The 140931-nt window shown below is 34.2% G+C and overlaps 16 protein-coding genes across 29 annotated transcripts; 10 read left to right on the top strand and 6 right to left on the bottom strand.

Annotated features, from left to right (window-relative positions):
* The first annotated feature begins 23732 nt into the window (after nucleotides 1-23732).
* LOC107638776 (ferric reduction oxidase 7, chloroplastic) lies at nucleotides 23733-29663 on the top strand. Its single transcript, XM_016342165.3, has 9 exons — nucleotides 23733-24301; nucleotides 24390-24483; nucleotides 24752-24940; nucleotides 26605-26839; nucleotides 27066-27393; nucleotides 27561-27819; nucleotides 27954-28209; nucleotides 28472-28910; nucleotides 29087-29663. Exons 1-9 carry the CDS (start codon nucleotides 24052-24054, stop codon nucleotides 29254-29256), a joined length of 2220 nt encoding a protein of 739 aa, XP_016197651.1. The 5' UTR covers nucleotides 23733-24051; the 3' UTR covers nucleotides 29257-29663.
* Nucleotides 29664-33225: 3562 nt separating this feature from the next.
* LOC107638772 (endoglucanase 25) lies at nucleotides 33226-36681 on the top strand. The gene is made up of 6 exons (XM_016342160.3): nucleotides 33226-33947; nucleotides 34380-34693; nucleotides 34792-35253; nucleotides 35374-35509; nucleotides 35614-35786; nucleotides 35913-36681. The coding sequence occupies exons 1-6, from the start codon at nucleotides 33569-33571 to the stop codon at nucleotides 36312-36314; spliced, it is 1866 nt and encodes a 621-aa protein (XP_016197646.1). The 5' UTR covers nucleotides 33226-33568; the 3' UTR covers nucleotides 36315-36681.
* A 416-nt stretch (nucleotides 36682-37097) lies between these two features.
* Nucleotides 37098-40931, top strand: MLO13 (Seven transmembrane MLO family protein). The gene is made up of 14 exons (XM_016342163.3): nucleotides 37098-37398; nucleotides 37961-38018; nucleotides 38171-38391; nucleotides 38577-38693; nucleotides 38782-38839; nucleotides 38944-39035; nucleotides 39171-39245; nucleotides 39353-39441; nucleotides 39539-39588; nucleotides 39666-39706; nucleotides 39806-39997; nucleotides 40182-40249; nucleotides 40358-40418; nucleotides 40513-40931. Exons 1-14 carry the CDS (start codon nucleotides 37276-37278, stop codon nucleotides 40780-40782), a joined length of 1515 nt encoding a protein of 504 aa, XP_016197649.1. The 5' UTR covers nucleotides 37098-37275; the 3' UTR covers nucleotides 40783-40931.
* A 1641-nt stretch (nucleotides 40932-42572) lies between these two features.
* Nucleotides 42573-46684, bottom strand: LOC107638775 (uncharacterized). Of its 3 annotated transcripts, none has more exons than XM_088485718.1 (5): nucleotides 46320-46684; nucleotides 45177-45462; nucleotides 44169-44405; nucleotides 43835-44052; nucleotides 42573-43085 (listed from the first exon to the last, which is right to left on the bottom strand). In XM_088485718.1, the coding sequence occupies exons 2-5, from the start codon at nucleotides 45429-45431 to the stop codon at nucleotides 42854-42856; spliced, it is 942 nt and encodes a 313-aa protein (XP_088341844.1). In that variant the 5' UTR covers nucleotides 45432-45462; nucleotides 46320-46684; the 3' UTR covers nucleotides 42573-42853. The 3 variants fall into 3 exon arrangements, with proteins under 3 accessions (XP_088341844.1, XP_088341845.1, XP_088341846.1); XM_088485719.1 differs by having other exon boundaries at nucleotides 46373-46604; XM_088485720.1 differs by lacking the exon at nucleotides 46320-46684 and adding an exon at nucleotides 46029-46254.
* Nucleotides 46685-49340: 2656 nt separating this feature from the next.
* Nucleotides 49341-52734, bottom strand: LOC107635975 (putative disease resistance RPP13-like protein 1). Its single transcript, XM_021120674.2, has 3 exons — nucleotides 52412-52734; nucleotides 49732-49853; nucleotides 49341-49491 (listed from the first exon to the last, which is right to left on the bottom strand). Exons 1-3 carry the CDS (start codon nucleotides 52706-52708, stop codon nucleotides 49485-49487), a joined length of 426 nt encoding a protein of 141 aa, XP_020976333.1. The 5' UTR covers nucleotides 52709-52734; the 3' UTR covers nucleotides 49341-49484.
* A 410-nt stretch (nucleotides 52735-53144) lies between these two features.
* LOC107638771 (vacuolar protein sorting-associated protein 53 A) lies at nucleotides 53145-62312 on the bottom strand. Its single transcript, XM_016342159.3, has 24 exons — nucleotides 61934-62312; nucleotides 61687-61781; nucleotides 60988-61044; nucleotides 60679-60829; nucleotides 60240-60310; nucleotides 59628-59752; nucleotides 59261-59421; nucleotides 59014-59155; nucleotides 58597-58660; nucleotides 58145-58330; nucleotides 58005-58046; nucleotides 57353-57457; nucleotides 57211-57270; nucleotides 56941-57018; nucleotides 56450-56557; nucleotides 56258-56323; nucleotides 56102-56179; nucleotides 55894-56027; nucleotides 55715-55808; nucleotides 55395-55472; nucleotides 55098-55160; nucleotides 54485-54553; nucleotides 54300-54395; nucleotides 53145-53658 (listed from the first exon to the last, which is right to left on the bottom strand). The coding sequence occupies exons 1-24, from the start codon at nucleotides 61980-61982 to the stop codon at nucleotides 53371-53373; spliced, it is 2460 nt and encodes an 819-aa protein (XP_016197645.1). The 5' UTR covers nucleotides 61983-62312; the 3' UTR covers nucleotides 53145-53370.
* A 738-nt stretch (nucleotides 62313-63050) lies between these two features.
* On the top strand, nucleotides 63051-66172 carry LOC107638770 (ASI1-immunoprecipitated protein 1). Its single transcript, XM_016342158.3, has 3 exons — nucleotides 63051-63489; nucleotides 64372-64815; nucleotides 65757-66172. The coding sequence occupies exons 2-3, from the start codon at nucleotides 64372-64374 to the stop codon at nucleotides 65907-65909; spliced, it is 597 nt and encodes a 198-aa protein (XP_016197644.1). The 5' UTR covers nucleotides 63051-63489; the 3' UTR covers nucleotides 65910-66172.
* Nucleotides 66173-73548: 7376 nt separating this feature from the next.
* Nucleotides 73549-79828, top strand: LOC107638769 (sodium/hydrogen exchanger 6). Its single transcript, XM_016342157.3, has 21 exons — nucleotides 73549-74050; nucleotides 74144-74203; nucleotides 74331-74355; nucleotides 74464-74549; nucleotides 74660-74771; nucleotides 75292-75354; nucleotides 75483-75502; nucleotides 75600-75694; nucleotides 75935-75963; nucleotides 76074-76105; nucleotides 76204-76251; nucleotides 76354-76414; nucleotides 76490-76587; nucleotides 76679-76754; nucleotides 76857-76876; nucleotides 77021-77118; nucleotides 77254-77363; nucleotides 78037-78138; nucleotides 78543-78643; nucleotides 78722-78801; nucleotides 79267-79828. Exons 1-21 carry the CDS (start codon nucleotides 73809-73811, stop codon nucleotides 79341-79343), a joined length of 1635 nt encoding a protein of 544 aa, XP_016197643.1. The 5' UTR covers nucleotides 73549-73808; the 3' UTR covers nucleotides 79344-79828.
* A 1104-nt stretch (nucleotides 79829-80932) lies between these two features.
* Nucleotides 80933-84251, top strand: EDE1 (ENDOSPERM DEFECTIVE protein (DUF566)). The gene is made up of 4 exons (XM_016342156.3): nucleotides 80933-82418; nucleotides 82981-83100; nucleotides 83200-83316; nucleotides 83735-84251. Exons 1-4 carry the CDS (start codon nucleotides 81309-81311, stop codon nucleotides 84059-84061), a joined length of 1674 nt encoding a protein of 557 aa, XP_016197642.1. The 5' UTR covers nucleotides 80933-81308; the 3' UTR covers nucleotides 84062-84251.
* Nucleotides 84252-94826: 10575 nt separating this feature from the next.
* On the top strand, nucleotides 94827-97638 carry LOC107638767 (uncharacterized). Its single transcript, XM_016342155.3, has 4 exons — nucleotides 94827-95196; nucleotides 95304-95454; nucleotides 95567-95722; nucleotides 96541-97638. Exons 1-4 carry the CDS (start codon nucleotides 95009-95011, stop codon nucleotides 97423-97425), a joined length of 1380 nt encoding a protein of 459 aa, XP_016197641.1. The 5' UTR covers nucleotides 94827-95008; the 3' UTR covers nucleotides 97426-97638.
* A 7679-nt stretch (nucleotides 97639-105317) lies between these two features.
* On the bottom strand, nucleotides 105318-106311 carry LOC110270521 (uncharacterized). The gene is made up of 4 exons (XM_088483478.1): nucleotides 106268-106311; nucleotides 106084-106184; nucleotides 105901-105961; nucleotides 105318-105816 (listed from the first exon to the last, which is right to left on the bottom strand). Exons 1-4 carry the CDS (start codon nucleotides 106309-106311, stop codon nucleotides 105318-105320), a joined length of 705 nt encoding a protein of 234 aa, XP_088339604.1.
* A 5227-nt stretch (nucleotides 106312-111538) lies between these two features.
* Nucleotides 111539-114188, bottom strand: LOC148566614 (uncharacterized). Its single transcript, XM_088484339.1, has 5 exons — nucleotides 113976-114188; nucleotides 112894-113472; nucleotides 112426-112560; nucleotides 112232-112383; nucleotides 111539-111941 (listed from the first exon to the last, which is right to left on the bottom strand). The coding sequence occupies exons 1-5, from the start codon at nucleotides 114186-114188 to the stop codon at nucleotides 111539-111541; spliced, it is 1482 nt and encodes a 493-aa protein (XP_088340465.1).
* A 2007-nt stretch (nucleotides 114189-116195) lies between these two features.
* On the top strand, nucleotides 116196-118195 carry LOC107638766 (aspartyl protease family protein At5g10770). Its single transcript, XM_016342154.3, has 2 exons — nucleotides 116196-116375; nucleotides 116542-118195. Exons 1-2 carry the CDS (start codon nucleotides 116306-116308, stop codon nucleotides 117855-117857), a joined length of 1386 nt encoding a protein of 461 aa, XP_016197640.1. The 5' UTR covers nucleotides 116196-116305; the 3' UTR covers nucleotides 117858-118195.
* A 2129-nt stretch (nucleotides 118196-120324) lies between these two features.
* Nucleotides 120325-121724, top strand: LOC107635974 (uncharacterized). The gene is made up of 3 exons (XM_016339521.1): nucleotides 120325-120484; nucleotides 120613-121286; nucleotides 121386-121724. Exons 1-3 carry the CDS (start codon nucleotides 120325-120327, stop codon nucleotides 121722-121724), a joined length of 1173 nt encoding a protein of 390 aa, XP_016195007.1.
* A 5000-nt stretch (nucleotides 121725-126724) lies between these two features.
* LOC107638765 (uncharacterized) lies at nucleotides 126725-129509 on the top strand. The gene is made up of 4 exons (XM_016342151.3): nucleotides 126725-126967; nucleotides 127526-127582; nucleotides 127778-128976; nucleotides 129249-129509. The coding sequence occupies exons 3-4, from the start codon at nucleotides 127794-127796 to the stop codon at nucleotides 129302-129304; spliced, it is 1239 nt and encodes a 412-aa protein (XP_016197637.1). The 5' UTR covers nucleotides 126725-126967; nucleotides 127526-127582; nucleotides 127778-127793; the 3' UTR covers nucleotides 129305-129509.
* A 1231-nt stretch (nucleotides 129510-130740) lies between these two features.
* Nucleotides 130741-134549, bottom strand: LOC107638763 (putative WD repeat-containing protein C2A9.03). 12 transcript variants are annotated; one of them, XM_016342142.3, is made up of 11 exons: nucleotides 134439-134549; nucleotides 134252-134364; nucleotides 133512-133677; nucleotides 133076-133246; nucleotides 132905-132991; nucleotides 132637-132771; nucleotides 132445-132555; nucleotides 132223-132314; nucleotides 131964-132069; nucleotides 131654-131740; nucleotides 130741-131508 (listed from the first exon to the last, which is right to left on the bottom strand). In XM_016342142.3, exons 3-11 carry the CDS (start codon nucleotides 133647-133649, stop codon nucleotides 131098-131100), a joined length of 1338 nt encoding a protein of 445 aa, XP_016197628.1. In that variant the 5' UTR covers nucleotides 133650-133677; nucleotides 134252-134364; nucleotides 134439-134549; the 3' UTR covers nucleotides 130741-131097. The 12 variants fall into 12 exon arrangements, with proteins under 12 accessions (XP_016197628.1, XP_016197634.1, XP_016197632.1 ...); XM_016342148.3 differs by having other exon boundaries at nucleotides 133512-133632; nucleotides 134439-134540; XM_016342146.3 differs by having other exon boundaries at nucleotides 133076-133243; nucleotides 134439-134531.
* Nucleotides 134550-140931: the final 6382 nt, after the last annotated feature.

Genomic DNA, 140931 nt, shown 5'->3' with positions numbered 1-140931 from the left:
TATAGGTATTTTCAAAAGATAAGTGGTTGTTGGAAGTGTTTTTATGGGTGTCGAATGGTCGATGTTTATCTTCTTTGTTGATATGTGCTCAGTTATCGATTTCAGGAGAAAGAATCTGTAGACGAAATTCAAATAGAGGATGATGCACCCCAATCAGTAATGAGGTGTGAAACATATCTTATTATTGTTGCAAAATTATCGAGATATTTGAAATTAATTACTTTAGTATTTTTTATATTGAATGATATTTTTTCTGAATGGCTTTGCAGTTGCCGGAGAAGACATGACGGAATTTGACGCGAGTCCTGGAAGACACATCTGGGATTACATGAAAACACATCCGGGAAGACATGACGGAATTTGACGCGAGTCCTGGAAGACACATCCGGGATAACATGAAAACACGAGAGACACATTCGTGTAAGACACCTCTAGAAGAAGACACATCCATATATAGACAGCTCCTAAAAAGTCACTGCTAAAAGACACCTCCAGTACAAGACATATCCATCTATGGACACCTCCAGATAGTCACAGCAGAAGACACGTCTCCCAGAAGACACTTCCAGTGGAAGATACATCCATCTATAGACACCTCCAAAAAATTCACTGCTAAAAGACACTTCCAGTAGAAGACACATCCATCTATAAACACCTCCATAAAATCGCAGCAGAAGACACCTCTCCCAGAAGATACTTCCTGCAGAGGACACGTCCATATGTACACACATCCGAAGAACTCACAGCAGTAAGTCACTTTCCTTGAAAGACACATCCTAAGTTAAACAACGGATCAAACGAGACATATGTAAAAGACACTTCTCCCAAAACACACATATGAGAAAAGACACCTGCCAACAATACACGACTAAGATAGACACATAATGAAAAAGTTACATGTATATGAAGACACTTCCACCAGATCATAGTTCTGTTTTTAGTCAACTGCGAAGAATACATAACTAACAATGTATGGCCAAAAAAAGTAGAGACATCCATAGACATCTAGGAACCTCGATAGGTTTATTCACTGGCAATAAAAATACTTCAAAACGCCGAAGTTGTTTAGCCTGTGCACAAAATTATCCGAAACCAATGTGCAAAAGACAGAATTCATATCTACAGGACATGCATTATCGTTCAATTTGCCAATTAAGTACATCAAGGTTCAAAGTGTAACTACCCGTAAACAGCATAGGAATCCAAAAGAACTAGTCACATTGTGTAAGACAAGTAAAATATCTAATCCCAACAAAAATATAGCATAGGATGTGAGGATATTCCCGCTCAAGGTAAACACAGATGTAACATGGAGCCTTTTTCTTCCAATGTTTATCTCCTTCTGGTTATCCTTTTCTTCGGCTTTCCTCCAACTCGCTGTAGAATGCTCTTTGTATCAGGTGCTGTGAATGGTGTCCTAACCTCCATACGTTTGTTCCTTGGTTAGTTGCGGCGCATAGGAGGTTGAGCACGGCTGTCAAGGGCATGCAAGGCATCTCCAAAGGATGTATTTTTGTGACATGGGATGATGTCCAGGATTATTTCCAATCTGTATAACTTCATGATATCCTGCATGTAGAAATCAATGTTAAAGAATCGCTTGTATGTACAGACATTGGCCTGTATTCAAAAAATATTTTAACTAGGTATGTAAATTTGGAACGGATAGCAAAAAATCGTGTAACACTGAAAACACTAAAAACACCCACACAAATCCAGATTGAGATAATCGAATTTGTAAGACCAACCGTGTACCACCTAAATGTATAGTAACATATTCAAACTGAGTACGCAAAAAAAAAAAAAAAAAAAACCTCCAAGACACATTGCATAAAAGCTAAATGTGATCACAGTACACACCAACCATAGTATCAATATGCAACATTGCACCTGTCGCTTGGTGAACCATGAAGCAACCAACTATTTACAAAAAAATTATATAGATCTCAAGGCATTTTTTGAACAAAAAATGAAGACAGCAATTATTTAAATGGCAACGTATCGAATCTGAGCATGGAAAAAGACTTTTATCCACATTTCAACAAGCCTAATTATGCTCAAGACATACACCAATTTTTAAGTGAATTTGCTGTTCTGTGTGTCATAGGAAACTTTAGCACGACACACAATAAGGTATGCAAAGTAAAAAAAAAAAAAAAGAGCAAATGTGTTGACGATGAAATCACAAGCATTAATTGAAGAACAAGCAAATATGTTTTTAAAGCTATTTTTTTTACTACTTATTAAGTGAATTATTACTTGATGCACAAAGAATTTATTAACCGCAATGTTACTTTTATACTTCCTTCTTACTTTTACAAAGCAAAACAAAAAATAGGAACTTATAAATTGAATTGATTATTCCATCAAGCTGCTCAGAAAAGCAAAAAGATTTAATACTAGTTACTGCTGTTGTGTGTGTCATAATAAAACTGGGCACAAGACACACTAACTTATGCATTTTTTTCAAACTTCAAACATGTACGTATTATATCTAGATATAGTTCAAGCTAAGTTGTAATTTTAAGAAGTAATCAGAAGACACATCCGAGATAGATAATTACCCTAAACTAAGATGATGAGGCTCACAGTGGCAATCTAATGCATCAAATATAGCACATATATGGCTAGATATAGAAAAAAAAATATACCATATTAAAGGAAACTGTCATAAGGAGGTGATATACTTACTGTTGAATAATATAACAGGCACATGCTTCACAAAATAAACTATTGAATACTAAATTAAATATATCACTAAATTATACATGAGAATAATAAAACCAAAACATGGGAGAAAAGAAACAAAAAAGTTGACAATGGAAACACTATTATATAGCAGGGGAATCACAAATATGTTCCAAATTCCACATGACAGTCAAAATCCATCCAATAAAAATCATATCAGTGATTAGGACAGCAGCATTTTTTCCATACAATCGTGACATCACTATGATAATTATATATCTAATTTTCATTACAAATTATTTAGACTTAGAAAAATTAGCCTAATTGTCACTGCCGCACTTGGGTAAAATTGATATTAACAGGAGTTTGTATTTAATATGCTACTTTATATTTTGGAAAAAGACAAATCAATCTTCTAATATATTGTGTCTTTTTCTTTTTCATATAGTTGATCACAGCATAGTAAATCATGTTAACTTGGGAACCATATCAACAATAAAAACAGTTACTTTACAATTTCTATTTTTCTAAATGAAACATGCAATAGACACAGCACCATTATTGACTCAATCTCAACTCCAATTTATTGTTCACAAATGATTCATAGCACCAGGAATTAGTGAAAACCTTGAAGACCCACTTACCTTTTGTTGCGCCGGTGTCGGAGGGAAGACACACTACGAGGCAGGCTCGAACTCGAGACAGGGAGCGACGCTAGGTTGGCGATGCGGCGGGCAAAGAGTTTTGGGGATGCTATTGTCTCCATGAGGTCGGAAGAGTCCCGCTGCAGCGTGTCTCGAGGCGGAGCTACGAAAGGGCGTCGCGTTGAAGGTGTCACGTGTGGATGCGTCTTCAAAGCCCATCTGACATCAACATGCAGCGGTGCCAGGGTCACTTGGGCGACTGTGGGACCGTTCTTGTTAGTGGCGGCGTATTGTTTCCTGGCGGCATTGACTCCGTTGACAAAGGCGACAGGCGACAACTGCAATCCGGCGTCCTTTGCGGCGCTGAAAGTGGAGTTGGGGAATGGGGTGTGTCTCAACGGTAACACCAAGTGAAGAGATGGTAAATTAGGGTAAGAGGAGTAAACAAGTGGCTTTGGGATTAACCTGGGTTAATTTAGGATGTGGTTTTTTTTAATAAGTGGGCTTTGTGAACCAGCCCAATAATCATTGGTAGATATTGGCAGATTTCATCTTGGTAACGTAGCACGATTGATTACATATATAGAGGGTGCAATAAAGTTTTCTTGTGATAAGGATGCATGAGGTGGATGTCCACTAATGCTTGGGCGGCTAATTTTTTTAAGTAAAAAGTTCAGATTATTAAATAAAGACTAAAATTAATTACATTTAAAATTTTAACTTTTGTACATCTATAAATAAAGAATCTGATATGAAGAATAACACACACACAGCAATAATAAAAACATTCTTCTCTCTTTATACAATAATTTTCTCTTTTCTCTATCTTTGTAGGTTTTAAGTTTACACTATATATATAATATTAGTAAATATATTAATCATCTTTATTATATTGAAATAGTAATTGTGGTGAATATTACTATTAGAATTATCTAATTATACTTCTTTATTTTATATTTATTACCTCTTCCTTATTTATTTATTTATTTTACAACACGTTATCAGCACGTGACTCTGATCAAATTTTAGGGAGACTCAGATAATAATTTTCATTATGTCGAAACTCTCTTATCTTGAATTTAATGCTCTTGATATATCTGGAAACAACTATTTATCATGGATATTAGATGCTAAAATTTATCTTGATTCAATGGATCTTGGAGATACCATTAAGGCTAAAAATAATGCATTCCAGAAGGATAAAGCCAAAGCCATGATCTTCCTTCGTCATCATCTTGACGAAGGATTGAAAAATGAATATCTCACATTAAAAGATCCTGCAGATTTGTGGAAAGACCTTGAAAAAATGTATAATCATAAGACAGTGATACTTCCTCAAACCCGATATGAGTGGACGCATTTACGTCTCCAGAATTTTAAATCCATAAATGAATACAATTCAGCAATATTTTGAATCACCTCACGAATGAAATTATGTGGAAAAAAGATAACTGATAATGATATGTTAGAGAAAAATTTCTCGACATTCCATGCCTTGAATGTGCTCCTACAGCAGCAGTATCGAGAAAATGATTTAAAAAATATTCTGAGCTAATTTCTTACCTTCTTGTTGCTGAACGCAACAATGAGTTACTTTTAAAAAATCATGAAACGCGCCCAGCTGTCGGCGTCCTATTTCCTGAAGCAAATGCGGAAAATCATAACCCCAAAGAGATAAATGACAAGGTTTTAGCAACAAGAAAAATTATGAAAGGAAGAAAAATTATGTTCACAAGAAAGGATCTCACCAGAAGTGGGATAAAGAAAGAAATAATGGGTAAAATAATTCAACAGAGGAGAAATATTTCCGTTGTGGTGGAAAGGGTCATTGGTCGCGTACCTGTCGTACCCCAAGGCACCTAGTCGATCTTTATCAAGTATCTTTGAAAAAGGACGACAAAGGAAAGGAGACGAATTTTGTTTCAAATGATGCTGCTGAAAATTACACCACTCATTATGAAGTATCTGATTTCTTTGAGGATCCTAAAGGAAATATTGGTCATTTAATCAATGATGGAATAGTTTAATATGTTGGTCTGTTAAGTACTCATGTAAATAAATAATGTAAAAAACTTCTTAAGTTTTATTTTCTATGCATTTGAATTTCAAGTACGATGTATATAAATAATGTTTAATAAAATATTTATGAATTTTAAAATTATTGAATGTGTCAAGATAATAATAATAAAATTTTTAGTATATACTATACTTAGAAAAATATTTTCAATTAAGAAAATAATTTTACTGCACAAATATTTCAACTCATTCTATTATTATTTGTCTTTGAAGAAAATAGTAAAGACATATAGTGAAGATGTTTGCCTTGCGGATAGTGTAAGTTCGCACACCATTCTCAAAAATAATATATATTTTACTCATCTTGTACCAAAAGAAGAATATGTTAATACTATTATTGGCTCAGACAATGTGATAGAAGACTCCGGAAGAGCTATAATTTTATTTTTTAGAGGAACAAAATTCATAATAAATAATGCACTATTGTCTACCAAGTCTCTAAGAAACTTGTTGAGTTTTAAAGATATTCACCGAAATGGATATCATATTGAAATAATGAATGAGAAAAATCATGAGTACTTATGTATCACAACTCATGATTCAAATAAAAAAGTTATATTAGAAAACAACTATCGATTAAAATAAAAAAGTTATGTATCACAACTCTTGATTCATAACCTGGCATGATCAATTGGGTCATCTGAGAACAACCATGATGCGGAGAATTATCAAAACTCCCATTAATATTCACTAAAGAACTAGAAGATTCTCAAATCTAGAAAATTTTGTTATGCTGCATGTTCTCAAAGAAAGCTAATTTTAAGGCCATCATCAGTAAAGATTAGATTTGAGTCCTCTAAATTCCTAAAAAGGATTCAAGGTAATATATGTGGTTGTATTCATCCACCATGTGGATCTTTTAAATATTTTATGGTCCTAATAGACGCATTTTCGAGATGGTCACATGTGTGCTTGTTGTCTTCTCGCAACCTGGCGTTTGCGAGATTACTTACTCAAATTATTTGATTAAAAGCACAGTTTTCAGTAAATCCAATCAAAGCAATTCGTCTTGATAATACTGTTGAATTTACTTCCCAAGCCTTTGATGCTTATTGTATGGCTAACGAAATAAGCGTTGAACATCCAGTAGCTCATGTTCACACACAAAATGGGTTAGCAGAATCACTTATTAAACGTCTCCAATTAATTGTTAGACCCTTACTTATGAGAACAAATCTCCCAACCTCGGTTTGGGGCATGCTATTTTACATATCGCGACACTTATTCGTTTGAGACCAACAAGTTACCATCAGTTCTTTCCTATGCAATTAGCTTTTGGCCAGCAGCCAAATATTTTCCATTTAAAAATATTCGGGTGTGTGGTATATGTTCCCATTGCACTACCTTGCCACACTAAAATGGGATTCCAAAGAAAATTGGGAAATATGTTGGATATGATTTTCCCTTTATAGTGAGGTATCTTGAGATACAAACTGGAGATGTATTTAAATATCGATTTGCAGATTGTCATTTTGATGAATCAAAATTTCCAACATTAGGGGGAGAGAATAAGCTTCCTGAAAAGGAACTTAATTGGGATGCATCATCCTTAATGCATTTAGATCCCCGATCAGGACAATGCGAACTAGAAGTTCAAAAGATTATACATTTGCAAAGAATAGCAAATGAATTGCCTGATACATTTTCTGATACAAAAAGGATAACTAAATCTTATATACCAGCCGAAAATGCTCCAATTCGAATTGATATCCCAGTCGGACAAATAGCCACCGAAATAAATTCACGTCAAAAGTGTGGTAGGCCTGTCAGTTCCAAAGACAAAAATCCTCAAAAAAGAAAAGAGGTAAATACTATTCCTGTTGAAAAAGACATAGTAAAGACACCTACAGTTGTCCAAAATTCTGATATAGTTTTGACGCCAAAAGACGTCCAGGTACCTGAAATTTGTGAAAATGACGAGATCTCGATAAATTATGTCTTTTAGGAGAAAAATGGGATTGAAAAAAGACAATTATCAATGAAATATTTGCATATAATATGACATTAAATATCATGCATGAAAGTAAGGATCTTGAGTCAAGAACAGTCGAAGAATGTCGACAAAGAAATGATTGGCCAAAATGGGAAGAAGGTATGAAGGTTGAGTTAGACTCACTTGCAAAACGTGAAGTCTTTGGACCTATAGTTCGTACACCAGAAGATGTAAAACCTGTTGGATAGAAATTGGTATTTGTGAGAAAACGAAATGAGAAAAATGAAGTTGTACTCTATAAAGCTCGACTTGTGGCATAAGGTTTTTCACAAAGGTCCGGTATGAAGAAATATATTCCCCTATAGTGGATTCAAAAACATTGCATTATTTGGTCAGTTTATCCGCATACCATAAACTACATATGCATTTAATGTATGTGGTAACAGCCTCCTTATACGGATCATTAGATCGTGATATCTATATGAAAATCCCTAAAGGATTAAACATATCTGATCTAAATCATCCAATGAATATTCACAGGGGTTATACTCAATCAAATTACAAAGATTTTTATATGGGTTAAAGCAATCTGGACGAATATGGTGTAATCATCTTACTAAGTATCTGGCCAAAAATGGATTCAAGAATGATGATATTTGCTCATGTGTTTTCATAAAAAAACTGCATCTGGCTTCATTATAATTGTTGTGTACATCGATGATTTAAATATCATTGGAACCCCTAAAAAGATTCCAAAAATTATAAAAGTTCTAAAAGAAGAGTTTGAGATGAAAGATCTTAAAAATACTAAATTTTGTCTCGACCTGCAGATCGAGCATACAAAAAATAGGATCTTTATTCATAAAACAACATACACAGAAAAGATTTTGAAGAGATTTTATATGGATAAGTCACATCCCTTGAGTACCCCAATGATCATAGGTCTTTGGATGTGGAAATTGATCAATTCCGTCCTAAAGAAGAAAATAAAGACATCCTTGATCCTGAAGTACCATATCTTAGTGCCATTGGGCACTAATATATCTTGTTAATAATACACGATCTGATATATCATTTACTGTAAATTTATTAGCAATGTATAGTTCCTCTCCAATCAGAAGACATTGGAATGAAATCAAACAAATCTTTCGATATCTTCATGGAACAGTTGATATGGGATTGTTTTATCCATATGGATCCATGTCACAACTAGTTGGCTATGCAGATGTAGGATACTTGTCTGATCCACACAAAAGGAGATCTCAAACAGGATACTTATTCACATATGGTGGTACAACTATATCATAGAAGTCCACGAAATAGACGATTGCAGCAGCATCCTCTAATCATGCTAAAATACTAGCAATACATGAAGCTAGTGTGAGTGTTTTTGGCTCAAAAATTTGATCCAATATATTCTGTCATCATGTGGACTGATTGACCATAAGATAGCTTCAGCTGTCCTTTTTGAAGATAATACAGCAAGCATAATTTAACTTAAAGGCGGATACATCAAAGGTGACAGGACAAAGCATATTTCTCCCAAATTCTTCTTCACTCATGATCTTCAAAATCAAGGAACAATTGATATCCAACAGATCCGCTCAAGCGATAATCTGGCAGATCTATTTACAAAGTCACTTTCAAAATCATCATTTGAAATATTGGTACATCAGATTGGGATGCGCGATTCCGAGATATTAAATAATGTCGACAAGAGGGGGAGACTGTACTCTTTTTTCCTTGATCAAGTTTTTTCCCATTGGATTTTTCTTGACAAGGTTTTTAATGAGGTTGTCCCTATCACAAAGGATATTGTACTCTTTTACCTTCACTAAAGTTTTTTCCCATTAGATTTTTCTTTAGTAAGGTTTTAACGAGACATATTCCTAAATGGTCATCCAAGAGGAGTGCTGTGATAAGGATGCATGAGGTGGATTGATAAACCCATATTTTATGATATATTTTGTGCTTAATTTGAGTGATTTATTCAATCCTTCACCCACTTATTCATATTAATTGCATGGTTTTACTTTCCCTTCCTTATTATGTGATGTATGTGAAAAACATGTTTTCTATGCTTTAAAATTAATTATTTTACTTACCTTTTATTTCCATTCGATGCCGTGATTAGTGTGTTGAGTAGTTTCAGATCTTCTAAGGTAGGAATGACCTAAAGGATGGAAAAAGGAAACATACAAAAATGGAAGGAAAGCACAAAACGGAGTTTCTGAAGAAACTGGCATCCACGCGATCGCATGGGCGACGCGGACGCATGCCAAACGCGAATCAACAGCGACGCGGTCGCATGACTGACGCGACCGCGCGCCTTAAGCAAAACATATATGACGCGGTCGCATGACTGACACGACCGCGTGACAAGGAAAGCTCCGAATGACGCGACCGCGTGACCCACGCGGACGCGTGACAGAGGCCACGCACCAGAAATTGCAGAAAACGCTTCCAGTGATTTCTGAAGCCCTTTTTGGCCCAAATCCAAATCCAGAAGGCATAGACCAGAGGTTATAAAGTGTGGAAACGCATCCATTCAGAGGGAGTTCGCGAATTTAGTTACTTCTCATGTTTTAGATCTAGTTTTGAGAGAGGTTCTCTCCTATCTCTCGTAGGATTTAGGACTTCTCTTAGTTTTAGGAGTAACTCTCAATCCCAGGTTCTTTATTTTTATTTATTCTTCCAATTTAGTTTATGAACTCTTCATGTTAGATTATAATTTCCCTTATTAATATTATTTGAGGTATTTCAATTCATGATTGCTTTCTTTAATTATGTTATTGTTGCTTTACATCCGAAGGCATTTTTATTCCAGCAAATTTACTTTTTCCTCTTTTGGTCTTGGTTAAGAAAGCAGTAACTCAGGAGTTATCTTATCTCAACATAATTGATAACTGTTATCTTTGCTAATTGAACTGAGCTTCAATAATCCCAACCTTTTCTTAGGAAATAAATAGGATTCGAAGATCAAACTAATTAGTCCCTTGACTTTCCTTTACTTTAGTAAAGGTTGACTAAGTGGAATTAAGATTCAACTTTCATTGTTATTAATAAGAATAACTAAGTCTGGACTTCCAATTTCTCATACCTTGCCAAAAGTTTGCTTTGCAGTTATTTATTTATTTTAATTGCCATTTAATTTACCCGCCATTAAGTTACTTGTTCCTCATTCTTGAAACCCCAATTTACAATCTCCATAACCAATAATAAGAACATACTTCCCTGCAGTTCCTTGAGAAGACGACCCGAGGTTTAAATACTCGGTTATCAATTTTAAGGGGTTTGTTACTTGTGACAACCAAAACGTTTGTACGAAGGGATTTCTGTCGGTTTAGAGACTATATCTACAACGCGAATGTTTTTATGAAATTCTTTACTGGCAAAAATCCTAACGTCAAAATGGCGCCATTGCCGGGGAACTGCTAACGTGTGCCTTATTATTGGTTATTGTAAATATTTTTCTTTTGCTTGTTTATTTATTTTTGTTTCTCCTTTTTATTTTTATTTGCTACCATGAATTCTCACCCCCCCTCGCTTTGAGTTTGGGTCTAACTTTGTTGAAGGAAATAGAAGTTACAGCAGGAATATGCATCAAGGTCAGACCAATCAAGGATGGATGGATCCAAGAGGATCTAATCAACCCTTCAGGCAACAACACCCTCCAAGATATCATGGACAACGACCATTCTACAATGCATACCCAGCTGAAAGATATGGTGGACAACCTTGTAACTACCAACAAGTCCCACCCCGTGCCTATAGACCATCCTCTCAACATAACCTCGAACCATCACACTCACAAGCTTCTCTTCACCATTCGTCACCGTATGATCCTTTCCTACCCCAGTTCCAATCCAATCACTCCCAAGCACCACCACTTCCCTATGTTTCATGTCCAAATCCATCACCCAGAGAATCAGAAGTTCGCCTCAAGGCAACAGTAAATAAACTTCAAACAACCATTCGACAACTGGAGCAAGCAGTAATTCAATTAGCTTCTAGACGCGCGAACATTCAAGGACCAACCACAGCCCCATGTGGACAATCTAATGAAAAGCGTAGCATGAAGGAGACACTAGAAACTCCAGTGGACAAGACAGAGCATGAATTCATACTAGAACAAGTAGAAGAAGCTGTCATTGTACAAGAAGAAGAGTTGGTTGAAGATCTACGAGACGCTGAACCTCCATGGGAATCCAGAGTTGAGGAGAATTCCGTCAAGGATGTTACAATTGATGCTAAGAAGGATATTGCACAATCCCCAAGGCAAGTCATTTATGAAGAACTAGACGGAATAACCCAGGACACAAATTCCCTTGATGATGATAGTCACAAGTCAAGCTCTCTTAGTAATGAACTTGCATCCTCAAGTGAATTCTCTGAGATCGAAGAATCTTCCCCAAGTGAATACGAAGATGACGCGGAGGTAGATTTCTCTCAACCTCCAATCTATGACTCGAATGATGAGGAAAATATAGAAGACTTTGACCAGGATACAGATGCATTTAGAGAATCTTACAAGGAAGTGGAGGAATTCACAGAAGAGCACAAGGGAGAAGAACTTACAGAACCACCAGAAACACCTACCCCAAGGCCATTACCGCCCAATACAAGCTTCAAGTGGGTACAATCCTTAACCTTTAACTTTACTTTTTCACTTGAATATGGTTTGCTTGAAACAAATGGCCAGCTTAGAGCTCTCTGTGGCTTTAAGAGTAAGAGGAAAATGGCTCGCACTCAGAGCTGGTGTACAAGGTTCAATAAGGTTCCACGCTTCAACTTGAAGCGCACGGATTGGTATCATGTTCAATCGAATAGATCTCGGAAAATGTTTGGTCACTATGGTGAGAATCTACTTTCTAAACCGCTCGGATGGAAAAATATAGATCAAGACGGAGGCGGATTTAAAAACAAGGCTTGGGATCATAGATTCTATTCTGACAATCGTCACCCCGGGAGCCTGAGACTCTGTTTGAAGCTGCTCAGAAGCTTTACATGCCTAGTTTGGGACCCCGGAGGCTATTGGCATTCCAAGCATTGGTGGAGATTTCTGGATGAATTTAAGCATAAGCCGCCATAGCAGGAAGCTCTTCCAATGTCCAACTTAAGGACTTTAACTAAAAGTGCTAGGTGGGAGACAACCCACCATGGTATGATCGTTCCTTTTGCAATTTTAATTTTATTTAGTTTTGTTTGTTTTTGAATTTTATTTTATTTTATTGAACCTTGAATCATGCATAGCATTCACATTAAGCACTGCATTCTGCATATTGCATTCCGCATTCTGCATAATAATAAAAAAAGGGTGCGCGACGCGACCACATCATCCATGCGATCGCGTCAATGCCGAAATACACTTCCCACGTGACCGCGTCATCCACGCGTCCGCGTGACCTGGAAATCGGCGTAAGGATCCAACGTCCAGAGAGTTAGGCTGGAATCGTGCGGCCATTGTGCGTCTAGCACAAAATGGCCCACGCGATCGCGTCACATGCACACAACCAATCCCACGCGACCGCGTGAGCGACGCGATCGCGTCGAATGGATTGCACAAATCCCTAAAGGAGACAGAGAGTTGGGCTGGAACGACGCTGGATTCGTGCGTTTAGCACAAATTCCAGCGACGCGATCGCATGCCCCAGGCGATCGCGTCCTACCCCCCTTTTATCCCTTCCATGCGATCGCGCAACCCACGCGATCGCTTCACCCCCATTTTGCACCAGCCACGCGATCGCGTGCCCCCATGCGACCGCGTGGATTCAAATTTATAACCCCCTAGGTCACGCGAAACCCTATTATCGCGCCCCCCCTGAACCCCCTCCCCTCCCTTCTCTCTTCTCCTATCCAACCACCACCGCCACCCCCAGACGCCGCCGACCTCCCAGACGCCGCCGCCACCTTTCCCCCCTTCCTCCCTCTCCTTCTTTCTCCTTCTTTCTCCTTCTTTCTTCCTCTTTCCCCCCTCTCCGCCACTGCTCCTCTGCGCACCACCAACCACCGCCGCCGCCCGTTCCAGCCGCGCCCCCCCATCCACCAGCACCACCACCCCTTCCCCTATCCCCCTATTCCCCATTATCCCTTTTTCCCCCTGCCCTGAACAGCCGCGCTGCCGTCACCACCACCGCCAGACACCTTTCTGCCCACTCTCATTCCACGGCCTTCCAGGTTCCGCAGAACGTCACCCTTTTATCCATTTGTAGTTAGTTCATATTTTTTTTCTGTTTCTGTTCATATTTAGGCTAGTTAGATATGCATGTTGTAGTGGATTTTAGGTTGCTTGGTAGCCTAGGATGAGGTTAGTGGATTTAGGCCTGTTTACTTGCACTGTTCATGTTTCTGTTTTATCCAATTTGCAATTCTGCTGTTACTGTGATGTTTGTAATGTTCATATGCTGTGATTTCTTGTTTCATGCTGCTCTTTACACTGAATTTTCATGTTTATATTCCTTATATGTAATTGCAACCTTATTTTTTATTCATATGAACTATTTGACTGCTGTTTATTTTCCGGGAGAATCCAATTTTAGCCGGAATGCTGCCCAAATTTCTGAAAAATGTTTTCATTCATATTTTGGTTTTGGCATTTTGCATTATGATTTCCTCTGCTTTACCCAAACCCATTCATGAATGCCAGGCACGCATTCTTATTCTCTTTGATTTCCTGGTTCATATATTGCATTTTTGATGTTTGATTCCAATTTCTGCTTTCTCTATATCTATTTGAATCAGCATCAACTTGTTTTCCTTGTTTGGTTATGAGTTACCCCTAGTCCCTACCTATGAATCCTTGTTACTTGGAATATTTTCATTATGCCACTTACTTTAAACATCTTTTCACTAACCTCCTAATTTTAACTTTCTAATCACTTTTTCAGTTCTAACCAAACTAACTTTTTAAAATCTTTTTTCTGGTTTTTCATTTTCTTTTAACCCTCTAACCATGGCATAATGATAATTTTTCTATTTAACATGAATTCAATTACATTTTGGATTGTGATTTCTCCTTTCAAACTTTTAACTCCTATACAATCCTTGATGCACAATTCCTTAACTCATTTACCTCATTCTACTTCTCCTTTGCCACTTTGTGTTTCTTTTGACTATTTGCCTATTTGTTTCCCTATTTTTTTATATATATCCTGGTTTTCTGTTTTTCAGGATGTCAGATACCCATAGAAAGGGAAAAGGAAAGGCTACCACTGGCAAACGTAAGAGAGGAGAATCATCTATGTCTATCATAGATCTCATGCATGATGCCTCCTGGCGGGAGAAACACTTTACCCCGCAGGAGAAGGCTGACCAACTGCTTCCTGCCACTGATCCAATTAAATTTGCAAACCGACACTGTGAGCTAAAGTATCCGGTGTTTGCAACATCCAGGAACCTATACCTGGAGAGAACTATGAAGATCCCAGAAGAACTCCAGCAGTACACCTTTGACCAAATCAAACAAAGAGGCTGGTTCTTCCTGGAGAGAGCTCTGACTTAGGTCAATGCATCTTGGGTTAGGGAATTCTACTGCAACTACTTCAAAACCTCCCTAGATGCAGTGAACCTCAGAGGGAAGCAGATTTTGGTTACTGAGGAGGCAATTGAAGATGTTCTGAAGCTTCTGCCTAAATCTGATCAGCCAGACGATTATCAGAAAGCTGAGGAGGATATGCGCTATATGCGATTTGACTGGGATGCAGTCAAGGCGAGGATCGCCCTTGACCCGACAGTTCCTTGGATCATGGGTCAGAACACTACCTTGCCCAAGGGAATCAAGCGGGCATACTTGAATGATGAGGCTCGGCTTTGGCATCAGATACTTAGCAACTACATTATGCCGAGTACTCACGAGACTGAGATACCAGCCGCTATGATCACCCTCCTTTGGTGTGTGATGGAGGGTAAGGACCTGTACCTGCCACGCTTTATCCGGCACTATATGGCCAGGGTCCACGTCAGAGGCACTCTTCCCTTTCCATATTTGGTTACACAGCTGGGCCGTCGAGCTGACGTGCCATGGGAGGATGCTGATGAGAGGCCACTTGCTGCAGAATGCAAGAAGATCATCCCGCACAGCAGGAACTTTCTGGCCTTGGGTTACAAACCTCCAGCCCTCCCTGGTGACACTGCCACACCATCTGCCGGCCGCTCTTCCTCTACAGCTACACCTTCCACCACCACTGCACCTCCACCTGCCCCAGAGCCCATCTATCATCTAGTGCACCGCTTGTTTCGACGACTTGACCAGATGGAGCGTCGCAACAAGCGATGCTATGAGCACCTGAAGCTGATGATACGCTCTGGCGACATCCCCTCCGAGCCTGACACACCATCCGAGGCATCTGAGGAGGAGGCGGATGATCCCGAGGTTGAGACCCATCCCCAGGGAGAGACAGAGCAGGCAGGCACAGAGCAGGCTGCACCACAGGCAGAGGTTCCACATCAGATTCAGGCTGCAGATCCTGTGATCCCTATCCAGACAGCACCTCCTCTACAGCAGCCAGACCCTCAGCCCACCACCACAGAGACTCCAGCTACCATTCCTTCCAGTGATGACATCCCTTCACACCCTGCATGATTGAGCATCAGGGACGATGCTTCATTTTAAATGTGGGGAGGTCGCCATCTCTGGCGTATTATCTTGGTGAACCACTACAGACTCTTTTTCTTTTATTTTGGATATTTTTCTCTTTATTTTTATTTTTATTTTTTTGAGTACTTATACATTGCTACTGTTTATGTATTTTTACTCTATTTCTGCATTTTGCATTTTTAGTTCATAATTTAGCCACTTAGTTGCAATTCTAACTTATTAGTTATAGAAATTATGGATTGATTAGCATAGTTTACCCTTTTTAGCATAAGATAACTCAGAATAGATTGAAAAGAAAAAGGAAGTAAACTAGAGACTTTAACAAAATCAAAACAACCCACACCTTATATATATATCATTACATGTTAGTTAACAACACTTCATCAAGGAGAAACACTAGAACTTTAAAGCCATTCAATATAAGTTTTACATTGAGAATAATGAGAATTTTTAACTAAACCTGCATGACATACATAAGTGATAAATGATTTTTTGAGCTAGAGAACACATAGCCTGTGAGTTTTGAGCTTAATTGTATGCTTACATTCAAACCATAATTTTTATTCCTGTGTGTTTCGCCCTTCTTTTATATTCTGGTATTCTTTACTTTGTTTTAATCTATATGTCCAATTATAGAATGTAGATACATACCAAGAGAGTGATTGAGGCCATTATTTGATTTTAGCTCACTTATTCCAAAATAGCCTACCTTTTACATCACCCTTGTTAGCCCTCTTGAGCCTTTAAATCCCCTTTTATTCTATCAGCCACATTACTAGCATTAAGCAGAAAAACAAATTAAATCCCAAGTTGAATCCTTGGTTAGCTTAAGGTAGAAAATTATGCATAGTTTAAATATGGAAAAACCTATTGGGAACATGGATGATAAAAAACAAAAGGTAGAAAATTTGAAAGGAATAAAATAACTCAAATAAAAAGTTTTGGGAAGCATGCTCATGTTAAATCAATTATAATTGAATTGCCATGTGAATAAAAAAAAAGGGGTGTTATGAATAATAAAGGGGACACAAAAAGAATCCCCCATAAACAAATAAAGCAATGCACATGGGATAAAAATAAATATTGAGATATGAGCATGTAACATCAAAAGTGAGAAACATGGGATATTAGGTAAAGAAGCTTTACTTTACAACATATGTATGTTAGGTGAGATCTTAGACTAAGCAAGGATTCACTTAATTAGCTCACTTAGCCTTATACATATACCCTTACCTTTACCTTGACCCCATTACAACCTTAATTAAAGACCTCATGATTTTTGGTATATCTATATTCTATAATTGTTGATTGGTTAGATGAAGAACAAAGTTATAGAAAGAAAGAATAAAAAGAAGAATAGAGTGATTAACCCAATAAACACTGAGTGATTAGAGAGTAAACACAAAATCCAGTGAGGGTTCAATAGCTCATTAACATTTATCTCTGCTTAAATTATTAATTATCTTGCAATTTTTTTTTAATATTTTTCTCTCCCATCTCAATTGTAAAGGCACTTTATCACTATCTAAGGTTTGGCTACATATACATGACTCCTTAAGAATGTGAATTAATTTAACTACATGCAAGCTTTATATACAAGTGACTAAAAATTTAGAATTGCATGATGCATCATTCATCTAGGTAGTTGCATTTAGATTAGATTGCATTGCATGATATTCCACCACTTTAACCTTACTTTTTACTTTGGATTTAGCATGAGGACATGCTATTGTTTAAGTGTGGGGAGGTTGATAAACCCATATTTTATGATATATTTTGTGCTTAATTTGAGTGATTTATTCAATCTTTCACCCACTTATTCATATTAATTGCATGATTTTACTTTTCCTTCCTTATTATGTGATGTATGTGAAAAATATGTTTTTTATGCTTTAAAATTAATTATTTTAATTACCTTTTATTTCCATTCGATGCCGTGATTAGTGTGTTGAGTAGTTTCAGATCTTCTAAGGCAGGAATGACCTAAAGGATGGAAAAAGAAAACATACAAAAATGGAAAGAAAGCACAAAATGGAGTTTCTGAAGAAACTGGCATCCACGCGATCGCATGGGCGACGCGGACGCATGCCAAGCGCGAATCAACAGCGACACGGTCGCATGACTGACGCGACCGCGCGCCTTAAGCAAAACATATATGATGCGGTCGCATGACTGACACGACCGCGTGACAAGGAAAGCTCCGAATGACACGACCGCGTGACCCACGCGGACGCGTGACCCACGCGGACGCGTGACCCACGCGGACGCGTGACTGAGGCCACGCACCAGAAATTGCAGAAAATACTTTCAGCAATTTCTGAAGCCCTTTTTGGCCCAAATCCAAGTCCAGAAGGCATAGACCAGAGGTTATAAAGTGTGGGAACGCATCCATTCAGAGGAAGTTTGCGAATTTAGTTACTTCTCATGTTTTAGATCTAGTTTTGAGAGAGGTTTTCTCCTCTCTCTCTCGTAGGATTTAGGACTTCTCTTAGTTTTAGGAGTAACTCTCAATCCCAGGTTCTTTATTTTTATTTATTCTTCCAATTTAGTTTATGAACTCTTCATGTTAGATTATAATTTCCCTTATTAATGTTATTTGAGGTATTTCAATTCATGATTGCTTTCTTTAATTTATGTTATTGTTGCTTTACATCCGAAGGCATTTTTATTCCAACAAATTTACTTTTTCCTCTTTTGGTCTTGGTTAAGAAAGCAGAAACTCAGGAGTTATCTTATCTCATAATTGATAACTGTTATCTTTGCTAATTGAACTGAGCTTCAATAATCCCAACCTTTTCTTAGGAAATAAATAGGATTCGAAGATCAAACTAATTAGTCCCTTGACTTTCCTTTACTTTAGTAAAGGTTGACTAAGTGGAATTAAGATTCAACTTTCATTGTTATTAATAAGAATAACTAAGTCTGGACTTCCAATTTCTCATACCTTGCCAAAAGTTTGCTTTGCAGTTATTTATTTATTTTAATTGCCATTTAATTTACCCGCCATTAAGTTACTTGTTCCTCATTCTTGAAACCCCAATTTACAATCTCCGTAACCAATAATAAGAACATACTTCCCTGCAGTTCCTTGAGAAGACGACCCGAGGTTTAAATACTCGGTTATCAATTTTAAGGGGTTTGTTACTTGTGACAACCAAAACGTTTGTACGAAGGGATTTCTGTCGGTTTAGAGACTATATCTACAACGCGAATGTTTTTATGAAATTCTTTACTGACAAAAATCCTAACGTCATGGATCCCCATTAATATTTGAACGGCTAACTTTTTCAAGTAAAAAGTTTTAGTTTATCAAAGAAAAACCGAAGTTAATTACATTTGAAACTTTAACTTTTATACGCCTATAAATAGAGAGTTTGATATGAAGAATAACACACACAGCAATAACAAAAATATTCTTCTCTCTCTATACAATAATTCTCTCTTCTCTCTATCTCTAGATTTTAAGTTTATAATATATATAATATTAATAAATATATTAATAATCTCTATTATATTAAAATAATAATTATGATGAATATTACTATTAGAGTTATCTAATTATATTTTTTTATTTTATATTTATTATCTTTTATTTATTTATTTATTTATTTATTTTACAACACCTTACATATTCATTCATCTTTATGTAAATAGCTAGGAATTTGGTTTTTATAATTTCGTTATTCTTCTACAAATATAAAAACTAAGTTCTAATAATACATGATAATATGTACATGATTTTGTATTTCCTTTTCAATCACTACCATTTAATTTATGTTGACATCTTATTTTTTGGTAGAGAATTTATATTGCCATTAATCAATTGATACTTACTTGGAAAAAAGATAAGAAGAAAAATTCAAAGGACTAGTCCACTAGATAAAAGATGAAAAATATTATTCATATACTAAACATTCTTGATATTTGTATAGAAATATATTTTTATTAATTAATTATATATTTAAATTATTTTATAATTAATAAAACAAAGAAAACACATATTTTGGTTGTTAAAAAAGTATTAATGTCAAAACAGTATTATTATAAAAGATAATTGATAAAAGATTAAATTCCGTGTTGAATCTCCTTATTTAAAGCATGTTCGGAAAATATAAAAAAAAATAATTTTTTTTAGAAAATAATTATATTTGGATAAAATTTTGAAAACAAATTATAATCAGAATTAATAATTTTAATATAAAAATAGTTTATAAGTAAATAAAAGCAATTTTTTTGAACATATGATTATAATGAAAATAAATGTTACTTTTGAATTATAATAATTTTACTAATTTGACCTCAATATTAAATACTAAATAATATAAGTAATAATTTTATATCTATTCTTTTTGTAATTATACCACTTAAAAATAGCTTCTTTTTAAAATATAATAATCATTTTTCAACTAAAGTATTTAAACAATATAAAATGATACCAGATAATCCATATAAGCATTTTTATTTTATGTTTTTTATTTTTATTTTCTGTATTTCCTATTTAAAAATTGATAAAAGAAATAAAAATCAGTAGCCATCAGATGTTAATAAAGAAAGGTAAGCTACTAGCAACTGCAATTTTGCATAATTGCATATGGTCCATAAAGTGTGCAAGGCAGACATAAATACACATGGGAATTTTGGGTACACACAACAAGAATTGGACCTCCTTCTCATATGTTTCACTCTCTTATCTTCTGTCTCTTTCAACATTACATAACAAATACTCTGTCTCTTTTTATGAGATTTATTTGTGGCCTTAAAAATATTATAATAAGATATCTTCCAATTCTCTTTCTACCCTTTTCCAAAGAAATATTATTTCTTTAATCAAGATTCAACTCAAAAGGCAGGTTGTTAGCCGTTAAGAATCTAGTCTATGATTGTTTAGTATAATTCATATCATAGGTAATTTTTAATTAAATTATTATATTAAATATTGTGAATAAACAATTTTAGTAAGTTTCAATAAAGGATAGTGTAGGGTAGGGTATCCTTCCGACATAAGTCCAGGTCCTATTATTAAGAAGGTGATTGTTAGGGTGCCTAAAAGTGTTTGTCTAATTTATCAAAAATGGTTAAAAATTAATATTTAATTTTAAAAGTATAAAAATAAATAATTATTAAATATTCAAAAGTTGTCATAAAAAATAAGTTAGACAAAAGTTAGACACCAAATTATAGACACTATAGAATTCACCTAAAAATAATGTCTTTCCATTTATATAGTCTTCAAGGAATGATATATGTGAACATTAATAGCAATTTCGAGAAATTCTATATAAAAAATGCAACTTAATAAACATAACATAAAAATAATTTAGCATAAGCAAATTTTTAAAATGTAAAAATTTTTAATCCCGTTAATTTTACTTTTTAAAAATATATAAAATTTTATTCACATAATTTTACATCAAATTAATCTAAATTTATATGATTTTTTATAAATGACAAAGAATAAAATGATAATGCTAAAATAAGCAAATGAGTTAAATGATTATTTGACTAATTTAAATTGATTAGTTTTTTTTAATATTATACCTGCATATAGAATATGAAACTTTTTGTCAATTTATGGTTCACTGAATTTAAATCCGCATGTTGCGCGAAAATAAAATAGATATATAATATATAAAATGTATAAATTAATTTAAAATTTAATAATTATATAATTAAAAATGTATACATAAGTTTGACTTTAAGTAAAATTATGCAAATACTCAATTCAAATTTATTTATTTGATTTTGTATTATTATCTTTATTTTTGTTCTTCTAAGTAGTCATGTTTATTTATTTATTTTTAAATTATATTTAAATATTATAGTACAAATATAAAACTATTAGATGAAATACATTTTTGAATATAATGTTTTAATAATAGTAGAAATTAACATTCAATTTTCTAATATTATTTTTCACTACTCACGATAATGTTATGTATTTTCAATAATATTACAACTAAATTATATTAAAAAATATAAATAGTTGAAAGAAAAAAAAGTGATATATAAATGATATAATTAATGAATACAATTAGACTAAAAATAGAAAAAAATTAAAAGAAATTATAAAGGACGTGAAATATTATTGAAATTAATGTTTAATTTTTTAATTTTATTTTTCATGATTCATGATAGTACCATATATTTTCAATATATTACAACGAAGTGATATTCAAATATATAAATTATTGAAAGATAAAGATATGATATATGGATGATATAACAAATGAATACAATTAGACCAAAAATTAAAAAAAAAAACTAAAAAAATTGTAAAGATATAGTGTTTTAGAAATTTATTACCTAATACATATGTTTAGCAAAATAAAAAAAAAAGAGTTGTGGTTATTAACCAAATTTTTCAAACACTTGTGCAAAATATTGGTAAGAATGGAGGAAAAATAATGTTTTGTCTTGGGCTTATCCCCTTAAATAATAAAAAAAAAATTGAAGTGAATGTTGATTTATATAAAAAATATAAAAAAGAGTAAGTATAAAAGAAGATGATGAATTATGTTTTATTACTCAATTTATACATATTAAAGAGAAATAACATTAATATTGAAATCATATAATATTTTATATAAAAGTAAAGAGTAAGAGAATATAAAAAGTATAAAGTAATCTAAAAAAAATAAATGACATAAGAGTGAGAAGAAAAATAAAGAAAAATCTTAAGTTATAATTCTATGTAATAATCATAAGAAAGAGTAAGTATAAAAGAAGATGAATTATATTTATACCTAATAAAAAAATAATATTAACATTGAAGACATATAGTATCTTATATAAAAATAAAGAATTAAGTGTTAAGAGAATATGAAAATTATAAAGTAACTTAAAGAAAAATAAATATTATGAGAGTAAAAAAGAAATTAACAAAGGATCTTAAGTTATAATAATAAGATACATAAAAAATAAAAATAAAAGATTTAGAAGTAATTTAATTAAAAATAAAAGAATTAAAAAATAATTTAATTCGATAAGTAGTAGGTAAATTGTGCTAATTAGTTATATATACTAATGTGTCACAATATTAGAAAAGCTAGAAGACTGAAATGCATTAAAAATGCTACTTTTAACTTTATTTTAATATATTATATTATAATAATTAGATTTATTATTTAATGATATGCAAACTTGCAAAGTATGAAATTCCAACTTGTGAATTAACAATTCACACACATAATATGTCTCTTACATTATAACACTTATACGCAACAACTTCCTAGAATATTCTTGTGTAGGGACATAAATTAACCTTGAGCTTGTTCTTTTATGCTGTATCCATTTTCTAAACCTCTTTGTCCTCTTCTTAATTAATAGTTATTTAATTATGATGTACGGATATTAGCATAGATACATGATATATAAAATATAGAGACACATTATATATAAAATATAAAATATTTTTTAAATAAATTATAATAATATTTTAATATTTTATTGATATTAAAATATAAAATAATTTTTAATTATTTTTAACTTTTTTTAATTATAAAATATTTAAAATAATTTTTATTCTAATAAATAATAATATATATTATTTTTAAATTTATTTTAAAAATTTATATTAAAAATAAAATTAGACACATTAATATATAATAATATTTAAATATGCCTAAATATATCTAAAATTTTCTTTTTATTTTTTTATTAAGATACAGTTGAAAACAATATACACGTGTGCGACGAGTATCATATAAACGTAGACTTCTTAATTATTTCCACGTTAACTAGCTTAAGCCGCACCTAATACTCTACTTTAACTGTCCAACATTAATCTTTCATCATAACAATTTAATTTCCGATGTTAATAATGCATACCCTACAATACAACAGTGTTCTTGGAAGAGGATTTTCATTTGGGTGGTTCAGAATTTCCCAGTACATATTATGATTAAGATTTTTTTTTTCTTCATTTAATTTTTTCCCACTTTCATGAATCATGATCAAAATGGGTTCCACATTGTTTGTCACCTTTCCCATTTCACCTCGTATTTGTATGAACCTCTGTGCTTCAATTTAGAAAGCAGGAACTGAAGAACTTTTAGTGGCTGAGTTCACTCTTTTAGAACAATCATACACTTTCCTCAGAGTTCCTGATTATTCCAATGGAGAAAGAAACTGTTGACAACACTCCATTGTTGTCTCCTATTAAAGAAAAGACACCATCATCATCATCATCATCATCATCATCATCATCATTTCTTGTGTCAGCAACAAAATCGGTTATAAAGTATTTGATTTGCATAATCTTCATTGGTTGGGCAGGTTTTATTTTCTTGGAGCCAGAAGAATCTGTCAATGAGTTGATGTCAAAATGGATCAATTTGACCAGGGGAAACCCTCTTGGAACTGCAGGTTTGTTTATCTTCCATCTTCCATCTTCTATTTTTGTTTCTCACTATGTGGCTTGAGTTTAATGCAAAGGAAACTGTGTATTTTTCAGGTAGCATTTTTATGTTATATAGTGCTCCAATTCTCATAATTGCATTCCTTGCAATTGCATACCTTCTTGTCTCTGGAGAAGACCACATTCCTGAGTATGTCATCACTTCCTCAATTCATAATCATGTTCTAAATTTTAGGGTAAATTTGTTTCATTTAAGTTTTAGTTTTCAATTTCCAACCAATAAGATTTTTCTCTTGAAGTTATTATAATTCTAGTTATATCCAATATGCAAAAAGTGATTTTTTTTTTCAATTATAGAAGAGATTTTCTAGCAAAATAAGCTGAAACAAACACACCTTTGTTGGGGGGTGCATTAATATTATTTATTTATTTATTTTTGAGTTGGGTTTTGTTTGCAGGAAGAAGAGTACTAAGTATCCAAGCTTTAGGCTATGGACTTTCCCTGTGATTATAAAGGGGCCATTTGGAGTTGTCTCTGCTACAGAGTTAATTGGGATTGTTCTCTTCTCTGCATATGTTATCTTTGCTATCTACAATTACACTATGAGGGCCCTTGCATCTCCTTCTCATCATCACTTAGATAGGAGGTACAACACTCTTGTTTGCCAATTTTCATTCATAATTTTGATTCTGCTGATTTACTTCCATATGTGCTTCTTTGCTTGATTGAAAGGCTTCTGTTTTGGATTTGGATCCTCTTGAAAGTGAAGATAACTGTAAAGTAAGCAAGTAAGAAAATAATTACCATTAGTCCATAAGAACTTTTGAGTGGGACTGTTATGAGTCTAGACCAATACTTTAAAAAAAGTCACAGCCTTATAAGGCCTTGGCTTCTCTCACCATAGCTAACTTTTATGGTAATGGTCCCAAGGTTTTGTAGCTCATTTCATTGGTGTTCTCTTTGAGAGTCAGCCAACTGAAAAGGGCTACCTGTGGAGGGTTATGACCATTGGAGGATTCTGGTCGGTAGAAGGCTGACTGATGCGCCACTAAGTGAAATGCCGTAGAGTCAGGATGCCGGCTCTTAAAGGGGATACTATGTTATGAGTCTCGTGAGACCAATACCTGACAAGGAGTCTCAGGTTGAGGGATCAACACCTGAAAAAGAGTTCTATAGGGCCTTGGCTCTCCCACCATAACAAGTAGCTTTTGTGGCCAATGCTTTCACTTTTAGAGTGGATTCAAATCCATTCGCTTTCTTGCTTTGAAACAAATAAAGGGGGAAAAGAGTAGAATAACTAGTTGATGACTCAATCATAGCTAAGAACTTGGACTTAATGTAGAAATTTTCAATCTCCATGTTATTTAGATGTTAAATATTTGAACTAATCCGGTATAACTTCAAAGCTTCAATGGATAACCACAAATATTGTTAAGCAGATAAATATTTGCATCACATAGCATGTAAAACAGTTAAAGTCTAAACAAAATTTTTTACCCAGTAAATATGAATTAATTTATAAGTATCATCAAGTCCCACAAAACAGAATCAAGTTCTAATAAGGAAGTACTATCAAATTCTTATTAACAATCATAACTTTTTGTCTATTGCATGTCAAAATATATTTCTAGCTTTTAAATACTAACAGCTACCATAGTTATCTTTAAGCAAATTCTTAACAAACTGAATTGTATTCTTCACCTTGAATCCTTCAAAATAAATGCATGCACCGAGGGAGTGTCTTGCATAAGCAGACGACCAGCTTTGAAGCATTCTATGTGTGTGTGAGTTCATCCATTTTCATCAGTTCATCAGGAACAGGCCTTAAATCATCATGAAAGTCTTTCACAACTCTCATACTTTCAGTTATTTCACCAATCTTATCAACAAAATTTTCAACAATTTCTTCAAGATCAGTGGAAAACTTGTCCATGCTATTAGCCAACTCATTTTCGTCGCCTTGATCTTTCTCACCTGTTGTCCTTTGGAATCCATGTTATGAGCAACACAGCACACACTTACATATGACATAACACATATGATTATCATCTCCAAAAAGGCTTGTTCCATAGGCCATAGTCAAGTAAGCTGACACTACACTCATGAATTTAGTCATCAATTTTGGTCAAGACTTTTATTAGGATCCATACCACCTAAAAATTGAAAATATTAGAGTAGCAATTCCACCCAAAAAACAACCGCTAATAAACAAGTAAGCATGCATTTGGTTTTTAAGATACTACTCATTTATTCTGAAAATTTTGAATGCATACAATAAGCTAACTTCATCAAATTGTTCTTTCTTTTCAGAATATTCATGTTGGAGATTCTGGGACTTCGGTTTGGTGGAATCGGATTGATGTGCATGGCATTTCTATTTCTGCCTGTATCAAGAGGTTCTGTTCTTCTTCGGTACATAGACATCCCTTTCGAACACGCCACTAGATATCATGTCTGGCTGGGACACCTCACCATGGCCCTCTTCACAATCCATGGTCTCTTGTACTGTGTTGCTTGGGCAATGGATGGTCGCCTTGTCGAGGAAGTAAGTCCTTCTTCCATGTTTCCCTTCTCTTAAAATTTAAAACGTATATAGCTTATAATTGCTTTACACATAGAAATAAACTTGTTTAGTTGTGTAAATTTATGTATTTTAGTTACCTCTTGTTACTTCAATATGTGAACTTTTCAATTTTAATGAAAAAAAACAAGGTTTTGCTTGAATGCATTGGCACTTCTCATTTCCATGTTCTTATTTGGTCCTTCTGCAGTTAATACAATGGAAAGACATTGGTGTTGCGAACCTTCCGGGAGTTATAGCCCTCATAGCTGGTTTGTTCATGTGGGTGACCTCTCTTCCAGGAGTGAGAACATGGAACTTTGAGTTGTTCTTCTACACTCACCAATTATACATTATCTTTGTTGTCTTCTTGGCCTTGCATGTTGGTGACTTTGTTTTCACCATGGCTGCTGGAGGAATATTCCTCTTCATCCTCGACCGCTTTCTGCGATTCTGCCAATCAAGAAGGACAGTTAAAGTAGTTTCATCTAGGTGCCTTCCTTGTGGAACTGTGGAACTGGTTCTATCAAAGCCTCCAAGTAATTTCATATTACCATTCAGTATTTTTGTTCACACAATATGGTGTAACTCTGTCTCATACGCTAAACCGACACATACTTCAATCTGCGTACAAGACAGAATGAGTACAAATAACACATCTTATTATATGTCACATTTATGACAACTTTTCTTTTTTGAATTGTAGATTTGAGATACAATGCATTGAGTTTCATTTTCCTTCAAATCCGGGAACTGTCATGGCTGCAATGGCATCCATTCAGTGTTTCTTCTAGTCCTTTGGATGGAAAGAACCACCTTGCTGTTCTCATAAAGGTTCTTGGCAAATGGACAGAAAATTTGAGAGACAGGATTACTGATGCTGATGAACCAAAAGATTTATCTGTCAAGACCATAACGGCTTCGGTTGAAGGGCCATATGGGCATGAAGTACCATATCACTTGATGTAAATAGTCCTCAATCTTGTATATCCTTTTCACTTTGGTTGACTAATCCGGCTTGAAGGACTGCAACCTTAGCCAAGTTAGCATAGTTTGGTTCTTTAATTAATGAAATGATTTCTGTAATCTTTGTTTTTAGGTATGAGAATCTTATACTAGTGGCTGGTGGTATTGGACTTTCACCCTTCCTTGCTATATTGAGCGATGTTCTCCACCGCGCGAGGGAGGGGAAACCTTGTAGACCAAGAAACATTTTGGTTGTTTGGGCAGTGAAGAAATCAAATGAGCTTCCACTTCTTTCAAGCATTGACATGGAATCAATTTGTCCTTCCTTTTCGGATAAAGTAAACATCAATGTTGATATTTATGTCACTCGGGAATCAGACCCTCCATTGGTAAGTCCTTTTACAAGCTTCAACTTCCTCCTATTAGTGCTCTACATTGCTTTCTTTAAGAGTAAATTCTTGAATCTTTTCCCTAACCAAAAATAGGAAAAATTCGGCCCTCGCTTCTTCTTACTAGACATACTACTACTAATTCGTCACCTTTTTTTGTCAGGACGAAATTGAGATGTTTACTACTCTCTATTTTATTTCATTCTATACATATATATGTTAAAATTTTTGCTTAATGGCATTTGATTATTGTTATCTACAGGAAGAGGGGCATGTATATAAGCCAATAAAGTCTTCAATGTGTCCTATGCCTAGTGATTTCGGCATGTCAGTTCTTGTTGGAACAGGAGACAATTTTTGGTCTGGACTATATGTCATCTCATCTACTGTTGGATTTGTGATCTTACTGGTTTTGTTGTACATTTTCTATATTAACCCTTATGGTGTGTACAAATGGTGGTACAAAGGGTTACTATTTGTGATTTGCATGGTTGCAAGTGTTGTTATCTTTGGTGGTTTTGTGGTTGCACTCTGGCATTTTTGTGAACAGAGAAGTTCTGTGAAGGAAAAGTCCAATGACAGTGTGAAGGGTGATCATAAAATTGAACAAAATGGGTTTATGGCTCACAAGAGTTCAATTCAAGACAGTAGTGTTGCAAAATCAATTGTCACTCGTTATGGTTCCAGGCCAAACTTCAAAGGTATGTATAACTTCATGAAATTCATTTACTTTTTTTCTCTTGTGCATTTGGTTTGCGTTTTCATTTTCTATTTTTATTTTCGGTATTTTCTGTTTTCAGAATTTGGTGAAGAATACAATTGAAAGCATTACTAATATCTTTTCTTCTTTTTTTTTTTCCTTTAATAATTATTGCAGAAATTTTTGAAAGCATGTCAGAGAATTGGGGGCATGTTGATGTGGGAGTGTTAGTTTGTGGACCTCCAACACTTCAAGAAAGTGTTGCAAATGAAATCAGGGCACATAGCATGATAAGACAACGCCATTACCCAATCTTCCATTTCCATAGCCATAGCTTTGATCTCTAGTTTGAGAGGCATAGCTTTATTCACTAATTAAAAAGCATATATATAAGTATAACCAACTTGAGTTGGCTGAGTGGTCAGCTCACTCGTCCGCCCTGTGCATGTAGCAATCCATTGGCCAGCGACAAACCTTTAAATGGAGCTCAAATCTGTGACAGATTAGTCTTTGACCTATTGGAGTGAAGGATACCATGGACAAAAAAAAATGCATATATATGCTGTATATATTAATTTGTATTAGTATCAATGCTATTCTATTATGTATCCTTTAATTTGCAGGCTTAAGTAATTAAGTTATGCTACAGGTGTATAATTAATCCTTAAGAAGTGTAAAAGGAATTCTTAGTGGAATGTATTCATAATGTAAATTATATTTATATATAAAATTTTAGCTAATAATTTTGCAGTTATTTGACCATTTTACTAAGAAAAAGTGTTCCAAAGGAGCTAAACCACTAATCTATGAATTGTAAGAACTAATATTGGAAAAAGACTAATTAGCATACCAACCATATTTTACTTGTAGTTACGACCATGGCAAAGTGCCAGCTACAACTATGCATTAATTTCTTTTTAGTTTTTATACCTTTATTATAATTCATCATTTATATTGTAACGGTTGTTCAAAGTGTATCTATATGAAAAAAAAAGTTTCCTAAAACAGAAATATTTGTAGAATAATAAAATAAAAAATTAATTATTGTTAAAATTATAATTTTTATTATGTTAAATTTTATTATCTTGATTTAAGAGTAATTAAATTTTTATCTTTTTATTTTATTAATTTTCTCACCTTACTATCTTGATTCAAATGTAATTAGACTCTTGTTTCTTCACTTTATCAATTCATTACTTTAGTGGAACTTGATTCATCTATTTTATATATAATGGGAATGTATGAAGATGATTTTATCCACAATCTTTGTTTTTTAAAGATGCTTTAGATTATTTTTCAATTTTTTTTAACAATTGAAAGACTTTAACCTTTTAATATTTTTTCTCTTATATTTTTTTTATTCCATTTATAAAATTAATGATAAAAAATCACACTTTACTCTCTCAATTGTTAAAAAAATTGAGAGAATTCATTCTCTTTAATCAATAATAAAGATTAAACTTTAATAGACATGTTAGTACTTATTATTAATACATTAGGATAAATAATGTAACTAATTCTTTTCTTTTGTTTTTTGTTTTGTTTTGGTCCAATCAATTGAGACTAAAAAAAAGTTGTAAAGAGTATCTTAATTCTTAAGGGTATGGCCCTTTTAGGCATGTACCATGCAAGGGTGTTTTTTTTATTTTATTTTTGTCTTTTTTAGCATTGCTTACTGCTTTATTGCTTAGAAGAGAAGTATATTCTGCTTTTTATTTTATTTAGGTTCAACTTCCAGAAATTGCCACCTGATACTTGATGCAATGTTTATTTACACATGTGTGCATGTGTTCTCTCCAAGTTCCCAATTCTTTGGTCAAATGTCTCCTTCTCACATTTTATTTTGATTTTTTTCACATGATTGACATTATTATTATTATTACACTCATGAAGAAAAAGAAGATGTTTTGCAGTTCTCTTATTTCTACATTCATTGTCTTTGCTTTACATTTTGTAACTTCAAATTTAAATTTCCATTAAAATATGATTTTCCTTTTAAAATATCTCTAAGTTTTATTTTGTTTTAATTTTGTCATAAAAGTTTTTGATTTGCATCAAATATACCTTCAATAGCTAAATTTTTAAAAAATTTAAGATAATCTAACAATAATACATGAAAATTATGTTTGATTTGCTTGTGTTGAAGTTGTTCTTATGAAATTGTTGTTGAATTTGTCTAAAATTTTTTGAAAAATTAGTCGTCAGAGGTATATTTGATACACATCGAAAACTTTTTAGACAAAATTGAAACAAAATAAAACTTAGAAGTATTTTTAAAATTTTTGTCAAACTTCAAGAACAAAAAGTATACTTTACTCTATACAATATTATGTAATTTGAAATTTAGATAATATGCTATGCATTTAGAAATGAAAGAAAAGTTTTATGTATTTATCTAATTTCAAAAGTTGTTAGTATAATTCACATTTTTTTTAATAAGAAAAGTACATCTCCAAATCAATGCCGTGGAAAGTATTAGTTAAATTAATTTTCAGAAGTAAGAGCTAATATATGAATTATGCTTGAAAAAATTTAAGATCACATTTTTACCTTTAGAATAACGTTTGGATCTTTTTACCAAAGGAAAATTTAGCTAATGATAAAATTTGTTTGGAAATTAAGATAAAGACTCACTCTTATACAAATAAAAAAAATTCGAGTCTAGATGTAAAGTTAATAATTAAGAATCGTTAAATAATTTGATAAATTTGACTAAATTATTATCTAACGACTCTTATCTATTAATTTTAGGGGTGGCAAAGCGGGCCGGCCCGCCCCGCACCGCCTAGGCCCGTATTATAAATGAGGCGGGTCAGCCCGCCCCACCAACTAAAGTGGGTTCAAAATGCTAGCCCGTCCTGCTTTATGGCGGGTTAACCCGCTTGACTTTTTTTTTTCGAAAAATAAAATTCATTAAAATTAATCAAAAAATAATAATTAAAAAATAGTCAAATTATAATATAAATTTTTTTACTATCTTTTTTTAACTTTTAACTTCAATAAAATTGTTCAAAATAATATTTATCAATAGAATCATCTTTATTTTAAAAAATAAGTCACATAATTTAAGCATATATACGAAATTGTAAAATAAAATAAATAAAGTTAATAACTAAAAAAAATAAAAATAAAAAATAAAAAAATGTGTTAAAAAATTATATAATTATTAATTTTGTAGTAATAATCACTTTTTTATTTCATAAAAATAAATAAATAAAAATCTTTGGTCCGGCGGGCCACCCCGCCCCGCCAAAACCCGCAAATTTGACGGATATTTTAAATTTGGCGGGTTTCAAAATCTAGCCCAACCCGCCTTTTTAGTGAGTTCGACGGGTCGGCCCAACGGGTTCAACCAATTTTACCACTCCTAATTAATTTCATATGAACTTAATTGTATCGAAAATTCTACGGTACAAATTTACATTAAATTATATAAATGAAAATAATCATAAGCAACCTCAAAAGAAATTCAGTAGTGCTAACTTACAAATATTCACAATTAATCTCCCAAAACTTAGTTCCTTTATTGGTTGGCCCACCCCAAATAAAAAGAAAAAAAAAGTGGGAAAGAAAATTCAAACCAACTACCATGTAAGTGAACCCTGTAGGAAGAAAACAGAGAGAGCGAAAAAGCATGTAATAACTTTGAGTGTCGGCAAGCCAATTTGGTTGAAAGCTAAAGCTTAATCTCATGGTTGGTTCTTTTGTAAAACACACTTAAAAAAGAAAAGAAAAAGAAATGTTAGATTCGTGTACTACACTCACATGATAGTACATGATTATCTTCAAAAATAAAACAATAATTGTTATACGGCTTTGTTCCTTTTTGGGATTAGAAACATTAGAATGGTTTTATTTATTTAACTCAATCTTCAATGATGAGCATGATATCTTTGAACATAATCTATCTCCTTGTCTTGCTTAATAGTACTGTATAGTCTTATATTATATATTATTATTTATTATTTATTTATAGTAACGGTTAGTTGGAATATATGCTTGTGTCAACGTTTGTGTACGGCAATTGAGTAAAAGTAGGCGCCAAGCAATCCATTTGTAACTGTAACTGTAAGAAACCTTAAAAACAAAATTACGATAATGTTTTTAAATTAAAACGAACAGAATAGTACAGTAATAAAGAAATGATCTCATTGTTAAACTGTCGCTGTCGATATCAGTAAGGTAGTCAGTTTCTTCCACCTAATAATTCATCTTCCTAATTAAAATATTCGAAAGCTAAATCCCACCTCACGTGACATTATTGCAAACTAATTATTGTTATTATTGCTTAATCAAATACACTTAACCAATGAGGCACCGTCACTTATTAGTACACCAAATCACCATTCACCAATGTTGCCTTCCCACCTGAAAATTACCAATTCAACTTAAAAAAACAAGATAATAATTCAACTAAAAAAGAAGAGACAATCATAAATAAATAAAAAAGGTAAAAAATCAAATACATAAATAAATATAATAATTCACTTAGCAACAACGCTAGAAAGTAGAAAGAGAAGAAGAGAAAGCGTTATTAGTTGAGTTGTTGTGTCACTCACTCTCACAGTCTCACACTAACTCTCATTACTCGTAACACTTTCTCTCTTCATTCATTCTTCACACAAAAAGTGTCGGTGGGAGTAGCATTACGCCAGCAACATGAGTATGTACGGTAGGGACCCCTGGGGAGGTCCGTTGGAGATCAACGCCACTGACTCCGCCACCGACGACGACCGCAGCCGGAACCTGCAGGACCTCGACAGGGCGGCGCTCTCGCGTCCACTCGACGAGACTCAGCAGAGCTGGCTCCTCGGCCCTGGCGAGCAGAAGAAGAAGAAGTACGTGGATCTCGGTTGCATCATCGTCAGCCGCAAGATCTTCGTTTGGACCGTCGGAACTCTCTTGTTCTCTGCGTTTCTTGCTGGCTTCGTTACTCTCATCGTCAAAACTGTGCCACGTCATCACCATAAGCATCCTCCTCCTGATAATTATACCCTTGCGCTTCATAAGGCTCTTATGTTCTTCAACGCTCAAAAATGTCAGCGTTTGTTTCATTGCTCTCTGTTTTTGCTTTCTTTGTTTTTGCATTCAAAAAATGAGTGAAATTTTGTTTTTGTTTTTTTTGCTTTGATGTATTTATGTGATAATTAGTTATTTTGTTTTTATTACTATAATTGGAGATCCTTAGTTTGGGAGTTTGATGAAGGGAGTAGTACATTATTGTGAATTATGATGATTAGTTTCGCTTTCATTTTGAAAAGGAGTGGATACATGGTTTGAGTTTGGTTCTTATCATAATAGTGGCATCTGGTGATTGTTGTTGTTGCCATAATTGGAGATCCTTGATGCTGAGAATGTGTTTTGTTGTTGTTGTTTTTTTTTTTTTTTTCATGAAGGATCAATTTCTTGTGAGGATTTGTTCTTGGAGTTTTTGTGTTCCTGATTTGGTTTCTATGCCTTTTGTTTGCAGCTGGGAAATTACCAAAGCATAATAATGTTTCATGGAGGGGTAACTCTTGTCTACAAGATGGGAAGGGCGACGGGGTTTCGGCCGCCATCAAGGATCTGGTGGGTGGCTATTATGATGCCGGAGATGCCATCAAGTTCAACTTCCCTCAGTCCTTTGCCATCACCATGTTGAGCTGGAGTGTCATCGAATACAGCGCCAAGTACGATGCTGCCGGCGAGCTCAGCCATGTCAAGGAACTTATTAAATGGGGAACGGATTACTTCCTCAAGACCTTCAATAGTACTGCCGATTCTATCACCACCCTTGCCGCACAAGTAAGCATCATGAATCATGATTAAAATAACATTTTTCTTTGAATTATTTAATTTTTGTAGTCAATTTATGTGTGTGAATCTCTTTATGTCTTTGGCAGGTTGGGGTAGGAGATACTTCCGGAGGGAGTACAACACCAAACGACCACTACTGCTGGATGCGGCCAGAGGACATTGATTATGACCGGCCTGTAACTGAATGTCACAGTTGCTCGGACCTTGCGGCAGAAATGGCTGCTGCCTTGGCTGCTGCATCCATTGTTTTTAAAGACAACAAGGCATATTCGAAAAAACTTGTTCATGGTGCCACCACCCTCTTCAGGTTTGCAAGGGAGAAGAGAGGCAGATACAGTGCTGATAGTTCAGAGGCTTCAATCTTTTACAACTCCACTAGCTACTGGGATGAGTTTGTTTGGGGAGGGGCTTGGATGTATTATGCAACCGGAAATTCTTCATATCTTAAGCTTGCTACTGCTCCTGGTCTTGCCAAGCATGCTGGTGCCTTCTGGGGAGGTCCTGACTATGGTGTGTTTAGCTGGGATAACAAGCTTGCCGGTGCTCAGGTAATTTTGTTATTGTTTTCGATTACATCACCAGTTTGCTCTTTCTTGTGGATATTGTTGACTTTCCACCATAAACCCAAAGCAAATGGGACTAATTCGATCATGCATACTTGTATATAGGTTCTTCTGAGTCGTTTGAGGTTGTTCTTGAGTCCTGGATATCCATATGAAGAAATTTTAAGAACCTTCCACAACCAGACCAGCATAGTCATGTGCTCGTACCTACCAGTTTTCACAAGCTTTAACAGAACCAAAGGTAACCTTTCTTACTTCACACCGTTTCCCTAGGCATTAGAAGTTATTGGTTTTTCCCTTTTCAATTCTCTGATGAAATGCCGGTATTTGATGCACACATGACAGGAGGCTTGATTCAATTGAACCATGGTAGACCTCAGCCTCTCCAATATGTTGTCAATTCTGCCTTCTTGGCTGCTGTATTCAGTGATTATCTGGATGCTGCTGATACTCCTGGATGGTATTGTGGACCCAACTTCTTCTCAACCGATGTTCTTCGTGACTTTGCCAGGACCCAGGTGCGTGAAACTCTCCTCCTCCAAGGCTGGCATGACTTCTATGGCATCTAACTCCTTTTTAGCATAATTAAAATCATTAAGGTGTCATGGTTAATTTTTTCCTTCTCTCTGATGGTGTTTTTGCAGATTAATTACATTCTTGGGAACAATCCTCGGAAAATGAGCTACATTGTTGGTTTTGGTAACCACTATCCAAAACATGTCCACCATAGAGGTGCATCTATACCAAAGAATAAGGTTAAGTACAACTGTAAAGGTGGTTGGAAATGGAGAGACACGACGAAGCCAAACCCAAATACACTTGTTGGTGCCATGGTTGCTGGACCTGACAAGCATGATGGGTTCCATGATGTTCGTACAAACTACAACTACACGGAGCCAACGCTTGCCGGAAATGCTGGTTTAGTAGCTGCTCTTGTGGCATTGTCAGGCGACAAAAGCACAAGCATAGACAAAAACACCATTTTCTCTGCTGTTCCTCCAATGTTCCCTACACCACCACCACCTCCAGCACCATGGAAACCATAAGGCGTCATGCCATTCGTCATCTCTATTCCAGTGTGTACCTGAAACGACGAGTGTATTGATAACCTTTTCTTATTTTGCATCAAACTGGAAGATCATGGTAATTTTGAAGACATGGGCATGGAGAAAACTCTGCAGTAATGGAACATGGCCTAGTGAATCTGGTTGTGCCTTGTACCTATGGACAAAACTCAAGAATAGCCTTGATAAAAGTGGTACTTTTTGAGTGTTTTTTTTGTGATATACATAGTGTATATGTATCAAAATCAAATCTTGTATTTTTTTAAACAGGAAAACTGAACAACTTGTAATTGTTTTAAAGTTTTCATCTAATGTCTCATTGTTACCTACTTAACACCCTCTTTAACTTGTCTAAATGTTTTGTAGCATTGTTCATTCATATAGATGACTCTACCTATTTTGTAAAGTTCAATTGGTGGTGTTCTAACTTGAGCATTATTCTGAGAGAGAGGATACTTATGGGTTTATTTTTTATTTTTTATTTTTTATTTTTTATTTTTTATTTTTAAGGGAAGCATGCACACAAAAAGAATAAAATAAATAATTAAATAAAAGAAGATGACAAGGACACGCCACTAACAATGTTCTTTAGATTTTCTCTTGTGAAAATGTGAATGGGAAAGGTCTTTTATGTTTTTAATTAAACCATTTCTGCACGCCACTTATGAACAGAACTTAGAATCTGGTTCTACGTTTGAACCCAACTTGACATAGCTGTACATGTACCTTATTCCTTATTGATTTGGAAAACATTCCTTTCTTGTTAGTATTATATGATACAGAATCATGTTTCAGCGTTCACTACATTGAGACAATAAAAACATAAAAATAAGTTAGCAGAATATGGTTTCCTTATATCATCATTCAGAGACAAATGTATATATATTGAACAGAAGAATTGTTGTCTACTATTCATTCTATCAAACTACATTGCTAAAACAACATGGCAGAAGAAGAACTAAATGAGTCTCTGGAATATACACCAACATGGATTGTAGCTGTTGTTTGCACCATCATTGTTTTTATCTCTCTTGTTGTCGAGCGCGGCCTCCACAAGCTCGGAAAGGTAAAGTAGCACATATGTCTTTAGATTTCTAGAACCTTATCCAATGCATCTATTAAGGTGTGTTTGTGAGTTTAAGGGGAAGGATCTGAAGAGTAAAAAGGACTTCATGTTATCCTTTAAGCCAATATTTCGCCTCTTACCCTTGAAAATCAAAACTCACAAATAACACCTTAAAGTTTGAGAACCAAAATCAATTGTTATCCTTTTTGTAATGCTAGAGAAGATTATAATCACATTATTATGCATGCATTGGTGCAATACTGTGATCTGAGTTTTCATACACAGGAATGATGCCTAATTGAACAAAGTTGATAATTGTGATTGCTAGTTACTCTCCTATTTTTCTACATATTATTTTCAACTAGACATGGCCTTAGCTCTGATAAGATAGTACCATTGAAACTTAAAGGTAAATTCTATTGTATAACCATAAGACTAATAATGTTGAATAGGATGAAAGGCATGTATATAGACCCGGCAGCGTAGTCGATTTTCCGATATTTAGTTCTGATTATGCTACTTAGTTATCCTAATATGACTTGTTTTCCTCATGATGTTGCAGTACTTCAAGAAAAAGAACCAAACTCCATTATTTGATGCCTTGCAAAAATTGCAAGAAGGTAGCTTCCTTTTTCTTCCCCCTCTAATTATGTTTAGACACCCTTAACTGCAGTAAACAATGTTTATTAACTCTTGTTCTTATTGAAACTTACATGATATGTTTTTCTTTATGATTCTATTGCCTAATCAGCTTGTACCTCATTTCTGCCAGAATTGATGCTTTTAGGGTTCATTTCCCTTCTACTAACTGTCTTTCAAACTGCAATAAGCCACATTTGCATCTCACCTGAGCTTACAACCACAATGCTTCCGTGCAAGAGGCCACATGAATCGTCTGAAGGTTCGGCACACGATCAGATCTACTATGATGGTATAATCAACAAAAGAAGGCTTTTTTCTGTTGAAGATAGTTCTCAGCATTGTAGGAGTAAGGTGACAAGTCAATGATTTTATTGTCATCTGTTAAGGCTGATACTTCATTACTAAGAAAGTATATAGGAATATTTGAGAAACTAGAACAATTAACTCTGTTCAGTTCCAAATACTTAAAATATCATATATCATAAGAAAATACTAAATATTGAACTGTAATGCATTTTTTTTCCTTTGTTATGCAGGGGAAGGTTCCACTGTTATCACAAGAATCATTGCATCATTTGCACATTTTCATCTTTGTATTGGCTTTAGTACATGCAATATTCTGTGTCACCACATTGTTTCTTGGAATCACAAGGGTAATAAACCTGCAATGCTATACTCATTATTAAAAGTTGATATATTCATGATTAACAATAATCATGTTTACTTCTTACCTTTATGTAGATGCGTCAGTGGAAGAGATGGGAGGAAGAAATTAAGAGCAAAATAACAAGAACAGGAGGTAATTTAATCTGAAATACCAGATGATTTACATATAGAAAAGTGAATTGACTTGGATTTTTTAGATTCCAACATTCTTGCTATTGTTGCATTCATGATCATCAGATTCTAGTAGTATCCAAGCTCTCCATCACCATGAGTTCTTCAAGAAACACGCCGACGGATATTGGAGAAGAGCAGCTGTTGTTGGTTGGCTGGTAAGTTTTTTAGAATTCTATGAGTGATTTTTTAACAATTTATTTAGTCTTTATGTTAATGCTACTGAGAATTTCAAACTACATAAGATGGCTTCTTTCCTGATGTATTCACCTTTGATTTTATGTTGTTGGCAGATATCATTCTTCAAGCAATTTTATGGTTCTGTTACTGAATCTGACTACATTGCGCTGCGTTATGGATTTATCAAGGTCAAGATCCAGTCTTGTTATATATGGTTAATGCTTAACTTCTCTAAAAGAATAATCATTCCATCATGTGAACATGTAAAATAATCTTCACTGTAACTGTTTTCCAGGAACATTGCCCGCGCAAACCTCAGTTTGATTTCCACAATTACATGGTGCGGACACTTGAAGTTGATTTCAGAAGAATTGTAGGCATAAGGTGAGAGAATTCAAACATATCTGTTTTTTATTTTTATTTTAATGCTAGATAACTTGAGTTTTAAGGCAACTGTTCTTCATTGGTTTTTCTACCATAGCTGGTACCTGTGGCTCTTTGTTGTGCTGTTTTTGCTGCTAAATATTGCAGGTACTACCTCAATCCTGTTCAGCAATATTAAATTCTGCAATGGCCCTTTTAATCCTACTTATGATTTCACTATGCAGGGTGGCACACTTATTTCTGGCTTGCCTTTTTACCAGTGATAGTAAGTGATCAAGTTCTTCACAAATGGATTTTTTGTTAACATTACTGAAGAAGAGTTAGATATCAGTAAGGCTTATACTCATTTTGCTTGGTGAAACAGATTTTGCTTCTTGTGGGGGCAAAGTTAGAGCACATCATAGCGCGCTTGGCGCAGGAGCCGGCGCAGGAGTCGGCACGTGTGAAGCCGTCAGATGAATACTTCTGGTTTAGCCGCCCAACACTTATCCTTGACTTGCTTCATTTCACTTTATTTCAGAACTCTTTTGAGATTGCATTTTTCTTCTGGATCTGGGTGAGTTATCTCACACAAAATCTTGTCATTTGTTTTTACTTTCCCCATAACACAAGATGTCCTTAGCTTCCTTCAAATCAAAGCAACACAATTTCAACTTCATCTTTTATTGTATGAAAATATCAAGTTGAAGTGAGTACTAAGTCAGTCACCTATTTTTTTTTGTTTTCTATCCCTTCTGCAGTGCACATATGGATTTGATTCATGCATTATGGAGAAAATATCCTACATCATCCCAAGACTTATAATGGGGTAATATACTAACACACTTTGAAAAAATTCAAGAGCTAGAATTGGCCCAAATTTTATTTGCTAGAATGTTGTGGCATTCTGTGATTGTTTGTTGGTAATGTCATGCAGTGTGATTGTTCAAGTGCTTTGCAGTTACAGCACCTTGCCTCTATATACTCTTGTTACTCAGGTTGATTAATCTGCCTCTTCTCATTACATTCAAAGAACAAATCTAGGCTATGATTGAAATTCTAACATAGTGTATAACTTTGGCTGAATATCAGATGGGTAGTGGTTTCAAGAAGGGTATGCTCGATCCGCGGGTGGAGGAAGCCCTCTTGAATTGGGCAGAGGAAAGACATGAGAACTCCGGCACGAGTAGGTGGCGGAGCATATCATCCCATAGAATGACCAAAGAACAAACACAAAATGATGAACATGAAATAGCCATGGAGATGGAAGATGCAACAACATCTTCAATTGAGCTTCCTAGCAGCATTGTCCAAATTCCTTTGGACAGGCCTATTAGTTGTTCTTTAAGACATGCTCAATAACATGAATTCATCATCATCATCATCATCATCATTGTACATCAAAGTGAGTGTTGATACAAGGATCTAAATTTGTAGACAATAACCATTTGTTCTGAGACAAATGAAAATAAATAAATAGGAAAAGGAAAGTAATAGATTGGAGTGTCATAGTTGATTGTTGTTTGAGTTTCTGAGGCTATGTCTTGTTTGTCAAACATTCCAACTTGGAATGTAGAAAGCTTTGTTGCAGTTATCCGTTTGTGTGAGTTTCAAATGAATTATTTTAGGAATTCATGTGATATACAAATGAAATTTTCTTGGTAAAAAGTTATAGTTAGGAATTATTTGAAAACCTCTCTTCTTTTCTTAATCTTTTTTATAATTTGAAAATTTATTCATTTCATTTTATAGGTATTCTTTCTTTTTGTTTAAAAATGTTATCGGTTAAATTTTATTCTTAAAATAACTCTTTATTTATTTCTTTTTTTTTTACCAAAGATAGGAAGAGTCAAACTCACGACCTCTCAAGTGATTATGGGGATAGACATATTAGTTGTGTAATCCTAGACCCTTAGTAACATTAGAACCGTTTCTTTTCTTAAAAAAAATTCATTCTTTTTTCAAAAACTACAAAATACAAAAATGACCATCAGTCCATCATACCATATCATTAATAGTTATTTAAGTAAATTTGATGACAAATTAATATGAATAAACAAACCTTGATGAGCCAAACAATGAAGAGACTTCTGTTGATTTAATTAGTGGAGAAGTCCTTAGATCTTTTTTTTTTCCTTCTTTGATTTTAGGAATTATAGTTACTTCATCTTTTAAAGCCACCTCAAAAAGGTTTCCATTAAAGCTACTTTAGCACAAAATACGTAAATGCAACCACACAGTAGATGTAACCCAAAAAAGTGGGAAGGTAGGGCATCCAATTCATGCGTTACACGCCAATCAATTGCAGTAGTTGGGTTTTAAATTTATTAACTACTCATTAATTGGACAATCATGTGATTTTAGATGTTTTCCCTTTAATTGAACTTCTATTGTTAGAGCAATGAAAACTATTGAGTAACTATTTAGATGTTTTCCCTTTAAATTTGTTTTGAAAAATCACTTGTTATCTAAATTGGTCTTTTAGATTTTTTTTTTTTTTAAGTTAATCACATACGTAAGTCCTTTCATCACTTGCTTTGTTGACGGTATCAAAGTTTGCTAATGTAACACGTTAAAGTGATATCACAGTACACACCTAAAAGCCTTGATTGATTATTGACATGATAAATTTTTAAGTTCTTTCATCACTTGCTTTGTTGACGGCGTCAAAGTTTGCTAATGTAACACGTTAAAAGTGATATCACAATACATACTTAAAAGTCTTAATTGATTATTGACATGATAAATTTTTGAAATTAAATCAAATAAAAACCTAACTGAGAAGAAAACTTGAAGCATTAGAATATCTGAATTTAAGATTGATTTGATCTAATTTCATAAACTTATCATGTTGACTACTAATCAAGACTACTAAATGTGTGTTGTAATATTATTTAACATTCTACATTAGCAAATATTGACGCCGTTAGCAATAAAAATAACAGAATGACTAATATAACAAATTTAAAATCTTTAAAAGACGAATTTGATTAAAAACAAATTTCGAACACCAATTTAAATAACGAATAATCTTTCTGGGACTAATTTTGACTTCATACTCTCCTAGGACACAAGCATACACGTCATAATTGCTCAAGAGTTCAAACTCATCAACTAACAAAAATTCACATGTAACCATAAAAGCAATGAAATGTGCAAGTGTGACAACTGTGGTTGATTTCTTTACCAATGGTCAAGTTATGCATTTTATCTCCTTATGTGTGCATCAAATCTATGGCCTTCTAAGTTCTAACTAACTGGTAATTTTTATAGCCTTACATAATAGAGCCAAGGGCCATAGAAAAGAGGGAAAAAAAGAGGGGGGGGGGGGGGGGAGAGACATGATACTATAAAATATGCATTCCTAAACCAAACTTTAGATACATAAATATACACGCTGAGCATCATGATTTAAAAAAAATACATGACATGCTTATGAATGGGAAGCTTTCTGCATCTCAAAATCAGCAATGCCAGAAACAGAGGCAGATTCCTCATTGGCCTCAGCCATCTTGAGTTTATTCAAAGTCCTTTTTGCATAAACAGTAAATGCAACCGTGGTAACAATTGCAACGATGAATGAAATAATGTTATACACTATTTCCACAGTGGTCAAGTGATGCCTCCCATACTGTGCATCTGCTAAGGTCCTTATTAATCTACCACTGCTCAAAATTGGGCCCACATTAGTGATAAGAAAAAGAAACAAAGATGTAAATATATTAAAGCATTAATAAAGACTAATACATGAAAAAACTCATTAGTCATATCATTATCAGGATTCAGGATCAATAATTTATTTGTCTTACTAAAGCAACAAGCATTTTTAGAATGGTGAAAAGAACAAGTGCTCTTCTGCCATATGTTTAATCTCCCTTTTAATGTTTTATTAAAAATAATGTACCTTTATGTCCACTGACTTTTCATTTAGACTAAATATCTTCTTTGGCTTCTGACCAAAAAAGGGGATACATTAGTCTACGTATCCTCTATTTTTAATGATGAGGACAAAATGAGAATTCTCAAATTCAGAGTATGTTCCGAGTGAGCTAAAAAATGGGGTGAATTCTTTTTTCTTTTTTTGTGATAAGTTCCATCTGTAAATCCAAAGTCATCCATGAAAATTTCCACCCCCCCCCCCTCTTCCCCAACCCCAAAAATTGAACATACAATGCGGAACTAATTTGCCTCCGGAAAATTGTGTCAAGAACCCAAAGGAGCATTTTGTCTTCATTTTATGATTAAAAGAAATTTTAAGTAGAAATGAAGGAAACACATATGAACTATGAAAGGGTATTATGGCACTGTTTGACCAATATAGTTAACCCAACCTAATGGGATAACTTTGTTGTTGTTGTTTATATTCCTAGTATTAAGTCACTGAAGAGCAGGTAGAATGTAGAAAAGAACGAACCTGTAGATGTAGATGAAAGCTTCTGGCACCATTCCTGCTATTGATCCACATAGGTAGGGCCAAAACCTCATATTTGTCACTACTATAGCATAATTGAATATAGTATAGGGAAATGGAGAAACTCTAAATAAAGCAACCACTTGAAATTGATGGAACCAATTTCCTTCACCAGCAAGCCTAATCATTTCGGCATTCGTGGGCCACTTCTTTAACCATTGCTGCACAACATAGTAAGATGATAAGTAAAGTTGGTATTTTTTTTTTAATAATAAAAAAAAAGCAACACTAACTTTTGAGAGGACTTGTGATTAAATGTGAAACAAAATGACTTTACATGAATGCGTTCACGGAAGAGTAGCCCAATTAGGTAAGGGAGGATCATTCCAATGGTTGTTCCAACCATTATTATAACGAAGCCAATGCCATAACCGAAAATCATGCCGGCCAACCACATGGAAGGGCCAGAAGGAATTAAGAACACTGGGAATAAAGCTAAAGAAGCAACAAGTACAAGGGCAAGAACTGGGCGGCCAAATGCAGTAGCTTCCCATTCCATCACTGGGTAAAGAACCTGCAGCAAAAGTATGAAAGTTTCCAAATATGAATAAATAAAAATATTCCAATAATACACATGGAATGTTTGCTACATGAGAATTAAATATTAGAATCTAAGCCGGTTCATAGGCAATAGCAATATATTAATAACAACTTAGTTTCCCAAGATCTTCAAGTTTATTATTAGTTTACTATAAACACTTAAAATGTCACAAAACTTGGCAGAGTGGGGGGAAAATGAATATAATACTTGGAAAGTGCTAAGCAAAATTTACTTCTGACTTGCAAGAAAAGACTAAAGAATCCCTTGCATCCCTCTTTTGAATTTAATACGTCAAAGAACAAATTAACTACCAAGTCCTACTGATGGAGTGATCATTCTGAAAATCAGGGTATTTCAGCGATCACATATGAATTCAGTTCCCTAAAATTTCTCCATGAGATTGGATAACAGCATAATATTCTGCACACCAATCCCACATAATTTACAGAAAGTAAAAGAGAACACAGAACTAATAGTTCCTTAAACTATTCAGCATCAACCAAATACATAAAATTCCGATGCCAAGGGAAAATCTAAACTTCTAAATTGTTTGTAATATAAAATATTCAGTTTAAAGATAATAGAAGCCCGATAATGACATAGGAATGTCATAATCTTAACATATCAAATAAATCCATGACAACCAAACAACATTGTAATACTATATAAGCTACATAAACAATACAGCTCTAGTCTAAATGCTGAACTACTAGAATAATTTTAGTGCAATGTAAGAGGAAATACCTTTTCAAAAATAAAAGGAACACCCCATTTCAGTAAAACAAGAGAAAGTACAACAATGATAATGCACCATAGAAAGACTTTCATCCACCACCAGAAAGCATTAATTCCTGGTTCTGCTTGAGGCCGTGAGATTTCAACTTCACCGGCCCTAGGCTCATCAGATATGGCTAGTCTAACGTATTCACTATTGCCTCTTGCACGATGCCCTGAGGTTGCATGTTTCTCCAATTCCTCTGATGGTTCTTGGGTCATCATTGAGATGTCAGAAGGCTATGAAACAAAACAACTGCAGAACACAAGCATCAAGCTGAGACAGTTATTCAAAATTCAAATTGTATATATGATCCTACATACATACCAAATTGACCAAGAGTAAATAATAATTCATCTTCAAGGCTTAGAGACCACGAATTAACTAGTCAGATAATTACAGGCAACTAAGAGACACATTAAATGGTAAAAAATAGATGACAGATAATCTTTTTTTTCTTTAAATGTAAGTTGAAAAGCAGTTCTAAACTTTGAACTCAACCCTTAGCACAAGAAAACTCACAAACTAATTCACTGGGTTTCTACTTTCTACTCCTGCAAATAGCCCTTAGAAGTTTTTTCAACCCTTTTCTATGAACTGATCATGGTTCTCACAAGTAACAAAAAATCAACACATACAAGTAATATAGAGTTCAAATACCTCAATTAAAACCTAGGTACCCCTTAAAAAAATTTGGAAAAAAACCCTAAGTGCCCCATTTCACCCGCTCCCCCCTTTCAGCTGAAAAAAAAAAAAACAATCTTTATCCTAACTTTCAACAATTCTAGAATCATTCATCAGAAAAAAGGGGGCACATTTACCTCTCTACACTCTCTTTTTCCTAATCAACCATCACTTGAAAACCATGATCACTCGCTGCTTCATATTCCAAAAACCGCAAAGTTACAAGCCTTTACACAAAACTTCCAAAACTAGAGAAAGAGAGAGAGAGAGAGGAAAAAGGGGTTTTGTTTTCTAGACCCAATAAGTTAAAGCCAATCCCTTATGATCACACGAATTAACCTCTTTTTCTATTTTAAACGGATTAAAATTTTGAAAAATCAAAATCACTTGACGAAACAAACGAAGTTCATCACTTTATTAAAACTTACCAAAAACAGAAAAAGAAGCACACCACGTGTTTGTAAGAAGTTCCGGAGCTAACCTCCTCAGAGAGAGGTTGGTCGGAGCAAGTCGCCGACCACCGTGGACGGAGGACGAGGTAGCTGAGCAGAGAGAGGAAAAGGAAGGAAAGTTTCAACGTTCAAAACGCAACAAAATAGAGAATCATGAAAAAGCCTTGTTGCCTTGATGAGCTCACGGATGCTTCGTTTTCAAACTTAACGAGGTTTTCAACCTTCAAACAAAAATCCATGCGTGTTTTTTTTTTTTAAATTGAATTTTCTAACCTACCATTCCATTTTGTTTGGGACAAAAGAGAAAAGAAGAATAATTTTACTTTATTCTCTCTTTTTTTTAATATGAAAGTTTTTTACTCTATGCTTATAGTGTAAGGAATATGAAATGTGAAATTCTAAGTTCTAACTACTGAATCAGGCAACTATTTTCTTAGTTAAAAATTTAGCAGGAATTTCAAATAATTAACTTCTTATTAAATATCTTTCTATCATAGAAATAAAATAAGATTTATGAAAATTTTCTGTAATACCATTGAATTTAAATATTTTTAATGGTTTTCATGGGGAAAAAGATACGATTAATTTTTTAAGAAAAGAAATAATTTATTTATTTTATTCAACTCTTTTCTCAAATTTTGTTCATGTGTTATGAAAGTATATTTATGTTTGACTAAAAATATTAAAGAAAATAATTTTTTGATATTTTTAATACATTAAATATAAGAAAATGTTAAAAATATTATTATACTCTTCATATTTAGCTATTTTTATTTTTTCAGCTATTTTTTTTTAGAGAAAAAATCTTAAATAATTTGACAATTATTTTAAAAGACAACGAAATTTTTGACAAAAAAAATATTTAACTCAATTTTTGAACTTTATTCTTATGGACCAATTAACTCTTGTGTTAAAAAAAAGTTAATATTATTTTTTTTGTACATAAATTAATCAGTCTGAAAAAAAAGATTAAAGACCAAATTAAAATTTTTTTTGTCAAAAATTTTATAGTTCTCTCGAGATAATTTTCAGGAGTTCAGATATCATATCATACTATGATTAATATCATGTTATAGACTTATAGTATATCGAATCTCACGCGTGACAGTCACGTGCTTGACTTGTGTGGTGATTCTTGAATAAGATAGTGTACAGTGTAGCAGAACAGAAAGCAGGAACAAGTGTGATGGCTTATTCTTATTCTTCTAGATGGTCTCTTCCTTCATATCTAGAAACTAGAAACATTTATATAATAATTATATAATATACTTGGTCTATTCTTTTATTTATCTAGAATATTAGATTGAAGGATTGACTTTCCAGATTACCTGCAAAACTGGTTATTTGTCCATATTAATATTAATAATTTAATATACTTGGATAATTAAATTTACGTTAGATTAAGAGCAGTATATTCTCTAAACATTTTTTAGTTTTTAAATGATATCTAATCTAATCTAATCCAATCTAATTTACTATCTAATATCTTCTTAATATAAAAAGAATTATCTTAATTATCTTAAATTAATTATTTTTAGTTTATTAATCTATTTAAATAAATATATAAAATTTAAAATTTTTATAATAATTTATTAACTAATAATAAATTTTCAAATAAAATTTTGATTTATAATAAATTAATTTTTGATTTATCAAATTAAAACATACTATAAAAAAAAAAAGAAAAAGAGTCTTTTTTGAAATTGGTGGAAACTGTGCAAATGGAGAACTGAGAAATGAAGCACCTACCTATGGAACTCCACGTGGACACCACATACGACCCCCTCATGTCCACACCACACCGTTTCTCAAAGTAGTGTTTGGTTGATGTCCATGTCTCAATGAGACATGGACACGGTGACACATGTCTGTTGTTTGGTTTGGTGAGACACAGAATTTTGATGGACATGGGAGGACACGGATGGACACGGAGACACTAAATTTGTGTACCTCCAATTTGATGAGACACTGAGACACAACTTGTGAGACACTAATTTTTTACTCTTTTACTTTTATTCAATTTTTTAATTTTCAAAATTTGTCCTCTTATCTCTTCAAATATTTCTTTTTTTTACTTCCTCTTTTAGATTTTACAACCAAATTTGTTCTCCCATTTTTTTCAAAAAAAAATTATACATTTAATTTTTTATTTATTTAAATTTTAATTAATCTTTGATAAATTTTAGGCTTTGGTTTTCTATTTTTTTTCAAAAAAACTGTATATTTAATATTTGAATGAAAATTTAAGATGATATTAGAAGAAAAAAAATATGAAAAGAAATAAAAATTTAATGGTAATGATATGTAGCGTTTGAGGTGATAGGTGTGCAGTGGTGTTGATAAAATTGTGGTTAAATGAAGGGTAATTTAGTCTTTTTCAAATATTTGTGTCTTGTTTATTATTTTTACCAAACACAATACATAGACACAAATATTTTATGTCTATGTCTTTAATGTCTGTGTCTTTGTATCTATGTCTCATCCTATACATCAACCAAACGGAGCCCAAAAGAATTGTTATTTATATTCACTTTCTTTTGTATAATTTTTTAGGACTATTTTTCTTTTCCTACCATATGATAAAATAAGGGACTAACCCCATCGAATTGGTGGAGAAGAATGAGTACTAAAATTCTCTCCTGTCAAATTAATTAGCTCTTGTAGTAAATTCAGAAACAGGAGCAAACAAAAACATGCTTCGCTTCACATGATCTTTAATGGTATTTCAGTAATTTTAACCATTAATCTTTGTTATAAAAATATATACATAATTGAGGTTAAAATTAAAATGATTAAAATACTAATGTTTGTAGAACACTTAAAACTTTTTAATATTATTTTGAAAAATTTTTAAATATTAAAAACACCAATATTTCAATAATTTTAACCGTTAATTTTAATTAATATATATTATTTTTTATATTTAAAATTCTTCTTATACTATATATATATATATATATATATATATATATATAGCAATAAACACTTGCACAAACTTATTTGGTCATAAGGAGCCTTTGAACTTTATATTTATATCCTGCAATGAAATCCCTCCCCTTGGATAATCTTTGCCTCAAAATAATACTACCCAAGAAATCATTGTTCTTGAATGGCAGCTGATTGGCATGGACATATAAACTTTCATGAACTGCATGCAACAGGGAAAAGGATGTTAGTTGCTTTCATTGCAAGTCATTTTTTGTGTAAGTAATTCACAATTTTTACTGCAGAAAAACTTATAACCCTGAATCTGCTATTCCATATGCTTTCCATCAACTATATAAGTTAAATGAAACTGAAAACTTTGATGAAGAAGGTACAAGTTAATGATTCACTTTTCCCAATCTAGCTGTTAAATTATTGCCTTTGGAGAGTGCAGAAGAATTACCTGTTTGATAATCCTTGATAGATTATTTGAATTTCAGGGATGTAAGACACTTCAGCCCACCTGGAGATGTGTTGGTATGGCGTTTGCAATGGCCTTGAACATAGATTGTACCACCTGGCTGCCTGAAAGTGAAATAGAATTCAGTGAAAGTGGCAAATCCTGCAGCTCTACATCATCGTTTTCGGATATCACTATGCGAATTGCAGGAGCCCTTGGGAAGAAGAAACAAGCTTCTGGCATCCTATAATGCTGTGTTTTTTTTTTTTTTGAACGAAGGAGCTCAACATTCACGTGGAGCAAAGAAAAATAAGACAACAAAAGGAAAAAAGAAAAATAATTCCGATGTCATCTCCGGCATAGCCATCAACAATAGGAATTATTCATCATACCACTCTGCAGCACATGAAAAAGTTTGAGCCACACATTCTACTGCTCCTGTTGTCTTGCTCTGAAATATGGCCTCATTCCGTTGTAACCAAATGTTCCATATAGCTGAAAAGAACCCAACTAGCCAAAACTTGCGCCTCTCTTTTTTCATAGGCATTGATCTCCAACTCTCAAAGCGTTCTTTCAAAGGAAGGTCAGGCAAACCTTTTGATAATATTGGACAATAATGCAGTGCAAGATGTTTAAGTTGAGGAAAAGCACTAGGCTCAAATGAATCCCACTCCTGCCAGCAAGGCATGTAACAGAATTCAAGATGTTCCAAGGATGGAAAAGGTGGTGCTGTCCTGAAAAAACTATCATTCCTGTAAAACTCAGCACCAATGGTCCGCAGAGAATCGAAATTCACAATGATCAAGGACTTGAGATTAGGAAGTTGTCCAAGTGAAGGAAGCATGCAGCAGTTTCTGCAGGAGTCAAGAACAATGCTACTCATATTGTGGTAGGAAGAGTGGCCTAGCCAATTTGGAAATGTTGTACCTCTGTAGCTATATATCAATAGCTCTTTCACCTCATTGTGAGGTTGTAACTTGTCAAATATGCCTCTTTCATGCTCGAATTCGAGACCATACATAAAACAAAGTACTAATGTGCTTCTTCTCCATCATTCTTGCCTCTGATGGCTCGCTGCTATTCCGGACATTCTCTAATTTGCAAATCCCAAAGGGGCCATGGATATTTGCAAGTCCTCCAAGTTCTGCAATCACGTTCTCTTCATCAACATTGAAGTCAGTCAAGTGTTGCAGATTTTGTAGTTTGCTCATTCCCTTTGGCAACTCCAGCAAAGAGCTTTCCCCAATGTCAAGATGGCGCAAATTCACTAGATTTTGCATGCTGCTTGGAAGCCTATGCAGATTATTACAAAAGTACAGTTTCAGTGTTTGTACAAGAGAGATCCAAATAACGCAGCTGGGTTAATTCACCTATCGAATCGGCAATGCAACAAGATTTTGAAAGGGACGAAATGAGAAAACTCTTAAGCGTTAAAATATTGATAATATGATAGGCAGTTGCATGTCATTGTTGAAGGACACAACTCTGGAACAGATGGGGCAAAAATGTCCTCAGATGTTGTGCCCTGCCAAAGGCCTGCAAATTTCTTGAGATGTGATTACTCAAAGTGTTATATGACAAATGACGAGTTCTAGCACCGATCTGGTTTGCTTTCCCACTTTCTTCCAATCTGAAATAGAATTCTCCACCAACAGATGTTGCTAAGTCATGCATGAGATCATGCATCACAAAACAGTCACCATCAATGCTAAAACGCTGAAAACTAAAAGCAGCATTTTAAATTTGGAGGAAGATAATGGTAGCTAATTCTCAATGCTGGAATAATATTACTCTCATTATCAGGTAGTTCCCATATTTCACTCTCCATAATAGTCTTCCAGTTTCTGATGTCATCTTGTCTTCTCAGAATCCCTCCGAGCATTAGCGCTGCTAATGGTAACCCCTTACACTTTTCAGCGATTTGTCTACCAATCTTCTTCTTACTTGAATCTTCTCCTAATTCTAATGGAAGACATGAGTGGTTAGCAAACACCAACCAGCAATTGAATCTTCATCATCTAATTGACTTAGATGATAAGCTGGACATGTTTGGACAACGGAAGCAACCTTCTCGCAACGAATTGTTGCAAGAATTTTACTTCCCTTTGGCCCCGTGTTGAAGAGGCTTCTGAAAATCATTCCAAACACCATAGTTCTCATTCCAAACATCGTCCAAAACGACTAAGTACTTCTTCCCTATCAGCTTTTCCTTCAATTCGAGTTGAAGAAAACCCAAATCCTTCATATCACAGCTACTTGAAGTAACTGCCTCTATCATAGTCTTGGTGATCTTCTGAATATCAAAATTTTCAGAAACATAAATCCACAACTTAAGATCAAATATTTGCTCCAAAGACTCATCATTATACACCAATTGAGCTAAAGTGGTTTTTCCAAACCCACCCATGCCAACAATCGGAATCACAGATATTTTAGCATATGTTGTATCATCAAATAACAATTCCATTATGGCTTCTTTGTCTTGATCTCTACCATATATAGTGGATCTTTCTAACAGGGATGTTGATGGTGTTCTCCACAACAAGCTCTCCCTAGCATTCTCTTTTAGACCAAGAATGTCTTTGCTTTTTCCAGCATATTCTAGTCTCTCAGTTATGTCTTCCAGTTTTGTAACAACCTCGAACTCTCAAAAATTTAGAAAGCGAGAGAACAAGGTACCAACCTTCTTTTGAGCCGTTCCTGCTTCGGTTGAAACACGATCTAACAAGTCATCAACATCATAGACAGCATCTTTGACATCATCGAGCCACTTCTTCACAGCAGGGTCATTGATTTGTCGCTGCTCAGCATCATTAAGAACAGCTTGAACTGCATACAGATTGGTCTCCAACCTTTTGATTAGCTTCTTGTGAAGCTTCTTTCCCCGAATGAAATTCACAAACTCAGGTGAAGCAAGCTTGTCAAAAACAACTTGAATAAAACTAGACACTAAAGCATGACTTACAATTGCACCTGCCATGATTGCAATGATTACTGAGCAGAAACAGAATTACAGAAACGTACTTCAGAAGGCGACAATTTTCTTTGAGAGCGATACTTGTAAATCACCAATTATAGAAAAAGTTATAATATAAATATGTTAGTTTATATAAAAAAATTAAATTCTAATATTGCATTTCTTGTTTATTGAACAAACTTCATTTTACGAAAACGATAATAAAAAATAGACTAAAATAGTGCTATAATAAACCGATAACTTTATGTTTTCTATAAATATATCATGTCAATATAAACTTATTTTGTTATAATAGAAAGGATAACATTCACCTACAATTTAGCTATCCAAAGATTAATTTCATAATTTCTCACATCAAATTGTTTAATTATATAAAAATTATATTATATTAAGGATGTTAGTTCATATTAATAACATAATTTTATTATTATATCTCCTATTTTGAATATGTTTGTGGTATATGATCATATCTGGAATAAATATTCTTAGACATGATTTTAATATACTACTCCGGTTGATAAAGTGAAATAAAGATAAACATGATCATAAAATTACAAAAAGAATCAGAGTAAAATAAACCTACAACAAAAAGATACACATTTTTTCCTAGAACAACGAAATACCAAAAGCTTTTGACAAAAACTTTTGTTCAATACCACTCTTCGTTATGGATTAAAAAGCTTCCGGAAAGGCCCATCCTTCCTGTCTTTGGCGGCTTCAGTTAGAGCCAGGAATCGCTTGAACCCTGTGGTGGCTGCTCCTCGTCCAAGTGCGGCAGCCCTAGTTAGTACATCCTCCCGAGATGCCATGAGTCCAGCAGCAGAAGGATTAGGCACCACCGGAGCCACTGGGGAAGCTGGGACAACTGTAGGTGTAATCTGTGTTTGCTTAATTCCAGGGCCATGTTTATTGAAGTCATCAAGAATACTTTGTTGATCCGCTTTTTTAAGACCCTGAAATGTGAAAACAGACATAAGTGATTAAAGAATTGACATTCAATCAGTTGCATCTGAAAAACCATAAATAATCAATCCATGAACCATTCCTAAAAATAACAGAGTTGGACGATTATGGTAATTATTCAAATTTATGTTTCATACATATTCCATTAGAATTTTCAACCATGCATTACATGCTCCTCATCACTGTCCACGTTTTTGGAAACCTAGTCCGTATCTTGATAAGATCCAACATTTGACTTGAGCATTGTCTATATGCAAGTCTTATGTCATCAATAATAGACTACTTCCTTTTAGGTCTTATTTTACTAAAGATGTAATGTTCTTTACAAATAGTGAATCTTGAACCACTTTTTTCTTTAGTCTACACATAAATTAAGACTATGCTTCCTTGTTATTCTCCTCAAGCTTGGGACGATTACCCACTTAACAGGGCATATTCACTTATGATTATTCAGCTAGAATAAGTTAAAGTCAAATTAGTCATGAACTTATGATAATTTTAATTATCATGAACTTAGAATTATACAAGTTCATTTTATGCATTTATATGATGAGATAGCCAGTCTCCAGTTTTTGAGGTAGTAATCAGAACTAGAGGAATTCAACGAAGAACTGATAGGAATTAGCAAAACCTTAAGGTCCAGTATTCGCTGAAATTCCATCGGTGTACCCTCAGGTAGTAATGCTCGGTATGTATCTGCCACGGAATCAACTGGAGACAGTATAACCTAAACGTTGCATTCACACAAACCCATGTTAGAAAGAACTAAATAAACTTCAATTATAATAGTGTTTTTTTCCACCAATAACAACAAACCTTCAAAAGTGCCTCAGCTTTGCTCATCTCGCGGCTTACAAACTTGGAATAGCCAGCAGCACCTGAAGTCTGTTGCAGAGAATAAACAATCAACAAGTGTAATGAGAGAAACATTGACAAGCACACAAGAAATTGACAATTATATGACATGAAATTTCATAAGGATTCTTTTGCCCTATAGCATGCAAGATGATAAAGTCAGTTGGTTCAGACAGGCAGTCCATCTCTGCTTCCAATTCAGTAGAGAATTAAAGACCAATGAGGCAACAAGATATTTTATATGGGTAGAATATAACTAGGAACATGTAAATTGTAAAATGCAAAACATAAAGTCTCAGCTATTAATTTTTTATTCATCTTGGTTCAAAAAATAAAATATCAATTTCTAATTATGTCTAAGGGTGAAAGTCGGTGAAAGATTTCTCTTGAAAATTTCATTATCAATATTTTCTATATAAAAACTATAGCTGAAAAAAAAAATTAAATGCTACTGGTAAAAGGAACAACAGCATAGTAAATTCACCAACTCTTGAAATGTGGAGGTCAGATTCCCTAGATTTAAGCTCCAAGGGAAGGAAAGATGACTAAAAAGTATTTGCAGAAGTTAGATCACCTGTCTACCAAGGGAAGGAATTTCAAGAAGGATTGTCTTAACAGCTTGTGTATCCAGTAGCATCTGCAAAAGTATCACTTTGTTAGCTCGTTCTCATAAGGTTTCAAGTGTTCCACAGAAAAAAAAAAAAAAAAGTTTCAAACTCCTTTATGTATCATGTACTCCAGATTAAAAATGTTCAAAACTGTTGAGAATAAAAGCCATCTTACATTTACAAACCTATCAAAAATATGCTTTAGCCTTACTCTTGATGTAACCAAAAGGAAATAAAAACCAATTAAAGAAAGCGGCCAGTACCTGTTGAGCGCCCGTTTCTGATATTTGCTTGCATTTGAAAATGTTAGAATAGAAGCGCGGACCAAGAGATGATGCAAGCTGCGGATAATAAATGGGAAATAAATGTAAACATTCAACTTGCATTATTAAGCAACATTGAGTATTTACCATCTAATTTAGTCCCTTACAACATCTGCAAGAAAAAAGCTATTTGAAACAGAAAAGCATTCAAGGAATATTTTATTTATTATTAATTACAACTAGCATGCCAGAAAAGAAAATGTCCTTAACACCAAGGTTGACATAAAAAATCTTAACTCAATGCATCAAATTGGTATTACCTTGTCCAAAAAGAACTGAAAGTAGACAGGAGAAAGAAGACTTCCAAGAGTAGGAATGCTAGTGGTAAGAATCAGATTTATGGCATTAACATATCTGTAAGAAAAATAATAAGATTAAATTGATAATTTTATCAGGAACAAGGATTACTAATTGTTTTCTCCTTTGGAATTCAGCTTACTCTGACTGATCACCAACACTCTCAAGAGTACCCCATGGTACACGTGTCATTGCAGCCATTTCAATGTCAAACTTGGTTTCCAGGCCATGCACCAAGGTCACCAATGACTTTGTTATAACAGCTGAAAAATCATCCTGCATGATTGCACAATTCTCTTAGAATGACATTTGCAGAGAAAAGCATCATTTTAATGAGAAGATATTAGTACCTGCACTTCTGACATATCTACCCCATCTGCATACTGATGATCTATTATCTTGGAAACGCTCTCAGCCAGTTCACCGGCCTGCCATATGCAAGGCTAAGTAAAACTGGCATTTACTCGTCTTGAACTAAATTAAGCATGATAAAGAAATTTACTGACCGTTTTATGGCAATATTCGGCTGAATTAACAATGTAACAAATCACCCTTTCATCCCTATCAGATGTCTGTACAACAGTTCCCAAGAGTTTATAAAAAAATTTCAAATAAAGAAAGCTGTTTGATAAAATAGTAAGTTAATATGTAGCTTTAACTTCTGACAAATCACGAAAAGCGAATTCTTTACAAGATACCTTTATCTGTCCATCCATGCCTGTGGCAGCAGCAACAATTCCAGTACCACCCTTTGGGAGTCTTACAAAGAGCTTTGTAGCATATGCTTTAAGAATTCTTTGGAAAACCTAAGAGTGAATTGAAATAAAATCATATACATCAGAAAGCTAGACCTCTAAATTACAGTATGCATTGCAAGTTGCAACTAAAAACCAACTCCATTTCCACAGAGAAATTCAAACAGCATTCTTTTGAATTCCTTAATACCCAATAGTTAGTCAGACAATAAGAGTGCAGATCACATGGCCGTTTTTAACTCTTCAACCGCAGCCAACTACATTGGCTACATTACATAACCACCATTTAGCAGGTCTCAAAGTGAAGTTTTTTCTCTTAATAGAGTGTTCCTACTAGTCCCATGTGTTGAACTTTTAACAATTATTCAACAGCTCTGGGCACATGTTTTGTCATTTTTGAAATGGAGAAATATTAGCTATAACTCAGGAGTTACCTTGAACAAATTAAATAGTGTCTGGTTCTTTGTTAAAGCACTGCATCTCTTCAAACTCCTCTTGATTATGAGAAACAACTACACAACAAAACGACAAAGTTAGCTCAAAGCATAATAACAAACTGGCCATCAGAAAAGGAGAAGGGGGCTCCATCATTCATCCGTGCCAGGGGGGATCTATATATCTAACCCTATCTATTATTGGCAACATTAACCAACAGCTACCTAACAGAATTCCTAAAGGCTCTAAGAAATGAAATGACCTATCACCTGCATGCTGCTGGATAAAACGCTATTCTGACCTCCCTCCTCAATATCCCATGTCTCCTCCTATATTGGATGACACATTTAATCAAGGGACAGTGATAAGTAAATCAATGAGTACATACATCAAAAGCAAGACCCAAATTACCTGAACGAGTTTCTCTAAATTTTCCATTAATGTTTTCTCTTCCAATTCTACATATACTCTTAAGTGAGGTTCAAAGCAAGATGAAATAATTCCACGAAAATTGAACTGCCAAAACAACAAAATGTTTATCAGGCCCATCCTAATGAAAATAGATCATTAAGAATAAAGTGAGGACAGCCACTATTACAATAAAGACTAGGAAGCACTCTACATCAAATTCATTTGACTTATTTTTCAATTAGGACATTCAATTTTCTTCACTCCCTTCTTTTACCCTTTGATAATTTGAAAATATTTAATAAAATATTAAATAACTGAGAGACAACATAAGAGTCCAGATAATCCCAAGCATATGATCAGACAAAAGCATTTTATCAAATAAAAAATTACATTAGTCCAATACAATTTCAGTGCTTCAATTGCAGAGATAAAATAAAAGAGATAACCTTGACTAGGAGATTTGAAAATTTTAAATGATGTAATCAGAATGTAGCACATCGTCGGATTTTCTTCTGTAATACCATAAATTAATCTTAGACTAATAAGATAGAGAGATTTTGGATAACAGTGAATAAGAAGTACAATATCTATGTATGTAACACAACCAACAAAACCATTACATTAAATAGATAATAGTCACATAGATCCATACCCCAGCTCCAGGTACCGCCAAATCTTTACTTCCATTGTTTTCCTATTCATAACAACCAAACAAAATGGTCATAGACAACTATAATTTCAATGATTCCTTAGGGATAGGTAATGTAAACTTCACCAATTCATAATACATACCCCATTGTTACTTCCTTGATGAGCAGCAAGCTTTTTCTCATATTTCCTCCGGATATCTGAAGCATTACTGCCAGAATTTGCTCCCCTACCTATTTCCTCAATCTCATTCCCAACCTCCCTGTTTTGAGTGCCTCCTCCAAATTTCTCAGCCAATTCATCTTCAAACTCTAAAGTTCGCTGTAAAGCCTGCAAAAATCAACAAGTGAAACACTGAATTAACACATAAGAGTCATAAATTCACATCGTAAATACATTACATCAACAATTTATTCTTTGTTACCACCATCAATGAATTATTACAAAGCCAGCCATCAACTATTTTGTAAATAAAAGCTCCGGTTAAAAAACAGTGGCAAGAAAATATAGTTGTATAGCATCACACCATTGAAGCAATTATTGTAACAGCAAGTCAATATTTCATCGTTTAATGATTGGTCAAAACCATGGCTTACCAACAACAGGGTCCCCACATCTGGCTTTTCCTTTAGATTAGAAAGAATATCCTCAAGTTGTTTCCTGTAGAGAAAAGTATCACAATCATGAGTCCATACATAATATTCCTGGGCTGAGTACAGTTCATATCAACACATTATTCAGAAAAACGCCTAATAACTTTTTTTTTTGGGTGGGGGTAGGGGTTCTGCATGAAAATCATGGTATATGATTAAATTTGATTATAAAAGTCAGAAAATGTTTCTATGCTGAAGCAATAAAATTACCCATATTCAATAAATTATAATGTCACTTCATAACAAAACTAGAAGAATAATGCTTCACTACAGGCATGCTCTCTTTTGCTGGAAAAAGCATATAACATATATTGCCATATACGATATTTTAAGAAATGTTGTAAGCAAGAAATAACATACCTTGTCTTCTTACAAAATAGGATACATAGACGATATAAAACATGCCATGAAGATGGAAAAATTTTCCAAATCTCTTCATTTGACCTCATTCGGCGCTTAATCCAAGCATATCTTCGTTCAGTTTTATCCAATTTTGCGAGCTCTGAAAGAAGTACAAATATTTAAAAGGTCAAACATAAGCACATTTGATAAGAGCTTGTTGTATAAATAAACACATAAGATTCACATTACAGAGACATAAAAATACCAGCTCCTTCAAAAATTTGTTCATATGAAGTAAGCTCCCTATTGCAGAAATTATTTACCAACTCTTCCCTAACAGAAGGTTCTAATGCATCAACAACCAAGCAAGCATCAGACAACTGCTGGAGCAAATTAGTTTCTTCTGTCTCCTTTCCAGTACCTAAGCTGAGACAAATACAAGGAATTGAGAAACCCAGTTAACACACAAGATTTTTTGTAAACAAACCATGTCTAATGAATTTAAACAAACAAACTATGAGGAAAAATAAATAAAAAAATATTAGCATTCAACAACATAGTATATCCTCTTTTTTTCATATTAAAACACCTGTAGATATTTCCAAAAATAGCAAAAAGGGAGTAACAAATACCTAGAAAAATCAGAAAACACATGTGACTTGAGTATTTGCTTGATATTCTTAAACTTCTCCCTTAGTTCTATGATCTTTGGAATATCCCTATAAGCCTCAAAGTGACTGCATAACTGGTTCACTGCCTGAGACAGATAAAAACAAAAAACAAATGTAAAAATTCATAAATTAGTCCATCAAAATAAAATGCATTTCTTTCAGCATGAGATAGATGAAAATTAAGAAATTCATTAAACATTTTTAATTTACCAAGTAAAAAATATAGTTGAAGCACAACCCCAGACTATATATAATAGTTTATTCAGCAATCACAAAACCTCGGTTTCCAACTGTATTCCTAAATAACTTATTTTCAACCCATAATCTCCAACTCCCAGATTATAAATACATCATAAAATGACACAATAATAATAAAATCACTACCTCATTGTGCAATAGGAACATGGACATCAAGAAACACAATGCATTGGTTTCACAACCATCCCACCCCCCAGCAAAGGAAAAAAAAAACAGAAGCACCATAATGACACCAATCCAATGTAGTAAGCAAATACTTGAAAAGCAACACTGCAACAGTTATCCGAAAAGATGCCACAGGCATAGATCAGATACCTCCAGCTGTGCAGCAGCTTCCTTATATTGACGTTTTGAAGCCATGACTTGAAGCTGTTCAACAGCAGAGACTGCCATATAATAGGTAAGCTTGTTAAAGTAAAAGATTAGATAACATCTATGCATCTAAAGAAACTATCTAGTTAGTGCAATAAACCTATTAAATATTGTACCCAGTTTCCATGTGTATGCTAAAATTCCACCCAATTTGTCTAGAGGTTTTCATCCAAAGAATGGTCTAGTGGTTTATTTAGTGTTCACGCTACAAATATAGATATACAAGGACATTGCAATCTGTGACAATAACCATGTATGTGTTTGTTACTATGAACTTTAGGGACATGTACTATGTTTGTGTGCTACGGCAAAATAATATAGTAGCAAGCTTAGGAACTATTAAAACAGATTTTACAAGAGTAAAAGGGCTACCAAGACCTACCAAGCATTGTAAGACGATGAAGTGCAGTAATTGTTGTAGTTATATGCTTCTTTGCAAAATCTAATTTCTTAATGTCGCGACATATTTCTTGAACCATCGTTTCACTCTGTACAGCTTTTGTTTTTATTTCTCGGATCTTATACATAAGTTCCTGCATAATTAAAAAAAGAAAAATAGTATTAAAATACCAACCAGACAAGAATGGATGGAGCTAATAAATTACATGCAATGCAACATAAATATTTAAAGAGAACTAATCTAAGCAATTGAACAAAGAACTAATAGAAACACAATAGAGTGGACGCAAACCTCCACAGCACGTGTAGCAGCAGCAAGATCTTCTTTTGCCTTAGTTCCTGAATTACTCTGAAATTATAGAAGCCAGGGCATGAAAAACCAGAAATTATGGAAACAAATTATGTTCAATAAAAAAACTGTTAAAAATCTTGTATGGTAATATGCAATCACATTTCTGATGTATCAACACCTTAGTGATCTTAGAGAATCACATTTAGTAAGATAGTAACGGATCAAGAAGGCCACTCCACCTTAAAGAAGTTCCTAAGAAGTGGCAACTTGGGCTCACTTTTTATCCACAGGACTCAAACTTGATTCATGGTTTCTTTATTAATATCCGTATCACATCAAGTTTTCTTTTTATTCCTTTTATGTTCTGTATCTTAACAACCGATATCCAAAGTTTATTAAATAACTTAGTCTAGTTTGAGTCAAGTCAGCCTGATCTTCAACCACAATCTACCCGTGCTAGTCTTTTTCTATTCGCAATAACTCGAAAAATGAGATCTAACTTATGGGGAAAACAGCATAACCACTTGAATATCTAACCTGAAAGCTAACATTAACTAGAACTCGGCAGTGGTAGAGTTTTCTAAGGATCAAGTATAATGCAGAGCAACAATGAACAATCAATACTGCATTACTTAGAAATACAATTTGCTTTTGTATATTGGATGCAAAATTGAAGATGAAAGGAAAAGAGATCAAGACCTGTTGGCGAACAGCAGCTAGAATTCCGGCATCTACAGTGCGAATCTCGCTCTGAATTTTCTGCATCAGCGGCTCCACACCAGACAGAGATGCCTCTGCACAACATCATCATCAACAACAACATTATTTCAAATCTCGCCAAAATTAAAACATATATATCACATCAAATAGTAAGGAACACACGCTATTCATCATCACAAACCATTACGAATCTCTGATTCAAAAAAGAAAAACGAAAAAAAAGTACCGTTTGGGAACATCTGGTTGATGTACTCCAAGGCGCTGGACTTGTCCATTGGTGGCAGATCTCGAAAATCGCGATGGTAAATCGAAGGCGTTTGTTAAGGCTCGCACTCGACCATTCCACACAGCGAAGATCGCATTGAAGAGAGTAATCAGAAAGAACAGTGAAGTGTTGTGTTGTGCTGTGAAGCAAATTGAGGTGCTTCGTTCTCTGTTCTCCTGCACCTTGTTTCTTTCTTCTTCAATATGAGGGCTATGTTGTAATATAACGAATTCAGAGGGACTGGTTATGAAATTTCAAAAAGCAAATAACCAAGAAAAACAACAAAAGAAAAATAACTTTTAAAAATTGTTTGACAAAAAAGTATAAAACTGTTGAAATTATGAGAGAGAGAGAGAGAGGGGGGGGGGGATAAAAAGGAACGAATTTAGATTAATAATATTATATTATAATATGCTACAAAAAAAAAAAGGCTTGAATTGATAATTACACATTTTACTATTTTAGGACTCATGACATAAACTAGAGCAATTTATCAAAATAAATAAAATGGCCAAATTCATTTTACAAAAATTTCAGTCTCTAAAATTTATTTTTCCAGCAACAAAATGTTACAGGTTTAAGTGGTATAAATATTTAAATTAATAAATCAAATGATGATCGAGTTTTTTTTTTTAAGAAAAGAAAATAGAACAAAATAGTTGGTAAAATAAAAAAAATTAGAGAATTTTACAATGCACTTAACAGTCCAGGCAAAGTATTTGATGGAGCTGGTTATGACAATTCCATCTGATGGAACTGGAGAAAATAATTATAAAATTGTCTCAATTTATTTTGCTGTATTTATTAAGAGAAAGTTCAGGGTCAGCACTTTTGTTGAAATTTAGCTCTCACTTAACCATAAAAAAAAATAATTAATCCTACACCATTAGATAATATTTTACACCATTAAAAATATTGATAATGGCTAAACATCACAAATTTTACTGTCCCCTAACATTTCTCATTTATTAATAAGCAACAAATTTTTTTAAAATTAATTTTTAACCACAAAAGAAGATGGTCCACATTATCTGACAACCAGTCTGAAAAAGAAGCTCCTCTGCTATGGAGTTATATCGCCCAAATCCAACACTTTCAAGTTTTGAAAATAGATTCCCCACAAAAAAAAAAAGGACCATTGAGAATGTTACCAGAGGTTCAAGAAATGCAGGGTGTTGGCAATAGAGGAGGGTGGTTGAAGAAGTTGGCAAAGGCAATGGCGACAGTGTGGTTCCATCGGTGGAGGACGCGACAGAGGCAATCTGTGGTTCCCAAAAATATTGTTGCTACTCATTTTAAATACAGTAAAATAAATTGGGGCAATTCTTTAAATATTTTGTGCAGCTCCATCAAATGGAGTTATTGTGGACAACTCCATCAAATACTTTGCCAACAGTCCAAATTAACAACTCAAAACGCAGTTTTGAACGAACGCAGGGAAGAAGAAGAGAGTGACTCTCTCGTGCATCACGGAGAAGAACGCAAGAAGAACCGTAATTGAAGCATTTTCATCTCAGGTAGCTACCTCTTTTACAAGTCTTCCAATCTCTTCATCTTTGTTTCGTTATGTGTTTGTGCGTTGAAGTTTGAACCGCCGCTGTCCTTCCCAATTCTCAGTCTACTTGAATTTAGGGTTTTCCAGCCATAGTTTGTACTTTTTGGACCATGATACACTCGAATCTGCATCTCTTGCATTGTTGTTTGAGTAATAATGTTGCCACTTGAGCTTCAAGATTTATGTAATTAAAGATAATCGAAGGTTTTTTTAGCATCGCACAAATCGGTTGCTAAATGTGTAGGTAATGTTATGTGCAAAGTCCTCCTTGAAGCGATTGTGATGATAAATGTTTCAGACTTTCTGCATTGATAGGTCTTCGTTGGGTGCTATGTTATTATTATTCCGTAATTTGAACAATTTGTCATTGACAATCTTTTCCTAGCGTTTATGTAACCGGTTCATTCCCTTGTTTTTCATGGTTAACTTTTGTTTCTCTTAAGAGCATGGTAGTGTTCTCCATAATTTGGACAAGTTCTCATTGACAATCGTTGATGCTGCTGATTTTCTGATGATTTCAACTTACATAGCAAAACTAGAATTTGCTTAGTATTTTTAGGAAATTAATATCAAGAAATGCTGTTGTCTTTTGTTCACTCCATATTCTGCAAATGTGTAAATATCTATCCTGATAGATTAATTTTCCCATTTCTACTTTGATGTGATCTCGTATATTTTTCCCTTTCTACGCTCAAGTTTCAGTTATATCTAGTACTTGAATCTTTTAGTACTAAAGTTTCAATTTGATCAAATACATTATGTATAGATTCATCATTTGTTTAATGGTAAGGACTCAGAAATTTAACTATCAACTTTTAAATTTTGTTGTCATTCACATCAACAGATGGCATCAGCAGCAGAGAAGTATGCTTCATTTCAGGAGAAAGTGACTAGAACAGTGTTCTTTGACAACCTTTCACCCCAAGTCTCTGAATCTGTCTTGAGAAGTGCTATTGAGCAGTTTGCAACGGTAAAAAGTGTCAAGTTCATTCCCAACTACCTTGGACCAAGAAATCTGCCGGAGTGTGCATTAGTAGAGTTGGATTCCTCCAAGAAGGTCAAGGAGGTTATCACCATGATAGGGCAGTACCCGTTCATGATGTGCGGGACGCCACGGCCGGTAAGGGCTCATCCTGCTGAGGCGGAAATGTTTGATGATCGGCCTCAAATTCCTGAAAGAAGGATAAGGTTTCGCTGGTTGGATCCAAATGATGCGGATTTTGAGGTGGCAAAGGAATTGAAGCATCTTACGCGCCAACATGCTGCAGAACATGAATATGCACACAACGTAAGTTCACACGTTTTTATTTTGAGTGAATACTCCACCCCTTCCAAGAAAAAAAACACCAAATTCGGCCCCTGAAATTTTTTTTTGAGTAGTGCTAGGTAACCAATGGCCTAAGTGTACAATATGTACAATGGGCTAAATCTTTGGTTTATGAATTAAATGAACATCACTTATACTATGCAGAATAACCATCCGGATACCAAGGATAACCATCCGGATACCAGGGATAATAAACATCTCATGTTATAAAAAATTAATTTTGGGTTCACCAAGATTCGAACTCTTGACCTTCCGCATCTAGAACTCTTATACCATGTTCTGAAACCACTCATCCCAAAAGCGTAACCTGACAGGATAACGTAACACTAATAATGATATCTCTAATACTTTCTAAATCTTCATTGTACACATTGTACGCTTAGGCCATTGGCTCCCTAGACTTTCTCTTTTTTTTTTGGGATTGATTAGCCCCTGTGCAAAAAAAAACAACATTGATTTTTTTTTTTTTGCACAGGGGCCTCGTTGTCCTTTTGAGACAATTGTCAGGGGTCGGATTGGGTTTTTTTTTGTTAAGGGGCTCGTTGTCTTTTGAAGTAATTGTCAGGGGCTATTTTGGGTTTTATTCTTTTATTTTTTTCTCAACTGCATCACAAGCATTATGATCCCCCTTGTTCTTGGCTTTTATTTTCTGTTGATCCCTTCTATTTACTGTTCATATCTTTCTATTATATGCAATGGATTTATGGGAATTGTGTGTCTACACTATGAAATGGTTTTTGTATCCGAAGACCACTTGCTCTATGAAAATGCTGCCCCCTTTTTGTGATGTCATAATGATGTTCAAAATATGTGGCTTGTTAATTCATAATCAGTATGAGATTTTGTGGTATTTAGGTTATTCTATTGTGATTTTATATGCATTTTGTGTTCTTTTCTTTTAGCTGCAACTACTACTTGAAGAAAACCTTGCCCAGCAACAGGGAGAAACACTTGAAATGCATTACAAAAAGTATAAATTACTTGACAGCGTTGTATCTGATGGAACTGCCAAGCGTCTGAAAGAAAGGTATAATCTCCGTGGTGCAGATGAATGAAGGCTTCTTCTGTTGGGTTTAACATTTCATGTACAGGCTTCAATGCTGCTAATTCTACCAAAGAAAACAATTTGTAAATATGATGCTTCCTTAAGATGCTTTTTTAGTTTTACATTTTGATTGTGGTCCAAATTACATTTTGATAGAAAATTATCTTGTGAACTTTCAAATTAGACGGGTTAAAGTAGAACATAGTGTTTTACTGTTCAACCCTTTGCACTTTTGATATATCAAAAATATCTACACAGATAAAAAGACAAAAATGGAAATATATATATATATATATATGCTCATCCATTTCTTTTCTTCATACATTAGGCATATGCATTTTGCTTCAATATCAAGTTATTGCCTTCTTGTCTTTTAGAGAAAAGGATGGTCCAATAAAATTACTATATTTTAGAGAATTTATTATACTACTTTGAATAATAATATCTAGTCTGGGATTTTGTCTAAATATTTTAGAAATAGTTATCAATGAAAAAAAAAATAGATTTGTTCATTCAATGCCAACTCATTCCATTTTCTTTGTGGCTTAATCATCTCTAAACATACACATACAGTTACTTGGTTTGAGATATTAAGAACTATAACTCCAAATTTAAAACTTGGGACTTTCTTTTTCTTAAAATGCAAAGAGAGATTCTTCTCGTTCAAACATATTAATTAATCACTACTAAATTAAAAAATATTTCCGGATCTAAACGCAAGAGATATGGCTAATTTTCTTATTTAAAATAGTATTGCGCGATGCCACGATTACTCTTCTAGTGAACAATAATTTTGCTTAAGAAAACAAACAAACAATAACAACTATTGGTGTATGAAGGATTAGGAAAATGACTTGAACGTAAGTCAAACTTAGACTTTTTCTTTATGTTGTTGTTAGTTGTTACTAAACTGTTCGTAGATGATCTCAAGTGCTGGGGACTCAACGTGAGATCATGTAAAAAGTAAACAGAAAAATTAATAGAATGAGTTTAAAGTTTGATGGATCAAGTCATCGAATCAGATTACGAAAGAAAATTTCACTATGCAGGCAATTGATTTGAAAAAATGTTTGGTTAGTGTGTATATAATTTGTCGTGCCATATTTGTTGTGAAATAAAAGATATATATATATATATGTAAAGATGTATAAATAGAAGACTCTAGTATTAAAATAATTAGCTCAATGATAATTTATATATATATAATAATATTATATATTATAATGTGTATATATATACAAAGATAGAAAGAAGTATTAAAAATAAAAAGAGAGAGAATTGCATATGTTTATTGTTACTATCTCAATATAATAAAGATGATTAATATTGCTATTAATATTATATGTAAAGAGTAATAGAAAAGAGAATTTAGAATACTAATAAAATAAAAGAAGAGAAAGAATTGTAGTAGAAATATAAAGAGAAGAGTATTTGATTGCAACATAAAGAGAGAAGTGATTTTATTATTACTTGCTTGTGTGGTATCACCTACTGAGGTTTAGCCTCTATTTATACAAGTAAAGAGGCCACCTTATTCCACTGTTATTAAATACAAAGGCTTTGGTAATAATGAACTTCAGTATGGAAAATGTTAGCCACCCATGGTCATTCATTGTTGTTCTTATCGTAACACTCCCCCTTGAATGACCATTTAGAATTATGCCTCGTTAAAACCTTACTAAAGAAAACCCAATGGGAAAAACTTTAGTGAAAGAAAAAGAGTACAATATCCTTTGTGATGGGGACTGCCTCATTAAAAACCTTGTCAAGAAAAACCCAATGGGAAAAAACCTGACCAAGGGAAAAAGAGTACAGTCTCCCCCTCTTGCCGACATCATTTAATGTCTCGAAATCGGCGCATCCCAATCTCATGTACTAATCTTTCAAAGGAGGATTTTGGGAGTGACTTTGTAAATAAATCTGCTAGATTGTCACTTGAGCGGATTTGTTGAACATCAATTGTCCCTTGATTTTGAAGATCATGAGTGAAGAAGAATTTGGGAGAAATATGCTTTGTTCTATCACCCTTGATGTACCCACCCTTAAGTTGATCAATGTATGCTGTATTATCTTCAAACAGGACAGTTGGAGCTATCTTATGATCAATTAGTCCACATGATGACAGAATATATTGAATTAGACTTCTCAGCCAAAAACACTCGCGACTAGCTTCATGAATCGCCAATATTTCAGCATGATTAGAGGAGGTTGCTGCTATCGTCTGTTTCGTGGACCTCCATGATATAGCTGTTCCACCATATGTAAACAGATATCCTGTTTGAGATCTCCCTTTATGTGGATCAGACAAGTATCCAGCATCTGCATAGCCAACTAGTTGTGACTTGGATCCATAGGGATAAAATAATCCTATATCAACCGTTCCATGAAGATATCGAAAAATTTGTTTGATTCCACTCCAATGTCTTCTGGTTGGAGAGGAACTATACCTTGCTAGTAAATTCACCGCGAATGATATGTCAGGTCGCGTATTATTAGCAAGATACATTAGCGCTCCAATGGCACTAAGATATGGTACTTCAGGACCAAGGATATCTTCATTTTCTTCTTTAGGACGGAATGGATCCTTTTTCACATTCAAAGATCTTACGATCATTGGAATACTTAATGGATGTGACTTATCCATATAAAATCTTTTCAAGATCTTTTCTGTGTATGTTGTTTGATGAATAAAGATCCCACCTTTTATATGCTCGATCTGCAGGTCGAGACAAAACTTAGTCTTTCCAAGATCTTTCATCTCAAACTCTTCTTTTAGAGTTTTTATAATTGTTGGAATCTCTTCAGGAGTCCCCATGATATTTAAATCATCAACGTACACAGCAATTATAACGAATCCAGGTGCAGATTTCTTTATAAAAACACATGGACAGATATCATCATTCTTGAATCCGTTTTTGGCCAGATACTCAGTAAGACGATTATACCACATTCGTCCAGATTGCTTTAGACCATATAAAGATCTTTGCAATTTGACTGAGTATAACCCTTGCGAATATTCATTGGATGGTTTAGATATCTTTAGTCCTTCAGGGACTTTCATATAGATATCTCGATCTAATGAGCCGTATAAGTAGGTTGTTACCACATCCATTAAATGCATATGCAGTTTATGATATGCAGATAAACTGACCAAATAACGCAATGTTATCGCATCCACTACAGGGGAATACGTTTCTTCATAATCTATACCGGACCTTTGTGAAAAACCTTGTGCCACAAGTCGGGCTTTATAGCGCACAACTTCATTTTTCTCATTTCGTTTTCTCACAAATACCCACTTATATCCAACAGGTTTTACATCTTCAGGTGTACGGACTACAGGTCCAAAGACTTCACGTTTTGCAAGTGAGTCTAATTCAGCCTTCATGGCTGCTTCCTATTTTGGCCAATCATTTCTTTGTCGACATTCTTCAACTGATCTTAACTCAATATCCTTACTTTCATGCATGATATTTAATGCCACATTATATGCAAATATTTCATTGACAATTATCTTATTTCGGTCCCATTTCTCTCCTGTAAAGACATAATTTATCGAGATCTCGTCATTTTCACAATTTTCAGGTACCTGAACGTCTTCTGGCGTTATATCAGAATTTTGGACAACTGCAGGTGTCTTTACTATGTCTTTTTTAACAGGAATATTATTTACCTCTTTTCTCTTTCGAGGATTTTTGTCTTTGGAACCGACAGGCCTGCCACGCTTCTGGCGTGTATTTGCTTCCGTGGCTATTTGCCCTATTGGAAAATCAATTCGAATTGGGGCATTTTCCGCCCTGCCACGCTTCTGGCGTGAATTTGCTTCAGTGGCTACTTGTCCTACTGGGACGTCAATTCGAATTGAGGCATTTTCCGCTGGTATGTAAGATTTGGTTATCCTCTTTGTATCGGAAAATGCATCAGGCAATTCATTTGCTATTCTTTGCAAATGTATAATCTTTTGAACTTCCAGTTCACATTGCCCTGATCGAGGATCTAAATGCATCAATGATGATGCATTTCAGTTAAGCTCCTTTTCAGGAAGCTTATTCTCTCCTCCTAATGTTGAAAATTTTGATTCATCAAAATGGCAATCCGCAAACTGGGCTTTAAATACATCTCCAGTTTGTATCTCAAGATACCTCACTATAGAGGGAGAATCATATCCAACATATATTCCTAATTTTCTTTGGGGTCCCATTTTGGTGCGATTAGGTGGTGCAATAGGAACATATATCGCACACCCAAATATTCTTAAATGGGAAACATTTGACTGCTGGCCAAAAGCTAATTGCATAGGAGAGAATTGATGATAACTCGTTGGCCTCAAACGAATAAGTGTTGCGGCATGTAAAATAGCATGCCCCCAAACCGAGGTTGGGAGATTTGTTCTCATAAGGAAGAGTCTAGCAATTAATTGGAGGTGCTTAATAAGTGATTCTGCTAACCCATTTTGCGTGTGAACATAAGCTACTGGATGTTCAACACTTATTCCATTAGCCATACAATAAGCATCAAAAGCTTGGGAAGTAAATTCACCAGCATTATCAAGACGAATTGCTTTGATTGGATTTTCTGGAAATTGTGCTTTTAATCGAATAATTTGAGCCAATAATCTCGCAAATGCCAGGTTGCGAGAAGATAATAAGCACACATGTGACCATCTCGAAGATGCGTCTATTAGGACCATAAAATATCTAAAAGATCCACATGGTGGATGAATAGGTCCACATATATCACCTTGAATCCTTTCCAGGAATTCAGGAGACTCAAATCCAATCTTTACTGGTGATGGCCTTAAAATTAACTTTCCTTGAAAACATGCAGCACAACAAAATTCACTAGTTTTAAGAATCTTCTGATTCTTTAGTGAATGTCCATGAGAATTTTCAATAATTCTTCTCATCATGGTTGTTCCCGGATGACCCAATCGGTCGTGCCAAGTTATGAATTCATTTGGGCTAATAAACTTCTGGCTTACAGTGGCATGTGATTCAATTGCACTAATCTTGGTATAATACAACCCAGATGAAAGTGAGGGTAATTTTTCTAATATAACTTTCTTATTTAAATCATGAGTTGTGATATATAAATACTCATGATTTCCTTCATTCATCATCTCAACATGATATCCATTTCGGCGAATATCTTTGAAACTCAACAAGTTCCTCAGAGACTTGGTAGATAATAGTGTATTATTTATTATAAATTTTGTTCCTCCAGGAAACAAAATTATAGCTCTTCCGGAGCCTTCTATCACATTGCCTGAGCCAATAATAGTGTTAACATATTCCTCTTTTGGAACAAGATGGGTAAAATATATATCACTTTTGAGAATAGTGTGCGAACTTGCACTATCCGTAAGGCATACATCTTCATTACATATCCTTGCCATTCTTCAAAAACAAATAATAATAAAATGAGTAGTATGCACAGTTAAATTGAATACTTGATTAGAATTATTTTTCTAAGAAACACTGTACATAAAATAATGTCATATACTAAAATTTTATTTTAAAATTTGACACATTTAATAATTTTAAAATTCATATTAATATTTCATTGTTTATGTACATCACATTTGAAACTTAAATACATAGAAAATAAAACTTAACAATAAGTTCTTTACATTATTTATTTACATATATACTTCACAATCCCACATATTAAACTATTCCATCATTGATCAAATGACCAATATTTCCTTCAGGGTCCTAAAAGAAATCAGATACATCATAATGAGTGGTGGAGTTCTCAGCATCATTTGAAACAAAATTTGTTTCCTTTCCTTTGTCGTTCTTTTTCAAAGATGCCTGGTAAAGATCGACTAGGTGCCTTGGGGTACGACAGGTACGTGACCAATGGCCCTTTCCACCACAGCGGAAACACTTCTCCTCGGTTGATTTATTCTGCCCGATATTCCTTTCTTTGTCCCACTTCTGGTGAGATCCTCTCTTTTGAACACAATTCTTTTTCCTTCCATAAATTTTCTTGTTATTAAAAGCTTGCCATTTACCTCTTCTGGGGTAACGATTTGCCGCATTTACTTCAGGAAATGGGGCGGCGCCAGCTGGGCGCGCTTCATGATTTTTCAATAACAACTCATTGTTGCGTTCGGCAACAAGAAGGCAAGAAATTAACTCAGAATATTTCTTAAACCCTTTCTCTCGATACTGCTGCTGCAGGAGCACATTCGAGGCATGGAAGGTTGAGAAAGTTTTCTCCAACATATCATGATCAGTTATTTTTTCTCCACACAATTTCATTCGTGAGGTGATTCAAAACATTGCAGAATTATATTCATTTATAGATTTAAAATCTTGTAAACGCAAATGCGTCCATTCATATCGGGCCTGAGGAAGTATCACTGTTTTCTGATGATTATACCTTTCTTCAAGGTCTTTCCAAAGATCTGCAGGATCTTTTAATGTAAGATATTCATTTTTCAATCCTTCGTCAAGATGACGACGGAGAAAAATCATGGTTTTAGCTTTATCCTTCTGGGATGCATTATTTTCAACCTTAATGGTATCTCTAAGATCCATTGAATCAAGATGGATTTCAGCATCTAGTATCCATAATAAATAATTGTTTCCAGATATATCAAGAGCATTGAATTCAAGATGAGAGAGCTTCGACATAATGAAAATTTGTTACCTGAGTCTTCCTAAAAATTTGATCAGAGTCTCGTGCTGATAACGTGTTGTGAAATAAAAGATATATATATATATATATATATATATATATGTAAAGATGTATAAATAGAAGACTCTAGTATTAAAATAATTAGCTCAATAATAATTTATATATATATAATAATATTATATGTTGTAATGTGTATATATATACAAAGATAGAAAGAAGTATTAAAAATAAAGAGAGAGAGAATTGCATATGTTTATTGTTACTATCTCAATATAATAAAGATGATTAATATTATATGTAAAGAGTAATAGAAAAGAGAATTTAGAATACTAATAAAATAAAAGAAGAGAAAGAATTGTAGTAGAAATATAAAGAGAAGAGTATTTGATTGCAACATAAAGAGAGAAGTGATTTTATTATTACTTGCTTGTGTCGTATTACCTACTGAGGTTTAGCCTCTATTTATACAAGTAAAGAAGTCACCTTATTCCACTGTTATTAAATACAAAGGCTTTGGTAATAATGAACTTCAGTATGAAAAATGTTAGCCACCCATGATCATTCATTGTTGTTCTTATCGTAACAATATTAATATTTATATCTTCTTATTATTTTGAGTTTTTGACTAATCTCAAATTTATTATTATTATTAGTTAATATATAAAAAGATGAATTATTAACCATGTTAGATTTTGAAATTTAATTTTAATGTATTTATTTTATATAATTTTTTAATTATATTTATTTTTTTATTAATTATTCACAAAATTAATATAAAAAATAAATAAATATATAGGATAGTGAAAACTCATGTGCACTCGACTTCACATAAAGTTAATATTTAAGAATCATTGAATGAAAATTTAGTCAAATCAATTAAATCATCTAAGAGTTATCAGATATCAACTTCACTTAAATCGACTGCTCCACCTTATAGCGTACATCTAAATTAAATTCTTGTGTTTGCTCATGTGGTGATTTTAAAAATTGAATAAAATAAAATAATGCATTAGTGTTTAAGCATAGTCCAAGGCGTGAGGAGAGAGTGGAGAAGAAGAGAGGAGAAAGAGAAATAAAAGAGAAAGAAGAAATCAAAGAATTCGTTTGAAAATCACAACAACCGAACCGATTATTGCGAAGAATCAGCACCGCCATCACTGATCACACCAAACAACAACACACAACCAAAAAGGAACAAAGCCACTCGCACAGAATCCGTTCATTCCCAATCGAATCGGAATCGAATCGATTGGAGGAACTTGTAATGGGGATGGAGGACGATATATCTCCGGCCGACGCTCACGGCAGCAAAACCCCCGGCAAGGAACAGCAGGCCGCCGGCGTCGGAATCCTGCTTCAGATCATGATGCTCGTCCTCTCCTTCGTCCTCGGCCACGTCCTCCGCCGCAAGAAGATTTACGTCATACCCGAAGCCAGTGCCTCTCTTCTCATTGGCTTAATCGTTGGTGTTCTCGCTAACATCTCTGACACCGAAAATAGTATCAGGTTCTTCTTCTTCTTCAGTCACTTTCTCTTTTTTCTCCTCTTAGTTTTATTTCACTGAGACTCTCAAATTTGGGGCTTTTCATTGTTGTGCAGGGCGTGGTTCAATTTTCACGAAGAGTTTTTCTTCCTCTTCTTGTTACCTCCTATCATATTATATCCTTGTCATCATTGATCACAATCTTTTCTTTCCATTGTTATTATTATTATTATTATTCTGTTTAATTCAATTTAATTTAGATTTTGATACTCTATACTATGTTTCCTTGACTCTTTACTTTACTCAGTCTGGCTTCAGTCTTGCACCTGTAAGAACCTTTATAGTTCATAGTTTGTTAAATGTGTTAAATGAGTTCTAGTTTGTTGTTTGGAGAATATTTCTGATTTGGTGATGGTGGTAATGTGGGATTTTGCAGAAACCTTTTTTCTCTAATTTTGGAGCAATTGTGACTTTTGCAATATTTGGCACATTTATAGCCTCAATAGTGACCGGTGTTTTAGTGTGAGTTTTTCATCTTTCTCCTCATAGCTAGAATTTTGACTGGTTTATTTGGATTTTTAAGATTTTTTCAATGTTTATGTAATCATGTTTTCTTCTCTGCCTGGGTGCAGTTATCTTGGTGGGCTGGTCTTCCTCATGTATAGATTGCCTTTTGTCGAGTGCCTCATGTTTGGGGCTCTTATATCGGCAACTGATCCCGTTACTGTTTTATCAATATTTCAGGTGATCTATTGCTTTGAATTTTTCTGCTTTTTTTTGTTAATTATTCCATTTCCAATTTGCATGACCGATACAAAAGGCCATTGAGGGTCAGTGTTTAGGACTCATGGCTTTTTTCTACTCCTGCTTGCTCAACTTTCAGCTGCTACATTTTTTACTTAATGATAATGGCATTTGTCGTGATGGTGAAGAAGATATCAGTGCAGAGCATAGTTTTATCTTGTTACTAATTAATATATCATGAAAAAGAAATATGAAGCTTCAATTGAGAAATCCAAGTTTTAAAAACCCTGATATGTTATGTTTTCAACTAAGCTAATCATGAATGACAATGACCAAATGGGCAAATTATGAATCAGATTGAAGGTTTAGGGTTTGACTATCTCTCCAAACTATTTTGTCCTTTATTGTCATTCACTCATGGTAGGTCTGAGTATTATATGTAAAATAGTAAGTGTAACATGCCATCTGATAAACTTCATTCCTAAATCATTGTGTTTGATTTGCTTGCTGTCATTTGCAGGAGCTTGGCACAGATGTCAATCTATATGCTTTGGTTTTTGGAGAATCTGTTTTGAATGATGCAGTAAGTTTCCGTTGCTTCTTCTCTTTGCATATCTGGTTTAAAGATAAATGGTGCATACTGGCTGATCTATTCCTTCTTTCCTTTTTATATTTGTTATTCCTCTTGTCCGACTTCCGTACTATTGGCAGATGGCAATTTCTTTGTACAGGTACCTTAATTTCTGAAATAGATCATATCATCATGCTTATCCAAAATAGCCGAAGTATCATGGAAGTTAACTTATAACTCAAGCACTTCCTTTGCAGGACGATGTCATTGGTTAAGACTCATCCATCTGGACAGAATTTATTAATGGTGGTTGTTAGATTTTTGGAGACTTTTGTTGGTTCAATGTCTGCAGGTTAGTCATCTATCCAATATTTTGTTCAGGCATTAAGCTTGTTAAATCAGTTCAGTTTTGAAGGTTTTTTGGACAGAACCTTTGCTATTCATCATTTGTTATGTCATCATAAGATTTGTAGATTTTGACTTGCCTATTGTGTCTTCACCAAATTCATGTTGCCGCAAGTCAAGGAGAGCAAGTGACCTTACTACTTTCCGATATTCCTGGTTTGATTTTTTACTTTTTGGTGAATTGCAGGTGTTGGAGTGGGATTCATATCTGCTTTAATATCCTTTTTAAGTTCATTCTTGCCCTGTGTATTCGTAGTATAAATAATAAGGGGTTTAATTTTTTTTAAAAATGTTCAAACTTTATTGTGAACCTTAACCATGAGTACCTTTTTAAGTATGCAGGATTGGATATTGACAAGTGAGTATATATAATTTAGAGTATACTTTTCTTTGATAATACGACTATTTACATCATGCCTGGAGAATGCTGATAAGGAAATTTTCCATTCTATACAGCCTTCAGAACTTGGAGAGTTGTCTTTTTGTTCTATTTCCATATTTCTCGTAAGTAACCTCCCTGGACTATGTCTTCATAAATATTTTCATGGAATTGTTGTAAATTTTCGATTCTCAGTGCAAATCAGTGTAAACTGTTATCTGTTTCAGATACATGCTTGCAGAAGGCCTTGGTTTGTCCGGTATCGTATCAATACTGTTTACAGGAATAGTAAGTAATTTTCATATTTCTCCTTTTTGTCATGTGTTGAAATATTGTTATGACTACATTTTTGTTTTCTCTTAGGTCATGAAGCACTATTCATATCCAAATTTGTCACAAAGTTCTCAAAGATTTGTCTCTGCTTTTTTCGAGTTGATATCTTCACTAGCAGAGACCTTTGTGTAAGGAGAATTTCATTTACAGCAGTTGCTGTCTTGTATTTAAACATTTTCTCTAAATAATGCATGAATACCTTTTTTGTTATGTCTACAGATTTATATACATGGGCTTTGATATTGCTATGGAGCAACATAGCTGGTCACATGTTGGATTTATATTCTTCTCCATTGTATCCTTTATTTGGCCCATAAATTTGAACTGGTGTGATTTTTATTAGAATTGTCTGTTGTTCGTGGTACTCTTTCCTTAACTCTTATGATGACCACTTCAGATATTCATTGGAATTGCAAGGTATTTGCTGATTGCTATCATTTAAAGTATTTGAATATGGTGGCATATGTTCTTTCAGGCTATGATATAAACAGATGCATGCACTTTCAGGTTTTTCCTTTCACTTTCCTCTTTTAAGTCGTAAAATTTCTTCACTTTGCGCAGGGCGGCAAATGTCTTCTCTTGTGCTTATCTGGTCAACTTGGTCAGACCTTCTCATCGAAAGATACCTCCAAAACACCAAAAAGCACTTTGGTATAGTGGTAAGAAATTAAGCCTCACATAACAATTGGGTTTTGCTTTGGAAAATTATCATTTGTTGATAAAACACATTACTTCTTGGCTTTGGCTTATTCTTTGCTACCATGCTTATGTTTTGTTCTTTATGAACATTTCAGGACTTCGAGGAGCAATGGCCTTTGCCCTTGCATTGCAATCAGTTCATGATCTTCCAGAGGGACACGGTCAGACCATCTTTACTGCAACAACAGCAATAGTTGTTTTGACGGTAGGCATGCTCATATTCTTCCTTTCTTCTGTTCACAACTTTGAATTAGAAGGAAGAAGGAAAGAGACGATGTTTATGAGGTTTACCCTTTTTCAGGAGTTTTACATTTTTGGAGGGGTTTTTTTATTAACCCATCAAGACACATAATTTCCTAGTTAAACTTTTTCCCCCCTCTTTTTTTAAAAAAGATATTACAATCTTATTTTGTATCTTGCCCCTATTAAGATTTTAAAATGTTATTGAGATTGTTTAATTATCTCATCCTTGAGCTGTTTGGGAGAAAATCAAGAGTGCTGAAATAACGGAATCCAATTTTAAGCAAACACTGATCTGTTTATCTACTGATTCAATTTGATAGAGTGCCATTTAAGAATCTCTTGTAAGATAGATTGGCAGAACTGTAAAAGAATATAGAAGTCATGAAAGTTGTAAAAGAATGTAGAAGAATATAGAAGTTATAGTTGTAAGAGAATATAGAAGTGCCAATTTTCTAACTAGAAAACTTAAGGTAAACACCAAAAGAACTAAGTTTCATCTTATTATTTATTTCTCCTGTTTAGTCTATTAGCAAGTGGCCATCCATTTTCCGCACTTTTTTCTTTTCTTATTTGTCTTTCTTTTTCCACCATAACTAACAGTAATTTAAATGTGTAACTTATTTTGTTTGTATCAGGTATTATTGATTGGGGGATCAACCGGTACCATGCTGGAAGCTCTAGAAGTGGTTGGTGACAGTCATGGTGATAGCCCTTTGGCCACAGTGGGCACCATCACAGTAAGTTTTGCAACAAATGATTTAAGACTTAGGCTATTTGATGCAAAAAGAAGCTGACACATGCAACTGAGCTTTCGGTTCTGTTTTTCAGTTGCATCTAAAATTAACTTTATCAAGCCTATGAAGTAGAGCCTGACAATCCCCTCACTGAAACAGAATTCTATGTGCCAAACATGTCTCAAATTTTTTATGTAACTATCCTGCTTAACAAGTGGCTGGAATAAACATTTCAACAACATATCTAGAGACTGTTTTGATTTTGAATTATGTGAATCCATCTTCAGTCATGAGTTTTTCTTAAGAGTTTTAGCGAAACAGTTTTGATTTACAAAACACAATATGCTAATGAATATTTCATATATTTCTTTCTCTATCAACTAATTTTCTACCCTTTCTCTTACAAGAACAATTATGAGGAAAACAATGGTTATGTTGCTCCTTCTTATGATGAAGAATCATCATCAGGAAGCAGATTCAAGATGAAGCTAAAAGAATTCCATAAGAGGTATCATCTGAGCTGTGAAACTGCATATAGACTCATTGACGTTGCAACCACTAATTTCTCTTTGCATCTTTCTTGCAGTGCTGGATCATTTACTGCAATAGATAAAAACTTTCTGACCCCATTCTTTACAAGTCAAAGTGGAGATGAAGATGATGAAGGTAAGTTTGAGTTTTTTATTTAGCATTGCCAAAGAATTGATAAAGTAGGTAGGCATCAAGTATTGATGTCTGGTCTGATTTGACCATCCAAGGAAACAACCGGTTTGTAAGGTGTCCAACCAACTTGTATTCCAATAATCTTAATTGGTCCTGAATATTTGCTTTTTTAAAAAGAGAATTTTATATGGCATCTTTCAACCATGATGTAGGATTGGATATCTACAATCTTTACTGGTATAAGCCTTCTTCTCTTCAGGCTTTTTGAACCTGCAGCTTCTTTGATTTAGAAAATACATATAGCTTCTTATTGGCTCATTGTAATATTATTTGTTGTGTTTCTAGTATCATTCTTCATTCATGATCTTAGGCATATTATACGAAAACTTTTTTCCAATAAGTTGCTTTGATTGATTAATTCTGTTTGGATGTTACATTACCGTGATTTGTTGTTCGTGTTCTGAACAGATGAGCCGTTGACTTCAACAAGACCGGAAAGACCGGGACGACCGGGACTTAACCGTCACAATCCTTATTCATCATGATTCATTCCAACAACATAGCACACTTTTGAAGCCTTTTCTGTACATAAAATTCAGTGATGCAGTTTATAGACAGCTTGTAGGAAATTGGCAACAATACAAAGAGAGTCAAAATGGCATTCGGATATATACCATTGAGAATCTCATGGCAAAGTTTCATTGGGATGGAAGACCATCATCTCTGCAGCATTTATTTCATGCAAGTTTGATGAGTATACATACATATATATATGCCTCTGCCATGAAGTTGGAGGTTTATAATCTGGATCTAACCACACGTGTATTCTTAAATGTATTGATTATTCCTGTTTCTACCGGTTTATCACTTTGATTTGATATAGTTCTCAGGAGTTTGATAATCCTAGTTCATAGTTAAAGATAATTCAAATTCATTTGTCACAATGAGGTTACTATATGCCAAGCATGAATAGCGATATGTATAGAGGAAAATTGAAGATTGGTCTAGTAGTTGGCACATTTGCATGTTAGTGGATGCAGTATCTTATCTTCATGATTAATTCTATAATCGGCATTTAGAATTTGGTGCTTTAAAGTACAACGGGACTGTTTAATATTAAAAGTTATATTGGTATCTAAACGTGTGGAAGAGCATATCCATGGGAAAGGATGACATTTTAAAATAAAAACACAGTAAGGAAATAAATTTATGTTTGATTTAAAATATAAAAATGCATATTAGAGAAATATTATTGTATTCTACTATACTATGACAAATTAGAAGTAACTTTGTACTTATCAAATTGCATATTATTGATTTTCTATCCGAAAAATAATTATGCTTTAGCCTTTATTGAAGACTAATAATAATAATTTTATTCGAACAAGTATTGTTTATATTTCTTAACAAAGAGATTATGCATAGATTTAAAATGAAAATTATAAATAGTTGATAATTATGTAAACAATTAAAATATATTTTAAAATAAGTAACAAATTGAGATATTAAATTGATATATAATAAGAATATAGAAAATGCAATATCCATATATCTATTTATTTGTTTATTTAGGTTGATCATATAAAATAAATATGTAATATAAAAGATGGATTTTCCCCAAAAAAATGTAAACTACTACTCTTTCAATTTTCAAAATTTAGAAAAATTTGTTTTGTTTGAATTGAATTAATAATTTTTGGTACAAAAGAGTTTTAGACAGATATTAGAATTTAATTTTAATGCACTATTAATATAGAGTAGTTTTACACCTGCATTTAATTACGTAATGTCACATCACTAAAAATAATTATCTTTTACATTAACCGCATGAATTGCACAACTGAATAAAACACTTTACATTGTCAGTGCATCAAAATTAAACTCTAGATATTATATCAATAAAAATAATTAAATTTTAAAATATTATTTTTTTTACCAAAGATAAAAGACTCGAACCCGCAACCTCTTAATTAAATATGGGAAGACTATGCCATTTGAGCTATAACCCGTTGGTAATTTTAAAATATTACTTAAAAAATCTAAATATGTAAATTTAATTAGATAATTACATAAAACTCTTTATATTTTACGGCAACAAAATTAAACTAAAAAAATAAATAAATGAAGCAAATAAGGTGGATATTGGTTTAAGGGATCCAAAGCAATGGAGAAGGCTCCTCTGAGCAACATAAATAAATGCAGTTAACGAGAAACAAGTGTTAAAATTAAAAACTAATACATTTTTTTTTAATTTTTTTGAATATAAAAATCCCCAAATCAGAACCGTTGCAACGTAAACCCTCCTTACCAACGGCTACTTCAATAATCATCGTCTTTCGCTTTCTCTTTCACTCAAAACCTCTGCTTTCGATCCACTCAGGCTTCCTTCTTCCTCGAAGTCTCTATCTTTATTGTTTCCATTTACCCCAATCCGAACACCACCCATTCTAGGGTTTCTGCTTGATCTAAGCACAAGAACCACGTAGTTTTGTAGAGCCCCAAATTCTGCAATGGATTCCGCAACAATCAAAGCTTCTACTGTCGTTCCAGATGCATCTGCCCCTCCTCCTCCTCCACCGCCGCCGACCCCTTCTAACCACCGCCGGCCTAGGGTCCGGGAGGTTAGCTCTAGGTTCATGTCTCCGGCGGTTTCTTCAACCGCGCCGAGGCGGCGGCACCACCACCAGCAACCGGAAGTTGATTCCTCGAATTCCGCTGATGAGAATCACAGGCCTGTTGAGAATTCAGATGCAGGAACCCCGTTCCCAATTGGGTGTAATTCAACTTCTCAGTGTAAAGGGAATTTGGGGAACACTACTACTACTCAGAGGAAACAAAGGGCTGTGAAGCTTTTCAAGGAGAATAACAATAATGGAGTGGGAAGAGACCCTTCAAGGTCATGTTCTGGAAGAATTGGAGTTGGAATTGGGAATGGTGGTTTCGGTGCCACCCCTTCTAGGCCTGATACCCCCACAGTTGTTGTGCCTTCAAGGTATAGGCTCACGCCGCAGCACAGGGGTAACACCTCGGCCGCTGCGAAACTGCTTCAGGCCAGTGGAATGTCACTAAAGGGCAATGCCGGTTCTGGTTGGCCTAGGATGGAAACCAACTCGGTGTCCGGGGATGCTTCTTCGGTGTGCTCCGATGATGATTGTCGTAGCGATTCGGGTGTGAGTTGCAGCACTCAGTCACTTCCTGAGTTGTGTTCTGAGGTAGATATGTTGCCTTCTGTGTCCAATAGGTCAGTGGCTGAAAAAATTGGCAGTAGAAGTGTCTTGAGTAGTAGCATTAGTAGCAATAGTGGTAGTAATGTCGAGTCGAAAGTACATGCTTCGCCTTTCCATCGGTCGATTACTTGGCCGTCTAGTTGCGAGAAGCAAACTCCTTCACTGTCCAAGCTGTATGGAAATCAATTGAATCATGTTAAGGCAGGAGGACTGAGTTTGCCTCCGGTACCCCCTAGCGCGAAACCGGTGGCAGAAACAAGGAAAGGGAAGAAAGGGTCTAGTAATCAGGAAGATGTGCATTCCTTGAGACTGATGTATAATCGTTATCTGCAATGGAGATATGCCAATGCCAAAGCAGTGTCTGCCATGAAAGTGCAGCAAAGAGAAAGTGAGGTAAGGTTATATATAGTGCAAGAAAATGCATAATCATCTAGCTTGGTAATTTTATCTTTGTAATTTATATATAGATAGAACCTTGCACCTTCTGATAAATACAATCTTTGGAAGAAGATATAACTTGATCACAACTCACACCAGTGTAAAATAAAACTTGATTGGTCCACGGTGTATAACAGTTCTAGATCAAATGATGTATAATTTTGAGGGTAAACTGACTCTGACTTCATTCATTTGACATTGTAATTTAGCTTATTTCAAATTATACTCTGAAAAAGTTCGATATGGTTGTCAGATAAGTGACATGTTACCTTTGTTGAATGTTTGTTATTTTACTAAACTATTGAGAGCTCTCTTTTTTGTTTTTTATTTAGGTTACAATTTTGGACAATCAAGTACAACTTAATCACTTTTGGTTCTTTTTGTTGTCTTATTAATCCAGTACAACTTAAACTATTGAGAGCTCTCTTGGTTGTTTTTTGTTTAGGTTACAATTTTGGACAATCCAGTACAACTTAATCACTTCTGGTTCTTTTTGTTGTTTTATTAATCCTTGCAGAGAGTACTATATTCTCAGGCGATGAAAATATCAGAAATGCGGGATTCTGTAAACCGGAAACGCGTAGAACTGGAGCTTTTGCGGAGATCAAAGACTCTCTCAACAATTCTTGATGCGCAAGTAAGGCTACTAATAATTTTGAATGCTTATTTTTCATTGAAGTTGTCCACAAAGCAATGTCTGTATCAATAATTTGCCTGTTTTATTTTATAAATGCAGATTCCCTATCTGGATGAGTGGTCTGCTTTGGAAGAAGAATATTCACTCTCTATTTCTGAAGCAATTCAAGCTTTGTTGAATGCCACAGTACAACTTCCACTTGGTGGGAATGTTAGGGTATGATCTTTAATCCTATTATCATATCTACTAATTTTCTGGTCAAGACTTCGTAAGCATGATTCATTTTAATACTCACATTTCAAAAATCAGTGTTTTGGTTCTGAAACTGCACTTGGTCGGTTCAAATCGACTGGGTTGTCATGTTAAATGACATGTGGCATGGCATGTTTCGGATTCAACATATTCCTTATGACATGGCAGTTTGAAAAGCACATTTGGCAAGCTTAATGGTCTTAATATTTTAGGAGATCCGTGATGGCGGAACTAAAATGATTGAAATAAGAACCAAAAATGCTAATGCAAATCCTGAAATGTCAAGGACTAAAATAAACTATGCTTATAAAGTAAATGACCAAAATGAAGCTTTATTTGTTTATTCTATTGTGTTTAAAGAAAAATGTATTCTACCAAACAGGTTGATGTAAAGGAGGTTGGGGAGAGCCTGAATTCAGCATCAAAGATGATGGAAACAATTGTTCTCAATATCCAAAGATTCATGCCAAAAGCAGAACAAACCGATGTCTGTATCTCAGAATTAGCTAGAGTTGTTAGTGGAGAAAGAGCTGTAATTGGAGAATGTGGAGATTTATTGTCAAAGACATATAAGTCACAGGTTGAGGAGTGCAGCTTAAGGGGCCAATTAATCCAACTATATTCAACTTGTCATAATAATAATAATATCACAGAACAAGAAGCATTTGATAGTTCAGTTGCAATTTGTGCTGGCAATGAGCCTTGTTAGGTATAGATATAGATAGCTCATGATCATCATAGTTGAAACTTTGTTCATAAGAACTTGATGAGATAAATTTTTTGATATGATTGTTAAATAAGCCAAGCTTGAGTCTCTCCTCTGAATCATATAGCAAGTGTTGTAATTTGATATGTCTATGTAATTTCATTTCATTCTTTGTATGATTGCATTAGCTAAACTAATAAATCTATAGAAAAAGTGGATTTTCTAATGATATTCTGTTTGTATGAACACCACAATTAAAAGTAATAAAAAGATGTTAGCTCTAACTAATAATAGTTTAATTATGATAAAAAAAATTTTTTTCACTCAATGGATATAAACTAATCTTTCCCTGGTTTATAAACACTTTCAATAGTGGGATAGCGATCTAAAATTTTAAATTTTTTCTGTAACTAAGGTGAGGATTGAATTCTCGACACTTGATTAGGGGAGAATGAATTCTTTTATTCAATTACAGCAATATTTGATTAAATAGTTAATTCCATCTATTTGATTCATAAGCTTAAATAAAATAAAATAGAGACCGATTAAATTAATGGTTGTATATTATCATAAAGTAATTGGATATTTTGCTTTTATAGAATTTTGGGTGTGTTTGAAACAAAATATGTAGGAGTTAATTTGATTTGATATGGAATGAATTAAATTAAAAATAAATTATTTTGTTTTAAATCAAGTATGTAAAATAGAAATTAATTTAATTTAAAATTAATATAATTATTTGCTTTACATTTTTATTTTTCATTTATTGCTCAATTTTTCTTTTCTGCCGTTGGCTTGCAGAACCACTAGTCCACTACCACATCTCTTCTCTAAATCATTTTATTTTTTAAAATAATTTTTATATTTTTAACACACTAAATTATTTCAATCCAACCAAATTCATAAAAATTGATGGAATTTGAATTTAATTATAATATAAATTTATGTGATTTACAAATCGATTGTTTATTAGTTGTTTTTACTTTCTAGCACTATATTTTGGCCAAAACTGTAACTTTTTTGGTGAAAATTAGTTATAATTATTATTTTTTTTTGGCTTAATTAGTTATAATTATTTAATGAATAGTGATCGTTCACTCTCTCAAGTTGGGCCTCAGCAACCTGGCCATGTATACACCTGCAAAGTAATTATCCTTCATTTTCACTTAATTTTACACAACAAATCTTCTCTTAGTTTGAGTTGCTTTAAGCCTTTAACCATTAGTTCACTCTCGTCCAAAAAAAAAACATTAGTTGACTCGTTTATTTATATAATGGTAGGGAGTATAAATTTTATATGTTGCATTCAGTAATTTATTGGCATGACAAATTTTGATGAATTAATTAATTTAATTTATTAGGTTAGAAAATATTATGAAAAATCGGAGAAAAAAAATTACAAGCTGAATTTTATAGTTATTCAATGTTTTTAAGATATAAATATAAAATTAAAGAAAAATATTTAAAAATTGTCCAAAAAATAAAAATACAAAAGAGTGACAATTCAATTGGTATTTTTTTAATTTTTAGAAAATACAAAAAAAAATTGTTTGAGACAAATGGTGTTTCTTTTGGCTTTTACTCTTTAAAGCTAAACAAATTTTGGGTCTATTTTGTGTGTAGTTTTGTTCGAAAAAGGGAAAACAGTATTCAAATGCAGTCTTCAGTGTGCTATCTTGTTGGAAAATAAAATAAATATTAGAAGAGAAATAAAAACAGTTTTGTTAGAGAAACTTTCGAATGTTATTATAGAGTAAGTGCAAACCGTTAGATTTAACATCAATAATTAAAGTTAAAACAAAAAAAGTCCCATATAAGTAAAGATTTTGGTAACTTGGCTAGAATCAATGAAATAAAAAAAAATGATTAACTATTAAAAGTAATGAGGTAAATTAAATTTATTTATTATTGTTATTATATATTTTTTTTTGTCATGGGTTGAACAAACAAATAAATCAATACTAATAAAATAAACTAATTCGCTAGTTTAACACAGGACTATTTTTACATCAGAAAAGTACTCAAAAAAATTTGATCGAATTCCTCCGTTATTCTGTTATTGTTGATGTGATGTCTTCAAGCATTTTCACTGTTTTATTTGCTAGCAGGTGCTTCCACTATTGTTCTATCTGGCCACAGATTTTGACGCTCTTGAACCCACCACATTCCACCTCTACTATAAATGGACCTTCAAAATCCGAAAAATTGCTGACATAGAAAAGGAAGGAAGACGCTGTCTGTGCCGCTGCTGGTTGGCTAACTCCAAACGTAAAACTGATTCTGTAGAAGAACCCGGTCTCCATGAAGGCGCCATGATTCTCAAATGATGACGCAGTCAAAGCACAAAATAGATGACAGTTACAACAAGTCCATTATCTTTTATTTCAAATTATCCTCAACGTGTACGTAATAGAATGAAAAATTAAAATACAATTATATTTAAACAATTATTTGTATTATTTTTTATTAATTTATTCAAAAACTAATTAAATTTTGAAACTAATTGGTATAAAATATTACAGATATAAAACTAAGAAAAATTTTTATTTATATAAGAACGAGCCTAAAAAATAATTATTTTATTTAATATATAATTAAGAATATTTCTTTCTTTACCAACAAGCTATAGTTCATATATTCACCTAAGAGTTGATAAAAAATAAAAAGAATACTTCTTTTTTTTATTAACATTTTTAACATTAATTATTTATTTTACATACAATATAGAAATAAATGAATATAATATTTATTGAGTAGACGCAGTTACTTAAAATTTTTTTTATTGTTATAGTATTTGAACCAAAGAAAAAAAAATATTATTTTAAGAAAAACTAATAATATATTTTTAATAATATTCTTAATACAAAATAATAAATTTTAAATATTTTTTTAAATAATATATATTAACTAAAATAATATAATTATCCCAAATAATATATTATAAATGTAGTAAAATGACATATTTCAATAAAAAAATTGTTAATAAAAAATTATATGAATTTTTGTTTCGCATAAAATAAAATTATTATATGTTTGTTTGTTTTTTACATTGTATATATGTTTTTTTAATTAATTAATATAATACAAAATTTTTTATCATTCTGTTCATATTTAATGTTTTAATTTTGTTTCTCACAAAATAAATAAATAAATATATATATATATATATATATATATATATATATATATATAACACAAAATTTTTTATCATTGTGTTTATATTTAATATTATAATTTTATTTCACATAAAATAAAATTTATTTAAATTTTAATATTATATACATAATATATATATAATACAAATTTTTTTATTATTGTGTTTATATTTAATATTATAATTTTATTTCACACAAAATAAAATTTATTTAAATTTTAATATTATATACATAATATATATTTAATATTATTTTTTTAAAATTCTAATATATCTTTTTTCCTAGATTTAGTACATGAATTTTTAACTTATTTTTATGTATTATTTATTTTAATTCTAAAATTCAATAACTTTTTTTTTACAGACATGTTGTTTTTAATATTTATATACTATTTTTTATTTTGAACTTCAGCCCAATATCTAAGACTTACAAAAAAAATCTAAAACTTGTAAAAAAATGATTAACCTGATTAATAGGTTAACTTTTTAAATTCAGACCATTCAAATAAAATATAATAAATGAAGAGTTCCATACTTAGCAAGGAGCATTTAAGGATGAGTCGTAAACGAGATATATATATTTATAAATAATTAAAATATAATTTTTAAAAATAATAAAAATATTAATAATTTAAATTGGACCAAATTCTTAAAAATGAATCTTTTCAAATAGGTGGAAACTCAGGTGCAGTCGACTTCATGTGAAGTTGATACTTAAGAGTAGTTAAATGATTTGACTGATTTGAGTATTTGACTAAATTTTCATCTAACGGCTCTCAAGTATCAACTTTATGTGAAGTCGACTTCACCTGAGTTTTTACCTTTCAAATAATAGAAAAGATAAACGATTTTAAATAATAAAAAAGATAAACTGTCCATTTTAAATAATAGGAAAGATGAACTGTCCATTTAAAATAAACACGTTAACATGTTTACTTTAAAAGCGCATAAGTGCACCCTTAAACTGCCCACTAATAATATGGTTAACTTTTTTTCGATTGAACAGAATAAACTTAAAAATCATCCAACCAATCAATCCATCTCCATTGAATTTTTCTGGAATAAAATTATTTAAATTATATTTTAAATTTTTAGATGCAACAAACGAAATTATACATATGAGATCTAATAGCAGCAACATTACCAAAATATGAAATCCTAATATTGGAAATGTCTACAGAAGTACAGATGGCTCCGTAAATCTGTTTATTCCAATTAATAAAATATAATATAAACAAAAATAAAAAATTCTAAATTATAAACCTTAAATAGTTAAATATTAAATTCAAAGTTTTAAATTCTATATCAACATAGCATCATTAAGCTAATCTAAAAGGTTCGAGTTTGACTACTATGTTTTTTATGAAAAAAAAAATTAAAAAAGCATAATAATAATAATAATAATAATAATAATAATAATAATAATAATAATAATAATGTGTTCTATATATACTACATATATTGTGGAAAAAAAAAAGAAAGACAAAATTAAAAATAAAAGAGGATAATAATAGACCTAAAAAGAAAAAGAAACATGAATTGGTCAAATCTAAATAACTATAAATACGAAAATATTATTGATTTTATTTGGTTTCATATATCCTAATACGAAAATATTTAATAATAAAAAAATTAATTAAAAATAGTCAGAATTTTTCTTGTTTAATATTATCGATCATAATAACCTATATATGATTGGATCTTCCATATCCCATTCTTCTTTTTCTTCGTTATTATAATCTTCCCAAATAGGTGGAGCAAAACGTAGCATCTTCTCTTTCACCGTTGAACATGTTTCGCCATTCATGAGTTCTTGTGTATTATAATTGAAGAATGCGCCATTAACAAAACCCTCAACCTTTTCTTGATCATCATCATAGATGTTACAAAGAGCCTCCATGTACTGTAAGGGCAACTTTTCCGTGGCTTGAACGTCGTGCGAGACACGACGGAACGAGTCACGGCAAAGAACTCTAGAAAAATCCAACAGCTTAAGTTCACTTTTAGTGGCGGTTGGAGATGGTGGTGAAGGAGGGTTTATTGCTTTTCTTAAACAGTGTTCTATTGGGTGGGTGGCGGCCGTCGTGGTAGGAACACGTGGCATCATCATCATTAGCATGAGAAGAATGATGATGAACTTTGATGAAGACATTGTGGAAGACTTGAAGAAGTTAAAAGTGTTCTTAAACAAGAATATTTGATAATTTTATTAGTATGAGAAACAATCAACTAAGTATGTGTGGTGTTAGTGACAATTGATGTTATTTATATACAATAATGTTGTTAAGTTTGATTTAAATTAGCATCTAATCTAATCTAATCTTATTTTTTTCAACAAATTATATAATTTAAATGACTGGAATGGATTAAATTTTAAATCTCATCTTAAATTTTATTTAATCTAATCAAAATAGTATTATATAAAATAAAATAAAAGATTACTATACAATTTGTTTAAGTTTAATTATCTCTCAATAATGTTACATACATAATTTAATAGGTATTTTTTTTTTACCGAAAATATGGAGACTCGAACCCACAACCTCTTAATTGAGTATGGAAAGACTATGTCATTTGAGCTATTGCTTCTTGACACATAATTTAATAGGTTCCTCCTATGTTTATTTATCTATTTTATTAATAATTCAAGTTATTAGCCTTATAAGTTACATGTCAAAAATGGATCAAACCAATTTAATTCAAATTAAACGGTTGAAATTGTATCAAATTGGATTGAATTTTAAAATTAAATTACATGCAATTAATTCAAATCAAACCGTAAAAAACTATACTAATCATATATCAAATAAATTGGCAATCAAAATTAGTTTTCAAACTAATTATATAAAAAAATCCAAAACCAAATTTGCAATAGCCTTATCAGAGAAAATAGGGTGTGTGAATAGGTCAATGCTAACGGCCTTTTTTTTTATTAATTAATTAATTATGAATTAAATACCGATAGATATAGTCCAAAAAAAAATCCCGATAGATTTACCAAAGTTTTTTTAAAATGAATTTTATTCAATAAGAAGAGAACCGCATAATGTACCATACTTCCGTGGTTATTGATTATCAATATAGTAGAAATTGTTGTGATAAGAATGAGACGTGGATGTCTATTCCTATGTGGAGCTTACTTTTTTAAGGAAGAATAATTTTAAATGTATGTTGAAATTAGACTTTCTATACATGTATAAATAGAGATCTATTGCCTCTCAGAAAAACACACTACAATCAATAAGAATTCTATCTCTTTCTATTTATATTGTCTATATACAAAATTCTTCCTCTCTTTCTTTCTTTCATATGTTAATACATATATATAAATATATAAGTATCATATCTTTTATATTGAGATAGTAATTGTGGTTAATATTGTTATCTAATTATATTTCTTTACTTTATGTTTGTTACCTCTTCCTTATTTATTTAGTTATTTTACAACACGTTATCAGCACGAAGCTCTAACGATATTTTAGGAAGACTTCAGGTAACAAATTTTTATTATGTTGAAGCTCTCTCATCTTGAATTCAATGCTCTTGATATATCTGAAAATAATTATTTATCATGAATATTAGATGCTGAAATCCATTTTGATTCAATGGATCTTGAAGATATAATTAAGGCTGAAAAATAATGCATCCCAGAAGGATAAAGCCAAGGCCATGATTTTCCTTCATCGTCATCTTGACGTATGATTGAAAAATGAATATTCCACATTAAAAGATCCTGCAGATCTGTGGAAAGACCTTGAATAAAGGTACTATCATGTGATACTTCCTCAAACCCGATATGTTAGAGAAAGTTTTCTCGACCTTCCATGCCTCGAATGTGCTCCTGCAGTAGCAATCGAGAAAAATGATTTAAAAAATATTCTAAGCTAATTTCTTGCTTTCTTGTTGCTGAACGCAACAATGAGTTGCTTTTAAGGAATCATGAAGCGCGCCCAATTGGCGCCGCCCCATTTCCTGAAGTAAATGCGGCAAACTACCCCAGAAGAGGTAAATGGCAAGGTTTTATTAACAAGAAAAATTATGGAAGGAAAATGAATTATGTTCAAAAGAGAGGATCTCACCAGAAGTGGGATAAAGAAAGAAATAATGGACAAAGTAAATCAATTGAGGATAAATGCTTTCGTTGTGGTGGAAAGAGCCATTGGTCACGTACCTGTCGTACCCCAAGGCACCTAATTGATCTTTATCAAGCATCCTTGAAAAGGGATAACAAAGGAAAGGAAATAATTTTTGTTTCAAATTATAAAAATTTCACCACTCATTATGATGTATCTGATTTCTTTGAGAATTTTAAAGGAAATATTGGCCATTTGATCAATGACGAAATTGTTTAATATGTGTGTTTGTTAAGTATTCATGTGAATAATTTTTACTGTGCATATACTTTTACTCATTTTATTATTATTATTATTATTTGTTTTTGAAGAAAAATGCCAAGGACATATTCCGAAGATATTTGCCTTGCGGATAGTGCAAGTTCGCACACTATTCTTAAAAGTGATATATATTTTACCCATCTTGTGCCAAAAGAAGAATATGTTAATACTATTATTGGCTCGGGCAATGTGATAGAAGGCTCCGGAAGAGCTATAATTTTGTTTCTTGGAGGAACAAAATTCATAATAAATAATGCACTATTATCTACCAAGTCTCGAAGAAACTTGTTGAGCTTTAAAGATATTCGCCGAAATGGATATCATATTGAGACTATGAATGAGGGAAATCATGAGTACTTTTGTATCACAACTCATGATTCAAATAAGAAAGTTATATTAGAAAAGTTGCCCTCACTTTCATCTGGGTTATATTATACCAAGATTAGTGCAATTGAATCACATGCTATTATTTATTATAATACAACTTATATTAGGCCAACTTCTGGTTTACAATGGCATGTGATTCAATTGCACTAATCTTAGTATAATACAACCCAGATGAAAGTGAGGGTAATTTTTCTAATATAACTTTCTTATTTGAATCATGATTTGTGATACATAAATACTCATGATTTCCCTCATTCATTGTCTCAACATGATATCCATTTCGGCAAATATCTTTGAAACTCAACAAGTTCCTCAGGGACTTGGTAGATAATAGTGCATTATTTATTATAAATTTTGTTCCTCCAGGAAACAAAATTATAGCTCTTCCGGAGCCTTCTATCACATTGCCTGAGCCAATAATAGTATTAACATATTCATCTTTTGGCACAAGATGGGTAAAATATATATTACTTTTAAGAATAGTGTGTGAACTCGCACTATCCGCAAGGCAAATATCTTTAGAATATGTCCTTACCATTTTTCTTCAAAAACAAATGATAATAATAATAAAATGAGTAGAAGTACATGCACAGTAAAATTATTCACGTAAATACTTAACAAACACATACATATAGCAAACTATTCCATCATTGATCAAATAGCCAATATTTTCTTCAGAATCCTTAAAGAAATTAGATACATTATAATGAGTGGTGGAATTTTCATAATTTGAAACAAAAATTGTTTCCTTTCCTTTGTCATCTTTTTTCAAGGATACTTGATAAATATCAACTAGGTGCCTTGGGGTACGACAGATACGTGACCAATAGCCATTTCCACCACAACGGAAGCATTTATCCTCAATTGATTTACTTTGTCCATTGTTTCTTTCTTTATCCCACTTCTGTGAGATCTTTTCTTATGAGCATAATTTCTTTTCCTTCCATATTTTTTCTTGTTATTAAAACCTTGCCATTTACCTCTTCTGGGGTAATTTGCCGCATTTACTTCAGGAAATGGGGAGCGCCATCTGGGCGCGCTTAATGATTTCTTAAGAGCAACTCATTGTTGCGTTTAGCAACAAGAAAGCAAGAAATTAGCTCAAAATATTTTTAAATTATTTTTCTCGATACTACTGCTATAGGAGCACTTTCGAAGCATGGAATGTCGAGAAAATTTTCTCTAACATATTGGGCTTGAGGAAGTATCACATAATTGTACCTTTCTTCAATGTCTTTCCACAGATCTGCAGGATCTTTTAACGTGGGATATTCATTTTTCAATCATACTTCAAGATGACGACAAAGGAAAATTATGGTTTTGGCTATATCCTTCTATGATATATTATTTTCAGCCTTAATGGTATCTCCAAGATCCATTGAATCAACATGGATTTTAACATCTAGTATCCATGATAAGTAATTATTTTCAGATATATCAAAAGCATTATATTCAAGATGGAAGAGATTCGACATAATAAAAATTTGTTACCTGAAGTCTTCCTAAAATTTCGTTAGAGTTTCGTGCTGATAACGTGTTGTAAAATAACTAAATAAATAAATAAGAAAGAGGTAACAAATATAGAATATGAAAATATAATTGGATAACTCTAGTAGTAATATTCACTAGATTTACTATATCAATATAATAGATATAATTAATATGTTTAATATATAAGAAAGAAAATAGTAAGAGAGAGAGTGTAAAAAATATTTGATATTCTTATTGTTATTGTTGTATCTTTCGTCAAGGACAAAACCTCTATTTATATACATACATAAGGTTATTTTATCAAACCTTATTAAATGTAGTTTCTCTTGAAAATTGATTCCTTCATTCTTGAGAAAGTTAGTCTACTCAATACTTACGTAGTCATCCACATTTTCACAACAAAGACAATATAATCTAGATGCTCTATCTCATTCTTGAGGATAACAAATATGTTGAGTAAAATTATCGACAAGCCACACAAAAGTCAAAGTGTCAAACAATAATGTTGGATACATAACTTTAAATTAGCAGCACGAGAAAGTAATAACAATGTAGAGAAATTTTTATTGGAAAACAAAATTAAATGAATTTCTTGTGGAATATAATTTTTCTAAAGAAAATTGAAACAAGATCTCATAATTTTTCTTTTCTTTTTTTTTGGCCCCTATTAATTTGTTTTTGGAAGTGAAACAATATCTCATTTTAGCGAGTGCCTTAAAATTGATAACTTCTCTTAATTTATAGCAAGTTTGTAGAAGTGTTTATGGATTGGATCGTACTCGCAGATCTGCAGTAAATATCTGTATCTGATTCAAAAATTATGAATATGATCCGATCGGATTAAAAATTGGATTGCGAATCTGTTCTGCATCTGCAGATCCGTAATTAAAAAAATAAATACATATGTTTGGTATTATATTCACTTATTTATATGTTTTAGTTAGTAGTTATTATTCATATATTGTATTATTTTATTTTTGTTATTTAGAAAAAGTTTGATTAAAAATATTTTAGGAATAATTAGGTTTAAAAGTGTGAAAAAAACATTTTTATTAAATTTTTTACATAGAAATATAATTAAATATAGAATGTTCAATTATGCGGATATACTCAATATTCGATTCGATTTGCAAATGTGCGGACCAAATCGAATCGGATCCAACACTAAAAAACACGAGTATCATATCCAATCCGATAAAAATTATGCAAATCGACTCGAATTTTCGACTATATTCAATCCGCGTACGCCCCTAGTTTATTCCATTCCTATTGTTTCTTCATTCCAAAAAAAATTATTTTAAATCAAATAATTAAAATGACCGAAAGTTAAATTAAAAATGTTAGCCGCTTTTAATTATTGAAAACGCAATTATTAAGTTAAAAAAAAAAGAAAAACAAATAGACAGAGGCGCGTTTGAGAAGAGCAATAACGAGAAAGAGATCGTCGACGTCCAAGTTTGAATCGAAGCGCCACCGGCTTCTGCCACTGCATCGTTAGGGTTTTGTTCAATCAGAAGAACAAAGATGGCGCTGAAGTTTCTGAACAAGAAGGGATGGCACACGGGCAGCCTCAGGAACATCGAGAACGTTTGGAAGGCAGAGCAGAAGCACGACGCCGAGCAGAAGAAGTTGGAAGAACTTCGAAAGCAGATCCACGAAGAGCGTGAGCGCAACGAGTTCCGCCTTCTTCAAGAGAAAGCTGGCCTCGTCCCGTAATTTTCCCCTATTCAATTCAATTCCTCCATTTTCAATTTCTTAGTTAGGGTTTGGGGTTAGAATTAGGATTTTATTGAACAATTTTTACTCATTTTGATTGCAGTGCTCAGGAGAGGTTAGATTTCTTGTACGATTCGGGGCTTTCGGTCGGAAGAAGTTCTAATAACGAAGGTTTCAAAGCACTTGAAGCTTTTCCCAAACCCGATGCTTCAGCTGATGCGCCTTCTTCTTCTGCCTCTGCTTCTGCTTCTAAGGTATTTTCATCTTAGCTTCGAATTTTTTTTCTGTTTTTTTGGGCAAAAGAGTATTTTTTTTCTCATTGGTTTTTGTTGTGAATTGATTTTGTGATTGATTGTCCTGTGGCAGCAACCTGGAGCTTTGTTTGAAGACAAACCGCAGTCTGCGAATGATTCTTGGAGGAAGCTCCACTCTGATCCTTTGCTTATGATTCGCCAGCGCGAGCAGGAGGCGCTTGCTAAGATCAAGAACAACCCTGTCAAGATGGCTATGATTAAAAAATCAGTAAGATTTCTTTTATTTTAAACCTCAAACTCAATAGAGTTCAAAATTTTACATAATTCAAAATCTTCCTAACTGGTAAGTGGTAACTCTGTTAATAACATCCATGTTCAGATTGATAGAACTTAGACTTAGGAGGTATGAGAATTTTGAGATCCCTTCATTAACTTGGTTTCTGGTAATTGTTACCCTTTACCTAGATCAAGCCAATGTATATATGTAAGTAGGTGAGAAGAGACAGATATTGGTGGATAAGACCTGTTACACTCAGTTCCATAAAATTTTCTAGAGGGTGGGGTGCCCGGTCTTAAGAAGTGCTGTGAATGCATTGGTGATTGTTTCACATATTGCAGAAACTGCTGACACACCAAAACCTTGTTACTTGGGAATCTTCCTTGTCCAATACAAAAGTCTTGTTATTACAAGAACTTCTCCCAGATCCACACTGGCAATACTATGCCCCCTACTATATGTGGTGCCTTCACCATGTGAACCATTGTTTGCAACCTGGTGCCCCTAGTAGACACCTCCATCCATGCAATTTGAGGCTATGGGTCATTTTCATGGTGATCCTGGCTTTAATTATATGAAATTGTGAATTGTTACTTTTTACTCACTTAGGCATTGGCCACCTTTCATTTTGTTAAATTTGTTTTCTTTAATTCACTGATCACATTACATATTTTGTATACATTTGTCAAATTGTGTTCGCCGAGTAGTTTTACAAAACAATTGCGTCGGTTCAGTTTTACCAAGACCTTTTTGTTTAACATCATTTCTAATTGATAGCTTATCCTAATCATGTATGGTAACATTGGTAGGTTGAAGAAACAGAACACAAGGAGAAAGGTCACAGCAAAAAGGAAAAGCGGAAGAAGCACCATTCTAGTAAATTAAAGCTTAAAAGACATTCTGATTCAGAAGACGACACTACTGAAAGGAGAAAAAGAAAGGCTGGTGATCGAGATTCCGACAGGAGGCATCACAAGTCTCTATCGGATTCAGAATATGATTCAAGTGAAGAAGAAAGCAAAAGAAGGAAGAGTCGTTTTGAAGACAAAAAGTACAAAGAAAAGATGGAATTTGATTCAAGTGAAGAAGAAAGAAGAAGGAAGAGTCATTATGAAGACAAAAAATACAGAGAAAGGTCACCCGATCACCATCATAGGGAAAGAAAAGACTGTAATGATGAAGCTGAAAGATCACCCAGCCACCATCAAAGGCACAGAAAAGACTATAATGGCAAACGTGATGACAAAAATTATAACAAGTCAGAAAGATATGCTTCAGAACGACAGTCCAATAGTGATGCCCCTGCTAAGAGAGTGAATAATGGGAGCTTTCCTGAACCAAGCTTAAATAGATCTGCTGCTACCTCACATGAACGTGAGTCTCACCATAGACGCAGATATGTAGCTCCTAAGCTTTCAGAAGAAGAGCGGGCTGCCAAGCTTAAGCAGATGCAATTGGCTGCTGAGTTGCATGAAGAGCAGAGATGGAAACGCATAAAGAAGGCCGAAGAGACTGATGCCCGGGAAGCAACCCAAAACAAAAATTCAGGTGGAAGGAATTTCTTGGATGATGCTCAGAAAAGTGTATATGGTGCTGCCGAGGGAGGGAGTAAGTCAATAGCTGAAAGTGTTCGTCGTCGCACACATTATTCTCAAGGCAGGTCTGGGGGTGAAGGAAATGCATTTCGACGGTAATCAAGGGGCGATCCAGTGGTTGTTTTATTACTAATTGTGTTATCTAGGTTTAGATCCCCACCATTGCATGTGCTTTCTTCCCTGTAACCCTGTTTAATATCAGTGGAATAACATATCAAGAATTTGTAGTTCATCTCACCTGATTTGAGATGTCCAGTGTTCCTATAAGGTTTTTGTGGTATTTTATTTATCCATGGAGAAATGTTTTCTATATCTTTATGTTCTCGCCCTTACTCATACATTGAGCTGACCTAAACTTCACCATTAGACTTGGTCTGAGAGCCAGTTGAATTGGTTGGTGCATCAGAAACTGTGAATACATTGTAACACAACTTGTTTTGGTTTCTAAACTTGCACAAAGTTGCAGAGAAAACACTGTACTCTGTGGATCAAAATCATGGTGGGTTCATCATAAATGTAATCCTTTGATTGAAATCAACCTGAAGGCGAATGATTGTGTCTCCCAAAAGTATCAAAACACTACCATGTTGAAAATATCAGTGCCTAAAGTCATCCACAAGGAGTCTATAGAAAAAGTAGCTGCTGCTCAATTGCTATTATCTCTGTAGTCACACTCAACCAGAGAATTGTCTTCTTTTCTGGCATCATAAAATGAATATTAGTACTAGTTATTTAGTTCTCCATTAAATTTTAGAGAAGTACAGTTGTACTACACTAGCTGTTATGTCTCATGTTAGTTGGTATATATATGGTTAAAATAGATTTAATAACTTCCCATCTTCCTTTTGTTTTGGATGAAAATATCCCTCTTCTTTTGATCCAATTCCTATCATTTTATTCACCTATTTAACATGAGAGAACATGACAAAGTAACTTTTGATTAGGAAAGATAATTATGATATGACCCAAAAATGAAAATTGTACTCACTACTTCTTTAAAAGCTCTTAATAAAGGTATATTTTCATTAAAAGCCTCAATTAAGAAGCCATAAAACTAACAGCAAATCAATTAAGTAGTAGGCAAGGCAAATTCATTATCTTGCCGGTTGGGTTGTTATTAATCTGTATAATTAATGATAGTTATGTAAAGCTTCCTCCTTAATTACTATTGTTCTGCTGGTACATCATCCTACATACAGTTGCATGTCACTCTCACTAGTTTTGACAATGCCACCTTAACCAAATTAATCATGCAACTCATTAATCAATCATGAATTAATAATCCATTTTACCTATTCAACTGGTAATTGTGATTAGACGACTTGCCAAATACACTTATTGCCGACACCAATACTCCTTTTTCCTTTATATCATTCTCATGGCACCAAGTAGTGCACAAAATGTGATTGTCACATGAAACAAGTGGTTATGTGATATGTCTGGCCTTTTCATTACTTTTCCACAATGTAGGGATAACATAACACTAATGACAAGTCACTAAGTTAATAGGGAAATTTTGCTCACAAATGGCAATTATATATTTATATCAACATATGATATAATTAACTAATTACTAGTATACAAGTAAAATTGAATTTCAATTGTTCTAGTGTGGAGTGTGATATTAAACCTTTTTTCTCTTTTTGAATTGACTACTTTCACTCAGGTTTTATTATTAGAATTTTAGTTAGTTCTATCTGGTTTAATTGAAGTGTTATGAAAAGAGTCTTGGTCTTTCAAGTTTCAATAACCTAGTTGAATGTAATATTAACTAATAAATAAAATGAAATGTTATGTAAATGGAAAATAAATTAAAAAGTCAAATATAAAAAGACGTTTATATTAATGTACATATAAATAATCACTTTTTATGGTCACAAAAAAAAAAAAACACTTTTTATACATCAATTTGAAATATTTGAATCAAATCCAAATCATCTAAAGCTAAAATAATTGCAAAATAAGAAATTGAACAAAGAACTATAATATGTACAAATATTATTAAAATAATTTAAAGATATTTAATTTTCACTATTTCACTTTATAACAACACTTATTTAATACATCCATTTTTTAAAAGATGTAATAATAATAATAATAATAATAATAATAATAATAATAATAATAATAATAATAATAATAATAATAATAATAATCAAAAAAATTATGTTCACCTATTCTTTTCTGATCACACATTTGCAAGTTTGGATTATATATTTATATGTCATAACTCATTATTAACTAACTAGAACCAGATTTGCGCATTGTGCGGACTCAAATAAATGATAAAATTAATTAATAAATATTATTTTATTACATAATTATAAATACACAAAAAAAAAATTCAAAAGTATACTTTTTTAAAATCATGAAAGTTTAATTATATGAAAATATATATTATAAATATATGAACATTCAATGATTCTATGTATAATTATTTGTATAATCTCTAAAGGTTATTTTTACTAAATTCTATTTTAAAGATTCAAGCTTTACATTTTTATATTATCAACTATTTTAATAAGGATAAATATATTTTATTTTTCATTATATAAACATAAAATAACAATGACTACTTGAATGAATTTAAAAATTAATTTTTTAAGCTAACTATTACTACTTCTAAGAATTTTATAAATGTGACTTATTTTTTAAGTATCTTTGTTAATAACTTTATATAATATTTTTTTATTCTCTTATATTTTAACTATCACTTATCACAATTTAACGTTATAAAAATTAAATACAAGCTAAGTTGTAATTTTATCTAATATTATTATGATTATTTCTATTTTTAATTTAGAAAACTATTAAAGTAAATACCAAAAAGTTTAAAATTTAATATATTTTACGGAAAAGCTCTATGGCTTGTATGCTTTACAAGTTCATTAAACAATAAAATCAAAATATGCGCTGCTTCAGGTACGTTGATTACACGCGCTATATAACATCGCGCGTATATCTAACTACCAGATTTAAAATATTTCTTTCCTTTTTCGTTTTCGTTATTTTGAGATTTCGTTGTTCTTCTTCTCGCGCGTCTTCCCTCCTTCTTCTCCATCGTTCTTTTCCTCTCCTTTTCTCACTAGCATCTTCTTCGTTTAGGTTACCTTTTTCTCTCTCTGCAACTCGAGCTTCGTTTTCTATTTTTGATTTGTTGTTTTCTGAAATCAAAGTTTGATCTCGTTTTGAAGATAATGGATCATTCAACCTCAGATTCTCAGCTGAATGCAGGCGAAGTGGATTATGAGTCAGAATCTAACGAAGTTCCTGAGGTTTGATTTACATAGGATTAGTATGAATTTTCTTTCAGTAATTTGTATAGCATTGTGTAGTTAAAAAATTGCTGAACATTGACTGTGAAAGTAACACGTTTACCTGAATCTCTCGATTCAATGTATTAGTTGTGATTAATTACCTGGAATTTGTAGCAGACGCTCGGGTGTAGATCAATTCTTGTTTGGGTGTATTTTAGCTAGAAGTGTGGGTGTATCTACACTTTACTGGTTTTTTGTTATTTTAATTGACTTGTTGTTGTTCAGGTGTATTATATCAGACATGATTGGGTGTATTTTTAGTTTTTGAGATGGTGTATTCTGCAGCCTGTGTATTTACAGTTTATGGCTTTAAAAGTCATTCTGTAGTTGAGTTGTTGCGGTTCGGGTGTATCGTATTAGACATGATTGGGTGTATTTGAATCATATCTATGGGTGTATTCACAATTCTGACACGGTGTATTTTGCAGCCTCTCTCGGTTGTTGATGACGAGCTTGTTCCAAAGGTCGGAATGACCTTTACCACCCTTGAAGATGCTGGAAAATTTTACAGGAACTACGCCAAGTCTGTAGGTTTCTCTACAAGAGTTCGGTGCACAAATAGGAAGGGAAACGAGATTAAGAACCAACTGATTACATGTAGCAGAGAGGGAAAATGGAAATCTAAAATATCTCCGACCGAGAAGACCAATCCGACAGCCGGTCTAAACTGTCCTGCAAGAATTTATATACACACATTGAAGGATGTCGGTGCTTAGATCATTTCAAAGGTTGTGCTGGATCATTCACACCCCTGCTGTCCAAGCAAAGCAGAGATGCTCAAACAGCACAGGGAACTAAGCATGTCCATTCGTCGTACGATAGAGAACAACGAGGAGGCCGGTATCAGACCAAGCAAAACCTACCAATCATTTGTTGCTGCTGCCGGTGGTCACCGCGAGTTAAATTTTATCGTAAAGGACGTGAGGAATTACATTACCAGGGAAGTGCGGAATGTTTCCGAACAAGAATATGCAAAGGAATTCGGGAAATATTTGTTAAGAATGAAAGAGAAGAATCCGAATTTCTTTTTTGAGCTCCAACTCGAAGAGGATCAATCGATTAAGCTGGCTTTTTGGGCCGATGCAAGAAGCAGAGCCACCTTTGAGTATTTCGGAGACGTCATTTCATTCGACACCACCTACCATACAAACAGGTAACAAACTGCCCCTGTTTATGATGCTAAATTAATTTATTTTTACTAATCCGCATCAGAGGTGTATATTGGCTGTTTCATTGGGTATATGCTAACTAATGATTTTGCATTCTGGACCATGGTAATTTGTTTCAGGTATAATTTGGTCTGTGGTTCTTTTGTCGGGGTGAATCACCACGGTCAGTCAACACTTCTCGGATGCTCTTTGATAAAGAACGAAGAAATTGAATCATTCAAATGGTTATTTCAAAGCTGGCTTCGTTGCATGGGAGGAAACGCTCCGAAAGGGTTTCTCATCGATCAGTGCGCATCCATGAAAAGGGCTTTAGAGGCCTGTATGCCAACAACAGTTCACCGCTGGTGTATTTGGCACATCATGAAGGAGATTCCAAGCAAATTAAACGGGTACAAGGGACATGCCGATATCGAACAAGAAATGAGCCAAGTTGTTTGGAACTCTCATAGCAAAGACTCATTCGATAGGAATTGGAACGATTTTCTGCTGAATTTTGGTCTTGCGGACAACAAGTGACTTTCAGGTAATGTCTTTTTAAAATCTGCAGCAGAGGTGTAAATTGTATGTCCCCTCGGGTGTATTTACAGCCTGTGTTTGGGTGTATTATGCAGATCTGTACGAAGACCGTCACATATGGGTTCCTATCTATCTGGATCACCACTTCTGGGCAGGAATGAGAAGCACACAAAGGAGCGAGAGCATGCATTCATTTTTTAACAAGTATATCACCCGGAACAGCTCGCTTATTCAGTTCGTCAAACAATACGATAATTGCCTCGGAAGCAGGGAGCAAGCAGAGAGAGAATCAGATGCTGCAGATTTTCATATGCTCATACCGTGTGCAACCAAATCCTGCATTGAAGCTCAGTTTCAAGATGCGTACACTCACGCAAAGTTTAGGGAAGTCCAAGCGCAATTCAGAGGAAAGGCGAATTGCATCACCAGATTAAAGAATTCCGCTCTAGGCTATTCAGTATACGACGTCGGAGAACAAGTTTCCAGCTCAATATTCAACAAGTTCGTGGTTACTTACGACTCAGTGGCAGCCGAGGTAAAATGCCAATGCTTATTATTCGAGTCGAGAGGGATACTGTGCCGTCACGCACTAAGCGTGTTAAGCTTTGAACCAGTAAGCCAAGTGTCACCGAGATACATACTGGAACGATGGAGCAAGAAGGTAAAGAGGCGACACACACACATCAAGAGCAGCCACGACGAGCCACTAATGGAGCCAAGAAGCAAGAGGTTCGACCAATTGGTTTTTCGTTCGCAAAATATCTGCGAATTTGCCTCCGAATCGGAGGAGCTGACTGCAATTCTGCACCGTACGTACGATAACGTCATGGCCGAGATGGAATCATTAAAAGCCAAAAGGAAGGAGACATCTTCTTTATCCCACGAAGACGCCAATTTGGAATCCGTTAACGAGCTTCAAAGCCCGCCAAGGATTCGAACAAGAGGACGTCCAAAAAACAGGCTAGGTTCAAAGCTGGAGAAACAGATCGCAAATGCCACAAAGAAGAAGAAGACGAAAGTTTTAAGCGAGGTAAAAGTACTGTTCTTTAAATTTGTGGCGATTGAGTTTATTTTTCTCGTTAATAGTTTAGGTAATGTGTGTGTGTTATATTTCAGATAAACCTGTTTGATGCTGCATCAGCAGCGCATTCAAATTGCAGCCAATATCAAGGACACGTTATGAGTTATCAGTTCAAGGTACCAGCAGCAGGGGATAACTCGTTGGGTGTATAGTTTTACAGAATATGGGTGTAAAAGCACCGTTATTTTGGGTGTATTTTTGTTCATTGACAATTTACATATAGACACATATATAGATTCATATAGAACAAAAGCTCTAAAAATTCGCAGGTTATGGGTGTATATTTGATTTGATGTTTTTCTTCATATTTTAGTACATGTAATTCATACATTTTGAATACAACACAGACAGTTTGGGTGTATATTTTATGCAATCTTGGGTGTATTATTAGACCTGCGTTGGGTGTAACAGTTTATAATTTGCGTTTATATATGCCTTGATTTTTTCCTTCATATTTTACCACCTGTAATACAGCTTTTGAATACATCACAGACAGTTTACCAGCACAGATAGTTTAACTATGGGAAAAAATATACATGGAATAGAAGTTGTTGATAAATGGCAAATATTTACATCATTTGTTCAATTTACAAACTACCAAGCAGTTGGATTACCCAGTTTCTATATCAGCAGAATTAATCTGACAAAACGGACTTAATAATACAGAGGATGGCTTCGACAGCCTTATAGCACTACTCTCTCTAATTGCCCGATCTCTCTGTGTATTCATCTCACTGAATAGTATCCGGGAAGCGTACTCCACTCTATAGTGGTCCACCTCCTCCTACAATTAAAAAGTATATTCTGTTTAAACAGCAATATTAATTCAGTAAAGTAATACAGAGTTATATGGTTCTAAAGACAGTTACCTGTGGCCAATTATCCCATTGATACTTCCCCTTTTTGATGTTTTCCGGCTCAATTAACTCCATCCACTTCATAACGTACACAGCGCAGTCATAGCTGAAAACGAAGAAAATAAATTACAAATCTCATTTACAAAAGTTTAATGTTCAGAGTCACAAATTTATACCTTATTTTTTGGCCTGATATTTTAACATATGGTGATTTAATTTCCTTCTCCCTCTCCCCTTTCTGCAGAGGTTCCCCGCCGGCATATGTTATCAATCTTGAAAATACGTATCCCTTAAATACAAAAACAAATCAGTAATACACCCGAATGAATGGACAAGATACACCCAACTGAATGGACAATATACACCCATCAGAACTAAAGAAATAGACCTATCTATTAAAGTAAAGAAGACAGAGGCAACTTACAGTGAATTTATTAATGGCCTTTCTCTCATCGGTGGGAGCTTTTTTGTGTAGCGGGTCAAGTATTTGACATTTCCGCTTTCTTGTATTTATCAGCCATAACCACTAATGCCCCGAGTAGCAGACAGGGGCAAAAATCTGAAGGATTGCAACACGTGAACAGTGTGTTATTTTATTTTGCAAATAAGTAAATAAGCATACTAACAAATTTAGCAAACGAAAACTTACATATGGGTGTGAAGTCAATTTTTTCTATCTATGAAGGGAATGAAACTCGGGTAGGCTTCCACCCTGAATTCCTTTTTCGTTTTCGGTGATACGAATTCCCCGTTTGGGTGATCCGAAAGTGCCATGCACTGCAAGAATTGCGAAACAAGAAATGAAATACTAAACTTACACCCAATGGAACGTAAAAAATACACCCAAATCAATACAGAAAATACACCCAAAGTTCGGAGAAGTAACACTTACCACAATATCGGGGGGGAGACAGTATATTTGTTCTTTAAACCTCTTTTCATTTTTGTTGTTGAGGATGAGGCAGATGGCAGATACAATCTAGAAATATATGCCAAAATCAATTTTACATTAATAAGCATTGTAATTGACTTTGGTGTAAAAAGATTAATGTTATTCTAATATTACCTGAGATTCTATATCACTTTTTGCCTGGAGGGAGGCAAGGTGCATTCTCATCAAAATGTATTCTCCTTGGCCAATCAGAGTGCACATTTCCTCATACTCGTTAGTATTGCCATCTGCATCTTCCTTCAGTCTCGTCCCCCAGATGTAGCACTTTTGTTTCATATCATCCGTAATCTGATATAATCCCCCAGGAGTTTCAAACTTTGCAGAACTTTCTCCCCCAGTCTCCCTCTGAATTTGTGGACTTGTGTTTTTTCCCTTTGCCGCGCTGCTTGCTATTCTTTGGACCAAACTGTCCAATTGTTCTATCAAATTCGCAGCTTCTGGAGATTTTTCCCTTTCTGTCTCCTGCGTTGACGCCCCCTCCTGGCTTGAATCAGTCAATCCAAGGCTGAATGATGGCACCCCTGGATCTGTTTTAGGAACATAGGATGCTGTCCGTGCCATCATCAACAGGGCAGTAGCGTCTTCTGCGTCTGGATGACTGCGTCATCATGTATAAGAATAAGAATAAGAATAAGAATATACGGATGATAAGCAAAGATTGATTTTAGTCTGATGAACTTACATTTTAGTTGGAGCTGGGGGAACCGTGGGTGTGGTCTCTTGAAGTTGTTTGGGGGTTTCAGGAATGTTGCACAGTTACAAAAAAATAATCACGGCGTAAAAAAAACTAATCAGGAACAATATACACCCAAACTGTTAGCTAATATACACCCAAACTCTAAACAAATATACACTCAATACTATTTCTTACGTTTCTGTAGTCCTTCAATCTGTAGCATAGGGGTTGGTTCAAAATCTGTCTCAATGGTTGTTTGGGATGCCGGCACAAAAGCCTGAATCGGGACTGTAAACAAGAAGAAAAATGAAAGGTTAACAACGCCTTTGAAAATAATAAGGTTATAAGGTTGAAATATTATTGGAAAACTCACATTGCAAGCGCTTCCGACGGTGTCTGTTCCCTCACAACCATCATATTCGAATCAGACGGACTCAACCTAAAATACACCCAAAGAAATTCAAGAAATACACCCGAACAATTCAAAAAGAAGACAGGCTTTGTTTTTTTGAGAACTTACATACTTTGCTTTTTGCTTTTTTTTCCTGCCTTTTTTTTCTTGAATAAAATAATAAAGGGCTTTTTTTTCTAAAAAAAATATATACAGAATTAGAAGTAGAAGGGTAATAGAAGAACAAAAGTAACGGTTATTTGAAAGAGAAATTACATGCTCTGTGACGGCTGGTTTACACTACTCTGTTCTGTGCGTCCTTGAGAGGAAGGAGCATCACTTCCCAAGTTCACAGCCGGTATTCTAAAACAGATTTGATGTTATTCAGACAAAATAAGATACAGGTATAAAATGCACCCAAATGAATGCACAAGATACAACCAACCGAATGGACAATATACACCCAACACAACAAACTTAATATCCCAACTTATTAAACAACATACACCCAACTTGATCCACAAAATACACCCAAATGGTTCCACAAAATATACCCAAATCATGATAACAAGATTTTATTAAATAATAAAGCTTCTTACGTTTCAGACGACACATAGCGACCTTCTGTCGATCGCAGGTCAGCTTGGTTCTCCCTGCAAAACAAGAAACAATTATTAGCATACAAAACACACCAAAATATGAAATAGACAGCCCAGCAAGACATACCCCTCTGCAGCAGATTTATCAACATTTTGCCCTAGCCATTCATCTAGTTCGTCACTTGATATTTCATATGTCTCACTACATTCATAAAAGAAGACGTTAACAAAAATAATTACGATGATAGACGGTAATATAGCTTACGAGGTACTGTACCCGTCAAAGTATTGATCTTCTTTAGGAGGTGAATCCTCCACGACAACTTTTTTCTTTTTTGGTTGTGTTCTGGGTGGAAAAAAAAGAGTACCAATCAGAAATAAGAAATTAATTTTATCACAGAATAGTCGTCTAATCTAATTATATGCAAAGAAGTGCTTACTTTTTTGGTGTTGTTTTTGTTTTTTTCTTTTTCTTCTCCTTCTCTGCAGGTGATGATTCTTCGCTCCTATAAGTTAATAATAGACACTTCAGTTAATACACGAAATCTTTATAATGAAGCCAAAAGAAAGGAGTAATAATTTCAGGACACTACTCATCACTTGGTTCAGATTCAGATTCTGAATCAGAATCTGACTCCTCTTGCCTCTGCTTTCTTTTTCTGGAGTCCATTCTGGAAGGCAAACAATGATTATTTAGAACATACTAAAAATACACCCAACGTGATCAACAAAATACACCCAACTCGAAAAAGAAATTACACCCAAGTATGGTACTTATTTTTTCCCCTTTTTGCTGGGGTGTTTTCTTACTGAATCCTCTGAGTCTTGTTCAATCTCAGACTCAGAGGTAGAAGTGTCACTATCAGTAGCTGTTTCTGTCTCCGAAGACGATGTTGGACTCGCCTTCCTTTTTTTTGTTTTTTTGATTTCTTGTTTTTTTTCTTTTTTTTCTTTTTTTTTTTCATTTTTTCTCTTGCTCTTGTCTCCGCCATCTTCACAATCCCCTGAAACATGAGATATTTTAGCTAGCAGCATTCAGGTAAATAAAATACAACCAACATATTATGTTTACTTACCAAAATTTTCTCTCTTTCTGCAGTCATTCTTTCCACCAACTGCTCCTTAGTCCAGTTCGCAATCCAAGGCTTTGGTGGTCTTTCAACCCTCTTCTTGCCTTTGTTTTCTGAAAGATGAAAGTATATTATCATCAGGGCAAAGAGGCAGCCATCAATTGCCTTCTTCTTCTTCTCCTGGTAGTCTGTGATGCTCTTGATTATGAAGGTCAAAACATGTCTCCCCAGTTTCTCTCCGATATGCCGTCCATCTTAAAAATTGGGGCCATGTGCACGGGTGATATTTTGTTTATCGTCGTTGGCAAAAGGAACGCCATCTGTATGTAGAGGATGAATATCCTCTTGAACATCAGGCGTTCCTCTTCGCTGCCAACGCCGATTTCCATCATTTCATCGGTAAGACTTTTGAGGGTCTTACCCTGGAATCTTCTATAAATTATTTTGTCCTCGTCAGAAAGTTGCTTATACTCAACTCTCTCAGGAAACAAATTTCCTACAAAAAGGAAAACAACAAAGTATCAAAATTAGTTCAAACACACCCAAGCATCAACCTTAAATACACCCAAGCATGAACTTAATATACACCTATAATTTTGAGCTAGTTACCTGTTGCATTGATGCCAAGCGCATCACCTATTGTCTTTGGTGTTATTTGGAAAGAACCATATCCTGTCTTCAGTTTGTTCTCCCCAAGTTTGAAGTTGTTTGCCAGTTCCCTTAAGAGTTGGTGATCCACCCTTAGTGGTGGGATGTGCATCAACCCTCCAAATCCGAGATCCCTGACAATTGCCTTCTTCTCCTCAGTCATGTTTCTGAACTTATCACTCAGGAGATGTGTGGCACACTTAAGGTCCTTTGTTTGGTTTCTTGCTGCCATTTTGTCTGAAACGAAAAATACACCCAAAGACATCAGTAATATACACCCATATATATGAGTCAGATACACCCATTAATACCAGTAAGATACACCCATAGATATGATTCAGATACACTCATTGATAACAGTGAGATACACCCATAGATATGATTCAGATAAATCCATATATATCAGTCAGGTATCACTCAAACATGCTTCAATATCAAATTAATTGAGATATTACTAAGATACATGCATATATGAGTCAGATACACCCATTGATAACAGTAAGATACACCTATATGTAAGAATCAGATACACCCATTGATAACAGTGAGATACACCCATTGATATTATTCAGATACATTCATATATATCAGTCAGATATCAGTCAAACATGCTTCAATATCAAGCCACATTACAAGTTCAAGCAGTATTCACCCCCCAATCTACGGAATAAACCCCCAAAAATCAACAACAATAGCAGGAGAACTTATTATAAGAACGTAGAACGACGTAGAACTTAGAAGAAAAACGTAGAACTTGGAAGAACGACGTAGAACTTAGAACAGTGTAACAAAGAAGCAACAATAATAGTAAACCCTAGAAGAACGACGTAGAAGAAAAGTAAAATATACAGTAATCTTAATGAACTTACGTTGAGTGTTGTTGCTTTGTTTTCTCTTCAGATTCTTCACGGAGAGTTTGATGTTGTTTTGATGGAGGTTTCGAACAACGATTTGTATATTTTGAACTTTGATTTTTTCTCGAAAATGGGAGCGTTTCCTTGTTTTCGAAGCGTTTTGAGAAGTGGAAGAAGTGGAAGAAGTGGAAGAGTCTACCATACGTAACCGTTTGTGTTGAGCGCGTGATTTTGACGCGCCATGTTATGTTTCTTTATGCGCATGTCTTCGATTTAGGCTGGGCCAACTTGGATGCTTGTAAACTTGTATGTGTAGCAAGCCCGTATATTTTATTGATATAAAGTTGGATACATGTTAATGCTCAATCCCTAATAAAAATGTAATTATTTTTTATAGTGCAAGTCAAGGAAATAAAATTTTATAACAATCTACTCCAAAGATTGCCTCTAATATGTGTATGCATGCAAATCATGTATTTTATAAAATACGAATTAAATAATTAAGAAGATATTTAACATTATTAAGAGGATATTTTAGTTATAGGAAGTCACCTTACTCATTATTATAAGGGTAAAGTACTAAATTGGTCCTCTAGATTTGGACGTAATTCTGTTTTGGTCCTTAAGGTTTAAAGTGTTCTATTTGAATTCAAAAAAATTTCATTTAGCATCAATTTAGTCCCACAGTGATATCAAAATTAAATAATTAACAAAATGTCCTACATAACAACAGTTCAAGAACAAAATCGATAATCTGGAGAACAAGTACAAGCTCCAGAGGCACAAAATCAACCATTGATGCATCAATACATTTATTTATCATTTTCTTTAGTTTTATAGAAAATATTTTATTTATATTATAAAAAAATAATAAATAAATGTATTGATGTATCAATGGTTGATTTTATACCTCTTGAGCTTGTACTTATTCTCCAGATTATCGATTTTGTTCTTGTACTATTGTTATGTAGGACATTTTGTTAATTATTTAATTTTGACCTCACCGTGGGACTAAATTGATGCTAAATGAAATTTTTTTGGATTCAAATATAACACTTTAAACTTTAAGGACCAAAACAGAATTACGCCTAAACCTAGGGGACCAATTTAGTACTTTACCCTTATTATAAAGATGATTATAAAATATGAATTGAATAATTAAGAGGACATTTAGCATTATTAAGAGGAGAATTTAGTTGAAATGACCACTTTGCTAATTATTGTGGGAACCATTACAAGATTAACGTTAAAATGAGAGATATGCTTAATTTTATAATAAAATGACATCTATAATAATATGTTAACATAACAAAATTATAAGTAATTTATGGTTATTATTTGAATATAGAACAATTTTTATATCAACTTTTATATATAATATAAACTAGATTTAGACCCGTATATTGTGCAAAAAATTAACGTTCTAAACTTTTTGTACAAATCTTTTAAATAACTAAAATGATAATAGAGGAATTTTTATAGTTAGTTATAAAACAATTTACATAACTTTTTTTTTGTGTCTAAATATGGAAAGAAACAAAGCATACACTATTCTATATCCGAGCGGATGATTTGCTGGAGATCAACACAAGACTCAGACCAAATAACATGATTAGAATTACTCTTGTCACCATATTTAGCCATCCAATCCGCAGCTCTATTTGCTTCTCGAGACACCCATTCAACGTGAACAAGCTAAGGATGAGATAAAAGCTCCTGAATCTTATGAACCAAATCTGTTACTTCAGATGAATACCCACTTATAAGCTCATGCATGATGGGCAGAATGTCAAGGCAATCCGTTTCACATATAATATCCCTCAAACCGCAATCCCAAGCTAAAACTAGCCCCCTACAAGCAGCAAATAATTCACATCTGATGATAGACCAAGGGGGAATGCTTCCAGAGCAGTTCGAGATCCAATCTCCCTTAGAATCTCTAATAATACATCCAAATCCTACTAAATTTGAATCCATATACAAGCTTGCATCACAATTAACTTTAAAACTATTACCTACCGGTGGTTCCCAACACAAGCAATTTCGGAGAGACCTAAAGGCATTGTTTCAATTCTTGTAAACCTATAAGTCCTTGGCGGTAATTCTGGCCAAGGCAATAACCTTGTGGTCTGTCCAAGGGTTGTCAGTATTGAATATGTCATTGCACCTATGTCTCCATACCCACCAAAGCCCTGTACCAAAGGACGCCTCATTGTTAGCCAAAGCCTTCTGAAACCACACTTCAAGAGCAGTACCAGCCGTCGAGTCCAGGATATTAGGATCCAACATATGCCAAATTGCCTTTGATCGTTCACAGTCTCTAAGGCAATGCTCCATAGTCTCCTGCGCCTTGTTACACATATCTGAATAAGCTAAATGCCGCTTGAATCGAAAGGTCTCAGTTGGTAGAGTATCATGTAAGCCAAGCCACATAGTAAATTTGAACTTCTCCGGAATGTTTGTATTCCACAACCGTTTCCAATTACTATTGTCATTCCAATTTAATGTTTTCTTTAATAACCATCTATAACCCTCCCTTGCACTATACTTTTTTGTTGCTGCAGGCCACACTCCCACTGTGGCTCCAACTTAGTCAAACTAGGATATCTCAGACCACAAATAAACTGCTTAATCTCATGCGGAATAGGCGTGGTAAGATTATCAACCTCCCAAGACACCCCTTTCCACAAGTCAGCCACCATGAAATCTGATTCAGAAATATGTACATAAGGAACAAGGTTACAAAGCTTACCAAAAGGAGTCCACTCATCATACCAAACTGATTTGTGGACATTTTCAATATTCCAATGAAGCCCTTCCTTGAGATGCTCATAGGCACTAACAATGTTCTTCCAGGTAGCCGATGAAGAATTTCTACTGTTTTCGTTCATACCAGATTGATTCCTGAGATATTTATGCTTCAGAACCTGCACCAACAACTTCTCACTGTTATTTAGACAATCTCATACCAACTTTTCCAGAAGCGCCATGTTAGCACAGGAAGTATCCCTAATACCCAATCCTCCTGCCCTTTTAGGAGTTATGGCGACCTCCCACCTGACCAGAGGCAGCTCTTTGCCGGTCGCTTGGCCTTTCCATAAGAACTGTCTCATCAAGGAATTAATTTTATTACATGCATACTTCGGGAGAAGAGAAATTTGCATTTCATAAACTGGGATAGAGGCCATAACCGATTTAACAAGACAAAGCCTTCCTGCTTTATTCAGCAGGCATCCTTTCCAACTGGAGAGCTTCCTCGAAATTTTTTCAATAACCTCCTGAGCCGTCTTCCTGGAAGCTATGGCATGACCGATGTTAATTCCCAGGTATTTACCCAAATCATTGCAAAATCAGATGTTAGAGACCCCTGAGAGAACCTCTTTTCTCCTCTCTGACACCCTCTTGAAACACTGGGCCTTTGACTTATGAAGATTTACCTTCAAACCTGATGCTCTAGAAAACAAGTCCAGGCAATGCATAACCTTTATTACTTGAGCTTTCGATGCCTTACAGAAAAGCAAAAGATCATCTGCAAACATCAAATTAGAGAGTCGTGGTCCGTTCCTAGAAACCGCTACTGGGTTCCACAAACCTTGGGAAACTTTATGAGAGATAAAGCAGGCAAGTATTTCCATACAGAGTACAAATAGATAAGGAGACATGGGATCTCCTTGTCTCAACCCTCTCTTTGGATTGAAATTTTGGAGCCTGTTCCCATTCCACAAAACTGCCAACGAAGAAGAAGTCACACAATTCAATATAAGATTAATGGTAGCTTTTGAAAATTCACACCGGACCAAAGTAGCTTCCAAAAAACGCCAGTCTACCCTGTCATAAGCTTTTTCCAAATCAATCTTGAATGCTATGGTCCCTTTTCGAGACTTGATGTTCCTCATGAAGTGCATAATCTCCTGAGCAATGATAATATTATATGTGATTCCTCTTCCTAGAATGAACCCTCCTTGCAAAGGACCAATGATCTCCGACATGAAAGGTCTGAACTTGTTAACTAGAACCTTTGTGACAATTTTATAAATTACATTACATAAGCTAATAGGTCGAAACTCCCGTAAGGAAGAGGGAACTTCCACTTTAGGAATTAGAACAATGAGAGTATCGAAAAATAAATATAATAAATTTTATTGTATAATACAATAATAATAATATAATGAAAACTAATTCAATCAATCTATTATATTGAAGTGTTTGTTTACTTGGTATTTTTTAGGGTTAAATATGATTTTGGTCCCTAACATAGAGGTCAAAAATTTATTTCGTCCCTGGCCTTTTTTTCGCTATAAAATGGTCTCTAAGGTTTCAGTTTGTTTAAAAATCGTCCTTCGGACGAAAATGCTCTTCCCCCATCTTTTCCAAAATGCAGAAACAAAAGCAGAATGCAGAAGCAGCATGCAAAAGTAGAACCAGTGAAACAACAACAACAATGAAACAACAACAACTAGAAGAACAACACCAACAACAACAATGGATAATGAAATCAAAGAAACAACAAAAGTAAAACCAGAAACAGAAGCAAAAACAGAAAAATTAAAGAAAAAAGGGCTGCGGCGGTGTTGGAAGAAGAGGGGCTGCGGTGGTGAACTGCGAATCGCGAGGAGAGGATAGATGCGGGGGTGGTGGCGGATCGCGTGGTGGCGATGCTGCGAATTGCAACAAGAACAGCGAGGAAGCAGCGGTGAAAAAACAGCGATGGCGGCGGCGACGTGCTCTCCATCACAAGCGGCGGCGTGATGACCACCTTTCCCACCCCACCCCAACCCCCCGACTGTCTCCCCCCTTCTCTTTCTCCCCACCCTCCTTCGTTCCCTCCCCCGGTTCTCTTTCCCCTACCTCACTTCGTTCTTTTTTTATTATTATTATTTTATAATTTTTTTAGTTAGAGGTAAAATGATAATAAAAATAAAAAATTTGGTGAAAAGGACGATTTTAAAACAAATTGAAACTTTTGAGACTATTTTGTAGCGAAAAAAAGGCCGAAGACGAAATAAATTTTTGGCTTTACGTTAGGGACCAAAATCGTACTTAACCCTATTTTTTACTCTTAAAATAAAGAATTATATCATAATAAATTTTGTAGTAAATAAAATATAATTTTGTCAATCTATAGTGGATATATATTAAAGTATTTGTTTAAGTAAAATTTTTAATAAAGGATAAGAAAAAAGAGTCCATCTTTTTTTTATTTGGTTTTGATAAATCCAAGTATTTTCGTAACCATTTTTTTAGTATCATTAAATATCAATTGACTTCACAACTTATAATTTTATTTTACAAATTTAAAAGTTTAAAAAAATATAATATATAAATTATTTAATCTATAATAAAAAATATATAAGAATAGAGTAATATTTTAATAAATAAAATTAATGACAAATAAATAAAATGATATTTTTTTAAATAACCTACTTGTTCTGGGGTTTACCTAAAATCGGATGGTGGTTGGGCTTGTTCGTGAGGCCCAAGCGCTAGAGGAGGATGGTCTTCGACTTGGTTTGCGTCTTGGAGCCGCCGTTTTAGTTGTGTATATGAAAGAATGGGGAGTGGTACCTGCAAAGACACTCTGATACCTAAGTTAGCAAGGGGGTAAGCATGTTTAGAGTATTGGAACTTAGTTTTACCTAAGTGCTTCAGTGTATTTATAGGTGATGGACCAATAACCACCGTTGAAGTAGTTCTACTTCTGATGGCGGATAACCGTCCCTTTATTTTAGGGTTGTTGGGATCTCTCTTCTAGAAGTGGGTGAGAGATTTAAGGAGACAATTACTTATTTGAATAAGTGTCACTTGCCAGCTCATGTCGAATCCGACCTCTTTGAAGAGGTCGGATGGATCAGCGAAGGCCATCCCTTTTGTATTGGGCCTTTTTGGACTTAATTAGGCTTGACTATCATTTTAGGTTAGGGTATAAACACTACTAATGATATTAAATTTATTATTAATTAAGAGATAATGCTAATAAAATTCGTTAGATGAGGAGGTATAATTATCAAATTTAAAATTCTATAAAAATTACAATTTAACAAAAAAGTTTATGCGTCAATAAAATAAGACAAAAGAAATATTATTTTTTAGTTACAAAAAATATGAGTATGAACTAAAACAAATAAATAGATAGATGGTATCATAATTGCAAAAGCATGTGTAGTCACTACTAGTCTTCCATCACCGTAGATTATTAGTGTTATAATATAAGACATAAGATATAGGGTCACTGTGGACCATTTATCCAGCTACTTGTTTCCATCACTATTCCAAGCCCCATTCAAGGATGAAAAAAACTAGTTGGAAGCTATTAAATACCATTCACTGTAATCCTCAATCCTCATATTCAAATCTCAAATTTTTGGACCCCCACTCTACAAAATTGTTATAATTGATGTGTCGGTTACCTTATAGCCTTAAAAGTTGAATAAATTATTATTTTAATTCTTAATATTTAGGTTAAGTCTTAATTTTAATTTTAACATTTAAAATATCTTATTTTTATTAAAATATTTTATTTTATTTTATTTTAACTATTTAATCAAAATTATTTTTTTATAAATATTTATTTATATTGTCACTTTCATTTTCAAATAATTAAGACCATTACTATGATCATTAAAATTATGATTTTTGCCTATTTTTATCAAGTGAAGACATATTTTTAGTCACTACTATCTCAAGGTAAGTGTATTTTACCTTTTGATATAGCAACTAAAAAAGATGTAAATATTATCCAAAAGCGTGAAAATATTTATTGTTTTTTCTTATATAGCTTAATGTAACATGTATCAAGCTATGAGGGAAGAACATCAGAATCATAAACCAAATTTTTAACTTATTCACAAGATGAGCTTCTTTTGGTTTCTATTCTTCTCTGCACATTTTGCAATAGCAACTTCTCTTGTGCAACTTGGAGGCAAGTAATCACAACACACACTCCTAATTGAATATCTAGTTCCCTTTTTTGTTTTTAATTTTTTTAATCATCAAATAGGGAATGCAATCTTTATAGAATGATTCTGAAATCATGCCAAGCAATGATTGACTATGATATTATCTTGTTAACTTTCTACATTTTGCAGATAATGATTTGAGGCACAAGCTAAGTGGCATGCACCTAAGTTTGTACCATGTTACAAGCCTTGATCCTTCTCTAACATCAAATTCAAAATCACCAATTTCATACTCTGACATATTCAACAAAGATCAGGACCGTGTCAGGTACATTCAATCGAAACTAGCCAATAAGGTGGATGTGAAAAGTTCTGACAGAACTTTGGGACCAAAACTTGTTAGCACACCATTGAAATCAGGTTTGTCAATAGGTTCAGGAAACTACTATGTCAAAATTGGATTTGGAACCCCTCCAAAATTCTCCAGCATGATTGTAGATACTGGAAGCTCTCTTTCATGGCTTCAATGCGAGCCTTGTGCTGTTTCTTGCCACCCACAAGTTGACCCCATTTTTGATCCTTCAACATCAAAGTCCTACAAAACCTTGCCATGTTCTTCAACTCAGTGTTCTTCTCTTAAGGCTTCAACACTCAATGATCCAGGTTGTTCAACTTCCACTAAAACTTGTGTTTACAAAGCAAGCTATGGTGATTCATCTTTCTCAATTGGTTACCTGAGTCAAGATTTGTTGACTGTTGCTCCATCATACACAATACCAGGTTTTGTTTTTGGTTGTGGACAAGATAATCAAGGCTTGTTTGGAAAGGCTGCTGGTATATTAGGCCTAGCCAATGATAAACTCTCATTGATTGGTCAATTATCAAACAAAAATGGCTATGGATTCTCCTATTGCCTACCCACATCTTTTTCTTCACCAAATTCCTCAAAGGAAGGTTTTTTATCCATTGGAACCTCATCATTCCCACCATCTTCATCATTCAAGTTCACTCCTTTGATCAAGAATCCAAAGATTCACAGCTTGTATTTCGTCGACTTATCGGTTATAACCGTGGCCGGAAAGCCATTAGGAGTGGCTGCATCAAGTTACAAGGTTCCTACCATCATTGATTCTGGCACAGTCATCACAAGATTGCCTATGTCAGTTTACACAGCACTTTCAAATTCTTTTGTGAAGATCTTGTCCAAGAAGTATCCACAAGTTCCGGGGTTTTCGATATTGGATACTTGTTTCAAGGGGAGTTTGAAGGATCTTTCTTCAGCAGTGCCTGAGATTCAGATTGTGTTTCAAGGGGGTGCTAACTTACCACTCAAGGCAGAGAATACCCTTTTGGAGATTGAGGATGGAACTACTTGTTTGGCCATTGCTGGTAGCCCTGAGGATAACCCTATTGCTATTATAGGGAATTTTCAGCAGCAGACATTTACTGTTGCATATGATGTTGCAAATTCCAAGGTTGGATTTGCACCTGCTGGCTGCCAGTGATCATAGGTTATGTAAAAATAAAAAGATTTGTTGCATGCTCCAAAAACATTTACAACCACTAGGTTTCATTTGTGAAGTTAAATGATTATATAAGAATAAAATGAGTGGTTGTAAATGTCTTTGGAGTATGTAATTTATGTATTTTAAGAACATGCAAGTATTTTTACAGCTCGGTGATTGTGGCATGATTCAATCAGTTGCAACTCACAAAGCTGGTGCTGATCCTGCTGGATACAATTGAATCATAAATGTTTATGATATATAGTTATTATCTCTTTTCCTTTTAATGTATTCACATCTTAACTGTGCATATAAGAAAAAAGACAGTTAAATGCTCATGTGAAACTTGCAGTTGCATTAGATTAAGGGATATTTTACTTTTATAATTGTAAAACATAAGGCTGATATAATAAGGCAATTGTTCTGAAATTCCTCATAAATAATAGGGTAAATTGTCCTTTTGTTGTATAGGTCCAATAGATACATATTTAATATATGAAATAATCATATTTTTAATTAATCTAACCCATCCCAAGAATCCTAAAGCCCACCATCAATTTATTCAACTATTAGGTTTTGTTTATGGGAATAGAATAAGATAAGGCACTAAAAATAAGATATAAAAAATAAAAATAAAAAATTAATATTTTTGTATTTTATTTAATAATAAATTAAAATAAATTTTAAAAGTCTAATTTATTTTTATTTTTTAATGTACAAAATTTGAAAAAAAAAATATAATAGTAAAAAATATAATTATAAAAAAAAGATAAAAATAAAAAAGAAAAATTAAAAATTTTATATTTTTTATTAGTATCTTTGTGTTTTTCGTATAAAAAATGATACAAAATATACTAATTCAATATTTATAGATATAATATTTTTATCTATATCTTACGAATATTTTTGTATCTTTATATCTCTTTCAGTGTTTTGTGGGATTTTTTATTTAAATAAATGTATTAATTACTGAAATAAACAATTTTAAAAATTATTACCAAAATTCGTCCCCAAGTCTTATCTCGTTTACACTGTAAACGAGATAAGGTAACTGCGCATGACATGTGTATATCTCGTTTACAGTGTAAACGAAATACGTGCAAAGTTATTTCGTTTACAGTGTAAACGAGATACGTGTTAAATCAATGCGTTTACAGTATAAACGAGATACAGTAAGACAAATTTTCATCAACTATAAAAGGATGTGCAACCTTTGTCATTCTCCACAAACATTTCATATCTTCTTCTCTCCCGTTTCTCTCACAAAAAGATGGTAAAAATGGTCAGTAATAGCGTATACATAGTTGTGTGTATTTACCCCAATTGTCCTATGAGAAATGATGAAAATAGGGTGATATTTGAGTGTGAGAATCCGATACTATTGTGCACTTGGCGTGTAAGTTCGTTGTCCGAGTTGAAGAATTTGATATTGAGCAACTTTGGTGGCACAGGGACGAGGGAGGTCGGAAGGGTGGGGTATAGATTTCTAGCACCGTTGGGTAATGGAATTTTCCGGTTTTGACTATTTCGGCTTCTGGAGGATGAGCATATGCGACTCATGTTTGACATCCATGGAAGAATCATGACGGAACAAGTGATGGAGCTGTCCGCCGAGGTTGGAGATGTTGGTAGTGGTGGTTCTGTACACTCGACCTATGTGTAGGACGACCGACCTCTCGCACCACCACTCATTCATGTCGCCATTCCAGTGGAAGATATGGAGGTGGATAAGGAAGACTCCAACAAAGAGTACGTTGCCGATAGTGCCGATAGTGATTCCTTTGAAGGGGCAATGAGGAGGAGTTTGTACCAGAGACGCCCGCCGAGACAGTGGTGCGCCATGTTTTGCCTCCCCCCCCCCCTCCCACCCAATTCCGGCACTATCAGATGTACCAAGTCACTATCATACATTGGATATAGACGTCATGCATGAGAGAACTTTGTTATCTAACACGGGAGAAGAGGATTACAACCTAGATGATGGTGTAGAGTTTCATATCAAATACAGATTCAGATGCCGAGATGCAGTGATGCAGGGTGTGAAGAACTACAGTATTCGCAGGAGTGCTGAGTACCGGGTGATTGAATCGGACCGATTAAAGTACTATGTGAATTGCCGTCAAGCTGCAAATGGGTGTCCATAGAGTCTCCGTGTTTCCCTTCGACAGAACCTCGGATACTGGTGAGTTCAAGTTTAATTGAGGAGTACTTACTCATTTATGGTTACTATATATTAAGTAGTTTCCAACCATGGTTGTTTTATTTCGTTAAGGAGGTCCGTAGGGTTGGTGGAGCGCACACTTATTTAGCACCCACCGTGTCCCAGGACCATCGATAGTTGGATAGCAGTCTCATCTACAAGGTCATCCTGCCGTTGATACAGTTCAACCCATTCGTCAGCATCCCGGTCCTACAAGGTGCGGTCCGACAGAACTATCACTTCAAACCCTCCTACAGAAAGGTGTGGATGGCAAAACAAAAGGCAATTGCTCAGATCTACGGGGATTGGGAGGAGTCATACAATAAGGTGCCGAAACTGCTTCAGGCGCTGCAGAGTTATTTTTTGGGAACTATTTGTGAGCTATGGGTCGTACCGTACTACGACGGGCACCTTCTGGTCCACGACTGTAGCATGTTCGACAAAGTATTTTAGGTTTTTCCATCCTGTGTTGAGACTTTCAAGCATTTCAAGCCATTTGTTTCTGTCAATGGCACGCATCTGTATGGCAAATACGATGGGTGTTGCTTATTGCAGTGGCACAAGGTGGCAACAGCAATATCCTGCCTATTTCTTTTGCCATTGTGGAGTTCGAGAGTACGGAGTCATGGTTGTTCTTCATTACTAACCTGAGACGCCATGTTACCCCACAAGAAGGCCTGTTGGTTATCTCCGATAGATCGCAGGCCATCAAGGCTGCACTCAATGCCGATGATAGTGGTTGGCATCCTCCTAGGGCATTCCACGCTTACTGTATTAGACACATGGCTGCGAACTTCATAACTCATTTTAAGTCAACCGAGGGCAAGCAATACCTTATAAATGCCACTTATAGTCCAAGAAAGGGAGGGTACGAGTGGTACATGGATGCCTTGAGAGGGTTGTCGCCTGGGATGGTGAACTGGGCTGGCCATTTCAACCCAGAGATATGGCTACAACACTACGACAGTGGTTGGCGTTTTGGTCATATGACAACAAATCTGTCGAAGTGCATTAATGCAGTTTTCAAGGGTATACGGTACTTGCCGATTTCTTCCATCGTGCGTATCACGTACGAACGGTTGCAGAAATTGTTCGTCACAAAGGGCAGGGAGGCGCAGTCACAGCTGGCTGCTGGAAACCGGTTTTCCCAGAGGCTGATGGCAGCCATTGAGAAGAACAGAGAAGGAATCCCGAACATGCGTGTTACTCATTGTGATCGACAGGCTTCTGTGTTTGTCGTGGAGGAGTTAGAGTCGTTCGAAGGTTGGTTGCAAGGTTCCTTCTGAGTTCGGCTATCAGCGGGTTTGTGTGACTATGGACTCTTTCAGGCTCTCCACTACCCATGCCGCCATGCGCTTGCCAGGTGTGCCGTCGCTAGCATCGAGTGGGCTCCGTATGTTCATCCAGTTTATAGGCAAGAAGATGTGTTCAAGGTGTACGAGATGGAGTTTTCACCGACACCGGATGAGTCCTTGGGGTCGGAGTGGGATGGGACACTGCTCCGTCCTAACCCACTCATGTGCAAGAAGGCTACTAAGAGACCCGTGTCCAGTAAATTCTGGAATGACATGGATGAGGTCGAGCGACAGGAGAAGCAGTGTGGCCTCTGTATGCAAGTTGATCATACTAGAAAGGGTTGTCCTAATAAATCCACGAACGATGCTTAGGGTTGATAGTCCGTTTATTATTGTTGCTTCATTTTATTGTAGTAGTTTTGTTTTATTGTAGTTGTTTCCTTTTAGTGTAGCTGTTTCATTTTATTCCAATTGGTTTCTTAAATGCTAGTTGTAACCCTTTATTATAGTTTTGTATTCTTATAAGACTTGTGCTAAAAATTATCCGCGGTCGTTGTTTACATAACATATTTTAATTTCAGTTGCATAGCACCCTTACAAGTTCCACCGAATTTTTTCATAATAAAAACAAGATCATTATAAAAGGACTACATATAAAGTTAGCATATAACTATCGAGTATACAATACAACTTCGATAAATATTAAAATAAGAAACTCAACCTAATAAACAAGGAACACCTATACAATACAACTTTAACAGTCTAGGAAATAAAGTTACCAACAAACGTAAGTCATCACTGGTGTTGGGGATCCTGATAGTGGAGCCGATACCCGGTACCACACAGCAGAGGCCGAGTCTGGCGCTGAAGTCGGGTAGGTCGAGGGTCTACATGAGGCATGGACTAGATAGCAGGATCCTGTGGCTGCTGCGGATGTGGTGGCAAAGGTGGGATGTAGGGGCTGATGAAGGGGTCACCTGAGGCCGCGATGAAGTAAAAAAGGTACCATAGTCGATCGACGGGGTGTCGCATACTGGGCACCTGGTCGAACCCCGCTCTGTACGATGACCCAGAGGCAGGAGATATCTGTGGCATCCAGGCAAGGTCTGTGCAGGAGCAAATAGATGTTGATACTGTCCGACACCCTGCTCGCTGCCAATCCGGAATGAGTCCGTGAGGCACTGCATCGAGGCCGGGTCAACGGTATGAAGCTGGAAGGCATCGTCAAAGAAAATCTTCTCAACCATCTGCTCCTTCTGATAGCTGCTGGATGGGCCTACATCATGCCACCCGGGCGGTGATGTGTCCTAGATGGCCCAATGCTGCAGGCCTCCTGAATCGGATGGAGAACGCGATGCGTGGGATGGAGGAGGAGGTGAAGGTGGAGGTGGAGGTGAATCATGGCCGCTTGAGGGGATGTCTTCGTGGTCCTCATGTCGGTTGAACCCCTTCGCCTGATCTGCGCTCTCTGTGACCCCTCTCCCTCCGAGCAGGCTGCTGGGTGTCCGTCCTAACCTCCCTCGCATGCCTATGCCAATCAGAAACTCCCCGAGGAAGGTGGAGATCATCCCTCGGCTGGCTGGCAGTGGGCTGGACGTCGACTGGTAACTCGGCCAGCTGGGGATCCTCCAGTACATCTTGGCCTGATAGGTGCCTCACCCGACATGCGCCCCACCACCAATCATAATACTCTTGAGTCAGCCTGTAGTCAAACGTGTGATGAATGGAGATCCTATGGCCAACCTCAAAACGTCTACTCCAGTCGCTGTACCAATCATGAAGCCTGTCAGGCCACCACATATCCTCGCCCCGGCCATTGGATGTTAGGAACCTGTCAGAAAAAATATAGAAAAGTTATGATTGTAATAAATTAAGTCTACCTCAAAAAAAAATAAAGATAAATAATACAAAAGTCGGAACCTGTCAAGGTTCACCGGGGCGCCAGGATCCGGCTGCTCTCCATTGAACTGGCGCTTCACCTGATCAACCTGGTGAAACTAGACGATGTTGAAGCAGACGAGGGGGACGATTGACATCCATGTCCCCCACTCTTCCTCCTCGAAGAACCAAGGGGGCACAGAGCCTGCAGAGCAGGTCATCGTATGCCATCAGACAAACTAAACCAACAGTTAAAGTAGAGAATGTATAAATATTTGATGTCCCATAAGGTAAACAATGTTCCAAACCTAATAATTCAGTAAGTGCGTACTAACTTATAATTTTCATGAAAAACGAAATCTAAGTAAAGGACTAAATTAGAAAAGAGGCGGTGTCAACCGTGGTACTAACCTCATCAAATCGTAACTGGTCTGTCGCCACTCTCCAGTGCAGAACCCTCCTCTCATGCTGATCTTTGCTCTACTGCTGCAATCCTATCAACCTGACACCAATCAACAGAATAACAATAGTTTCATTATGCAAAAAAACAGGAAATGGTTACAAATTGATAACACAGTAAAGACATAAACAATTGTTACCTCGCAGCCGTAGGATACATGAAAATCCCTTATTCTGGTGGACACCACTGGAAAAATCTCTGGTATATCGAGAAAATCAAAAGCAGAGTGCAGCCAGCGATGTTCGTGACGCCTCGGTATGCTATCGAGCACAGTGACTGGTACGTCCAGGCCAGCACAGCCGAGACCCAAGACAACGCCCGGCACCGCCCGAAGTCCTGAAGCAGCGGTAGCCAACACAGATGGACCAAGTTGTTCGACTTGTTCGTCATCAGATAGCCTCCGATCTATAATATGATGCAATACCTAGCATACTGTCGGAGGGTCTCTGGGTCGTCCGTCGGTGGCATCTAGCGGATACTGTCCCACATCCATACAAGCTTCAACGAGAACAACTCCTTCCTCTGCGCCGCCTGCTATGGAACCACCGGAGGCCTGTCACTAGTAGCCGCTCCACCAACTCCCACGTCTTCGTGCGGTACCACCTGTAGAAGTCACGGAAGCACCCCCAAATTGGTCCCCGTGTGTGCGTAGCCCGAGGTGGTACGCCATGTCCTACATGGTGATGGTGACCTCACTCCATGGGAGATGGAACGTGTGGGTCTCCGGACGCCATCGCTCCACGAATGCCTAATCAGGGAGTTGTCGAATGTGAACCTGAGAGGCACCGTGTCCCCGAATCCAGCCTCCCTCAGATACGGGAAGATAGCGTTGGGTGGAGGAAGGGTATGGCTCACTCGCCGGGGAAGGAAAAGATGAGGCCTCTGACAAAAAAATATATATTCACAATTATTAAAAAATAAATAATTGGATAAGTCTATCAACATAGCAAGCCGTCTTCACTATTCTACACATAACCCTAACAGAATCTTACACGTATGTACTAGCTGAATTTATGCCGACACAAAATTCTCTGTAACTATGTACTTTCTTAACTAATACACATTTACTCATTCTGTTACGTGGATTACAAACATTCAATAAAGTTATTAACAATGTAACCAACAAAGTCTGACTTAACTAAATATTCTAATTATCAAACTTCGCTAGTTACTAACTAAATTAATAATTATGTAATAACAACCTAATACAGGAAAAATAAACTAGAGTTCCAAATTTCAATCTATCACCTATTCCTAATGATACAAACTGTATTCTAGTTCTTGGCAAGTACCCTAACCATGGCTACATATATACATATATATTTATATGAGATTACATAAAAGTTAAGATAACAAAACTTAACCTCAAAGTCCTTTGTCCTTGCGCAATGCTAAGTCTCATTCAGCCGGTTGATGTCCCGATCACTATCTTCTGCGCGCGCCATCATTGTATTACCCAATAATATAGATAGAAAGAGATAAAAGAGAGGAAAAAGTGGTCGAAAGGTTCAAACTGGCCCAGAACCTTGCTGTCAACGACATATATTTATAGCCGTCCACCAGTCATATCTCGTTTACACTGTAAAAAAAAAATATACACACGTACTTTATCTCGTTTACAATGTAAACAAGATATGACTTAGGAACAAATTTCGGTAATAATTTTTAAAATTATTTATTTCAATAATAAATATATTTATTTAATTATTTAAATAAAAAATCTCATATTTTTATGCCTAAAAATAAATGCAGCCCAATGATAATTAATATTTTATGTTCACCTGATCAAGTAAAAATGTAAAATATTAAGCTTCATTAAATCCATGTCCCATCTAAATGTGAAGGCTTAGGCGGCGGCATAGAACTAACATTAATTAATCAATGTGTTTGTCTTTTCCTTTTTAAATATAATTTGTTGTGTAGAAAAAATGATACAAAAGATAGATGACTCAAAATAGGACTCTTAAATCATAAATTATAATTAAAATCTATAAAATTTATAAGTAAAATTCACAGGTGTCCCGAGAATAACTTATTATACTTTCTCTTATTTCATGTCAGTAATTCAGTATTATAATTTTAATACTATTTTTTTATTAAAATTTAAAATATTAATAAAATATAAAATTAACCTTAAATTTACTCACAACTAAAATGAAAATAAAATAACTTGTGTAGGGAAAAAAACATTTATTTATTTTCAGAACACACAAAAGATTCTGTCTTACATAGTCTATAACAAAGGATGATTATTAACACTATGGTTTTTGTTCTAATAGAAAGTGTTTCGAAACACATTGAAATTTGCAAAAAAAAAAAAAAGATTTTAAGGGCGAAAAAAATAATAATAATTGTCCTTTTCATTTTTCTGCCTTTGAATTTGGTTTGCATAGTTTAAGAATGTGTAACATAACAAATCCAGCATATCACATTACAAGCATCAATTAATATGCAAGCCATGTGTGAACTGGAGTTTAGTTTAGTAGTATTTAATATTTTCAGGGCCTTTTGAGGGTCCCATTTTCTGTTGTCAAAATTCAATTTTTCCATCATAGTGTGCATTTGACATTGGGACAAAAAAAAGCTTATGATACCAATAATTATTTAATTATCAGAATTTTGTTATCCTGTACCTTATATTAGCATAAAAAAATATGTTTAATATTATTTATTATAAAATTTTTTTTTATGTTTTTAATGCAAAAAAATAATAAATAACATTAAAATATTTTTTTATGGTATGTTTAACCTATATTTTTAGTCAACGAGTTATAGTTTAAATGACATAATTTTTCCATACTCACTTAAAGGTTGCGGGTTCGAGTCTCCTTATCTTTGGCACAAAAAACAAAAACCTATATTTTTAAGACAAAAGATAATCAAATCTTTAGTTTTAATTGTAATGACGTGTTTAAGACGGTTAACAATTAAGTTAATAATTTTACTAATGTGACTGATATAAATTAGATGTTTATGTAAAATTGTTTACAATAATATTTTTTAACATATATCAATTGACTTCATTTTAACATTTACTTCTAAATTTTTATTTAATATATATTTTAGGTACATTCATATATAATTTCAAAGTTTGAATTCTTAAAACAATAATGGGGCTGCCCCTATATTTGATTATCAAGTGTGATTCCTCTTGCGCCTTCACATGTTGACCGAAAATCCAAAGTCTTCAACAAAATGCACACAGAAGAAGCAAGAATCATCAGAACAGGAACTGAATGATGATCAGAAAGTGATTCATCTAATTCCAGCAAGCCAGGTAAGTTGATATAGAACATGGAAACATTTAGTTATGCCCTTTTTTTATGATCCCAAAACCATGCCCACATGGTGTTTGCTGAAAAGTTTCTTGCATTTTTATTAATCTATTCTCAGACTTTTTATAGGGATTAACATAAAATCATATTTTTGCACAAAACCCGGGTAGATAAATGTATTGTTTATGCAGCTATATCATTGAGCATTGTGCAATGTAACATATGTTAATATATACAGAGCAAAAAAGCAGAGGTAGATTGAACTAGAAGCACTTTTTAGACCTTAACTAAACAATGGTCAAAATCACAACCAATTCCACTTGTTATTCCAAATTCCCAAACAACTCCTACACAGAACAATGATTAACAATTTGGAATCTGGCTCCACTAGTTTAGTGTAAATATTATATGTAGGAAACATAGTTCCAACACAACACTGTAGTTTGATGATCAAGAATCAATGTTTTATGACGACTTGACGAGTAAAATATCAGTTCATAAAGATGTCTTAAAACCGACATGCCGGATTTTGCTTTCACCTTAAGAGTTTGTTGTTTCAGGTCCATCACACCTTTGCACATCTGTGATCTCAGTTTCCATATTCTGCAATAGAGTTGGTAAGGAATTTTTTCACTCTGTCCTTCAGACTCCATTTTGCTTATCTTACATACCTACATTCTTTAGGTAAATATGTGCAACTATGTTAACTAAGAAGGAATTCTCCATAGAGATTTAGTTCCAATGTATGAATTCTGGTTTTCTTAATCAGCATCATTTAATTGGTCTGATAAGTGATTGGCGTATGAATTTAGGTGTGAACTACTTACCATGGGGTGCATTTCCTCAAAAATCCTAGCCAGATCAATCAGTGTCCATGAGGAGAGAAAACAAGGTTCAAGGCGAATGGCTAATGGTATTCCATTGCTCGAGGACTTAATCATCTCGGCCAATGGCAATGATCAGTACCTCGCTCTTGTCTGCGCAGCCAATACAGTATCCAACAAATTGCATTCCAGAAGTTTGCATTCAAACATGTTCCCTGAACTGGCTACTGAGCCTGTCGCCTCTGAAACTATCGACAAATTGGATATATCACCAAGGTTAAGCCAAGAAGGAGGGAAACAAATCGAGAGAGACAAAAGTTGGCACTCGTTTCCTGAGCAGATTGTTTCATCTATTGATCAGGGGAATTTATCAGATTTTCAAGGCAAACATAACTTGGATTCCAAGGATGTCACAGGTAGCAGGAGTTTTCACACATTAGAAGAATATGATAATCTTGTAAATGAAATAAGCTTCTCTGATTCCCCCAAAGTTCAGCAAAATGAGTTTAGCGATGAAGAAGCCGATTCAAGAACCATCGAGGAACTTAAGGTATCTGCATTAGCTAATACAATTCACAATATCGAGGACAATGATTCTGCGGGCAAGAAAATGCTACCACCTTGCTCGCACAACGACAATTCATCAGAAGATAGTAAACTAGTAAAGGATATCAGTGTCAAAAGTATTACACTAGAAAGCTCAACTCCAAGTCCTAATAGCCACTCCACAAATCAAAGAATTGAAAATGAAGTTGTAAATCCAAATGAGAAAACAAATATACCTGGGATTGCTGCTCAAGGGGTAAACACCACTGAGAAAGTGAATAAGAGAAAGGCTATAGCAAAGAGGCTAGAATCCCTTAGAATCCCATCTAATGTTGAATTGCCAGCCATTGCTAGCCTTAGAGAATGGATTCCTGGTAGTGGAATATACTCTTCTGCATCCTACGTTACCCCGAAATTTGGCAGCTTTTCTTATCAGATGGACACTAGGAATGAAAGTGAATCCAGTGAGGATTCTGTGTTCAGTCCAGAATTGGTATCTGCCTTCGAAATGAGCATGCAAATACTTGAAGCAGAGGAAGAAACCATTCTGAAACAAATTATAGAGAATGTGGAGGAAGAAAGTGAATGCAGCCCCAAGGAAGAACTCCACCAAAGGCACAAGGCTAAATCCATAGTTTCAGGTGAACTTAGTTAACAACAAATACATCTCAGACAAAACTGTAATTTGTACCTCCCACACTCTATTTCCTTTTTCATATCTTTCTAGACTTCATGCATGTGAATCTCTGCTTCACTTTTTTTTGTTTATCTGTTTTAACTCATTTTATTTTGAGAAGAGGCGCCAATTACATGGCAGTGAATGTGAATCTGGGTTCAAACATATCATGAGGAAAAGATTTCTGTTGGAAAGAAATAATATGGCTTAGTTTTGATGTGATACTGATGTTTCCAGGTAGAAGCAAATTGGTTTTCATGACTATTTCTCGTCAAACTCAGAATATGAAGTGAAATGAAATGTCTAAGTTCAAGGTTGAAGCTCACTTCCTCTAAGAAAAAGAACTACCCAACTGTCTTGTCATGATTTCATAAATCCACATAGTCTATAATTTCATTGTAACCGTTCAATTGAATTAGTGATTTGTCATAGCTTGGGAATAAGATTGAAATTGAATAAGCCAACTCTTGAAAGTACCAACATTTAAAATGTCATAAATCAAGCTAAGTTGTTCCGTTATTACGTATATATTCGATTACTATATATGGAAATGGATATTGTCACTCTTTTCTTCATAAATTCATGCAAACATATATAAAAAAATCATTTGTAATCATGTGTGGTATAGTATTATTAAAAATAAGAGTAGCAATATCAATTTCCTATATATAACCCCCTTTTTTTTTCCTTGAAGAAAGTGACAATTAGGTTTATGAAGATTTTAACTTTGGACTAATTATTTTCTAAAGAAAAAAGTACCAATTTGGTCATCAACGATAGCAAATGATGTCTTTCTATCAATTTATTACATTAAACTTAACGGTGTTGCTTATATGTACTGTTACCTACTGTGACGTGTTTATTTATGAAAGATGGTCATGCAGATAATAACTTTTGGAATAAAACTTCACCTGTTTTGATAGGATTTGTGATAAATAGAGAGTAGTTTAATATTGGAATAAAACTTCACCTGTTTTGATAGGATTTGTGATAAATAGAGAGTAGTTTAATAAAGGCTTAAAAGATAATAAATGCTTCATTCTCCAAAACCATCATTTCCACTGAAGATAACAAAATACATGAACAATTTCGTCTCTTTCGCACTATCCATTGATGAAAGGACATACATATCCACCATCTATTGATGAAAGGACATACATATCCACCATCTGTTATCATGGAAGATCTAATTGGTACTTCTTTTTCAAAAACTAATTAGTCTGAAATCAAAATCTTCGAAAATCTAATTGTCACTTTACTCTCTTCTTTTTTAACAAAGATAGTTAACTTCATTATTTATAAAAGTAGCGAGATATATAACCCACAACTAAATATAATTCATTCAGTACAGATTAGCTGCTCTAAAGTGCAATTCAAATCATTGATCATTGATGAGAAAATCAATAATCACGGAAAATGCTAATTTGATAGATACAAGTGACAACTAACAATCATAGGCTTAAAAAGGTTATAATTGTTCACATAATTGAATCTTAAGGGATAATGGTGAGCATAATTTTGACCCTTTTCCCCTAATTGTTATAGACTGTAGGGGTTGCCAAAAGCTGTTAAAATGTGGTGGTTAATTTTTCAACCAAAAAAGAAAAAGAAAAGATGATTAACAAGGACAACATACAAAAGCTCCTTGTTATCTTTGTTTCACTTCTCCAAAACAACAGAGATGCAAACTACATATGACTAACAATAACTGCACTCTAAGTCCCAACACTGCAGAAGACTAAGAAGAGATATATTTAGCAGCACTCAGTACCCATAGGACAGCACAAGACACCAAATGCAGTGAACATGATGATGAGGGTGCAAACAATGCAAGTACGGTTTGCTGTACAAACTTCCTATCATTATTAGGCAAGATTAAGAAGGGGAGAGGGAGAGAGAGATTGCAAGTCAATGTGTTATTTAACATGATGTTGTACAACAAACAACTATAACATCCTCAGGCCATGTTGTGATGAGGCAATCCACTGGTATTTTTTCTCTTTTGTTCAGATGGTGCCGCAACACTGCGATTCCAAGGCAAAAGGACACGAGCTCTAAGGGTCTTACAAGGTGTAAGGTTACAAATTTACAAGCAGTCAAGATACGAGTAGTTTCTGTGTCGGTTGTACTGAAGAAGGCTTCCGTAGGTGCGGTCCCAGACACCAATAAAGAGTGATTCTGTATCCGGACTGAAAGATACACCAGAGATCTCCCCAAAAAAATCAATTTCCTGTTCCTTCTCAAATCCACGCTTTGCGTCAAAGACATGCACAAAGTCAGCTGGCTCAGCCATTGCCATGAACTGCCCATCAGATGTGAAACGTATTGAACGTATAGCTCCAAGGTTGCCCTTCAGAACAGCAACAGACTTCGACAAATTTCGAACATCCCAGACACGGCAAGTTTTGTCTTGGTTCCCGGTAGCAAAAATACGGCCATCAGGATGCCATGCAGATGCAAATGAGTAATCCAAGTGTCCACATAACTGCGTGATTGTCTACAAAGTCACCAAAAATAAAATTTAGAAATCCATAGCACATACACACTAGGAAAATCCACTACCATACTACTCTCATTTTAAAATTTCCCTCAAGAAACATAAAAGCAGGAATTTGTGACATGGAAAAACAGAGCATGCCAACCTTTCCAGTTTGAGAATCCACCAGCAGCCCTTCTGGATTGTCTCCAACAATTGCAAGAAGTTTACTATCAGGGCTCAATGAAGTATGCTGCAGATAAAAGAAACCGATTCATATTGTCATTTATTATTCTATTCCAATACTAGCTGTAGGATTCTTACTGCAGGATCAAAGAAAAACAAAGACATTTTTATCCACATGCATTCTCAATCTTATCTACTAATATAAAATTCAACTAGAAGTGGCAACTCTTGTTATCTTTTTTATTTTTATTTTTTTTTCCAAACATAGAAAATCAGCTAGAAGAACTTACATTTACAGGCCAGGGGAAGCAGAAATGCTTGGAAAGCTGAAATTTCTCCATATCAAAGTCTCTGACTCCACAGTCATTATTTGAAGCCATGAAATGAACTGCTCCACTGGCAGATTAATTGATAGTTACTTGTTAGCAAGCAAACAACCATGTATGAAGGTTGTACATAGTAATTGCTCACAGCGCAAATCAACAGATTAAGGACCCAAAATAAAAAAGAGAGAGATAAAAGAGTCATAAGAAAGAAAAGAATGAAGACCTGGGATGCTCATAAATCTCGACAGCATTTGTGATCGCATTGTCCTCATAAGTAGTTCTGGAACAAAAGCTAACCCCAGGTCGATCTAAGTACTGTAAGACATTTTGCATGTGCCATCATCAATGGACAGGAAAAATGGTTGAATGCATGAATTAACAATAGTGGTGTTTATAATACCAATCATGTCAGATAAGAAAATTATAAGCACAGAAAATGAAGTACCTTGCAAATAAGTTCTCCTTGAAAGCCTCCAGCAATCAACAAGTTGTCTCGCACTGCCAGTGTACTAATTTGTGTTTGAGTAAACCCTTCCAAGAGGCTTCCAGGATGTTTCTGTTAGCAACACACATTTAAAACCTTAGATTCTGTTTTCAAGCCATGAAATCAACAACAGACGGGAGACAAAACGTTTACCTCACACGGAGCCACATGCCCTTGTACATTCAGGATTTCGGATCTCTTGGAGTGTAACGAAGACCAGTGAACAATTGAGTAATGTGAAACAAGATATACATCATGCTTCGATGTTGACCAAACCAAGTTTCGTAGCTACAAATAACAAATTAAAACTTCTCAGTTAACATACAGGTTTCTAAAATAATAATAATACATGAGATATAGACCAAACAAATGTTTTCACATCCGCACATAAAAAATGCAAATAATTTCTATATAAACATACTTGGAAATGAAGTATCGTTGACTTCACAGATCTAGTGTTCTGCCAGAAATCATAAAATCTTCCTCCTTTATCCGTTGGCCTGCATTCCTGTAGACAAGAACCGGGGGCATAAGGACAAAAGATCTCTGCATGTTAATCAAATGTTATAAAGCTTTAAGCAAAACCCTGTACCTTCTCCGAAAGTTCCCCTGATTGTGGTATATTTTCATAATTCTTGTACTGCTCTAGTCTAGTTTGTCTATACTTTTCACGACTAATACTCAGTCTATCCCATGGTATACCTTGGATATCCTTTCCCTTCCTAGCTTCTGCGGCAGTGGTATCTGTTATACGATTTTCCTGCTATTGAGAACCCAAATTCCGCCCACACAAGAAAAAGTGCAAGCAGACAGAAAAGATTAGGTCAACGGTTGTATTCTACTAAAATTCAGTCATGCAAAGTTAACTCATCCTATAGGTATGAAAAGAACCCGAATGTAGCAACAATACAATAAGATATATATACACATAAGACACACAAATTATTGAAAAAATACTTCATAGTGACTAGTAATGAATAAACATTCAAGACAATAGAAATTAAAATTGCTTATGACTCGAAACAAACCAAAGGATCGTATTCATCATCATCATCCGAATCTGATTCACCAAATGCTCTGCCTCGGAAATACACATCATCTTCTACCTCTGCCATTTCATTATCATCTGCAACGTACTCCATTTCGTCCCTGTTGTAATGAGACATGTTTGCCAACGCTGTTGAAAATAGATACCTAATCCAAAAATGGGAGTGGGATAAAATGACTAAACTAAATTCAATAATTGAAAGGAAGAAACAAAAAAAATCAGTTTTTGCCTAGCAGTAAGCTGCACTTAAAGTTAAACGCCATACCCTAAAACCAAATACATCCTTTAATTTTGTCATAAAAACAAAAGCATCTTCCTTCTAAACCTAAACCGACAACGAATAGAAAAAATAATTAAGAAAACCTGAGAAATAAATATCATTAATCTGAACAAATTCCAACCATCCTATGAAATTAATTCCAACATCAACATACATGGAACCAAAATTTCCCCAACTTCGTTTAATTCCGAACACAACAAGATGGTTTCACAGAGAAACCCCAAAAACCAGAAACCGAGAAAAGTAAATCAAATAAAACACCTAAAAGGATACCTACCCAGGAACCAAATTGCAGCATCTACACACGCGAATTTGTAAAAATGAAAACTTTAATAGATAAAAGGAAAATTAAATTAAGAAAATAAAAAGGGGTTGAAGCAATTGCGATTTATCGCAGGAAACGACGAGAAAGAGTTTAACTGGTTCAGAAAAATTCAGACCTGTGTAAAAATTGGAGGGGTTCGTGAATCCAAGCCCTTGTTTTGTGGTTGAAGCGTTTGTTGGATCTCGATGATAAGGACCTGAATTAGATCTCCGTATGCGAATGAACCACCTTTGCAGAAAAATAATAATATATAATATAATTTATATTTATATTTATAAATAAATAGATAGATAGATAGATACTTAGATAGACAGATAGAAGATAGATCAGATATCTCGATTCCTCTTTGCGTTGCAAACCCTGAATCCAATTGACATAATATCAGTGATTAGTGCGTAACACTCAATAAACTATTATTTATAGGTTTGTTAGAACATTTAATTTAATTTTGATTTATGCAGTAATATTTTTGAATATTTTAAATTTGTATTAATATTATCCAATTTAATAAAGTCAAAATTTATTTAAATTAAGTTATTTTATTTTTTAAAAAATTCAAATTAAATTATCTTATTTAATTTAATAAATTTATTTTTAGATTAATCTGTTATTTATTTAAATTTTTTTGTGAGATAATTTATATATTTTTATGAATAAATTTTATGAGTGTTAATATATACATTTTTTGTTATGTGTGATTAAGTGAGGTGAATGATTTGTTTTATTTATTACATAATAAAAATTAAAATATCTAATTTAAGGTAATTCTATGTGTTAGTTTTTTCAATTTTTATCTTTGATCTAGGTTATTAATAACAGATTTTTTAAAGATCTTATAAAAAAATATTTTCGGTGATTTAAAAGGCTAAAAACAAATTTTTTAGAAGTCTATTGAAAAAATTTCTCAATCAAAAATTTATTTGCTAATTGCGAGTAGCTAATTTTTTTTTATATGAAACCAAGTTTGGTGTAATGCTGAGTTATGGAACTTTGGAGAGTTTTACATTGTTGTAACGGCGTTCAGGTGAAGGGGAGAAATCGGATGGTCCGATTTATTGCAGCTGATTGGAGACACAAATCAGACCGTTCGATTTGTGGTTCATGGAGGGCAGTGCAAAGAAATCAGACCCACCGATTTTTTGCTTGACGTTCAAATTTTTTTTTTGCCCAAAGAAATCAGACCCAGCGATTTCTTTGTTGGATGGAAAAAAATTTGTAGGCCTTGAAATCGGATCCAGCGATTTCTGGGTTTCCTTTTTTTTTGCGCGGGCCGTTCACTAATCGGACGGTCCGATTTTATTGTTCAAAAAAATTCGAATGACCATGAAAGCGGTCGAACGGTCCGATTTGAGTTTAATATATATAAACCCAACCCAACGCTGAGCAGCCAACTTCATCTTCTTCTTCTTCCGAGCTCCAAATCTCCGAAGCTCACCTCTATCTTTCTCTTCTTCTCCATTATCATGGATGATAGAGTGAGATTAAAAGTGTATTATCATGGCCAAATATTATTACAAACATCTGAAGGAGTGAAATTTGTGTGTGAAAATTCATTAGATATTATAATTCCTTTGACACTGTCATATATATGAAGAATTAAAATGTGTGATTTGTGAGAAGATGGATTATCAAATATCTGGAAGAGTGTCGTGTATTCTGTACAGATACCCTATATATGTCTTTGGTGGGTTCGTGCAATTTCAAACGAAATACGTGACAGATGAATCGAGCATGCAAGAAATATTTTCAGTGTATCTTGAAAGTCGGTCCCGAATATCGTTCATCAAACTGTATATCGAGTTCGAGCAATCTGCAGCGGACCGAGATATTGAATTGGAAGATTACAACAGTGATAGTGAGGAAGAGTTTGAAAGTAACTACGAGGTCGTTGATCCGGGTATAGACGAAGATCAAGCTGATGATGCTATGGTGGCAGATGTGGCGGGTGTGGCAAATGCACTAACAAACCAGCAGCCATTTGTGGAGCCGACTTTCATGCGGTTGTTGGATTTAGAGGCCATTCATGCACTGGAGTTTTCTCAATATCTAAATGCAGGTACGTCATAATTTTAAATAATAATTTGTTAAATTATGATTTGTGCATATATTTTGAGTTTGATACGAATATTTAAGACAACAGTAAATAGGCGAAAATATATCATATAATTAGTAATAGTTTAGGGTTTAATTATGAATTAAACATGTATGTTGAAAAATTTAAAATTTTGCATTCTTGTGTTATTATTAATTTATTAAATATCATTTGATAATGTAGTTGATAATTTTGTTAACTTTTGATTGATTTATTCTTGATTTATGGATCATAGATTTTATTAATTCGACACGTATTTATGAATTATGTATTGAAATATAAATTTGTGACGTGATTGCAGTAGAGCTTCTTGCTATGACGGATGGTGAATTTACCGTGGGAATGGAATTCAGTTCTAGGGAGGCAGTAATTAAGGTGATGAAAAATTATACCATCCGTATAGGTGTAGATTATCGGGTGCATGAGTCAGAACCGACGACATTCTATGCTAAATGCACCCAGTATGGCGCAGACTATGATTGGTTGATCAGGGTGAGCAAAATGTCCAGGAAGTACTGTTGGGAGATAAGGAGGTACAATGGTAGTCACACCTGTACTAGGGCCACCATTTCTCAAGACCATTCGAAGTTGGATTCCAACACAATTGCAGAAGCAATAAAGTCATTGGTAGAAGTCGACCCATCCATAAAGGTGAAATCAGTGATTGCGGAAGTACAGTCGAAGTTTAACTACACCATAAGTTATCGCAAAGCATGGTTGGCAAAATAGAAGGCAGTGGAGTCAATTTTTAGAGGTTGGGAAGCTTCGTACGAAGCTTTGCCGATATGGTTTGAGGCCATGTGTCACAAGGAGTCATCCGCAGTCGTTCATTTTAAGACAATGCCTGCGTATCAGGGGAATGACTTGGTTCCTAATATTCGTGTACTACACCGAGTCTTCTGGAGTTATTACCCTTGTATTAGAGCATTCAGACATTACAAGCCAATAGTGCAGGTAGACGGAACTCATTTGTATGGAAAATATAAGGGTTGTTTGTTGGTTGCAGTTTCACAGGATGACAATAACAACATCGTGCCTATTGCATTTGCGATAGTTGAGAGAGAGACATCTGATGCTTGGCACTTTTTTCTTAGTAACTTGCGACAACATGTTGTGACACGTGACGGTGTGGGTCTGATCTCCGACCGGCACGATTCCATCAGGTCAGCTATTGCTTGTAGTAACAGAGCTTGGTCTCCTCCCAGAGCGTTCCACATGTTTTGTATCAGACACATAGAGTCCAACTTCTTGAGGAAGTTCAAGACTCCGTATCTACAGAAGCTTATCATCAATATTGGTATGATAGTTACTATTGCAGTTATTTTTAAACCCAATTATTATTATGAACGTTGTTTATAGTGGGTCTTCTTTTATTGACAGGATACTCGCGAACAGTTCGCGAGTACGATACGTGTTATCAGCGTTTACGTGAGTGCGGTAAGGCTTATACCAACTGGTTGGATCGGATTCTACGTGAGCAGTATGCTTTAGCATTTGATGGGGGATATCGATGGGGTCACATGACCACCAATCTAGTGGAATGCATCAACTCGGTATTGAAAGGGGCTCGCAATCTTCCAGTCACTGCACTTGTTAAGGCAACATTTACAGGTTTAATGAATTGTTCACCCAAAAAAGAGCTAAGGCTGAGGCTCGCATTAATGCAGGACATGTGTTCTCTGAGCTTGTAACCTCCAAATTGCATGCAAATCAACGGACAGCGGGTAACATCCAAGTTAGTTGCTTTAATCGACAGAAAGAGGTATTTGAAGTGCGTGAGTGTCCCAGTGGTGTGGAGTATGCAGTAGACCTCCGTCAACAACGGTGTGACTGTGGGGAATTCCAGGTAGACCGGCTTCCGTGTCGACATGTATTTGCTTGTTGTGCAAACCAGCGGCTGGATTGACAATCATATGTTCATGATGTTTACAAAATGGACCAAGTTCGACGAGTGTAGAGGGCCAGGTTTAGGCCACTAGAAAATCCCACAACATGGCCTGTTTATCATGGACCTCGATTCGTAGGTAATCCGTTATGCAAGTAAAAGAGGATTACACGCCGACTAATAATACGGATAAACAAACACAACTAGTTAATTACAACAAACCTGTCCTTCTTGCAGATCATCCAATGCTCTCCTAAAATGAGCAAGGCTACAAAATCTGTAAGGCCAATTCTCACGATTCTAGTTACGCCACCTGAGATCAGACAATTCGTTAATTAACATTCATCAATCAAATATAAAATACACATTTTTCAAAGCATTTAGTAATTAAATTTACCTATTTGCAATCGGAAAGAGTTGAGGATTGCCAGGAATCGGCGCAATAAATGGCAGACGGATCCAAGCCCAGGTAAGCAAAAGGGTCAGCGGACCATCAATCTCCTTACAATCGATACGAGTTGCCCTACACAACGCTCTATAGAGGTGTGTCAGGCATGCCGAGCCCCAACTAAACTGTATGATCCCGTTAAAGTTATGGAGTAACGGCAGAAACTTTCAGTGTACCCCTGCCCCAGACTTATCTCCAAACACAATGGTCCCAAACAATAACATTATGTGGCACTTCACCTACCTCTGAATCTGAATATCATCAACTAACACTAAACGATCTTTCAATCCTCGAATCCACATCAACTTGATGAAACTTCCCCTACAGTCTGCCTTCCTAGGTGCAACACCAAACTGATCCAAGCATTCAGCCTCTAATGCCTCATAACTACTGAGTGTCTGTCCTATAACTGGCAGACCATTTGTCGGAAGACCAATAATTAACGCCACGTCCTCAAGCGTCACGACACACTCACCAACTGGAAAATAGAATGTATGAGTCTCAGGGCGCCATCTCTCGATCAGAGCATTAACCAATGCTGATTGACATTGGACAACTCCAATCTGTGAAATATGATAAAAGCTGGTGTCCCATAAATATCCCTCCACTATTTGATGGTACGGATCCGACGACAAATAGTGGTCACATTGCAACATTCGAAAACCCTAAACACAAACATAATATTAATTACTTAACAAATTAAATTTAAGAAAATAAAATTTTCATTATCAAATAACCAGTAAAACATATTAATCCACAATCAATAAAAATAATAATAACAACAATACATTAATTAATTAACTATTATATTATATACTAATACTCAAGTAACTATTCTATTCTATTCTAACAACATACATACAATAATAAATTAATTATTAATCCTTTATTAAATATTTATATTATACTCAAAATAAAAATAATTAATTCAATAATTTGTATTCATAATATTTATTTTACTATCATACGAGAACTTAATAATAAACATTATTACTACAATAAATTCATTTATTACTAACGATTAATACTAATTAATTTATTTATTATCACACGTATAACAATCTTAATATTAGTACTATATTCTAATAATAATTAAAGCATCAGACGTGAGTAATAAGAATTATTGTTATTATTATTACAATAAATTCATTAATAACAATTAATATTAATTATTTTATTTATCATATCTCTATTTTAATAATAGTTATTATTTATTATTGCAATTATCCTATTAACAACAATAATTAATTTATTATCATAATGTACCATAATCATTCTAAAAAATATTGTTATACTAATCCCTAATCTCTAACATTTCCATTATAATTTATTATTACTAATCCCTAAAATTATTTTAATTAAATTAAAATATTTAAAAATTATTATTACACTAATTTCTAACATTATCATTATAATAAACTACTAATCTCTAACATTATAATTATTATTATAATTAAAATAAAATTTTTTAAAATAAAAACTTACATAATTAGAATGATCAAAATAAAAATTTAATATTTTACATTCTGTGTGTTAGTTCTTTTGATTTTTATCTTTGATCTAGATTATCAATAACAAATTTTTTAAAAATCTTATAAAAAAATATTTTGAGTGATGTAAATGGCTAAAACAAATTATTTAAAAGTCTATTGAAAAAATTTCTCAATCAAAAATTTATTTGCTAATTGCGAGTAACATGACTAATTTGATCTTTCTTAAAAAAATAGAATTTATTTGATTAAGTTATCAAAATAGATTTGTTGATGTCGTAGAATAAATAACTAATCAATATAAAAATAAAGAAATATAAATAGAAAACATTAGTATTAATATTTATCACAATTAATATCTCAATATAATTGAAATAGTTTATATATATTTATCTACTAATATATGTAGCAACTTATTAGTAAAAAAGAGAGAAAAATAGTACATGAAAAAAGAGAGAGTAATTTTATTGATTGTTAGTGTATAATCAACGGAGGCTTAACCTCCTATTTATACATGTGCGGAGTCCTCTTTTTCCTCTTTTATTAAACGTAATTTTCTTGGTAATATGACACTTCACTATAGGAAAGTTAAGCCATCAAAGTCATACGTGGTTATTCATATTATCATTTTTATCACAACACTCTTCTTAAATGACCATTTAGAATTATACCTCATTAAAACCTTATTAAAGAAAAATCTAATGGGAAAAAAAACTTTAATGAAGGGAAAAGAGAAAAAATCCTTTGTGATGGGAACTGCCTCATTAAAAACTTTATCAAGAAAAATCCAGTGGAAAAAAACCTGACCAAGGAAAAAAGAGTACAGTCTCCCCCCTCTTGTTGACATCATTTAACATCTTGAAATCAACGCATCCCAATA

The sequence above is a fragment of the Arachis ipaensis genome, chromosome B4, assembly GCF_059453495.1.
Source record: "Arachis ipaensis isolate K30076 ecotype BB chromosome B4, ASM5945349v1, whole genome shotgun sequence".
Lineage (NCBI taxonomy): Eukaryota > Viridiplantae > Streptophyta > Magnoliopsida > Fabales > Fabaceae > Arachis > Arachis ipaensis.
The sequence above is the reverse complement of the archived record's forward strand: the minus strand, read 5'-3'. Positions and strand labels throughout refer to the sequence as shown.

What these genes read in the sequence shown, in the direction of transcription:
- LOC148566614 (XM_088484339.1), bottom strand. Translation starts at nt 114,188, where the DNA reads ATGGAGAGCACGTCGCCGCCGCCATCGCTGTTTTTTCACCGCTGCTTC. An exon ending in TGTTTTTGCTTCTGTTTCTG is followed by an intron (nt 113,473 to 113,975) that starts GTTTTACTTTTG and finishes ATTGTCACAAAG; the next exon opens with GTTCTAGTTAACAAGTTCAG. An exon ending in TGGCGCTTCTGGAAAAGTTG is followed by an intron (nt 112,384 to 112,425) that starts GTATGAGATTGT and finishes TTGTTGGTGCAG; the next exon opens with GTTCTGAAGCATAAATATCT.
- LOC107638766 (XM_016342154.3), top strand. Translation starts at nt 116,306, where the DNA reads ATGAGCTTCTTTTGGTTTCTATTCTTCTCTGCACATTTTGCAATAGCA. An exon ending in TTCTCTTGTGCAACTTGGAG is followed by an intron (nt 116,376 to 116,541) that starts GCAAGTAATCAC and finishes TACATTTTGCAG; the next exon opens with ATAATGATTTGAGGCACAAG.
- LOC107638769 (XM_016342157.3), top strand. Translation starts at nt 73,809, where the DNA reads ATGGGGATGGAGGACGATATATCTCCGGCCGACGCTCACGGCAGCAAA. An exon ending in TGGGATTCATATCTGCTTTA is followed by an intron (nt 75,964 to 76,073) that starts ATATCCTTTTTA and finishes AACCATGAGTAC; the next exon opens with CTTTTTAAGTATGCAGGATT. An exon ending in TCACTAGCAGAGACCTTTGT is followed by an intron (nt 76,588 to 76,678) that starts GTAAGGAGAATT and finishes TTATGTCTACAG; the next exon opens with ATTTATATACATGGGCTTTG.
- LOC107638775 (XM_088485718.1), bottom strand. Translation starts at nt 45,431, where the DNA reads ATGATGACCCAAGAACCATCAGAGGAATTGGAGAAACATGCAACCTCA. An exon ending in TCTTCCGTGAACGCATTCAT is followed by an intron (nt 44,053 to 44,168) that starts GTAAAGTCATTT and finishes TATGTTGTGCAG; the next exon opens with CAATGGTTAAAGAAGTGGCC. An exon ending in GCTTTCATCTACATCTACAG is followed by an intron (nt 43,086 to 43,834) that starts GTTCGTTCTTTT and finishes AATTTTGAGCAG; the next exon opens with TGGTAGATTAATAAGGACCT.
- LOC107638772 (XM_016342160.3), top strand. Translation starts at nt 33,569, where the DNA reads ATGAGTATGTACGGTAGGGACCCCTGGGGAGGTCCGTTGGAGATCAAC. An exon ending in TCACCACCCTTGCCGCACAA is followed by an intron (nt 34,694 to 34,791) that starts GTAAGCATCATG and finishes TGTCTTTGGCAG; the next exon opens with GTTGGGGTAGGAGATACTTC. An exon ending in ACAAGCTTGCCGGTGCTCAG is followed by an intron (nt 35,254 to 35,373) that starts GTAATTTTGTTA and finishes ACTTGTATATAG; the next exon opens with GTTCTTCTGAGTCGTTTGAG.
- LOC107635975 (XM_021120674.2), bottom strand. Translation starts at nt 52,708, where the DNA reads ATGGCAGGTGCAATTGTAAGTCATGCTTTAGTGTCTAGTTTTATTCAA. An exon ending in CAGGAACGGCTCAAAAGAAG is followed by an intron (nt 49,854 to 52,411) that starts GTTGGTACCTTG and finishes TTTCACTTTCAG; the next exon opens with GCAGCCAGGTGGTACAATCT.
- LOC107638770 (XM_016342158.3), top strand. Translation starts at nt 64,372, where the DNA reads ATGGCATCAGCAGCAGAGAAGTATGCTTCATTTCAGGAGAAAGTGACT. An exon ending in AACATGAATATGCACACAAC is followed by an intron (nt 64,816 to 65,756) that starts GTAAGTTCACAC and finishes CTTTTCTTTTAG; the next exon opens with CTGCAACTACTACTTGAAGA.
- EDE1 (XM_016342156.3), top strand. Translation starts at nt 81,309, where the DNA reads ATGGATTCCGCAACAATCAAAGCTTCTACTGTCGTTCCAGATGCATCT. An exon ending in CAACAATTCTTGATGCGCAA is followed by an intron (nt 83,101 to 83,199) that starts GTAAGGCTACTA and finishes TTATAAATGCAG; the next exon opens with ATTCCCTATCTGGATGAGTG. An exon ending in CACTTGGTGGGAATGTTAGG is followed by an intron (nt 83,317 to 83,734) that starts GTATGATCTTTA and finishes TCTACCAAACAG; the next exon opens with GTTGATGTAAAGGAGGTTGG.
- LOC107638767 (XM_016342155.3), top strand. Translation starts at nt 95,009, where the DNA reads ATGGCGCTGAAGTTTCTGAACAAGAAGGGATGGCACACGGGCAGCCTC. An exon ending in GAGAAAGCTGGCCTCGTCCC is followed by an intron (nt 95,197 to 95,303) that starts GTAATTTTCCCC and finishes TTTTGATTGCAG; the next exon opens with TGCTCAGGAGAGGTTAGATT. An exon ending in CCTCTGCTTCTGCTTCTAAG is followed by an intron (nt 95,455 to 95,566) that starts GTATTTTCATCT and finishes GTCCTGTGGCAG; the next exon opens with CAACCTGGAGCTTTGTTTGA.
- LOC107638771 (XM_016342159.3), bottom strand. Translation starts at nt 61,982, where the DNA reads ATGGACAAGTCCAGCGCCTTGGAGTACATCAACCAGATGTTCCCAAAC. An exon ending in CTATTTTGTAAGAAGACAAG is followed by an intron (nt 58,661 to 59,013) that starts GTATGTTATTTC and finishes TTTTCTCTACAG; the next exon opens with GAAACAACTTGAGGATATTC. An exon ending in CACTATTTAATTTGTTCAAG is followed by an intron (nt 56,558 to 56,940) that starts GTAACTCCTGAG and finishes ATTCACTCTTAG; the next exon opens with GTTTTCCAAAGAATTCTTAA.
- LOC110270521 (XM_088483478.1), bottom strand. Translation starts at nt 106,311, where the DNA reads ATGATGGTTGTGAGGGAACAGACACCGTCGGAAGCGCTTGCAAT. An exon ending in CCGTCGGAAGCGCTTGCAAT is followed by an intron (nt 106,185 to 106,267) that starts GTGAGTTTTCCA and finishes CTTCTTGTTTAC; the next exon opens with AGTCCCGATTCAGGCTTTTG. An exon ending in AGGACTACAGAAACGTAAGA is followed by an intron (nt 105,962 to 106,083) that starts AATAGTATTGAG and finishes TGTGCAACATTC; the next exon opens with CTGAAACCCCCAAACAACTT.
- LOC107638763 (XM_016342142.3), bottom strand. Translation starts at nt 133,649, where the DNA reads ATGTCTCATTACAACAGGGACGAAATGGAGTACGTTGCAGATGATAAT. An exon ending in ATGATGAATACGATCCTTTG is followed by an intron (nt 133,247 to 133,511) that starts GTTTGTTTCGAG and finishes GGTTCTCAATAG; the next exon opens with CAGGAAAATCGTATAACAGA. An exon ending in TGGATTCTCAAACTGGAAAG is followed by an intron (nt 131,509 to 131,653) that starts GTTGGCATGCTC and finishes GTGACTTTGTAG; the next exon opens with ACAATCACGCAGTTATGTGG.
- MLO13 (XM_016342163.3), top strand. Translation starts at nt 37,276, where the DNA reads ATGGCAGAAGAAGAACTAAATGAGTCTCTGGAATATACACCAACATGG. An exon ending in TGCGTTATGGATTTATCAAG is followed by an intron (nt 39,246 to 39,352) that starts GTCAAGATCCAG and finishes ACTGTTTTCCAG; the next exon opens with GAACATTGCCCGCGCAAACC. An exon ending in CATTTTTCTTCTGGATCTGG is followed by an intron (nt 39,998 to 40,181) that starts GTGAGTTATCTC and finishes TCCCTTCTGCAG; the next exon opens with TGCACATATGGATTTGATTC.
- LOC107638776 (XM_016342165.3), top strand. Translation starts at nt 24,052, where the DNA reads ATGGAGAAAGAAACTGTTGACAACACTCCATTGTTGTCTCCTATTAAA. An exon ending in GGTTCTATCAAAGCCTCCAA is followed by an intron (nt 27,394 to 27,560) that starts GTAATTTCATAT and finishes TTTGAATTGTAG; the next exon opens with ATTTGAGATACAATGCATTG. An exon ending in GGGAATCAGACCCTCCATTG is followed by an intron (nt 28,210 to 28,471) that starts GTAAGTCCTTTT and finishes TGTTATCTACAG; the next exon opens with GAAGAGGGGCATGTATATAA.
- LOC107638765 (XM_016342151.3), top strand. Translation starts at nt 127,794, where the DNA reads ATGGGGTGCATTTCCTCAAAAATCCTAGCCAGATCAATCAGTGTCCAT. An exon ending in GGCTAAATCCATAGTTTCAG is followed by an intron (nt 128,977 to 129,248) that starts GTGAACTTAGTT and finishes TGATGTTTCCAG; the next exon opens with GTAGAAGCAAATTGGTTTTC.
- LOC107635974 (XM_016339521.1), top strand. Translation starts at nt 120,325, where the DNA reads ATGGCAAAACAAAAGGCAATTGCTCAGATCTACGGGGATTGGGAGGAG. An exon ending in GCACCTTCTGGTCCACGACT is followed by an intron (nt 120,485 to 120,612) that starts GTAGCATGTTCG and finishes TGCTTATTGCAG; the next exon opens with TGGCACAAGGTGGCAACAGC. An exon ending in ATTGTGATCGACAGGCTTCT is followed by an intron (nt 121,287 to 121,385) that starts GTGTTTGTCGTG and finishes GGACTCTTTCAG; the next exon opens with GCTCTCCACTACCCATGCCG.